Genomic DNA, 144,179 nt, shown 5'->3' on the forward strand with positions numbered 1-144,179 from the left:
CATTGGGTTATATCTCATTTGAATAAAACATCAGATGGGCTCTAATTTGCGTTTCTGCCCACGACATCCTTTCCAATTCTGCCTCCTTCACATCATTATTTAGCATTGTGATTGTGTCAGTCATTTCTTAGACAGGACATTCATCACATTCATTATCAGCTGAACGATTTGATTCAAAGCGCCATAATAAATCACTCTCAACCTAGACAACTGAACATCAGACTCTTTTAACGGTGGTCTGCCTAGGTTGGCTAAAAGAACGTTGGTCCCAGCTACCCTAACTGCTCCTCCTGTCCAGGGAACAGCATCTCAGAAGCACTGTAAAAAGGGGCTCTACACTCTCTCTACCGTTGGACTAGAATCTATGGAGGATTATGCATGTATCTCATTCTGTGAGAGGATGTGGATGATTTGTGCTCCTGGTGAACAGCTTATATATGATCTTTGAAACAAAAATCTACAGAAATGTGTGTCAGGGTCAAAGGCAAAGAGAGGCCTTGAAACTGTGGGTCAGTTTGAAGCCCAAATCGTAGGGAATTCACTGTTGAACCAGGAGTTCAAACAATAGAGAAGTACAATTCAGTGACCAACCTGTCTTCCCTCCAATCCTCCTTCCTTGAAGAGAATGTTAAATATATATTTATTTAATTTATATATATTTAATATATATTTTATAATTTCTATTTGTGTATTTCATATATATGGTGCCCAAATGTGAAGAAAGCTGTGTCCCACAGGCCTCTAGCAATCATCCAAGCACTGGAAAGGAGTTGCTCTCCCCAACCTAGTGCAGAGCCCCCTGGAACCCTTCCTCGTGGACTGTCTTTCCAGCGCCCTCTACTGATGAAGCTTAACATTGCGCCCGAAGAAGGAAGAACAGTTAAAGGGAACCTGTCACTTTTTCATAGATAAGGCAACAAAGTGCGAATTTGAAGTTAAGAGGCAATAAATTGATAACTGTTGGGGCGCCTGGGTGGCTCAGTTGGTTAAGCATCTGACTCTTGTTTTCAGCTCAGGTCATGATTTCAGGGTCATGGGATCGGGATGGAGCCCCGTGTCAGGCTCTGCATTCAGTATGGAGTCTGCTTGTCCCTCTCCTTCTGCTCCTCCCCTAGTTCATGCTCACTCTCACTCTCTCTCTCTCCAGTAAGTAAATAAAAATCTTTTTAAAAAATTAATAACTGCCATATCACTGTATATACTGCTCTGACCATTTAAGTCTAACTATTGGATTGGAAAAAAAAAAAAAAAACCTAAGTCGAGAGGCTTAAAATAACAGCTATATGATTTTCTTTCATGGGTCTGTGAGTTAATGGGGCCAGCTGGGCCGTTCTCATATTCCACATGATGACATCTGGGACTGTGGTCATCTGGAGGCTCAAATGGGCTAGAATAGCCGAGGTAGTTTGCTTATACATCTTACATCATGCAGAGATGAATGGAATGTTGGGCTCAGTTGAGGTGCTGGAAAAGCTGAGTCTCTGTCTCCATGCAATCTTAGACCTTCTTCATCTCCGTGTGCCTTCTCTACGTGGTCACTCCACATGGTCTCTTTAATAGGTCTTTTTAGCAAGACTTCTTAAATTATGGTCTGAGAATGGAAAGAACTTTGGGACATAGTCTTGAGCTCCCCATCACTCCCATGGCTTAAAGAAGGTTGAATATTTATTGCTGGAGATATTAAAGAAGAGATTCAAACATCAGCCAGCTGGCCAGACTGAATGACCTTTCAAGTGCCCTTCCAAAGCTGAGATTCAAGATTTCTAAGACTTGACTCCTAACATCCTTCATGGGACTATGACAGCTCCATCTTCCCAATTCCCCTGCTAATGATTTCATTGGACTGTCTAATCCTGGCAGAGGGAATGGTGCCTGCTAATTGGTAATTGGTTTGCATAAACTAGAATAAACCATATTTGAATCATGCATGTATCTGCAGAAATTGAAAATAATTGACCAAACCATAAGCGATGTTGTTAAACTTCATATTTGGTGAATATGTAAAACAATTTGCATTGCATTCTCACTTCTTTTTTTTTAAAGCTTTTTTTTTTTTTTTAAGATTTTTTTATTTTTACTTATTTGTCAGAGAGAGAGACAGAACACAAGCAGGGGGAGCGGCAGGCAGAGGGAGAAGCAGGCTCCCCACCAAGCAAGGAGCCCGATGTGGGACTAGATCCCAGAACCCTGGGATCATGACCTGAGCCGAAGGCAGCGGCTTAACTGACTGAGCCACCCAGGCGCCCCAGCATTCTCACTTCTTAAGCCACATTTAATATACCCATGGAAATTCATCATTTTGCAGTATTTCCACATGCATGATTCCTTTCCAATGGACACATCTTTGCCTTTAATCTTCTAGGAACTGAGGTGACTGACTTGAGTAAACCATTTGAGAGTTCATAATTTTGTTTTATGTTTACCCTTGTGAAACTGTCTTCACTAAGGACAGTAAGTAAATGACATCTGTTTGCATTGAGAATATAGTTTTCTTTATGTCTGGTCTACTATCGAGTCTGGGTTCAACCTAAGGGATTATTAATTTCTTTGCATAGGAAAAGAATGTGTCCAGCTTGCTGCTAGAAAAATACTCTTCCAAATTTTACTGTATTGTTCCAGTCTTTTATGAAAATTGTGCATTCGTGTTCTGCTGGGTGTCAATGTAAAATTAGTTTGGCCTTCTTCTCCCTCTGCAACTTGACCTTTTTGGTGGGAGACCTTGGTTTGTTGCGCAGAGTGGTCTGTTCAAGCTTTGGCCGCTAGGTGGTGCACTCAGTAAACATTATCTCCACCTTCCTGGACTGCTTGCAAGCTCACCTTGTACTCTTGAAATGCCCATTTTATATCTTGTGCCAAAGGGCCAGTTTCGTTCACTATGAATAATTATATTTATCTTACCATTTAAGTCACATCGGAATATATTTTCTTTCATTCTGATATATAATCTTCTAATTCATCCATGTGGTCATAGAATGAAATGGAGCTGCTTAAAATGAGTTCCTTGTCAGTGGAGGTATGCAAGCAAAGGCAGGAGAGGCATTTGGTGAAGACAAGTTGGAAACACGATGACACTTTATCTCTAAGTACTTTTAGATGTATTTTCTGGAAACAAGGACGTTCTTTTGTCTAACCAGAGTGCAATGACCAATACTGTGGTCTGACCCAGCAGACCATAGCCTGAGGGCCGGATCATTTCCACCATATTGTAGGCCCTGTTGTAGCTATGGATGTTTTTAAATAATTGAGAACTATTTAACAAGTGAAAATTACATGAAATGCAAATTTTAGTGCTACAAAACCGAGTTGAGTAGTTGTGACAGAGACTTCTGAGGGGCTCTCATTGCTGGCCCACAGAGCCCCAGATATCTACTCCCTAGTCCTTCCCAAAGACAGTTAGCAGACCCCTGATCTAATCTGCAAACATTCAAATCTTGCCAGTTATCTCACCAGCGTGCTTTACCAGGCCTTGAGTCCAACCTTGTTATTTAATTTCTGGAGGCCTCAGTCTCCCTTGTGAAATTAAGATGATGATGGTCCCTTCCCATTAGGTTCTTGTGAAGATTGAGTAGATTCAGTAATGAATCAATTGGAACAATGTTAGGCATAAAATAAGTACCCACTAAGTATTGACTACTCTCATTATATCAATCTTAGTTTACTTTTCATTTTTTAAAGAAAAGTAAGAGAAGGCATCAGGAAATTCTACCCCTTTTCACAGAATGGGGAGTGCACCTGGTTGGGGTGTCCTCGCTCTGGGGTGTGTGTGCCACCCTACCAAGGACTGCAAAGTCCTGCATAACTCCTACGTCCCCTCCTCTTAGAAGCTAAGAGCCATTTGGCTCCTGTCTTGTGTCTGGTGTGTAGCTGAGAAGCCCAAAGAAGGTGTCGGCTATTTATATGCAAAGGATTAATTTCATAGGTTGTAAGTGCAAGCCTAAAGAATTTCATCAGGTAGCCAAACCAATTGATGGTCAGTATTTCACCTCACCAAAGAAGAATTCTAACTCTAACTTGTGTGACTATCAAAATGGCAGAAATTACCTCCACCCCTCCCTCCCCACCTCTGCCTCAAGCAATGGAAGCAGGAGAATGAGGTTCTTGTCTCAGGGAGTGGGAGAAGGAATCTCATGGACAAAGGAGAGTGAGCAAGGCGATGGAGTTTTATTAAGCAAGGATACAGAGAAAGCTCTCAGGAGTGAGAAGGGTCCCGACCAGTTGCCAGTGAGGGCTTTTCATGGGCGCTCTTTTATTTAGAACTGGCCCAGAAACTTGTGGCCTTACAATTCCCATGACGTTTTTTTTGTTGAGTAAGGATTCATGAATTGTTAACTTCTCCTTTGAGGCCTGCTCGTTTTTTATTCTCTGTGGTCACAACGTAATTATTAGGAAAACACTTGAACCCTTGGCCTGCAGTTGGGACAGGGTAGTCTGGTTTTTCTTCCTCATCTTTGTTTTTGTTCTCTCTTAGCGTCTGCATACCTGAAATACCCTCCGATCCTAGTCAGGGGCCTCCTACCTCACCCCTTTCCAACTCCAATTCAGCCGCGTTTGCCAGGGCAATAGCTGCCCAAGAAGGGATGACAATGTTCCATTTTAATGGCAGGTAGGTCTTTATGTAAGAGTTGTAGGATTACAAAAAAAAAAAAGGCTATAGAGGATTTAATACAACAAATCCCAAGCAAACCCTGTGCTGAGAGTGCAGAGCCCGAGACGGGGCTTGATCTTAGGACCCTGAGATCATGACCTGAACCGAAATCAAGAATTGGACACCCAACCAACTGAGGCACCCAGGCGTCTCTAAAACCATCTATATTTGGGAAAAACACTGCCTTTGGCAATAAGAACAAATGTAACATTAATTAAATAACAGCAGTTAAACTAAAAAGAGAGGAATCGAAATTATTCCTAAAGAGAGAAATCACAGTCAGGTGATTGTAGATGTTCAGGGTCACCTGTTGCATACCTGATGAAACCCGCAGGTGCCCCAGATCCTGGCCCTCACTGCTTAGCTCTCTCCCTTCCTTGGGGGCCTGATGATCCAGGAGATTCTCTGACACCGGGGCCTCTGCCCTTGGCTGCATGTGGAACAGCAGGGAGCTGGAATCTAAACTTGGCTTCAGCCAGTTTTTGTCTTTTTGAACCATTTTCTTTGCTTAGTTCATTGAGCTTTCTCAGTCGACAGAGCTGTCCTCCAACCAGGAGGCAGGACGTGGTTCTTTCCAATTCCTTCTCCGAGTCTTCTGCCATCTGCCAGTAGGGGGCACACTTCTGATGGCGGTGGCTGATGTTTTCACTCGTGGGGGAAAGTTTCTCCACTCTCAGTGGTTACTCCTTCCCCAGTTGGTTTTCTGCCAAGTCACGTTACATTCTTGAGGTAGTTCAAGCAGTATTTCAAGTTTTAGCAGAAGCTCTTGAATCTCACTTCCAAGCTGTGAATGTTTACCCTGTAAACATGCTTTGCCCAGACTGCTGGCTTTTTCTTTGATCTCTAGACTCTTTATTCTGTTGGCTTTCTTCACGTAATTCTTCAATATGTCCTTGTTTTTCTCTATCAAGCCTTTTAAGTAAACAGCATCAAATGAGTTTCTTCACATTAACTTCTGCTTCATAGACCAGGTGACCTCCATTTCTTGATTTATTCTGTCTACTGTCAAGTTGCCATCACGTAATGTTTTCTGGAAAGAACAGGCAAACTTACCATCTTTAGTGCAGTTTTGGGTGCTCATCATTTACCCCCTTGCTTCCTCCTCAAACATCTGCTTCTGTCCCTTCAGTTCCTGCACTGCCCCTTCTCGGAGCTTCCCTACTTGGGAAAGCAGTTTCGGGCTTTCCTGAAAATGAGTGTTTTCAGCCAGAGCATCCACAATTTCCCTCAGAAGTTGTTCTACGTTCTTCTGAGATGCTTGTAAGACCTTGTGAGCATCAGTCACTAGGGAGTGGCAGGATTGTGATGCATTTTCAAGTGTTTTTTCTGCCCTTGAAGTCAAGCAGTCAGCACTGCATGCAATGAAAGCTTAGGGGGTTTGCTTTTGTCTTCTTTTGGGACAAGGTCTACCCTAACCTCGAGTGAAGATGCTAACCTGCTGGGATATTTACTAACTGCTGCCAAACTCAGTGTGCGTGATTCAGAGGACTGGCCCCCTCCTTGGATGACTCGGGGGCTCCAGCAGCCTCTCGTGGACTTTTCAGTATCCTTCAAACAGAGCAGAGAATCTCTTACTAGCTCTTTTCTCTCCTTAAAGTGGGTTGGTTCTTTTCCGGCACAACAATTAGGGCAGCTTATGCCAGAGTCTCCGAGAGAGACCCGAGGACACTTAGACCTGGCCCAAGCATTCCTATGCCAGCACCAGGGCACTGAGCAGCGCCCCAGGACTGACTGGGAGATGTCACTTGGCCTTCGTCAGGCCCCACATGACTCCAAAGGGGCTGCTGCTCTGTCTCTGGTTGCCAGTATCCTGTGCGCCACAACTGACCCAAATAGGTGCCTGGTAGACAGGAGAGGCCATCAGGGGGCTGGAGGTCAGGTTCTATTAAATGGTGCTCTCTGATGTGGGTCTGCTTCCTGCACAAACAGAAAGTGATATTCTTTGTCCACGGCCATTTGCACACGTGGAAAACACTGATTGCAGCCAGAGGAAACCAGCCGTGAGCTCTGAGCACTCCAGACCTGACCTAACACTGCAGGACGCTGGAGAGGTCAAAGTGGTGCCATGTCATTAACCATTCTTGGCCCACGAGAAGGCCAGGGCATAATAACAGGGCTTGCGGCAGTAGACTCCTGGTGCCACACCCCCGGGTGAGGCTTAGTCTCCTGGGTTCAAGTTTCCTTTGGCAGCAGGGACACCTGGTTTTTGTTCGGTCAGTCCAGGTGGGTAGGGGCAGAGCCCTGAAAGGCCTCAACAAAGGTGGTAACTAACAGCCCTGGATTTCAGTATCAGAATGGCTGTGCGTCAACAGTGGGTGAATTTTCAGTGGGGCCAGTGTGCCCCTTTCCATCCATGTATTTCTGGATCAGGGAGGTTCTCCTCCACTGGAGACTTGAGCCAGGCTACTTCTATCAAGTGACTGTACCATCTTTAGCTCATGGCTCCCAAGGCTGTCCCCCAGTTTTTCTCCACTCCATGAAGTCCCCCTGTAGAGGGAACAGGTTCTTGTTTTGGTTACACTTGCCGCCATTTACTTCTTTAAGCAGCATCGGATTCTCCTGGTATCCCACCTGGGACTCTGCCATGAGTGACTTGCCCCTAGTACCTTTACTGGAGGGAAGCTAGAGGACCGTGAGTGGACCAGGATCCCACCTGGTCCTTGTCTTCATGAGGATGGACCTCTTCACTACACCGGATTCCTGCCCTCACCAAGGTACTTGTTCATAATAAAGTTGGGAGGCCCTAGTCCAGACCCACTGATCAGAGTCTCTAGGAAGAAGGGCCTGGAAACCTTCACTTTGAATCAACACCGCTGGTGATTCTTATGGTCAATGGATTAGTCCACCTCAACATTATCATGCTTTTTTTAGAGGTCAAGTTCTTTATGATGACTGTGGTTGCTAATGCTGAATGCTCCTTTTGGAACACCCTTTTGAGAATCTTCACATGGAAAAGAAGTTCCTGTTCTTCATAGCTTAGATATTGCTTCCTCTGTGACACCTTCACCACTAGACTTTGCCCTCTGTTTTCCCTGCCCACCATATACCCAACATACCCTAGCTTACCCCCTGAGCACTCCATACATCTGTCATGGCCTTAATATATTGACTTCTCTACATATTTCTCTCACCTACCATCCCAGGTTGAGTTCCTCAAAGAGATGAATGTTGTTTTTAACCCTCAGAACTGGGCCATGTGCCTGGTATCTGGTGTGCCTTTACTAAAATATCACTTGAATGAACATGGTCTAAAATGTAACAACTTCATAATCAGCAAATTAAACATTACTTAATAGGCTATTATTTATGCTTCCTGCAGATACGGATTTCTATCTTTTTTAAAAGAAGCAATTCATTAATCTTCAGTATTCAATTTTACCAACCCATGAAAGGCATAAGAGAACAGCTATGTACATTTCAGGGCAATTTGACTGATTAACTGCAATTTCTGTTAGAAGCCATCATGTCACGTGAAATGGTCTACAGTACCACAAACAATCTTTAATGAAGACTTTTTGCGCATTTATGTTGACTTCTTTCTCATTTTATCTGGGCAGTAATTTTACAAGGAACATGAGGATTTTGTACAAGTTATACATAATGGGTTTTCTCCCCCTATAGGTGATAATAAAGAACCCACTTGCAAGAGAGGGCACAGCTGTCCTGGACGTCAAAAAAAAATCTGTCCCTGAGCTGAACACAACAACAAACACAAACACCCGAAACCCCACAGCTTCTCTTTCACACCCATACGCCTGAGTCATCGCCGTGTGGTTTTACTTGGATGCAGACATCCAAGACATGTTCATGATGCTGAAGGGTTGGTGGTACTTACATAAATTAATCCAGAATACGTAATTGGCCAAGCCTGATTCATCTTTCACAGCTCTGCCAGGAGAAAAATGTGCATGAATTTTGAAAGAAGTGTGTGCACTGCTTTTTCTGAGCCTCTGAAATTCTCCTTTGAAATAGCAAAATTCTCTTATTTCCTTTTTTTTTTAAGATTTTATCTATTTATTTGAGAGAGAATGAGAGAGAGAGAGAACATGGTGGGGAGGGTCAGAGGAAGAAGCCGATTCCCTGCTGAGCAGGGAGCCTGATGTTGGACTCGATCCCGGGACTCCAGGATCATGACCTGAGCCGAAGGCAGTTGCCCAACCAACTGAGCCAACCAGGCGCCCCATCATTTCCTTATCTATCGATTTGGTTTACATGCTTCAGTGGATTTCAAGTGGATTTGGTTAAATGCTTCAGTGTGCTTTCCAAGCACAAAGCCATCCTTGGATTTGTTCTCAAGCTCAGGTGGCAATGGAATCAACTTTTGCAGGAAAAACGAAAAACAAAACCCCCCACCAAAGCTGCTTAAAGTCTCTCAAATGCTCTAGGAAGCAAATTTAGCAATTAAAAAACAAGAGTAAAACTCGTCCTCGGATTATTCACTTATGTGCTGTGGCTTTGTTGGACGTAAGTAAAACAAAATCTGATTTGGAGACAGTCCAAGATTAGGACAGAAATTAATTTCACAGTGAAGCTACAAGTTTCAGTTTCAAGCGAATATTTGTCATCAGAATGAATGATAATCTTTCCAGGGACTTTATTTCTAGTATGTTGGATTTTTTTTTTTTTAAGATTTTATTTATTTATTTGAGACAGAGAGAATGAGAGACAGAGAGCATGAGAGGGAGGAGGGTCAGAGGGAGAAGCAGACTCCCTGCCAAGCAGGGAGCCCGATGCGGGACTCGATCCCAGGACTCCAGGATCATGACCTGAGCCGAAAGCAGTTGCTTAACCAACTGAGCCACCCAGGCACCCAGGATTTTTCTACTATGACTTTGAGCTCTCTTTCTACAGATGGGGAACGAATGTTTGCTTACTTCCCGGTCAGGGTGGGCAGAGTCCAGGCAATCAAGGAGGGCTCAAGGGGCCTGCAAAACTCCATGTTTACTGTTCATATTTTCTTTATCACTTCTTATGTTTAGGTAAAAATGGTTTTTTTTCCTGAGTTACCATGGAAAGATTTCCCACTGAAGTTTTTCCCATATTTTTTTAGCGACCTCTCTTCCCATCCCGAAATATAGATTCAAACAATATAGAAGCATGGAAAACCCAAGAAGTATGACAAATCTAATGTAATTTTACAATGATGGTGGAGGCAGGCTTGATGGTAAAAGGGGATGGTCCAAATTCGTGAAAAAAGTTTAATTACACTCTAAAAGAATGTTCTATCACTTTAAAGAACAGAGAATACTTCCCTTAACCCATTTAATTTTTTTTCTCTTATCCCATTTTAAAACAGGCTTAATAAAAAAACCCGGGGCGCCTGGGTGGCTCAGTCGTTAAGCGTCTGCCTTCAGCTCAGGTCCTGAGGTCGAGCCCTGCATAGGGCTCCCTGCTCGGCGGGAAGCCCACTTCTCTCTCTCTCCCACTCCCTCTGCTTGTGTTCCTGCTCTCACTGTGTCTCTCTCTGTCAAATAAATAAATAGAATCTTTAAAAAATTTAAAAAAAAAAACCCAAACCCAAAACCTGCTCCTATTGGTGACAATACTTATGGGTTCTGTTCCTTTAACTGAGTGGCCTCTGCATGCAGTCTAAAACAGCCTACTACAGGTCCTATTTTGCTACCAGCAAGTATATTTGTATCTAAACCTTATTTTATTTAAATGACTAATTTAGTACAATGCAATAATTTGGACATGCCTGTTAATTAACTATTACAGAACTCTGTGCCCACAGTTACAAATTAGGCACACATTTTTTCTAGATTACACATCTGAGAATTCTCTTCTGGGTATTTTGACTAAGCTGTTCTTCAGGAGGGAAAAAAGATGCATAGTGGGTTGCTCAGAACATTGAGGGTGAATTTATAGACCAAATCTTCTACTACTTTTTTTTTTAAGATTTTATTTATTTGAGAGACAGCGTGCGCACGCACACTTATGAAAGAACGTGAGCGGGGGAGGGGCAGAAGGAGAAGCAGACTCCCCGCCCAGCAGGGAGCCCAATGTGAGGACTCGATCCCAGGACCCTGAGATCATGACCTGAGCCAAAGGCAGACGCTTAGCTGACTGAGCTACGCAGGTGTCCTGTGTGAACTAATTCTTGATGTTAAAGTGCATCTCTTACTCTGGGTTGTGACTTTAGAAAATATGAAATTCATGCTGAAATCAAAAGCAATAACAATCTGATTCTAAAGGGCTGGCGTGAGAGCTTAATTTTTTAAAGCTATGTATATTGTCTATCATAAAATGGAAGGTACGTGTTGGCCCACGGCTAAATACTCTATTTTTTTAAAATTCATGTTAAAAGGAGAAAGGCATTATAAGATTAATCTCCCTTCTGTCAGAATGATAGAACTCACAACAACAAAAAGAATGTAAACACAAAATCTCATTTATTTTTGTCTGAAGCACAAAGGAGCTCACTCAGCACATGAACAGGAAGCAAATCATACAAATATTGAATAAAAATGTCCCCAGGAATACACACATATATAGCCTTAAGAGCAGCAATCAGGAGTTTAACATACAATGTAAGGTGGTTTTTGACACAGAATGCTTTCTGACAGGCTTTTGAACAGGAAATAAACAGGTAAGTCAATGCCCCGTGACATCTGTTCCTCAAGCACCCCCTGGATGCTGAAAGCCATCTTGGAATTTACACTGAGTTCCATCACTGGCCTGTTCAAGTTTTGCATTTCCGTAAATTTGGACCAGATTTACAGACTAACCCCTCAGCTCTCGACCTCTCACCTTCGGCGCTGTGGGCGGGAAAGGGAGAGGCTGGGCGGGAAAACATGCATGGGGTCCAATGTTAGGGCTTTCCAGTAGTGTCTGTTCATCTGTGCACTTCTTTCTACACTTTTCCTTTAGAGACACTAAAAAGGGTCAGGGTCCAAAATCATACCTAAAGGGGCTAGGTAGATCTGAAGTTGCAGATATCTCTTCTAAGTCTTAAAAAAGAAAGAAAACTTAAAAATTTATAACAATCCACGTAATTTGAAAATTATCTCAAGACATTGCCGTGACACATTTCTTAATCTACTTTTTAAAAACTCAGAATGCTCCTTTTAGACATGTGAATGCGTCCAGTGGTGGTATCAGCTTTAAAAAATGGACAATGGAAAGATGTCCACTAGGCTACAGAAGCATCCAGTTCTGGATATCTTCCGTGTACGCACAAGGTAGAATGGATACAACGTGCCTTCCAGCTTGCCTTGAAAGCTTTCCATATGTCTAGTTCTGAGGTGGAAAGATTAAAAATAGGAAGAGTCTGGAGGGGAGTGAAGATTCAAAATACGTTGCCTCTGTGACATCTCAGCTGTAGCTGCCAACAGGGATACTCAAGGGCACAGTTCAAAAGCAGCTAAGCGTAATGGGAATGTTTCCAACCCCTTTCCTGTCCTTGCCGTGCAGAATTCTCAGGGAAGTGACAAAGAGGTTCAGTGGGGTTCAATGCTCACAATGGTAACTTAGAAAGACCTCCTCCCGGCATGAAGGGAGCTAGGTCCAAGATATTCTCTTGGATTCTGGAACCTTCAATAGTGAAATCAGAGAAGGAGCCGATGAAGGGCGCAGAGTCTCGGTCTCAGGTTACGATTACCATGACAACCTCTCAGGTCCTAACCCCATGTTCCATTCCCTTTTGGATATTAAATTCACTTAAGCCGATTAGCCTGCTTTTGTGTTCTGTTGTAGAAAATACCTTTTAAACAGAGGACTGTCAGCACTATTAACTCAGTTTTTACCTGTTAAAGTGTATTCCATTAAAAAATAACATGAAACCCGAGGCAAACAGTGCAGGGCGAGGTGAGGGGGCGGATAAGAAGCCTTCACTCTTTCTTTCCTGTCAGAGAGCAAAATATTCGAACATAAAGTGACAAATAGGGTTGGCTTGAAATACCGCCTCTCCACAGTTCAGGAAGTCAAGCCACGTTGGGCCAAGCCAACACTTCAAAGTGCAGAGCATCGGACCACGCGTCCGGTCAATGCCTGCAACATTGCACAAAGCCTACCAACATTCGGGACCGCTGCACCTGGAGTCACGAAAACACGTAAGTTCTAAGAGACACAGGGAGAGCGAACTACACATAAACATTTCAACACATTCTATTTTTACTAGAAAAGATAGTCAGGTCTTAACACACTCCCAGGGCTAAATGTAATGTCTGACAGACTGGTTGTAGATGGCCACTCTTCTTGCTGCTGAGGCCATGCCTGTTTCTACACACTGCATGTGAATCTTGAAAACTGATGCTCAACATCAACACGTACATCCTTCAGGAAGGGACAAATGTAGGATCTTGCAAAGGCCGGGAATACTGCCACTGCCTGTGGGAGGATCTCACATCTTATCCAAATTCTTAAGCCCACTCCTGTGGGTTAGACGCCAGGTAACCATGTTCCTTTGGCCCTTGGAAGCTGAATTTACTGAGTTGCTTAATACCCCACAACACAAACTGTTTGTGTGTTCTAAATAAGATCAAATTGTGTGTCAACTATATTCAAATAAGAAAAATTCTTTTAAAAAATGGAAATAGGACCAAAGTTGTGTTCTGTCATTAGGTGTTGTGTGCATACAATCAAATCTAAAAGTGTTTCCACCAGGAAAAACAGAAAACAAAATGTGGGCAAATGAGTGCTGATTTAGCATAACTAATTGAGGATAAAGTTATAGTACAAGAGGGGGAATTTTGTTCTTAGTTCTGTAAATACGGAGTTAGCTATATTATATTACAGAAAGCTCTCTACTCTAAGGTAAATTATAAGGAGTCACACTTAAGCCCTAGGTGTGAGTGTTACGACATATTAAGAAAATCTATTCCTTTTCCACGTTGGTTTATAGTATTTGAAATTAAATGAGAAAACTGTAGTATTTAAATAACATTCACATTAATACTTCTTCAGAGTTTATCAAAAAATCAATTTGCTTCTAATTGTAGGTTATGGGAAAGCACACTGTACTAGGAAGCATAAAAATACCCTTTGTGTAATGTTCCTAGATGTCTAGTGCAGATTAAGTCCTATTAATATAAACATTAAATGGGACATGTACATAGTTTTCATTATCCCAAAATTCTAATGTCCTGAAAATTATTAGGAATTAAAAAGACAATAGGATAAACTTGAAAAATGGAGTGCTTTCAGTAAGCAGGGTTTAAAGATTTTTAATAATGGTTTTGGTTTTTGTTCTTGCTGAGTCTGTCTTTCATTTTAAAGTTCTACCAGATTGAGATCTGAGGATGAAATCTTCAGCAACCACAGCATACCTCTTGGGGAGACCACAGCATTGCTGTGAAATCCTTCCTTTTAGTATCGATAGCTCCTGGCTGCCCAGCACGTGCCCCAGTTTATGAAGACTCCAGTCTACACAACAGTGGAGTATGGAACTTGTTTCTTTTCTAATAACACGGAAGCAATAATAAATCACACAGTTATACATTAAGGTGATTCTGAAATACACAAAAATACCACGATTTGTGCCACGTAGTTATGTGAATAATATTCCTAAGAGACTTTAAATCTTTAACATTCAACCTCTGTCAAACACTCTGAAGCACAGAACTATATTAAGAAAGCATGTGGCATTCAATTTCTGACATTTCATCCCCAAAGAAAGCAAAGCACAACAGCACGTCTCTGAAATGCAAATTCCATTAAGTGCAAATTTCCAGAACACAAGGTCAATCTAGAAAGACATTTGGAAATTCAAGAAGTTCTCTTCTGAAATTAATATGCTCAGTACATAATTTTCAAAGATAATCTGAAGTGATTTTCCAGTGTGTGTTCATAGTCTAACTTTTTCTCCCTCATAAAAATATATTCACTGGTTCATCTTCCATTCTCTGATTTTCACATTTATTAGCTCAAAATATCTAGCTGTACAAGAATATCTTTTCTCTCCACATTTCCAAGTATGAAATCGATTTGACTTAAATCTCATAATAAGAACACCACCAGGAATAACATTCCCTTATGTTTGAGCTTAAAGTAAATCCAAACAGCTCAAAAGGGAGAAATTTTGAATCCTCCCAACCAGAGAGTTGGGAATTAGCGTGACTTCCTTCAAACGATTTGTCAAGTGAATACTGTAACTAGACAGAGAAAGAGATAGTCATCCCAAGAACAAGATACTATTTTAGGACTTTCTAACTTGGCCTGGGCACAAGGGAGACGCAGAACCACGCGATCCCAGGAGAACTCGTAGAGGCCGAAGGTCTTACACTGAGCTTGAAAAGGGGACCACCTGCTTTCCACCCACATAAACCTCCTCAATATTTCGGTCATCTCCTGAAAGAAAAATGAAGGAATCATTCATAAAGTGTTTTTATGTCAATAGGTATTTTTTTTTAAAGATTTATTTATTTGAGAGAGAGATTGAGTGTGAGTGGGGGTTGGGGCAGAGGGGGAAGCAGACGCCCCACTAAGTGTGGAGCCCGACCCGGGGCTTGATCCCATGACCAACCGGACAGGAGATCATGACCTGAGCTGGAACCAAGAGTCCCACACCCGACTGACTGAGCCACCCAGGCGCCCCTATGTCAGTATTTAGTTTAATTGCCACGAGGAGGGATTTAAAAACAAATACCACTCCTAAGAAGGAAAATACAAGAAGCTGCCTTTTTTTCTCTCAGACTGTTCATAATCTGGACAAGCGGACATGACCAAGAGAAGGTGCTATATCAAATTGGAGGATTAGGGTCTGAATTCTGCACCGAAGGCGGAAATCACGGAAAGTTGAGTTGACTTTCCGTGGGCAGCACTTTCAGCTGGAGAGGTTTGCATTTCCGGCCCCGAGAGTAAAGGAAATACTTATCTTTACACCCCAGAATCATACTCAGCATGGTGAGATGGAGGGCCGGCAGGAAAGGAGCTCTAGAAATGGCACCAGCATCTCTCTCCAGTTCACCCCGGACTCAGAGCTCCCCGGATCAAGCGGGAGGCAAAGTAGAATCTTCCGTACTATTTATTTCTCTCTCTCAGTGGATGGAATTAAATGTGAGTACACGTTAAACACACACACACACCAAACACAGGTGGTGAGACTCCACCACAAACTTATCACAAATGCAACGTGGTAGGGTGGACTGGGGTGGGTGTACAGAGTGAATGGGGGAGGAAGGGACACAGATGGCCTCTTCCCCTGCATCTGCCATTCCTCAGCTTTGGATTTATCTTCCAGATAAAGCCTTTAAATGGGCTTGATGCTGAGGAATGTTAAAATAATACATCAAATGAAATGGTCACACATAGAGTTTAACCTATGGGGCCACACATACAGGGAGCCGTACCCGAGCAAGAGACAAGGAAATATTTTATTTAGCACAGAGACATATATCCACCTACCTAGGTAGAGGAACTTCTGGATGACAGCCTAAAATGCAAAATAAAGTAATAATAAGAAAAAATATTCTGTGCATTTAGGAGAGTAAATTCACAGCCAGTAGGGGTTGGCAAAGCACAGACATATAAATTTATTTCTCAGAGGCAAAATCTACTTCCATTAATGAAAAAGAAATGGGCTTCTTGTAGTCAAATACATTCAAATATACAAATATATTCAAAATACAAGTTTTTGTCAGTACCATTATTCTTAACATTATGTTGACAAATTATAATAATTTGAAAAGGATCTACTTTCCCTTTTAAGAAAACCCTGTCTTCCCTTAAAATGTTTCCATTTCTATTTTTTTTCCTATGGTGACTACTTCATGAAAAAGATGCCTTTTGATGAAATTTGTTTTACTTACTTCAGACGTATCACCAACCAAATCCCCAGAAAACAAGTCAATGGGAGAGTCAGATGCTTTGGGGTTGATCAGGAGGGCATCGAATTCCTTGCCCACTTCAAAGTTTCCAATCTCTTTATCCAGCCCCAGGGCTACAGGGTGGAATAAATTAGTAAACAGTCAGTACTTAGAGCCATCAGATGGTGAAAATGTCCCCGTTTGCAAGGACAGATTCTGCCAACATATTACTAGGAAAAAAAATGTATCTTAACATGAAGCAGAGAAGCTCTCTCATTCTAAGAGATCCTAAAACACTGACACACAGAAAGCAGAATAAGCACATGGAAAGCAAAATCTGAGAATAAAAACAGGTCCCCTCATCACCATGATCTCTAATTCAGATGGTGTCTATTTCAGCTCTATTTGCGCTCTTCACAGTCCAGCTGGCCTATGATTTCCATTCATCCCTCTAAGAAACATGACAATTGACATAATGTCTTCTTTTTCCCTCCTGTTCTCCCCCAACACTCCAACTCTTTTCGTTGCCCTTTTTGTTCTATGAAACAGCTGACAGGATCTGTTTTCATGGCAGTGAAATGAACCTCAAATAAATAATAAATAAGTATCCTTTTGCATCTGCACCCATGCAGACCTAACCATCCGAAGTTTCTTAGTTTAAATCCTCTGAATGGAGAAAATTCACTTCTGAAAGTAAATAGGTCCTCATAATTCAAGAGTGCCAATGCTTTAGAAAGCAGACCAATTGCTCGGTAACCTCAGAGACTTTCTGGTTGTCAGAGAAGAATGTTTTCTAAAATGGGCATAGGTCGATACTATCTACTGACTTGATCCATCTCATAGCGAGAACTCATGTTCCATGAATATTGGATGTCAAGAAAGAACATCTGTCATTTTTATGATTTAGTTTTAGAAGATGGCGGTAGTTGGCTTTCCTAGTCAATAAAGGTTTTAAATCTAAAGCTCCTTAAAGCCTATAATCTGAGTGCACACTGAGCTACCAAAAGGAAGCATGCATAAAAGGAAGGCCAACTGGAGTGCAGCATTATTTATTTGAATTTTTACACGTGTTGGTTGAATTCTGTCACCATCAAGATATAGTTCGATATGAAAGTACTGGATCAGGTATCTCTGTTAGATGCTATCTGGTATGTTCTATTTCTCTGTATGGATATCCAGCAGCCTTTTGGCAGTTCCCTAAGCACTTTTAAGAACAACAACTGACTTGTTCTTAAAAGATTGTTTAAAGGGAAACTCTTTTATTCTCGGAAAAGAACAAGATTTTTTAGCTGAAGAATTCTTATAGGAAGACAGGGGTGCAAAAGTAATTAGAAAATGTTAAAGGCAGTTAGGTGACTCCTACTAAGTGTGTGGGAAGGACTGAATGTAAAAGAAAATCACTGGACATTTCTCTCCTCCTTTGCCAATTACAATCTTTTTGCCTTTGATAAAGAAGCATAACAAAATATAAGTTTTTAATGACTGTATTCAACATAAAATTGTTGTGTGTTTAATAGGTCAGATAACCAGGTTCATTTGCCAGAGTTTTGATGGTACATATAAACTAACTGAGCTAATTGTTTGAACCTGGAAGGTCAGGCAGGCGCTAACCAAAAAAAGACACAATTGCTTTTACGAATTTATAAATTGGTCTAAATTCAGATTATTGCAGAAAGGCCCAGTAGAGCTGGTAAGCAATTCAGATGCATTTCAGGAAATGCAGTTTTGCTGCCTTTGGAGCAGATGTCCCTGTGAAGGGGATTTATGCACATCTTGATCTTGAGAGTGAATGGAAAGGCTCTGACAAGCTGGGGAGATGCCACAATTTAAACAGCCATCCATTCATCTCATTTCACTCATAGTCTCACAGAGACGTGAGCTAAGGAGAAGAAATTCCATCACAGTAAGCTCAGTGGCCCAGAAAATAGATTTAAAAGCTACACAGCAAGATAGACACGATTTGGTAAGCACCCCATGCCAGCTTGATCTCATACAGGATCCTGACGAAGCACCTCACAGAGAGCCTAGAATAAAAAAGGCACTTAAGTACAATCCATTTGCACCATGAAAATCAGATGTCAGCCAACAATACAAACAGAGAGGGGTGGGGATGGTGAACTTAAAAACTGGATGATTTAAAACTTGGAACTTTAAAAAATGAAACTGTAAGACTTAGGAAAATGCAAAGAGCATGGCCTCTGCTTGTTTTCCTTGAAATGTTCTCTATGGCATTCATCATAGCCCAGAACATTCAAAGAGCCAGAAGGTTTCTCTTCCCAGGATACTCTCAGCTGCTATCGTCCTCCATTTCTAAGACCCCAGGTATCTATCATAAATCTCTCTATATATATCTATACTGTCTCTATTTTGATATTTTTATTTCTCACTAGCTACCTGAGGTTTCATGCTGTGTTTACCATCATCCATCCAGATTACACCAAAATACGGAAGTGACTGAAAGCAAGACAATTACCAATTTCTACTTTTTCCCTAAAACTATGGTTACAGGTGAGAACTGGAAAAAGCTGATGAACAGTATTTACGTATCAACCAACTACACTTTTACATCTTTTTCCTTTTAAAGAGCTTTGGGTAATTAGTATCCTTAAATATAGCAACAAAATGCATAGTTTAAACTGGGATTTCCAGAGGAAGATATCACAGTGGAAGGGTAGGGACCTGCACTCTGGCATCAGATTTTCTGGATTCAAATCTGGCACTCCGGAGCTTGACAACGTGTATGCCTCTCTCAGGTGCCTCGCGGGTAAGGGGGAATTACTAGTGGTGGCTGTGAGGATGAAGTCACGATACAGAAAGCATGACCCATGGTGCCTCTTACCTGGTAAGAGTTAAGTCTTGGCTATTATTTTTACTATTATTATGAATATCATTACTATCATCCCTCAGGCCAATAGAGAACATGTTACTCGACTCCGTGGGGAAAAAAACTTGATTATTTTAAGGAACTCACATATACGTGACCATTGCAAATATCCATCAAAGTGATTAATATAATTGTGTGTTGAACATGTCCTCTGCCAAAAAGCTACTTCTTTATGATAATTTTTCAGGGAGAGATTTTAGAATGAACATGTCCTCTGCTGAACAAAGGACACCTCTACCACATGTCTGAACATTACCCACTAAATTTGGGGTATGGTATTTGAGATGCAACATTGGGGTGTGAATGTGGGATGCCTGCTGATGTCACTCTCGTGAGCCTTCATACTGCTTCCAAGGACACAGACTGGCGTGGTTGTACACTGTTCAAGAAGGAGATAAAATGGTCATTACCTTGGCTGCCTCCAAGAGTAGCTAGTCTGAAGACCTCTTTGAGGGTGAGGCTTTTCTCATTGATCTTATTAATTAAAAGGATGTTGGAAACCATCACTGCTCTTCTGATTGCATCAAGCATGGAAGCTGAGTAACCACCAGCCACATCTACGGTAGATAAAATAAAGCCACAACAGTAACCTTATTTGATAAATGGAATATTAGGTGTATGCGGTTGGTTTTTGGTTTTTGGTGACCAATGGTCAGTCTGTAATATACTTCCAAGAAAAGATCTTATCTAGACACAGAATAGACAAAGACCAACGGTTGAAAGAATTCAAAACCTGCAATTAGTATCGAATGATTTTCAAATTTATTCACTTCCTAGGGTCGCTGCAACAAATTACCACAAATGTGGTGGCTTAAAATAGTAGAAATCAATTCTTTCACAGTTTGGGAGGGCAGAAGTCTTAAAGTGTTGGCAAGGTCACGATCCCTACAAAGGTTCTAGGGAAGAATCTTTCCTTGCTGCTTTCAGTTTCTGGAGGCTCCCGTGGTTCCTTGGCTTACGGCAATATAGCTCCAGTATCCGCCCCTGCCTTCAAAGGGCCTTCTCTCTGTCTTTACATGTCGTTCATTTTCTGTCTTGTAAGGACATTCATCATTGGATTTAGGGCCTACCCTAATTCGGAATGACTTCATCTTGAGATCGTTACCTTAATGTAAAGGTAAAGATCTGCAAAGACCTTTATTCCAGATGAGGTCACATTTACATTGTTCAGTAGACATCTTTGGGGGTGGGGGGTGAGGAGGGGTGCGCACAATTCAACCCAGTGCAACCAAATGGTTAATAAAGTTAAGAGAAGAAAACTCTTATCTCTGGATAGTCCCTGAACTCTCACAGAAATATGCCTGCATTGTTATGAAGATAATTTGGGGTGCCTGGGTGGCTCAGTTGGTTAAGCGACTGCCTTCGGCTCAGGTCATGATCCCGGAGTCCTGGGATCGAGTCCCACATCGGGCTCCCGGCTCGGCAGAGAGCCTGCTTCTCCCTCTGACTCATGCTGTTTCTCTCTCTCTCTCTCTCTCTCAAATAAATAAATAAATAAAATCTTTAAAAATAATAATAATAATAATAATTTGGATAACATGAGATTTAAAACAAGCTCACAGTTCTATGCCCTTAAAAACTCATCCTAGCTCTATTCTAACCCAGATGAGGACTTTGGGAATTAAAAGCTACTTCTTTATGATAATTTTTCAGGGAGAGATTTTAGAATGAACTGTGTTTATATTTTTTGGTGTTGTTGTTGTCTATTGACTATTTTTTTGAGAACAGTTTAAGGTTCATAGCCCGATAACTTTTTTAAGGTATTACTTTTAACATTGTGCATATGCTCTCTTAAGATACATTTTTGAGTTTTGCTTTCATTTTTTAAACTCTTTTACAACTTTTTAAATCTTTTTTCTATTTTAACTGACCTAGCCTTCCCTGATATGCTGTTGACCCATCCTTCCCGAGGCCTTGGCCCATTGTTTTGTCTCATAACTCATTGAATGCTGTAGATTTTCAAGTAATTTTTTCCAAGAGTTCATGGGGAGAATATTTTCCAAAACTTTGTACATCAGAGAATTTTGTTGCCTTCACACATGAGGGAGAATCTCGTCCAATATAATATTCTTCAGTAACAACTATTTGGCTCCAAAGTCTTTCTTGTTCTTGCTATTTTTCATGCCACCAAAAACACCCTAAACCGAACTGGTTTTTAATTGTTTTACTGATAACTGACTTTTTTCCCAGGCTCAATGTTTTAGGACTTTTTTCCTTTTTCTTTGTAATTCCAATATCTTGCCAATTTAGCCTAAAACAGGGTAAGTTCTTTGAATATGATACACAGTTCTTTCTTAAGCTCAGAAAAGATTTATCCTTCACAACTTCTGTTTGATTTGTTCTGGATTCTGGTTCAGGAAAACCTCCTGTGTTGGTGTTATTCTTTCTATGCTCCATGTGGATCATTCTCAAATACCCCCTTTGATCTTTGATCAATGTTGTTTTCCACATCACTGATATAATTTTCTGCAATAATTCTATTTCTCATAGCTTCCTAAAATGGTTTGTTATTTTTAAACTGAAATATAATTAAGATAACATAAAATGCATGGAACTCAGGTGTCTAGTTTGATGAATGCTAATAATTGTACATAGCCATTTAACTACCCTTCAGAAAGACAAGATATTAAACATCTCCATCGCTCCAGCAAGCTCTCTCTTGGCCCTTTCCAGTCAATTCCCCTCCCTTTCCCCATCCCCAACCCTTGGCAACCACTTTCTGATTTCTATCAATACTGTTAGCTCTACTGGTCCCTAGGTTTCATGCATCTGGAGACATACAGCCTGTGCTCTTTTGTGCCTGGCTTTTTTCACTTAACAAAATATTTTTAGATTTACCTTTGTTTCGCATAGATCAGTGGTTCCTACTTTCTTGAATGCTGAGTGGCACTCCACTCTATGAATATGCCACAGTTTGCTTATTCATTCCCCTGTCTGCGGGTTTTTGAATTGTTTCCAGTTAGGGGCTATTATAAATACAGCCGGTATAAACATTCGTGTACAATTCTTTCTGCAAACATATGTGCTCATTTCTCTAGGGTAAATAGCCCAAAATGGAATTACTGGGTCATATGTAGATGAATCTTTAACTTTATAAGAAATATCCAAAGAGTTTTCCAAAGTGGTTATAAAATTTACCCTCCCTCCAGTCATGTAGGATTGTCTACATGCTTCTCACTCTTTTTTTCCCCCAGTTTTCTTCTTTCATTTAAAAAATTTCTTTTTCCATCACAACTTGTGGTCTTTTTCATAGTACCATGTCTTCTTGTATTCCAAGGATGATGGCAATTTTCTAAGATTTTCTTCTAGATCCTGAAGTAGATCATTTTCAGAGATAAGCTCATCTTCCCTTTTTTTTTTTTTTTTTTTGAGAGAGAGAGAATGCACACATGTGCATGAGTGGGGAGGGGGGCAGAGGGAGAGACAGAATCTTAAGCAGTCTCCATGCACAGCATGGAGCCCAATGTGCAGCTCGATCTCAGGACCCTGAGATCATGACCTGAGCTGAAATCAAGAGTCGGACGCTTAACTGACTGAGCCACCCAGGCAACTCTCATTCTTTTGATATGACTTTCTCTTGTTTTGCGATATTTTTGTTAAGCTTCATGTGGGCTTCTCCTATGTAATAGTTGAGAAAGTCCAGATCTGCCTCCACTTGTTACAGACAGGGTGAACAAACCACTTTTGGACCTGCTCTCTGCCCATAGTATGAGGTTAAATGATCTTCTGAAGCCTACAGGGACGGGCAGGTTGATACATAAAGGTCATGTTTCAAAAAGAGTGGAACATAGTGGGGCTATTGCAACAGAGACTATGTAAAATGCAACAGCATTCTCCCAATTCATAAGTGAATATATCATACTTGATCAAACCTTTGGTCAATACACCAACATTGCTCTTTCCCTTTAAACCAATCTTGATTGACTAGTGCAATGTGCAAGTACGTGCTAACCATTTTGCATGCATTTTTTTTTTCTCATTTAAGCCTCAAAACAAGCTTATAAGATAGACATAATTATAACTGTTGTTATTGTTACAGAAATTAGGGAAATGAAGTCTTAGAAAATTAAGGAAATTTGCTCAAAGTCTTACAGCTAATAAGTGATAAAGCTTTACCTAAATATTTTGTCCATCACTATCCAACCCAAAGTCAAGAACTGGAAGTTATGTGATGAACTTAAATCATGGAGACCAAAATCCTAGAAAATTGGAAAGCAATACCTACCTGATTTTTGGCTGTCTATAAAATTTTTCATTAACGGACTAGTGTGTAAAAAATTCTTGGCCATGTTTTTTCTTATTCATTAGAGCTTTTCTGTGAAGGTAAAATAACTACCTTAACACCTGTGACTATATCCAAGGATTACCACAGTCTCAATGATTGAAGCCTTAAATAAGAACTTTTTTTAAATCATAATTCTTTTGACTCATATAAAACTGGGGAGAACATCTAATCTAGCACACCTCTCTAAAAATAATAATTCACTTTGTTTTATTGTATATCTTACCAATATTGCTGGTATAAAAGTAACTGAGACGTGAGTTATTGCAGAAAATGACGACAGAAAATGACAGCCATCATCGTCAATATGCAAACATCCTAATGTTCTTAAGTATCAGGAAGACAAATGCACCAGGAATGGAAAATAAATCCTTGTGCCCCACACCCATTTAAAAAATTTTTAGTTTATTCACACACTGTAATCAAAGGCTTACAGGGAATATGCCTAGACATTTGGGCCTGTCTCATACTTTCAAAGTGAGCATCACTTCACACACTAAGGGAAAACAATTAAAATGTATTGTTGGGGGGGGGGGGCGGGAAACACCACTAATTCATCAGCTACCTAGAATGTCCTTCAACCCAGCAAAGAACAGACTGCCTGTGGGAACTGGAATCTCATTTTGGTCAACACTGCTCAAAAGCAAAGCAAGTTCTTAATATATCTCAAAGTTCTCACTGCTGGCATAGACTGAATCTCTGCTCCCTATGGCAAGGTCAACTAATTTTCTTTTGAGACAGTATTTGTGATGACACAGTTATCAAAAACTAAAGCCATACAAATCCAAACCATCAACACCTAGCCAGAAGGACAAAACAAAAGGGGAAGAAAAATCAAGGAGTTTAAAAAAAAAAAAAAAAGAAAACCAAAAAACAATAAACCTCTACAGCACCTTAGGAGGACTTACCCTTTATCACCCAATCTCTGAACAGTAAGTGAGGATAATGGCCTTCAGGAGATTAGCATCATCAAAACTTCTCCCGTTGCATACATTTTCTTACTGCTGCCAACCCACCATTTTATTAGCTCGAGATAGTACTCCCAGATAAGAAAACTCATTTTTTAAACTGTTACCTGAAAATTAGTCACATCATAAAGTTATGCACTTACTCGACCACTTTGACTATGTCCAAATAGCAAACTACTGACCTGTACCCAGCCCTATTTTCACGTCATGTTTTAGGACTTCTAGCACATTGAGAAAGCCGCTGCTGAGCCTGTAGAGAGAGGAGACAGTCAGGACAAAGAGACGATGTGTTTCCAACAAAAAAGGACACCAGCAATAATGATGGTGATTTCACTAAAACTGTGTTTCCTGTCATAACAGCTCTCATGTTGACACAAACACATTGGTCAAATCAGATCATCTGAGTCCCAGAGTAAAAAGACGATCATAAAGGAGCTTTACTCATTGGGTTGAGGTTAATCTCAGGAGGGTACAAAGCAGCAAGAAACAGAAGGAAAATGGGATCATTTGTAAGGAAAAATAAATGAAGAAATTCAATCTTGCCATTCATGCAAAAATCTATTGGTCTTCAGTGTTGTTTTGTTTTGTATAACAAACTCACCCTTCTATGTTCAGAAGTAGAAATTATAAAGCATTGTCTTTCCTCTCTGTCTGGGATACTTTGTTACCCTGAATGAGTAGTGCCTTGCAAAATCAAAGAAAGAGGGTGCTACTGGGAAAGGGGGTGCAGGCTGATGAGTCAGGACGGTTCATAGGACCGCAGCAGCTAGAAGAGAAGGTTCCAGGCTGAATTCTGGACATTATGACCCTGAGCTTACTAGACGTGCCGCCTTTCTAGAGAAACAAGGGAAAACTAAAGCGTTCCTTAGAAGTCTGAGAGGAGGCCAAGGTCACCATGGTCTCCTTGAAGATTCATGTAACTACCATCATCAAATCCCCAGTGCACGTGCAATAAACCTTTCAAAGTTGTTGGAGTGAGAATAGCAGTGACCATCTAAACAGAAACGTATCCATGAAGAAATGTAACTTCCAACCTCAATTTGCAAAGCTGGATCATAGTTTAATTTAGATATTGTGTAACTAATCCACAGGATGTTAAATCCTTTCCCCGTCGGGTCGCTAGACCATAGTTATGGTCACTGGCCATACCCAGGTAAGATTCCCTGTCATGTGTGACTACTTTATGTCTGAAAACCAGAAAGCTCTGGAACCTCTCAAAACGCACCAGAAATATAGCTCTGTGGTTCTCATGCGTTTCCTATACTGCCTCTGACATATATCCCTTTTTGCTGGCCAACTCCCTAGACTTCCAGCTGCCCGCACCTCCAACCGCACCTCCAACCCTACCTCGTGGCTCTTTCCCCATCACAGAGCCTGCTCTGCCCTTGTTTCGGGAAGGTCAGGGGTTCAAGGGAATTGATACCTCTTGACCTCACCCAGCAGCCCTCCACAAATAACTGATAGTGTGTGGGAATGACGATCTCCGCTTCCTCACCCCTGGGGCAGAATGACTTTGAGGTCTGTTTTGTACATCGGTTCCCTGAGCTTTCTGGAGGAATTAAACTCCAGGAGCCCACAATGGTAAGCTGCTTGATGGTGTGCTCTTACTGACGTCCTTCCCTTTCCTGTCTTACCAACCAACCTCCAGAGGTCACCTCCAAATAAACTACTTGTACATGAATTGTCTCATGGTCCGCTTCTGCAAGAACTCAAAATAAGAGAGGATACAAAGTAATCCTCAAAAAAACACTAAATCTAGCAGAACCTAAATTCGCTGAATGAATATTATGATCCATCTCAACCTGCCTCTAAGTGGGAGGAGCTCTATTCTGGATCACTTAGCTCCAGAAATGAGATCCTTTCTGTATCGAATCCCAAAGCATGGATTCTTAACCTAGCATCCATGGATCAGTATCATGGGATCTATGAATTCCCTGAAATTAGATGTAATGTTTCTGTATCTATGTGAGCTTTTTTCTGAAAACACAGGCCATAATTTTTATCTGACTCACTTATGGATCTAAGACCTTTCAAAGGGTTAAAAACTAATTATAAATAAAGCTTTGCATTCTGGGGAATTACAACAGGACACGGTCTCTCCTATGTGAACCGGCATCCTGTTGGATCCAGCAGCATGAGATACAGCATGGGGTGTCGGCTTATGGCAGCACTGCTCCTTCTCCTGACCGCAGAGCATGCAAAGTCAGTACCCTCTCCCCGAATGCCTGGCTGGCATGTGCGTTCTTGCGGTCCTTAGCTGCAAACCCCGAAACACTGTAGGTTTTGAACTTTTTCTGTTATATTTCCTATTGTCCCATTTTGTGCAAATGCAGAAATTTTAAGGGATGTTGTGTTCTTCAAATGCCTACTCTGCAAAAAGTATCCTCTTTTGCGTGCTCTTTCTCCCCACCGAGGCACAGGTAAGCCTCTGTGCGTCTGTCTGGTTCCTGTCCCCATTAGACAGAACTCTCGAAGAGGGACACTGTGGAGGCCTGACTGAGAAAACAAAGGTATTTGGGCTGCTAATTCACAACCCAAATGCTCATCACCGACCGACCGGTTATTGCCTACTTACGATAAGTTAGAATTGGGGCAATGCGAGATCGCTGCTCCTCGCTCCTTGAACACCTGCAGCTCTTCCGTGGAAAGGTAGCACCCGTGTGCCATCACTGTCTGCAGAGAAGAGTATCCTGTGTGGAGTTTACCTCTTAAAAAGGTTTCCCTTAGTCTTGACTCACAGCAAGATGTTACAGGTACAGATTGAAGCAGTGACTTATCTGTGAGCATCTTCACAAGAGCACTTACGATTACTTGTATGTATAAAATCCCTGTGTACAAGTTACCCCTCAAAAAAGGCCTGTAGGGGGGCGCTGGGGTGGCTCAGTCATTAAGCGTCTGCCTTCGGCTCAGGTCATGATCCCAGGGTCCTGGGATCGAGCCCCACATCGGGCTCCCTGCACAGCGGGAAGCCTGCTTCTCCCTCTCTCACTCCCCCTGCTTGCGTTCCCTCTCTCGCTGTGTCTCTCTCTGTCAAATAAATAAATAAAATCTTAAAAAAAAAAAAAAAGGCCTGTAGAAACACTGGATTACACAAGTCTCTGCCAATACGTGGATCTTACTTTTTTTTCTTTTTTTCTATAAAATAATGAGGGTCCAGGTGATCTACAGGATAGGATGTCCAACCAGCTCAAAGATACGACGCAGCCTTCATCTCTGCTTTAGAAAAAACCAAGTTACTTCATTTTCTAATTCTACGTGGTGAGCAACTGGTGAGGCTGGGCTTGTTCCTATCTCAATCAGACTTTCTAGAAGTAAGCTTTCCTTTGTCAGCACATGGAAGCTGTGGGGTAATCCTGGAAAGAGGTGTTCTGTATTTCTGCTCCTAGTTGAATACAGGCACCGATACTCTTTGTTGTTGTTGTTGTTTTAAAGATTTTATTTATTTGACAGAGACAGACACAGCGAGAGAGGGAACACAAGCAGGGGGAGTGGGAGAGGGAGAAGCAGGCTTCCCGCCGAGCAGGGAGCCCGATGCGGGGGCTCGATCCCAGGACCCTGGGATCATGACCTGAGCCGAAGGCAGACACTGAACGACTGAGCCACCCAGGCGCCCCCCGATGCTCTTGATACATAAAACCAAATAATCTTTATCTATTTTTTAAGTCTTTTTTTAATTGGAGTATAGTTGACACAACCAAATAAACTGTTTTATCACCTATATTTACATTTTCACAAAAATTAGGAAATATAGTATTTTATATGCATTAATCTGGAAGATAAAGTTGACCCAAGAAGGCAGGCACTGCCCACATACGACACTTCTCTGTTTAGTCCTGGTAATATTTGTGGGTTTTCCTGAAAAGGATTTAAGTCTTCTCATGGTATACATACAATGTATTATTACTCAGTAATAACAAAACATGAGATCATGTGCAACAACATGGATGGACCTCGAGGGCATTATGCTAAGTGAAATAAGTCAGACAGAGAAAGACAAATGCCATATGATTTCACTCATATGTGGAACCTAAAACAAAGAAAAATTAGCAAGCAAACAAACAGAAGCAGAATCAGACCTGTAAACACGGAAAACAAATACGGTTGCCAGAAGGGAAAGTGTGGGGGGATGGGGCAAAATGGGGGAAGGGGAGAGGGAGACACGGGCTTCCAGTGATGGAATGAATAAGTCATGGGACTCAAAGGCCCATCCTAGGAAATAGAGTCAATGGTAATAGGTTGTATGGTGACAGATGGTAGCACACGTGTGAGCACAATGTAACAAAGAAAAGCTGAATCACTATGTTGTACACCTGAAACTCAATGTAACATTGTGTGTCAACTCTACTCAAATGAAAAAAATTAAAATTAAAAAAAGGCTTTACTCTTTCAAAATTCTTTTTCCTTCAGTTCAAAACCTGTTTCCAGATAGCTTTCTCCTTTGGGAGGTACAGTTCAGTGACCAAGAATTATTATTAAAATAAAATTTTCCCAAACTCTGTGCAAATAAAAATAACATGCAAATGGCAGGTTAATTTATTAATCACATGGAAATATATGTAGAGAAGGATGAAAATTACGGTATAGCATTTACAAGAACTATGTAGAGTATTAACCTTTCAAATTAGTCATATTCAGCCTTCCGTTCACAGTCCCGAAGAATTTATTTGCTGCAGTATGTTCAACTCTCCACAAAGTTTGTACAATTCACTGAAGGCCAAGGCCGAGGGGTATATTGTTGTAATGAAGTGTCTCCTCACTATATTAATTTTAATGTGAAATTATTTAATTCTGAAAGTATTATATACACTCTTTTTTTTAAAGCCATACCACAGTGTTTAAAAATACAGAGTAAAAAGTCTCCTGTTTTCTCCCTCAGGAGGATCACATTTAACAGTCAATGTTTGTATTCCAGATAATTATTTTTTTTTAAGAGACAGAGAGAGAGAGAGAAAGAGTGCATAAGTGGGGGGAGCAGAGGGAAAAGGAGAGAGAGAATCCCAAGCAGGCTCCATACTCAGCATGGAGCCCCATGCAGGGCTTGATCCCAAGACCCCGAGACCGTGACCTGAGCCCCACCCAGCACCCCTCCAGATAATTTTTTCTAAGTGAGCATGCACCCACATACATCAAACAATACCGTATAAACATTCTTCCTTGTAAGCCTGTATACATCATTCTTGTGAATGCTGGATATAATTTTAATTACGGATGTTCTATAATCTAAACAATCACCCACTGATAGACATTTCCTAACTTTCACATTAATTAACATTCTTATTCATATTCCTTACAGAATGGATCCTTAGAAATGCATCCGCTAACTCAAGGGAATGCACATTTACATTCTAATGGATACTGACAAAATGTCTTTGGACCAAATGACATTCCCATCCTCAAAGAAGCCTTGAGATTTATTTACTGAGATGAAACCGCAGGCTGATTTTTAACTATACACCCACGCCATGAGCATCCTCGGAGCTTTACTCTAGTTTGGGAAATGCACACATGTTGGAGAAGTCTGAAGATTACCACTGAGATTTTATTTTATTATTTCATTTTTTTCCCACTGCCCCCCAATTATTAAGATTTTGAAATGTAGATAAATATGCCCTACTTGACACAGATTATGTCATGATATGCAATGTACCTTATTTGTCAGAAGATTGTTTCTATCATACACATCTGTGTAGTTTTTATAATCGGGAAATAAGTTCTTCACAGCTTCAACTTCATTGACATTTTCACTTATATGGCTCTACAAGAAAATAAATAATATTTGCAATTTTCTAATGTGAAATACCATTAGAAATTATACTTCCTACCCCAAAATGATAAGGATGGTTTCTACTCGCCTATGTAAGACAACAAAGATGCTACATGTGTTGTATTGAAAACAATTATACATATTATATATAATATCACATCTATATGAAAAAGAAACTATGAATGTGAACATGATAGTTACATGAATATGTAATGTTCTAGCCCTAACCTTAACCCATGTTATATTCGTTCTATAGCAAGTATGAATACAAATAAAAAGTACTTGAAGACAGTACTTGAACCTAGCTATTTGTGGCAACTTGTCTCTTTTGATATTGGCCATTTAAGAGAAGAGTTTCATGGCCATAAAAGGAAAGACAGCATGGTTCACTCATAAGAAAACTGGCATTTGAACAAGGAGAAATGAATGTTAGCTCAAGTTCTGAGCCTACTTATGTTTCAGTAGGGTGAGTCAGTTCTTTCCTTTGGGTCTCTATAGTCTCATCTTTCAAATATAAGCGTTGGGCTAAATGAGTAATTTTCCAAACTCTTTCAGCTTTGAGTATGTTGTTCATATATAAACTCATAGAAATACAGTATGTAAAAGGCATAAACAAGTTGCTTCTCAGGAAGAAGCAGGATTGGGACTCTAGAACCCTGTCCTCGTTCTGTCCCCTTCATCAACTTCCAGAATGAGATCTTCCACAGAAAACAGTTTGAAAATAACTGAACTAGACAATCCTGCTGTCACCAAAAAAAGAGCCCATAAAAATCATGTCCAATCAAAACAAATGAGTCCTGGCCCCCATGCCAACCTTTCTCTAGGACACCATAAACCCCACACCCTTGCCTAAAACAAAAATCCTTCCAGACCAACTGGTGATGAATACATATAATAGGAAAAAACTCATGAGCAAGTTGCCACTTCCAAGAATGGCAATGCCATTTCCCCTTCTCCATGAGGTAGTGTGAGCCAAAGCAATAAGAGAAAAAAGAGCAATGTTCTAAAAATAGTGTTCCACCTAGAGGGTGAGCTCTATCCTGGCCTTGAGGAAATCTAGACCACTGAAGAAATGCATGGGCATCTGAAGAGAAAAAAAGGACAACCAGATGATTCTTTTCACTTTGATAAAGTTGAGTAAATGCTAAATGCACATGCACACATGCATACCCCCCCGCCCCCCGGCAAGGATATAGTTGATTTTGTTTTGTGTTCATGGAGTTCAGGACATCCTAGCTCCAAATATGGCACCATGGCATACTGCATATTTTAAGCTGAAGGAAAATAGCCGAAGGTCAGAATGAAACAGATCATAAAGCTTTTATGTGAGGGGTGCCCACCCTATCCTTGGAGGAAAGGAGCATCCTTATCTCTGAAGACAAAGGGATGCCCCAAAGAATCCAAACAATTATTCCTCCATGACTATGCACTGGCCTAGAAATGCTCTCTTTCTTTGGGTCTTCATTTCCTTATGAAGCCTCCTTATCATGTAAAACTTATTTTAAATACATTTGTATGCTTTTCTCCTATTGTCTTTGTCAATTTAGTTTTCGGACCCAGCCAGGGACTCTAAGAAGGTCGAAGAAAACTTTTTCTCCCCTACAATTGTGTGGGTTTGAATCAAAAATACAAATATCACAGTCCCCCAAAAGGGGGGAGGGAGTGATGAGAATAGTTAATGAGCCCCAACAAAATAAATCTTATTAAAAAAACAAAACAAAACAAAATAACCCTCCACCCTGATAAAGAATCAATATGTTGCCTTTCCCCTAACTTGCCCTTGGTTATAAGATAGTCCACTCTTAAGAGGGAAAATGTTAGTGCAGTCTGTAATGAAGCTTGGGTGGAGGAAGGACAGCCTGCAACTCCCAATTTTAACCCAGCTGGAAGCTTTAAAAAGTGTTTCATTCCTAAATTGCAACCGTTTAATGACAAAGTAAGATATCCTTTTTTGTTCCTGATTTTTAAATTAAGAAACTCGGAACAAAAGGGCTTTTAAATGCATTTTTGTAAGGGAGAAATTAGGTTCTTTTTGCTTTTCAAGTAATAGGTGGTTCCTCCAAAAATGAAGGATTGGAACACTGAGAAAAGGATCAAATAAAAGAGAGAAGCAAGAAAGAAACTAATTAAATGTATCCTACAGAGAACAGGTAACCAGTGTGTTATTGATCTGGCTTGGTTACATATGATGTCCTCGTCTCTCTAAGTCTGATCAGAGAAGATGAGGGTAAAAGGAACTTCAAGTTTCTTATCTGAGAAATTAAAGAAGTGGATTAGGTGACGTCTATAAGAGCCCTTCCCGTCCTATGATGCTATTTCTCTAGGAGATCTCAGGAGAAGAATTGGAGATGACTGCCAGAATTTAGGGTACTGAAAAGTCTTGCAGGTCTGGACAGGGGCACAAACAGCAGAAAAATACCCACCTGAATATGCAAATTATGGGTCTTCGCCATGTTTCCCAGTTTACCCAACAAAGTTTCAGAGCAGGAAAGGGAAAAACGTGGTGTCATTATGGGCTTAACTCTAGAATACTGGAAATAATAATAAAAAAAAAATTGGTAAGGAAACTATGGATATCAGGAAAGTGTGGCATACCCCAACATGCATATCATACAACATGATAATTTTATGTCTTCATTTTGGAGGATAGCCCCCCATTCTAAGAGTGGGTAGAAGTAGTGGGTTTCATGGAAACAGCTCTTGGCTGAGGACAACAGAGAGAATATTCTGTAGCACCAAGTTCAATGGAAGAAGATCCTGTCTCCAAGGACAGACAGCCCCAGTCCCACATCTACATGAAGGCTCAGACAAGGCCTTGACTGCATGGCCTTCATGAAGAAAAATGGGAAGCAGAAGAACTTCTAAAGGAGGCTGCTCTGAGGAGACTCAAAGTGAAGTGGTGGTCTACTCCCCATCTACATCTTGGGGAGGAGGGCCAGCCATGGCCTCCCTCAGGACATCTGGTGGCAGTACTGGGTCTGGTGTCACCCAAGGTAAAGGCTGAGCAGGTGAGAAGGGCTCAAGAGAGGTGGTGAGCATGAGGACCCCCAAAGCTCCACCTAGTTCTCCCAAGATTAGACTGAAAGTAATAGGGTTCTCATGGTTTCCAATTAGACCTCAAAAGGTGGTAAGGGAAGGGTCTGGCTTGCCAATCTAAGAGGTTGCACAATGGAGCTACGAATTGGTCTGCTGGGAGTGGGGGAAGGAGACAGCCCTGCCTCCACAGACTCACCAACACCAGGCACTGCAAAGAGGAGTGGCCGGCCGAGGGCCTGCAGGCCATGTGACATACCACACGTTAGGGACCAAGGCAGCCAAAGGCTGGGGTATCATGGTGGACACCACCCGTGCTCCAGACCAGATCAGGGAGTACAAGAGGCCAGAGTCATTGCTGATGTAGCCAACTTCCAGTTGCTCCCAATCTGTCCACATCCAGGAAGCCCTCTCCCACCTCCCCAGGGACCAGTCCTGTGTGATTAGAAGGTTCCAGAGAAGAGGAAGGGAAAACCACCGAGGAGACAAAAAAGCCCGACCTCACAGAGCTGAGTTGATGGGTCGACTATAAAAACAACTGAAGGCTCTGGGGAGATATTTCTGCATGCATGGAGTAAGCCAAACGTTTACAGACTAATCTTTACCAAACAACTTAATAGCAAATCTTAACAAATGACACAAAAGCAATCCAAAATCAAGCTGGGAACAAGCTTACTTACGTTCTTTTGGAGCATTCTTGACACAAATCTGAAATAAAGCAACAAATGGGAAGATAGAAAATTTTGGCATTTTTAAATAGATTTTTTTAAAGGGTGAAAACATGATCCTTACATGTCTTAATTTCCATGCAAACATTTCTAATGCCATACATGTTTCACCACCACTAATTAAAGATTAACAAGTAGTAATTACTCTGCTTTCTCATTTGCAGCCAGAGAAATAGAATGCAAAATCACAGGGAAATGCAATTTTATCCTCTAACATCAGCTGGGCTGTTCATGAGTATTCCCATACAACTCAACCATTCCACTGGCTTAAGCTCTATTTGGGGGAATATTGCAGGATGTTATACTCCATGGATATTAGAATCACGGAATCCTATGCACCTGGAGGCATTTAGAAGCCATAGAACTCTATGGGCACAGACATCGGAGTAAGGCTGATGGAACAGGCCAGAGGTGGCTGTGAAATGGAGAGGGGGGGAGAGGGGAGGAACGGGACCAGACGGGATGGGGGTGGCAATGAGGGATGGTGGTATCTGTAGGGCCTATGAAACAGCTATTTGTGCCCCAACTGAAAAAATTTATTCGCTAGCTTTCTGCCTTCTGGTAGTCCTTTGTTTCAGAACAAAATGGGGATTAAGGTTTACTATGACCACAAACACACATCCATAGAAAAGTTCAGCATGTGGCCAACGATACGAGGAAGGTGCATGCTTCACTCTTTCTGTGAGCAGGTGGTGGTTCCTGAGCTACCCTTTCCAGAGGACACATTTAAGGTGAAGGAGGTCTGGAATTGTAGAAAAGTTGGGCTTCTAAAACCTGCATCAGGATAGGTTAGGTCCTGGGGAAGATTTATATCTAAAGAATGTTCTTCTATATCTCTTGGATGTCGAATGTCATACAACGCAATTCCTTGTCAAATCAAATCCTCAAGGGACTATGGAAAAGCCATTAAAGAAATGTAGATAAAGTACTTTTGAGATCCGTAGACTATCCCAGTGTAATATAAAAAGAACATAACGAAAGCTCATGATCTCAGGCAAGAGGATGACCCCGCCACCAAAAGTAATCTGATGCGCACATACACTTAAAGCAAGTTCAATTTACAGGAGAGGCCTCCATCTATCTATACTAAAGGAGAAGGAAGTGGTAAATCATTAACTTACAAAAAGAATCCTTCATTTCACAAAGGGATTCACCCTAGGACTCTATAACAAGTCCCCAGAGGCTTCAGAACGGTATTGACATGCAACATTTTCTTTAGGACCAGACCACCTGCATAAAGTAGGGCAAACCCACACAGTGACATATGTGCATATCGGCCTGGTTCACAGAGCCTGCCTCTCTCCATCTCTAACTCCATCAGTGCCTCAGAAGGACCGCCCACAAGACAAATCAAGATGCATGTACCTCTCTGTTTCCTTGATTGATTCCTCAGTGGTTTCCTTGTATTCTGGAACACTGGTATTCATATCCATGCAGACTTTGCCCACAAATGCCCGCTGCCCAAATTTATCTGTGAGAGGGACACACAAACAGAATCTGAAGTCATGTTTCTCCCCCCAAACAGTATATCCCTCCCAAGCCTTTAGAAACACATTTAAATTAAAATCATTATGAAAACACAAGTGAGAATGTAAAAGATCATCACACCATTTAAGAACAATAACGACGACAACAAAACCACACCAAATTCTGTAAGTAGTTCAAGGTCTTCCACTGACTCCTTATTCCTTGGATTACTACCAAGATGGTGATAATATTTGATTAAGGTCTAACCCTGTATGTGCCCAGTGTCCTCTGTTACATGTAGGGTTGTGAGGAATACACCCAATAATGTATACAAAGTGTCTGGCATGTAGGGCTTAGAAAAGATACAGCCACTTTTCCTAACCATAGCAACGCCAATATTATCATCAGTGGGGAATTTGACATAGTCCTACTGGCAGCTCTCAGCACTAAGGAACCGGGTCCTCATTCGAGGTGCCAGAGAAATTTTATTTCGGCTAGAACGTTGAAGCTACATGGGGTGATATTGTTTGTACCATGTCTCTGCTTCTGTCATAAGAATCTTGCAAAAGTCTTTTTGCCTCTCTCTTTCCCCTGTAATTCATTGTGATACCTGGCCATTAGATTACTCTTACCTGAAACACCACCTTCATCACATACATCATCTGGCTCAAAATCTTTGAGTATCTGATGCATATTCGAATCTCGCCACAGTCTGAACCATCCCATCCGCCCAACCTCCTCTCCCACCCCACTGTGCAATGAAGCCTGTCCTCCAGCTCAGCTATTCTGTTCCTTGCTTCCTGTATCCACTATGGATATCCCTGTCCCCATAGCTTTGTCCATGTTATTTCCCCTGTTGGGAAGACATTTTCCTCCCTCCCCATTTTATGTTCCTGTAGGGCCCCATTTAAAGGCACCCTCTATGAATTCTTTCCAGATGATCCAATTCTGAGTCTTCTCTGTCTCCTCCAAAAATAGCAATATATATTTTCAGGGCTACCCTTTAAGCCTCTGGCAGAACCTACCTTGGCCAGCAAGCAGAAGTATCAATGCATCAGCCAATGGTATTTACTGAGCATCTGCCATGTTCTGGGCACTGTGCGAGGTACAAGTTTTGGAATTACTGATCTAAAGCCAGTCTCAGATCTGTTTCCTAGCTGTGTGACTTGGGCATGTTATGGCCTCTGAGCATCAGTTTATCCATCTGTGACATGAGGGCATGAATGCCTACTTCCAAAGACTGTTTGCAACTGAGCTGAGATAATCCATGGAGAGTGCTTTGTGCAAAGCTAGGCATCCAGCAAGAGCACAGCCACTGTTAATACAGTTATTTTCTATTTCATTGTGTTCCCAGCATCGAGCACAGTGCCCTAAGTCTAGCCAAGAGCCAAGATGTGTCTGCGGATTATAATATAATAAATTGTTGCCACAGTGAGAATTAGTAAACTTGGTCCCAAACACCCTAAATTAATACGCAAAATTCAGACCCGTCCACATCATTCTGGAGCCAAAACCATAAATAAATAATCAAATTACTTACACAATAAAAAACATTCAAGGGCCATACACAAACACCTAATTACTTGCAAGAAATGCAGAGCTCAAATTCTAGCAATTAAGAGGCAGGACAGCCCACATGTAGAAGTCATTGCCGGGCATGGTCTGACTGTCTTGGCTTGATGTGCCCATAAATCATGCTTTCATTTCCTCACCTGTAATTTCTGCAAGGAGCAGAGATGAGTCAGTGTGAATTGTTCCAAAGTAACAAGCTGTGGTTGTTCCATTCTTTAGTGTTCTCCTCTAAAAATAAATCACAAAAACCATGAATCGCGTGTGCCCAGAAAAGTCACATGGCAAATAAAGATGAAAATAGAATTCTAGTTTTTAATTTTAAAATATTTTTATTTAAAGGTATGCCATCTTGATATGAAATACAGTTAAGGTAAATGGCAAAAGTATTTATATCCAAAAGTGTGAGCTGGAGAAGAAGCTGGTGCTTCTGATTTCCTAGATTTCACACTGTTCCGTGTTGCAGACTTCACAAAATGTAATACTAATTAATTCCTTGGTTTTTAGGATTATTTGAGGATATACAAACTTTATTGCATCAAGGGATGAGTAAATGAGATTTTTCCATCTACAAGAGGGCAAAATTATTCAGCCAGATTTCTAGTTCAACCCAGCAGATTAGTCCCGTGTATTTATCTCCCTTCCTTAGCACAATTCCACTAAACTAACAGTAAAGAAGTATAAAATGTATTAACCCAGAAGAAAGAGACATGAGCAAAGGAAACATTTCTACATCCCCTTGGAAGACAAAAAAAAAAAAAAAAACATGGATAAGAACCTGGAGGTGACTCTGCAAGAAGAGAAAGAAGCACAGAGCTGCTAATAGAGAATTGGCTGACAATCTGTATACAGATGATTAAACCCTGGCAGGACCCTTCTCCTTGTTGAAATCAGCCAACCAGGCCAACCTGATTCTTGCAGGAGAGATTTGCTCTTGCAGAAACTTGCAACAGTATTTGGAGACTAGACACCCAATATGGCAACAAGCTTCAGCAGAGACTGGAAAGAGTTTTAAGTGGATAATCTGGTTGACCCTCTGGATCCTTGGTCATTTTCCCCAAAATCCCACATATGCAACTCCCACCACTCCTAGCGGGACTGAGGAACTGTTCCCTAGAGAAGATGACTGGTTCTAGAAGGAAGATATCCTCACAGTGGCATTTGGGGCCCACAGTTGAAAGGGCTGTTTACTGCCTTCACTGTTTATCCTGTAATGAGGTTCACTAGCCAACAAGAGTTATCCCCATCCAGACTTCCAATCACCATTTTAGAGCATCGCACTTAAATATGAAATGTATGTTCAAGGTTCAACAGACATTGGAGGAAAGTTAGTATAAAAAAGAGGAGAAGGAGGAAAAAGGAATCTGGGGAAAAAAAATCTCAGAGGAAAGAGGCAATCTCTAAGGCCAGAAGGAAGCTGGATTTAAAAAAAAAAAAAAATCTATGGGGGGGGCCCGAGTGGCTCAGTCAGTTAAGCATCCAACTCTTGATTTTAACTCAGGTCATGATCTCAGGGTCATGAGATGGAGCCATGAGTCTGGTTGCATACACTAACCAGAGTAAAGTGAAACTCAAAATTAAAACAGAACTGTAATCTAACATTTTCTAAATTCTCAAAATTGTACACACTTTTCTAAAATCTTGGCTTGAAGATGAACTCAAAATGGAAAGTGTTGGCTGTTTAGCAAGAAGGACAATGGAAGTGCCACACAGACATGGATAGTAAGTTCTTCCTCTGACGGAGGCAAGCGGGGGGAGGGGAGGGGTGTTTTCACTAGTTGAGAAATTGCACTTTCAAGTTGGACTGGAACGAACTAGAAAGTTCAAGAATCTGCTCAAATTATAGTTAAAGAACAGGACAGGGAAAAACCACAGAGGAAAAAAAGAAAAGGAAGGAGGGAGAGGAGAAAGGAAAGAACCCCAAGCTACTCTTACTGGTTCCCACTGACTTCAACCCATTTCACCAACAAGTTACATGTGTGAGACTTACGTAATTGAAAGAAATTAGTTTGGTTTTAAAACCTTACTGAAGAGGCCATCTAAAATACAGCTGCTTCCCTTCATTTGTTCTATATTTGGGCATCCTGGACCCAAGGCCACCCTAGTTTCTCATAAGCTTTAAAGAGGGTTCTTCCGTTAGTAATGAGTTTGTATTTTTCCAGTTTATAAGAATCTACCAAGAACAACATCAGACTGTGGGTTGTGTTTCTCAATCTTTCTTCAGCCTTCAATTCTTGGCAAGAAGGGTTTGGAGACCAAGCTTTTTAAGCTCAAAATAGATGCCAAACATAGGATGACTGCAAACTTCAAGATCAGTAGCAATGGCTTCTTAACAGATTAGATGATTTGCATTTCCACTGGGCTGAAATAGGGAGGAAAGAGTGGCCTATCCCCTTTCTATTCACCTTGTACTTTAATGATTTGATACGTTTTTGGAATTAGTTGGATTCATCAGTTGAATCTTTGACAACCCCATAGAGTAAGCATATTCATCCTATTCCCCAGAATACTTGCAACTCGTTTATCTTGGCACATTTACCAGGATCTCATTGTCCAATCCCTTGACTGCAAGCTATATAATATATAGATTCCTGAACCTTCTAGTCTTTTTAGTTTATTCCAGTCTAATTTGAAACTGTAATCTCTCACCCAGTTTGCAATGTTTAAAGGCAGATAATCCAGGCTTGTTTTACTGGGATTTTTTTTCTAAGTAATCTCAGGAGATGTTTGCTAATACATACTTTAAATTATTTGCACATTAAATGATCACTGTCATCTATGGTGCAGAACTCTGGGTCTTGATTTGCCCATTTGCTGAAGTATAGCTCTAGGACTGTCTTCTGAGGGAGAAAATAAACAAAAATGGCTTGGATCTCTCCGGACCTACTGTTTTAACATCCCTTTGCATTGCCGTGAGCAGTCGTCAGTCTAGGGACAGGTTCTAGTTAACAAATCTCAACTTTCTACAGATTTCAACCATATCATCAGCTCATTCAACTGTTAAAGTGTGCAGGCCTGCCTGCTCATAATCAGAAACATAGGATGTATGCAATGCAAGTATGTGTCGAGAATAAAATTTATTTTGTACTCACTGACATCAAATACTTAACTCTCTGATACAAGAAATAGTATTTATGGAGTACTCCCTGAAGGATATATGGTTCTAGATACTCTAAGTGTCTAAACATAAAACAGTGATGTATTTGGGGTTTTTTAAAATACTATAGCATCTTAATAATATACATTTTGACATCATAGCATGTATCTATATGAACTATTACTGAAACTAATTTTTAAGAAAATCAGTATGAGTAATAGAAATGCTTTACCTTAACAAATGTTTTATTCTTTATCATATACACAGTGTAAATTACATCACTGATTTCCCTCTCTGGGTCAGCAGCTAGAAACTTAAAGCTGAATTTGTGACAAATTCTAACAAGTTCATGGCCCCCCATGGTATACATTTACCTCGCAGTTCTATTTTTCTTTCCCCCTTTTTTCCTTTGCCACACTTTCATGACTCATTTGCTTCCATTGTACACTATTTTATTTTAAGATATCTCAAACAATGAGACATCTTTTTAGAACAATGAGAGGTATAAATAAATTTTGAGAATAAAAAGATTTGGTGTGGTTAACACAATTCATTAACACAATGCCCCAGCAACTTCATGCACTGTGTTAGTCCTTCTCAGTTTTTCTGGTGTTATGTGGATCCATGCTAAATAGGTAAGATCCACAATTACACTGAATTACAATAAAGGAAGTCAAGTATATAAAGGATAGCACTTACTTCTACTCCTCAAGGCTTGAATGATACAGGACCAGAGGAAATGGCAGAATGGCTAGGTAACTGTGTAAGACTTAAAATACTGTCACCATCCCATAGCCATCACTTTAGAAGAAAGACCATCCATGGGTCCAACAACAATGCAGAAATGTTTAGACTAAGTGGGCTGCATGACAAGAGGTAGTGGTCAGATAAGAAAGTATTTGCAAAAGGTATTCTCCACTGCAGAAGCTGTTTCTGGTTGCTGAGTGGATTTGGCATAGGGCTGGAGTAGAAAGAAGGGGACTGATTTCCTTGAGAGGGTGGAAGTAAGGACATCTTCAGAGCCTTCAATATATGGTTGGCACTGTTCAATGATGGCACTCTTCAATGACTTGAACTAGCTCCCTAGCTCCCTCTAGTGGTGTTAATGCTCATCATGTTCCTACGTACCCTGCTATAGGGAGCCGTCCTATTTCCCCTCCTTGGGAAGCTACTAAAATAATGTGATATCCTTCTAACTGTAATTTTAACTTCTATTTTTAAATTTCCTTGCATGTTTTTTAAAGCAAACATATACAACGCTTACCATGTGTCAGGCACTAAGAACCTCACAAATACTAACTTATCATAACAATCCTATGAAGTAGTTACTATCATGATCTCTACTTTATTTTACAGATGGGGAAAATGAGTCACGGAACTTTCCAAAGGTTACACAGCTATTCCATATGGTCCCCAGAACAGCACTGTGGATTGGCAGGAGTAAGGGAACACACACGTGCATGAAACTCAAATTTAGTAACTCGAAACACAAGAAGTAACAGACCAAGAGTCAAGAGAGTCCACCAGATAGGGAATTTGAGGATTTGGATTCAAGTGCTCTCTCTGCTGCGGGTTAGCTTGTGTAGATGAGGTGGATGGTCCACATACTCCTTGGGCTTTGAAGAAAACTGAAAATGTCTCCACAGTCCATTCTAGCCTCAACTGCCTATGTTTTATAATTAAAATATGCCCCAAGAAATGGACGTGTCTACAGGTGATTTGGTCATAACACACTGCTACTAACAAGCAAGATACTTACGACAACTCTCGTATATACTTCTTCAGCGAAGTCGATGTTCTGGAATTTGAGTTCTGTAGGAAATGTGTACATGGTCAGCCAGTCCAAAAGCGGCAGGTCCACATTACTCCCAGCAAAAGAATACTGAGGGGCGTGGATGTGTGTATCAACCAGCCCAGGCATGAAGAACTCACTGGAAATTAATACAAGGGGAAAAGAATTTAATAACACCTTCAATCATTTTCCGTACCTTTAAATCACATTTTCTCTCCACGGTGATTTGTTTACCCCACGCAGGTTTAGAGCTAATGCAATCAGACGATTATAAATTCTCCTGTTATCTAGCAATCAAGAAATAGAAGTGACGCTCTGCTGGGAGAGATACAGCTCCTACATTGGAATGGCGGAATGGCTGGTGTGAGGTTAACCAAAGATGCTCGAGGGAGGCAGAAGCACAGCACTGAGAAGAAGCAAAACAGTCATGGAACAAGACATCCGATGACTTTGTTCTCATAACTGGAGGTTGTAGGACGGAGAGCAAAGATGAGAAAGAAGGTCTTTAAAGCTTCTAGAGCCACGCTGAGGAATTACTCCCAAGTCACTAAGGATGACTGACGATGACAAACAGTGGCCACAATGCTAGACTCAGTGGTCGTCTTGACCTTGGCTGACTACAAGAAATCTGGTCCTTCCCCCTGTGAGGTAGGGGCTGAGTTCTGAAATGAAGCAGCAACGGCAAACTGAGGCTGGTAAGGGACAGGCCCTCTTAGGAGACGAGACTGTCAATGGGTGGGCGGTGTCGGATGGGTAAGTGAAGACACAGCTGTAGTGCTCGGACAGCCTTCTCCAGGTGCCGCTGATCACTCCTGCTATTCCCCTGGCCTGCCAACTAATTTTCATATTTCCATTGATTCTCATAACAGAAAGTCCTGGAAAGATGTTTTTAAGAGCTTTCAGGGGCTCTACCCACAGATTCGAGGAAGCCCCCAAACTAACACACTTAAAGCTTCTCTAAAGAACGAATCCAGTTCACTGGGGTCTATTAAGTGTCTACACACATCCAAACAGATATTTGTTAAAGACCATACCTACCACCACGACCACCACCCTGAGAAAATATGAATTATATTTTAATATACATAAAGAACTTGAGCTCAAAACTTGACATAACAAAGAACCCCTTATGCTACCAATTGAAATGTACACCATCTCAGTGAAAGGCAAACAAAGCCTGGGCTACCTATAAAATGCTTTCTTTTTAAAGAAATGGGAACCGGGAATGGTGGCGATAATGTTGATGACCAGCAGATGATGTTTACTGAAGAAGTACATGTACTGGGAACAGCATCCACGTACGTCATCTTACTTGTGGGAGGCAGTTTATTACAGGGGTTAAGTATATACATTCTTGACTCAGACTGCCTGATTTTGAATTCAGACCCCACCATAAACGAGCAGTAGGGTCATCGACATGTTATTTAACTTCGTTGCGACTCAGTGTCTACGTGGTGGCACCATAGGGCTGTTGTGAGGATTGTTAGCACGTGTAGAAACAGTGCCTAGATAACAAAAAGCCCCCCCCAAAAAAATAGTAGTTATGATGATGTAATGCTCACAACAAACTTACAAAGTAGTACTGTTGTCCTCATTTATAGAAGAGAAAAGTGAAGCTCGGGAAATGCAGGTAGCTTTAAAAAAAAGAAAAAGTAATCCTGCAACAAGTCAGCTTTGGAGCCTAGATTCAAATCCAGGCAGTTGTCTGCAGGCTCAGTACTCTTGGTCACTACCTTCCGGAGGACAGAATTCTTCATTCACTTTGGCGGGGAAGAGCAGTGACAATCTCGTGTGGTAAGAAGGCCGCATTAAGTGAGCCTACAATGTGGGGGGCACGCGGAGAGGGGGAATGAGCTATGGATTCCTCTCAGGCATGAGTCGCTGACCTCTCAGGAAACCTCAGTCCTGGGGCTTTCCCCGTCTCCACCACCATGAAATGAAATGGCCGTGTGATTTCTTTATGTAGTTGAATTGTTCAATCAAATAATAGTTCCCAAGTAACTGAAAAGTTTTAAAAACTCTCCTAAGCCTTGTGGGAGATCCAAAGAGAAATAAGACATTTTCTTGTCTTCAAAGAGATTATAATCTAGTTGAGCAGATTAGGGGTGAGTGAGGATATCTGTGTGTGTATGTGTATGTGTTAGGGGCAGCGGGAATAGGGAGAGAGGGAGGCGGAGAGAAAGAGAGAAGTAGATCTGGTCAAAATATTAAGGATCTTAGTGAGCAATTTCACTCCTAGTGGTTTGCCCAACTGAAATAAAACAATGCTTACAAAAAGGCATTGCACAAAAATATTTAGAGCAGTTTTATGTATCCTAGCCTTGAACTGGAAACAAATCAAATACCGCAGGAAAACAGATAGACAAACTGTGGTATATCAACACAACGGAATGCTATTTGGCAATAAAAAAGAAAGAACTACTGTTATAAACAACAAAATGGATGAATCTCGGAAACATTACGATGAGTGAAGAATCCAGACACAAGAATTATTGATTTATTCCATTCATATGACTTTTTTTTTAAGATTTTATTTATTTATCTGACAGAGAGAGAGAGAGAGCACAAGTAGGCAGAGTGACAGGCAGAGGGAGAGGGAGAAGCAGGCTCCCTGAAGAGCAGGGAGCCCAATGCGGGGCTCAATCCCAGGACCCTGGGATCATGACCTGAGCCGAAGGCAGACGCTTAATGACTGAGCCACCCAGGCGCCCCATTCATATGACATTTAAAAACAGGCAGAAGTAACCTATGTGATAGAAAAAATTAAACAGTGGACAAGGGGCTGGAGAGTGACTGGAAAGGGCATAAAGGAACTTTCTAGGCTGATAGGAATGTGTTATATCTTGATTGGTTTATGTTGGTTACATAGTTATATATGTTTGTCAAAACTTATCAACGTACATACCTAAGATCTGTGCACTTCACTACATAAAAAATGTTTCAGAAACAACAGCCAAAAAAAAGCTTCTTTAAAAAGGGTCTTGAATAATCAATTCAGTGAATTAACTGGTATTGGTTATTCCATAGCCAGGAGGGAGGGGATGGCGAGGATACTTGTTACTTTGTTTTTTCTTCTCTTTGGCAGAACTGTGACACTTTGAGTCTCAGGTTTAGGACATGAATCTGGCGGTGGCAGGCATGTGCGGGGAGACTCCTCCCATGCATGTCCCAAGCATGACATTTCTGAATAAAGATTATGGTAATAGGAACAGAAAGGAAAAGATGAATACAAGAGAAAAAGCTTGATATTTTATTAGCTGTGGGCAGCAAAGGAGAGGAATGAGTCCAAAAGAGAGCTTTTGAGCATGTGAAGCTGATTATAGGACATGATGTAAAGAGAATGTAGGAGGAAATTCCACATTGAGGGAGGGATGTTATTAAGTCTAGAGTCAGTATAATCTCCAAGGGTCCAAAAAGGATCAGAAACGTGGGATAAGAGGTGACAGAAGAGGTACGGATGGGATTCAGATTTGAGAGTCTTCTCTGTGGAGGTAAGCCTAGAATTTGGGGGTGCCAGAGATTTCTGTGGAAAAAGAACAAAACTGAATCTTGAACAGCACCAGTGCACTTACAGGAGTAAGAATGAGGAAGACAAGGCCATGCTCCTTCTGGAGCAGAGTTGTCAGGAGGACTGAGGGAGATCCAGAAAAGAGAGGTATCAAGGACAGCAATGAAGAGAAAGGAGTACAGGACAGAGACCAGTGTCCAAACCTGCAAGAGTCCAAGGCAAGTGGTCTCAGGAAAAGAGAGCTCTCATACCTATGCAGTGGTTGGGGAGACACCTGATTTCACGTGGATTCAGTCCTTCATTATAGAACACTTACCAAGTCTCTAGAATGGTTTAGTTCCTGTCCTACGTGCCGAAAAGAAACCCATAAATGTGAAAGATCGGTGTTTAGAGAAAGTACTGGGCAGAGAGAGAATTCCCTTTAAAAATATTTGGTAGTGAAAGAATGGGCAGGTGGGGGGGACGGAAAGTCACATTTTGTTGAGCATGTTCTTAAGGAAGCAGAGATAAAAGAACTCTTTTCAATTTCGCTTACTCACTAGCTTCACTTCCTTAGAAAATCTCCATTTCACCTCAGATAAAAACCATTAATTTCATATTCCAAACCTGCGGTCTGGCCAGTCTGCATCAGAATCTGAGGACAAAGATTGTTTGCCCCTATATACACTTACCAAAACACCCACTCATCTTTTAACCAAGTGGACAATGTTAATGAAAGCTCTACCATCCAAAAAGTTGAAAATAGAGCTACCATACGATCCAGCAATTGCACTACTGGGTATTTACCCCAAAGATACAAAAGTAGGGATCCGAAAGGGTACGTGCACCCCGATGTTTATAGCAGCAATGTCCACAATAGCCAAACTGTGGAAAGAGCTAAGATGTCCATCAACAGATGAATGGATAAAAAAGATGTGGTATATATATACAATGGAATATTATGCAGCTATCAAAAGGAATGAAATCTTGCCATTTGCAATGACGTGGATGGAACTGGAGAGTGTTATGCTGAGCGAAATAAGTCAATCAGAGAAAGACATGTATCATATGACCTCACTGATATGAGGAATTCTTAATCTCAGGAAACAAACTGAGGGTTGCTGGAGTGGTGGGAGGTGGGAGGGATGGGGTGGCTGGGTGATAGGCATTGGGGAGGGTATGTGCTATGGTGAGCACTGTGAATTGTGCAAGACTGTTGAATCACAGACCTGTACCTCTAAAACAAATAATACATTTTGTGTTTAAAAAAAAAAAGAAGAAGAAGATAGCAGAAGGGTAAAAATGAAGGGGGGGAATCAGAGGGGGAGACAAACCATGAGAGACTATGGACTCTGAAAAACAAACTGAGGGTTCTAGAGGGGAGGGGGGTGGGAGGATGGGTTAGCCTGGTGATGGGTATTAAAGAGGGCATGTACTGCATGGAGCCCTGGGTGTTATGCACAAACAATGAATCATGGAACACTACATCAAAAACTAATGATGGAATGTATGGTGACTAACATAACATAATAATAATAATAATAATAATAATAATAATAATAATAATAATAATAATAATAATAAAAGAAAGCTCTACCATCAAAACACTTGATGGGTCTGAGTTGCCCAAGCTGTTTGCTCACCACTGTCAACTCTCATTTACCTGCCAGCCGGGAACTGTGATGGTCCCGTGGGCTTGGGAATCCCAGGCTCTTTGAAAATGACCATTTCCTTGCCCAACAACACAGGGTCTTGAAGGGTCTGAGTTGCCCAAGCTGTTTGCTCACCATTGTCAACTCTCATTTACCTGCCAGCCGGGAACTGTGATGGTCCTGTGGGCTTGGGAATCCCAGGCTCTTTGAAAATGACCATTTCCTTGCCCAACAACGCAGGGGTGTAAAACAATAACATCCTGTCTTTATTTAAAATTTTGGTATTTTGTTCATCACGGATTTTTTGCATTAATTTTGCTTTAAAAATATTGCATCGGGGCACCTGGATGGCTCAGTCGTTAAGCGTCTGCCTTCGGCTCAGGTCATGATCCCAGGGTCCTGGGATCGAGCCCCGCATCAGGCTCCCTGCTCAGCGGGAAGCCTGCTTCTCCCTCTCCCACTCCCCCTGCTTGTGTTCCCTCTCTCGCTGTGTCTCTCTCTGTCAAATAAATAAATTAATAAATCTTAAAAATAAATAAATAAATAAATAAATAAATAAAAATATTGCATCAAACTATTACTTATCTTAATTCCTGAGTTTTTTGCCTTCCCCACCATCCTTAAATTCCTTGCCAGATGTGAATGCCTCATCCTGGCCCTGCCACCCTTTCTATGGTCCATGGCCACAATCTGATCCACTTCTATCAAAGCTCTGCTCAGGGTGCTCCAGTTGTCATTTTCACTTAAGAAAATCCACATCGTGGGGCGCCTGGGTGGCTCAGTCAGTTAAGTGTCTGCCTTTGGCTCAGGTCGTGATCTCAGGGTCCTGGGATGGAGCCCAGAATCGGGCTCCCTGCTCAGCAGGGAGCCTCCTTCTCCCTCTGCTCCGCCCCCTGCTTGTGCTCTCTCTCTCTCTCTCTCTCTCTCTCAAGTAAATAAATAAAATCCTTAAAAAAAAAAAAGAAAGAAAATCTACATTGTGCTGAGATAGACCTGCAGGTACAGTGAGTCTGTTAAACACACTGTCAGAGACACCATCTTCTGTGGTATAATTGTGACTTGAAATTCAACTGCACATATCTCGTGTGTTTGGTATAAGGTTTTTCTACAAAGACTTCAGTCTTCAACCAAGGTTTATGTTTTTTCTTACCTTACCACTTCTCTGTGCGTGGTGCCTAGAGGCACCCCAGAGTCCACATTTGTCTGATGGACTTTCCTCCAAAAGCAGCCTCATACAGAGGGATGGAAGGACTTGCGGACCCACAGAAGTGTTCACCCCGCCCCCCATCCTCCAACTACCCCACCCTCCTCCGCTCACTCATACAAATCTAGCAAGAGGAAGCAGACAATAACACAGAAGGGGCTAGAATTATCTCCATGCCCACTGGATTCACTTTCAGGCCCACTGCCCAAGAGCTTCCCAGCCCAGAGAGAGGCAGCAGGTAGGAAATGTGAACACAAATGTAAGTGCACCGAAACTTCACTATGAGCAGTCACCCCGTCTGTCAGGACTGTGGCCAGCCCCTCTGCCTCAAAGCCTTGTGGGTAGCCCAGTTCACAAAGCTGATGCAGCGTATGGAGGTGGCATCCACGACCACTGAGAACAATTCTGCTAACAGCCAAGGAGACAGGCTCAGAGAAAGGAGGTGACTTGCTTTCAGGCTGTAGCGAGAGGATTCAAGCCAGGTGTTCCAACACCTAGTTCACTGTTCTCACCACATTACTCTAAAGTCACTTCCCAAGTTACAAAAACATCTTTAGAATGAAAGTGATTTTTATTGATTTTGGAACTTCCATTGACTTTGGAAATATACTTGCCCTGAAACAAGATAAAATCTTTGAGTTCAAAAAAGTATTCCCATCTTGGGGCACCTGGGTGGCGCAGTTGGTTAAGCCGTGGACTCTTGGTTTCGGCTCAGCTCTGATCTAGGGTTTGTGAGATCCGTAGGGCTTGCACTGAGCAAGGAGTCTGCTTGAGCTCCTCTCTCCCTCTCCCACTGCCCCTCCGCCTCCAAAATAAATAAATAAATCTTTTAAAAAATAAAGTATTCCCATCTATATAAAACAAATCAACCAGGCTATGAAGAGAGTGAGCCAATCATAGCAAACACGTTTTGAACAAATATTAAAACCCCCCAAACATGGGGCGCCTAGGTGGCTCAGTCAGTTAAGCATCTGCCTTCGGCTCAGGTCATGATCTCTGGGTCCTGGGATCGAGCCCCACATCGGGACCTTGCTCAGTGGGGAGTCTGCTTCTTTCTCTCTCTCCCTCTGCCCCTCCCCCCTGCTCATTCTCTCTCTCTCTCTCTCTCTCTCTCTCTCACACACACACACACACACACACACACAAATAAATAAAATATTTTTTTAAAAACCCACAACATAAAACCACAGCTCAAGTGTGCTTTGGGGGATAGGTCTTCCCTAACTATGCTGCCGGTTACTGCTCCCCAAACCTCCATCCCCACCCCCCACCCCCGGCATTTTCTTTCTCTCCCTCTTTATTTCTTTCACGGAAGGTATCACCACCTATCACTGGCGAGCTTCCATATCTGTGTACCTGCTTACTCTCTGAGATCCCCGTGGGCTGTCAACCCTGCGAGGGCAAAGACTTTACAGATCATTTTCTCCTCCAGATCCTGGTTTTTGCACACAGTAAGCTCAACAAAGATCTGCTGAAGAAATAAACAGATGAGGGCAGCCTCCTGTTCTCAAAGCTTCCATCCTTCAGCTTCCTGGTCTCGAATTCCCTTCTCCTTTTCACCTGAGCCCGCAAGGAAAAACACAAAGCCTCTCCGTCCCTCAAGGCAGGTTTCTAATCGTCTGAGACTAGTGAAGGGCACTAGTTAACAGAGAAAGAGAAGAAGTTGGCTGTGACTTACTGGTTGCTTAGTTCTCTTATTTCACACGGCTTGAAGTACCATGCTTTGGCCAGCTTTTCTTGTTGGGATGCTTCTTCTAAAAACACTATCTTTAAAAGAAAGAAAGAGAAGAATCACAAATTAATGAGCCATAGGCATTTGTTGTTGTTAAATAGCTAAATCTTTTTAAAAGGTGTTCGATAGGGCGCCTGGGTGGCTCAGATGGTTAAGCGTCTGCCTTCGGCTCAGGTCATGATCCCAGGGTCCTGGGATCGAGTCCCGCATCAGGCTCCCTGCTCCTTGGGAGCCTGCTTCTCCCTCTGCCTCTCTCTCTCTCTGTCTCTAATGAATGAATAAATAAAATCTTTAAAAAATAAAAAAAAATAAAAAATAAAATAAAATAAAAGGTGTTCGATAACCAAATGGGATAGAGTTCAGAGACAAAAAGATAGGGGTTTGCCTTTGCTTGTCCAAGGAAGCAAACTGCATGAAATTTCTTTTTCTGCCTTTCTACAGATACAAGTAAGACTTCAAAAATTCTAATTTGAAGATACAGGGTATTAAAAATGACTAATTGATACCTATTTCTCCCCTTACCCCAAAATGATTAAAGGAAACAATTATTTATAGAAAGTGTACCTCACTGCAGATGAATAAAAGATTTTTGTTCGGCTGTTAAAGGAAACTCACGTCCGAAGTACGGTAGTAGGATCTCATGAGGCAAGTTATTAACACTGAATATAATTGCACATCATAATTGCCTGACAATCGAATCTTAGCATGAATTATGTTGATGCTCTGGTGCTGGACATCTGCCATAAAGAGGTCTGCTATATTTTTCTAGTACTGGGGATGAGATGCTAACAGAGCGATCTCTCATGCAGGCTGATGAGCCCATGCACAACACTCGGGAAACCTTGGATGGACCTCTTACTCTCTCTTGGTCTGGTCTCCCCAGTGCACCCTGGAGATAAAATCAGTACATACTTCACAGGGCTGTTGTAAAGACTAAATATGATAACTGTGGTGAAGAAGTTAGCACATCCCTAGAATATATTAAATACTAGACACAATGTATCTATTGCTGATTCCTCTTTAAATATAGTGTTATTGCCTTCTCTATAAAAATGGATTGCAGGGTGCCTGGGTGGCTCAGTTGGTTAAGTGACTGCCTTCGGCTCAGGTCATGATCCTGGAGTCCCGGGATCGAGTCCCGCATCGGGATCCCTGCTCGGCAGGGAGTCTGCTTCTCCCTCTGACCCTCCTCCCTCTCATGCTCTCTGTCTCTCATTCTCTCTGTCTCAAATAAATAAATAAATTCTTTAAAAAAATAAAAATAAAAATAAATAAATAAAATAAAAATGGATTGCAAAGCAAGAAAAAACAAAGGGACAATGGAATATATATGCAGGAAATATCGTGCATTTCATTTATAAATGTAATATTAGGAGAATAAATGTTTTATGGAACATGAAATACTGAAAAAAGACTGCTAAATAAAATGTATCTAATTAATTAGAAGCAAGGCACTATGCTGCCTGAAAAATAGTTTGTGGAACTGAAAATAAAGTAAAATAAATGTTGATTGAAATCTCTATTCATTAATGATAAGCTTTTTTTAAAAAATGGGATTTTTTTTATCTCAGAAGAGAAAATGAAAATGTAATTCCTACAAATGAGAAAATATAATTTGATGATCCTAAAAACAGATTTGAATCAATAAGTATCAAAGCAGATCCATAATTAATTTAAAAAACACAAAAACAATTTATCTCTATAACTCAGAGCTGATTTACCATTAAACACATAAATCACATACATGCATACCTACATAAAAATATTTGTAAAGCACTACATTCACACATTTGAATATATATTTGAAATAAATGGTTTTTGAGGAAAATATAAATGATCAAAACTTATTCTGGAGAGACAGGGAAACTGAAAGAACTAGTAACTCTAGTAGAAACTGAGGAAGTTTTTTTGGTTGTTTCTTTGTTGTTTTTTTTTAGAGAGAGAGTGCGAGCAGGTGTGAGAGAGACAGAGAGAGAGGGAGAGAATCTCAAGCACACTCATGCTGAGCCTGGACCCTGATGCCCGTCTCGATCTCACAACCATGAGATCATGACCTGAGCCAAAATCAAGAGTCGTTCGCTTAACCGACTGAGCCACCCAGGCCCCCCATGAAGTTTTACTAACCCATTAAGTAAGCTTGTGGTTCAGAACCACACTGTCTAATAGAACTAAAATGCCTGTCATAAATACAAGTTTCTCCTTCTAATAATTGGAGCTCTCCCCTGAGGACATGGTTTTCCCTGGGCTTCTCAAATGGCAGGTGTTCACACATCAGAGTCAGGCAATGAGTTGGTTCCTTCCATACCCACCACAGTTCTTCCCAAACCATTTCTCCTGCACCTTCTTGTAAACTAAGTTCCTTTAAGACCTGCCCCTTCCAGCTTTCAAGAGCACCTTTCTCTCACTGTCTAGATTTGTTGATGCCTGCCTCACATTCTTTCTCTCCACTCCAAGCCCTGCCTTCATTCCTTTGAAAATCATCATGGACTTTTGACACCATGACAACCTATTTCCACGAACTCCTTTTCAGCGATTTGTTCATAAACAGATGAACAAATAAAGTTCACGAACTTCATATTATGGTCACACCTTGGACATGCTCATGACCCACAACTGCTCCACCTCCAAAAATCCTGAATCACATATCAGGCCACAGTGACCTCTCTTTCCAGTTTGCCATTTCAACTACTCCAACCAATCTTCCACCTGGAAAAGCCCTCCCTTTACCTTCTCCTCTCTACTCTTCCCCAGTCCATCAGTCCATCAGTGGTCTTCTTCCACATTGTCCTTGTCCAGCTTAGATTCTACCACCTGTTATTTTGTATTTTTTAGTTCTTAGTCAACATACATCTGGTAGAGGTTCAGCCTTAACTGAATCCAACTCTCCCCTTCTCTGGGCTACACATGCGGAGCCAGGCAGGGTTGGAGCAAAGCACACGATGTGGTAGATGGAATGTCCATAATCATCAAGATCAGATGCGCTCCTACCAATGCCTGTTGCTGGTGCCCTAAGACATCTCTCTAGCACTGCAGTCTTTACTTTCAGTAAAACAGAAAACATAATTGTATAGCCACCAACAGATCATTGAAAATGTTTTTTCAGTGATAGATTAATATTATCAAATAACTCAGAAGGAATTCAAAGAATTGAGACATATTGCTATGACAAAGCTCCTCCCAGTCACGTTCACTTGATTTACGTGAAAATGTTTCTCAGCACTTACATCTATAAAAATGGAAAATAAGAAAAAAATTGATGCTGCTCCTATTTCGTTCTACCAACAAGTAACACGCATCCATACATATATGGAAAAAACAGTTTTTTTATTTAACATTTAACAAATTACCTTATGGTCCCAGGAAATTTTAAATACATTTATGCACACAAATTTGACTGCAATGGTTGATTAATAAAAGACTTTCAAATATAAAACTATATTGCATTAGTATAGACTCTGTAAGGAAAGTAGAATAGAATTAATAGTTCAAGAAGAAAAAGGGACTATATAGCATTTCAGATCATTAAAGAGAAGCTAGTTCATGATTTTCTAAAAAATAGATTAAGGTAGATATCAAATCACTATATTTTTATTCTATCAGATACACTTTAAAAAGTAATGTCACAGTTCAATTTTGACAGGTATATATAATTTGCCAAAAATTATGGGCTTTAAGTGTATTTAAATTTAATAAAAACTATACATATCAACTTTTAAAAGTGCAAATGCACTTAAGTTTTTCAAAATTCCTTTAAGGGGCACATTAGTTTAAAAAAAAAAAAATGTGAAGAGCATTTCTCTAGTAAACTCATTCCAGCCCTCCATCATGAAGATTTGAAAACTACTCTCTCTTCAAATTTCTCACTGCATTTAAAAGCGTACATCACACATGTATGATAGTGAAAAATTGCAAACAATTTCAAAGTCAGTAAGAGATTGGTTAAATACAACTAAACACGGCAGCAATTAAAAGTGACAGTGAAGGGACACGTGGGAGGCTCGGTTGAGCGTCTGCCTCTTGGTTTCAGCTCAGCTCATGATCTCATGGGTCAAGGGACTGAGCCCTGCGTTGGGCTCCGCACTCAGCAGGGAGTCTGCTTGAAAGATTCTCTCCCTCTGGCCCACCCCCCACTCATTCAATGCTCTCTCTCTCTCAAATAAATAAATAAATCTTAAAAAAAAATGACAATGAAGGCTTATAGCTATCAAATGGAACATTATCCCTGATACGATCTTAAGGTATTTTTAAAAATGCAGGTTACTAGATAACATGTATGGTATAATCACATTTTTTAGTAAGAATGCGGTGTGTGTGTTGGCATGTCTGAACATTGATGGTAGTGATCATTTCCTCATCGTACACTCTTTGGGATTCAAAATTGTTAATAAATGTTTTTCTTGTAGCAAAAATATCAAAGTTAATTCCATTTTAATTGTATATGAAAGTGTAAAGTAAAAAAAAAAAAGAATACATAAATGTAATCTCCACTCATGTGGTTGGGGAATTAAGATACACAGAGACAGATGATACACGAGACAAGGAAGGGATAATGACAGAGCGCCGTGGGCCCCGGGGGGTTCAGAGAGAGATAGTGGGTGTGTTCAGTGAAAGTTTCAAAGGCAGAACTCTGACGAAAAGTATCTGGAGTTGGAGACAAAAGAATGGAAAGGGTAAATAATGATATGAGCAGAAGCACAGAGGCAAAAAACTGCAAGATGTATTACAGACAGTAGTCTTCTTTAAATACCACTGCAACAGTGGGTTGGAAAGAACTTTAATCCACAAATCAAGTACTTAATAGACTGTTCTCTGGCTCTTACTCATGTATTCACTCAACAATTACTGCCTGCATGTAAAACATTATTCCAGGGAGTAGGAACAATAAATCGATAGGTGAATATGAGATATACTGCATACATTAGTGGGTGCTGTGATGAAAAATAAAGCAAGGTAAATGGATGAGATAAAACGTGGTGTGTGATGGATCTCTCTGAGAAATGATGTTTGAGCAGAGAACTGTATAAAGGGAGGGAGTAAAACACTTGCATATTCTGGGAGGAGCATTCCAGGCACAGGGAACAAATCAGTACAAAGGCTCTGACATGTATATTTAAATTTAATTTAAATTAATGCTTGGCAAGTTCTGAAACACCAGGGATACCAGTGGGGATATGGTACAAGGACGAAAAGAATAGAGATGGTAGCCAGACGCTTTGTAGATCATGGTACAGCCTTGAGATTTACTTTTAAGAAATCTCTAAAATTATTTTGGAAATTATTTTGCAAAATTATAAAATATCACCGATGTTCTCTTTATGGGGCAATGGCTCTCTGATTCTGAGTTTCTCTGGGTTTATGGGGCCATTCATTCACATCTTTCGATCTTTCACCATTTAGTTAAGTACCTGTTACAACCCGCAACCTTCCTCCGCAAGCCACAGTTTAGGTGGGTTGTCTGGCACATACAGAAATCATTAAAAACCAGGTTTCATAAAATCAGAGATGCTGCCAGCTAACCGGAACCTTCTCATCTGACCTCCCTGTTTTCCAGATGAGGAAATTGAATCCCTTCTGTTAAGGAAACTGCTCCAAGTGCTCTCTCACTTGAAACTGTGACTATTTAGGATGACAAATACTGAGAATGTCAGCAATACTAAAGCCAAAAGCAGATGAGTAATGACTGTCAGCTAATGAAAAAACTCTCTGCAAGATAGAAGCTTCAAACACCAGATGGCAAATTTGGGCAAGATGTTTGTTGCTATGAAGAGTAAATTGCTCTTCAGGCCACTGCAAAATAGCTGGGCCACCCAAAAAATAAGTTTGCCAAACTCTGCTACAGACTCCTAAAAAGACTCTTGCAAGTTAAAATTATATAATTTGAAAACCACTCCAGTGGTTTACAACTAACATGTCCAAAAAGCTTTATCCTAATTTATGATTGGTTTTTCAATTGGCAATAACTCTTCACAATTATTCCTTTAACTTTAGAGTTTGATAAAATACTCTTGGAAAAGTGTCGATTCTGGCTATCTTACAAAACTTTATTTTGCTATAGGAAACATGTTTTTGATAGATAAAACAGTAACTTTAGTAATTCTTCTGATCTAAGGACATCACTAGTGATTCATTGGCATTTAGTAACTTTTTACTAGAAAAATAAAACATGTTCTGGGCGCCTGGGTGGCTCAGTCGGTTGAGCGACTGCCTTCGGCTCAGGTCATGATCCTGGAGTCCCGGGATCGAGTCCCGCATCGGGCTCCCTGCTCGGCGGGGAGCCTGCTTCTCCCTCTGACCCTCCTCCCTCTCATACTCTCTGTCTCTCATTGTCTCTCTCGCAAATAAATAAATAAAATCTTTAAAAATAAAAAATAAAATAAAAAAGACTGCAGATATATTGAGAGATTGTACCTACATCTAACGAGGTTAAGATACCTCCTTACTTGTCATTAAAAGAGTCAATCTAGGGCGCCTGGGTGGCTCAGTTGGTTGGGCGACCGCCTTCGGCTCAGGTCATGATCCTGGGTCCCGGGATCGAGTCCCGCATCGGGCTCCCTGCTCGGCAGGGAGTCTGCTTCTCCCTCTGACCCTCCCCCTCTCATTCTCTCTCCCTCTCAAATAAATAAATAAAATATTTAAAAATAAAAAATAAAATAAAAAAGACTGCAGATATATTGAGAGATTGTACCTACATCTAACGAGGTTAAGATACCTCCTTACTTGTCATTAAAAGAGTCAATCTAGGGCGCCTGGGTGGCTCAGTCGGTTGGGCGACTGCCTTCGGCTCAGGTCATGATCCTGGAGTCCCTGGATCTAGTCCCGCATTGGGCTCCCTGCTCGGCAGGGAGTCTGCTTCTCCCTCTGACCCTCTCATGCTCTACCTCATTCTCTGTCTCAAATAAATAAATAAAAAATCTTTAAAAAAAAAAAAAAGAAAAACATGAACAGTGAGATCCAGACGGATCTACCTCCAACCCTTTCAGCTCTGAGTGACCTTGGACAAGTTACTTAAGCTCTCTAAGCTTCTGTTTCAAAATCAGCAACTGGGCACCTGGGTGGCTCAGTTGGTTAAGCGACTGCCTTCGGCTCAGGTCATGATCCTGGAGTCCCGGGATCGAGTCCCGCATCGGGCTCCCTGCTCGGCGGGGGGTCTGCTTCTCCCTCTGACCCTCTCTCTTCTCATGCTCTCTCTCTCTCATTCTCTCTCTCAAATAAATAAATAAAATCTTAAAAAAAAAAAAAAAAAAACCATGTTCTAAAATGATGGGACATCTGATAATAATAAGATTATTCTTAAATGAACTTACTGTGTGCAAGACACTGTCCTACACACTTTACATGCGTTAATTTATTTTAACCTCACAAGAATCCTATGAGGCAGGTAATATCACTAACCTCATTTTACAGATGAGAAAACTGAGGCACAGATATGTTAAGCATTTTACCCAAGATGACACAGCTGGTAGGTACCTAAAATTTGAACTATAGTCATTGTCCAGGCTGAGGGCTCTTAAGCACTATACTATACATTTTTAAAAATTGTCTTTCGTGCAAAATTTTTAAACAGAGCCCTCCCCTACAATTTCTCTTTTCTTTATAAAATATTTCTTGGTGCCTTTCCTTTCCTTTCCCTTCCCGTAATACATCCCAGGCTGGTGGGCCTGGTGGGGCCAGGAACAAAAAAGCAGGCAGGGCTAAAGGGGTCATCAAGGCTGAGAAGGCTAACAGGGCCACAGGGACTGGGGGTGAAGAAGTATGGAGTCAAGGAGGCAGGTTAAGAGGGCAAGGATGGCTGAGGAGTCAGCCACCAGGGTCAAGAGTTTGATTACACACAGGGTGTCCAGCAAGTATGTAAATATACTGCGGTTAATGATAGTCTTCTCAGAGGTGAGTTATAAATATGGAAAGGGAGGGATAGCATATGGTGGTACTGGATTTGAATTGGAGGTACTGATGTCAACTCATAGTTTTCAACTTAGATCAATAATGAATGAATGAATATATATATATACACATACATACATACATACATACTTATATATGTATATACATGCATACATAAACCCTTCCTAAATCTATCTGCTAAGAGGACATAGAAACAATGATACCCTGTAGCAATTAGCACCCGTAATGCTCAGATCTTGGTTTCTATATACCATTCTCCACTACAAAGAACCAGATTGACTCCAGGGCTGGAGCAAAGCACAAGATAAATAGGGAATGTAATTTTGTACCAAAAAGGCAGCACTAAAAAAATAGCCAAAGAGTGGTAAAAAGCACACAGGAGGCATCTTGAAGAAGTTCCAGCTAGCAAAATATGGGCCAATCGGAGCATCAAATAATAATAATATTGTTATTATTTATAATTATTTATTTATAATTTATTAGTATTATTATGAATTAAATCCCAATGAATAAAATATGTACCCCTGGATCCACACAAATAAATGAATGAATGGATGAGGGAGAGTTTTTCCTTACAGTAGAACACCAACTAACACATGTGGAAGGAATGATAGAATTAGAAAATTAGCATTTGGCAACCATCATTGTAATAAATGATTCATGCAAAAATCGTCAATGAATGTTAAGACAAGTGGGTGAAAATTTTGTTGAAAAACAGGATATTTATATAAATTCAAAATATCTCCCCACAAAATTTATTTTACATAGAAAAATAGTAACTTTTTGGTGGAAAAATCTGGTAATCACTACCTGAACCAAATGAACAAAGTTAACATCAAGAATAATGGGTTAAATCAACATCACGTGTCTTCAGCTCTGATGCACCAAGAAGAACACAGCATTGCTTCTGTGGTATTCCTGCCAAAAAATGCATAATCTGAGTCTAATCATGAGGAAACATTGGGTGAACCCAAACTGGAAGACATCCTAAAACAAAACAAAAGAAACAAACGAACTGTCTGTCCTACCTTCTTGGAACTTACTCAGGACAGTTAAGACTTGAAGAACTGTTCCAGGTGAAAGGCGACTAAAAAATCATGATAAGTAAATACAACTTATGATTCTAGTAGGCATCCTGACCCAGAAGGAGGAAAGAGCTATCAGGGACATCACTGGGTCAGTAGGCAGGGTATGAATGGATCTGTGGATAATGCGGCAGATTTAGATCTACATTAATTTCCTGATCTAGATGATTGTACATGATTATGTGAGATAGCAACCCCATTTTCTTTTGTTTTGTTTTGTTTGGAAATACACACTGAAGTACTTAGACTAGAACAGGATGTTTGTAACTTACTCTCAATTAGTTCAGGAAAAAAAGTGCGTGCGCGTGCGAGCGCGCGTGGGGGTGTGTGTGTGTGTGTTTGCATATGTATACATACATGTATCGGGGGGAGGGGGAAGAACCATGAAGCAAATGTGGTAAAATGTTAACAGTAGGGAACCTGGGTGAAGGCTATATGAGAGTTATTCATGGTATTCTTGCAGCTTTTTAAAAGAATTTTGCAGGGGCGCCTGGGTGGCTCAGTCGTTAAGCATCTGCCTTCAGCTCAGGTCATGATCCCAAGGTCCTGGGATCGAGCCCCACATCGGGCTCTCTGCTTGGCGGGAAGCCTGCTTCTCCCTCTCCCACTCCCCCTGCTGTGTTCCGTCTCTAGCTGTGTCTCTGTCAAATAAATAAATAAATAAAATCTTTAAAAAATAATAATAATAAATAAAAAAAATAAAAAAATAAAAATAAAAGAATTTTGCAATGATTTAAAAATTTTTTAAAAGGTTTTTTTTTATTTTTACTTATTTATTTGTCAGAGAGAGAAAGAGCACAAGCAGGGAGAGAGGCAGGCAGAGGGAGAAGCAGGCTCTCTGCTGAGCAAGGAGCCAGATGTGGGACTCGATCCCAGGACCCTGGGATCATGACCTGAGCTGAAGGCAGACGCTTAACCGACTGAGCCACCCAGGCGTCCCTAAAATCTTAACTACAAAGCCAACAGTATACTGTTTAGAAATAAAAGTATTCAAATGAAAGTATAATGACAAGTAAGGACATGGTAAACATAAAATTTAGGATAATGGCTCCCTCAGAGGGGGAAGGGAAGGGAAGGGGATGGAAAGGGCATCTGGGAGGTTTCAAAGAAAACTGATGGTTCATCGTGTGCTCATTCATACCCCACACACAGGCATTATAACTGTTCTTCTTTACGTGAGCAAATATATGAACAAAAACAAATTCTCTGCTCGTAATAAATGTTATTTTTTTTTAAAGATTTTATTTATTTATTTGAGAGAGAGAGACTGAGAGCACATGAGAGGGGGGAGGGTCAGACGGAGAAGCAGACTCCCTGCCGAGCAGGGAGCCTGATGCGGGACTCGATCCCGGGACTCCAGGATCATGACCTGAGCCGAAGGCAGTCGCGTAACCAACTGAGCCACCCAGGCGCCCATAAATGTTATTTTTTAACATCAAAATCATATCATATAAAAGGCTCACACTGATCATCTGTAGAACACCCGAATCACCAACAAGAAACACTGCAAGCAGGGTAGAGAAGGTGGGAAAACAGAATGACACAGATCTAATATTTACAGCACCCTAAACCAGCAATCTAAAGTGAGGTCATATTGGGGTGCCTGGGTGGCTCAGTCAGTTAACTAAGTGTTCGACTCTTGGTTTTGGCCGAGGTCATGTGACCTCAGGGTCCAGGGATCGAGCCCCATGTTGAACTCTGCGCTCAGCGGGAAGTCTGCTGGAGGACTCTCTCTCCCCGTCCCTCCATCCCTCCTCTACTCGCATTCTCTCTCTCTAAAATAAATAAATTAATCTTTTTAAAAATTAAAAAAAAATAAAATGAGATCATATATGTCCCTTTTTTTCAAGCAGTCAGTAATGTACTGGATGACCTCTACATGCACCTGATAGTTTGTGAATGGCTTTGGGATACAAATTGTTACACCCTAATTTATTTGTTTCCCAAATTCAAAAGCCCTTGATGCTTTAACCAATTTCTGGAATAGGGGTACAATTATCATCAAACATTGAGTCAAATTCATCCCAAATCCCAAAGCTTAATCCCAAGGTTAAACAACACATTTGAATCATTAAATCATTAAACAACCCAATTATTGCAGTTGCTGTCTCACAAAAGACATCTTCAGAAACCAAATTCAGCAAGTGGACATCTGAGCATGAATTTAGGAAAAGCACTCATTTTTCTCTTTTGGAAACTGAAAGGTGATCGTAATAGTCCACACAGTTTATCTCAACGGACTGTGGCTGATACATAGATACTGATAAGAACATGTTGGCATGCACAAAAGTACTGGACAAGCTTACTCCTTTTTTTAAAACATGAAATCTGCCTTAGGGACCTCTTATAGGTTGAATTGAGTCTCCCTAAAATTCATATGTTGAAGTCTTAAATTCCCAGCACCTCAGAATGTGACTGTGTTTGGAAATAAGGTCTTTACAGAGGTAAACAAGTTAAAATGAGGTCATGAGGATGGGCCTGAATCCAATAGGACTTCTGTCCTTATAAAAAAGGAAAATGTGGGAAGTTGGTATGAAAAAACATAGGGAGAAGATACCATCAACAAGCCATGGAGAGAGACCTAGAACAGATGCTTCCCTCACATCTCTCAGAAAGAACCAACTCTGCTGATACTTTGATCTTGGACTTTCAGCCTGCAGACTGGAAGACGATAAATTTCCATTGTTTAAACCGACTGGTTTATAGTACTTTGTTCCAGTACCAGACTTCACAGGAGGAAGGACTGGAAGACTAGTCTAATAAATCAGCAAAGGAAAAACACTGCAGCAACTCTCTTTGTTTTTTGTAGGCACCTCATCTAAGAAGCTTGACATGTTAAAAATAATACTAGGGGCACCTGGGTGGCTCAGTCAGCCAAGCATCCTTTTACACTTAGCTTGGGGTACTAGCTGTTGGTTTATAGCTGTGGAGGGATGAACTGAATTGAGATGTGTTCAGGAAGGTGACCAGAATGTGGAAAAATCCTGAAACCAAAACATGAGAGGAAATTCTAAGTGGAAATGACTGTATTTTCTCTGGAGAAGAAGTCAAGAAGATTACTGTAGTTGCAAATAATGGACACACCATCACATAAATGTGTCACTCCAGAGCGGCAAAAGCAACTTCTCTAAGGGAATATTCAGCAACAGAGTTGTTCAATTTCATGAATAGAAGAATCCTCTAACAATTAAAAGCGGGTATAAATGGAATTCACTGACTCACAACATAGTGAACTTCTCCTAGCTGGAAGTGCCAAGCAGAGGCTGACTGACCATCTGTTCGGTTTGTTGCAGCGGAAATTAATTTCTACAGGGTGCGAGGGGAGGCTCCTCCACAACCCAGATTCCAAACACCCATGTGGTGGCTCGAAAATACGTCCACAGATCCTTCAGTGCTCCTCTCTTCAAAAGGTGGAGTCTAGTCCCCTTCCCCAACCTTACAGTGGGGCAAACTTAGCGATGTGCTGGGAATGAAGCATTCATGACGCTATGTGCCTTCTAGCTTTCACGTGGCTCTCTCACTTTTGAACTGTTATTCTGGGGGAAGCCTCCAGTCATGCCATGAGGTTACTCGAGCAGCCCCAGGAGAAGCTCTTGTGGGGAAATACCATGGATTGCTGCCAACCAGTGTAAACACCAGTGTATAGTAATGTAAATAACCTTGAACATTGGAAGTGGGTTCTTCAGCCTCAGTCAAGCCTTCAGTCTTGGCCAACATCTTGACTGAGGCCTCGTGAGAGATCCTGAGCCTGAGTCTCTCAGTTAAACTGCTCCTGAATCCCTGACCCAAAAGAACTGTAAGGATAATACAGTTGTTTCAAGTCCCTCCATTTTGAGGTAATTTGTGATGCAGCAATAGTTAACCAATATGATCCATTTTGATCTGAACACTAAGGGTACGTTGCAGTCTTGAGAAGCCTGCTCACACAACCTTTTTTTTTTTTTATTTTTTATTTTTGCCACTTCTCTTTTAATAGATCCAAACCACGATTGCCAAAAATTAGTTCCTATCACTGAAGGATAAATGATTATACAATGGTAATCTATTGTAAAAGGAGAAAGTAGACAAGGAATCTAAAATTAATTCCTCCCACTCGGCCTGATTATTACCCCACATTCAAATCTGCTGAGAAAGACTAATGCAGACCTCACAATTAGATCTTTAAGTTCTCTTTAGCAGGAATGGAGCCCTTCAACAAGTTCATCTCTCAGTTGCAAATGGTCAGTTAAACAAGTGCTGAGCCTTTCTACTCTTTGTACAAAAAGGAACCATCTCTCAATATGGCACCTCTGCTCACCCAAACTTAAAGGTCCAAAACAGACTTCTACAAACTCCAGATTCATATATTTGACATTTTCCTTGATATCTCATTAGCATTTCTCACAAGGCACTTCAAAGTCAATGTGTCCAAAATGGAATCCATGATCTTATTCCCAAACCTAAGTCCTTTTGAGGGCTCCTATTCTAGAGAATGAGACCTCATCAATTCAGGATACAATGCAGAAACTTTTGTCACATCTCTTTCTTACTCTCTGCTTAAAATCTCAATGGCTAAATGACAGATGTTGGCGGGGATGTGGAGAAAGGGGAACCCTCTTACACTGTTGGTGGGAATGCAAGCTGGTGCAGCCACTCTGTAAAACAGTATGGAGGTTCCTCAAAAAGTTGAAAATAGAGCTACCATATGATCCAGCAATTGCACTACTGGGTATTTACCCCAAATATACAAATGTAGGGATCCGAAGGGGTACGTGCACCCCTATGTTTATAGCAGCAATGTCCACAATAGCCAAACTGTGGAAAGAGCCAAGATGTCCATCGACAGATGAATGGATATAGAAGATGTGGTATATATATATATAATGGAATATTATGCAGCCATCAAAAAGAATGAAATCTTGCCATTTGCAACGATGTGGATGGAACTGGAGGGTATTATGCTGAGCAAAATAAGTCAAACAGAGAAAGACATGTATCATATGACCTCACTGATATGAGGAATTCTTAATCTCAGGAAACAAACTGAGGGTTGCTGGAGTGGTGGGGGGTGGGAGGGATGGGGTGGCTGGGTGATAGACATTGGGGAGAGTATGTGCTATGTGAGCACTGTGAATTGTGCAAGACTGTTGAATCACAGATCTGTACCTCTGAAGCAAATAATACATTATATTATAAAAGAAGAAGAAGAAGAAGAAGATAGCAGGAGGGAAAGAATGAAGGGGGGAAATCGGAGAGGGAGACGAACCATGAGAGACTATGGACTCTGAAAAACAAACTGAGGGTTCTAGAGGGGAGGGGTTGGGAGGATGGGTTGGCCTGGTAATGGGTATCAAAGAGGGCACGTACTGCATGGAGCCCTGGGTGTTATACACAAACAATGAATCATGGAACACTACATCAAAAACTAATGATGTAATGTATGGTGGTTAACATAACATAAAAAAAAAAAAAAGACAAAAAAAAATTCAATGGCTTCCCAATGCATTTAAGATGAAGAAAAGTTTATAACATGATCTATAGAGCCCTGGGTGGTTGACTAATCCAATTTCAGCCTAATCCAGTGCCTTGTCCACACTTCCCTTGCTCTCTCTGCTCCACCACACTGATCTCATCCAGACCCTATAAGCACCCTATTCTCCCCACCATTGGGCCTTTACATAAAGCTTCCTTCTGCATAAACACCTTTACTTTCCTTTTGTCCAATTAAACCTACACATATTTCTTATTTCAGTTTAGCTGTCTTTCCTTAGGGCACCTTTCCTGACTACCTCAAATTCCCCATCCCCATCCCCAGTTAATGATTCTCAAAGCACCAGGCAACTCTTCTTTATGGAAATACAAGATTGTGGCTAAATGGACAAAATCTAGAACCAGCCTTCCTGGCTTAAGTCCTTTTCTGTTGTGTGAATTTTCAGCAAATTACTTAAACTCTCTCTGCTGTTCTCTCATCTATAAAGTGGGGATAATAGATATGAACACTTGGTGACAATTAAATAAGACAATGGACGTAAAGTGTTTAGCATGGTGGCCGATGAAAGACATCACGAAGGTCTGAGCTACTGTTTGATTACAGTTGCAATTTCACAGTCTCATGTGTATTCATAATTAATGTTTTACTTATATCTGTCTTTATCAATAAATGGTAAATTCCACAAGGGTGGAGATGTCTGTTTTTACTTGTTATCATTCTTCCATTTCCTGCCACAGTCTTAGCATATGAGCCGTGATTGCTGAGCCCTGGATGAATAAATACATGAATGTAATGTAGTGCCTAGACTCTAGAGAACCATGAGATGTCACATTAAGGAGTTTAGACTTTATGCTCTAGAAGTTTTGAACAAGAGTCATGTGTGAAAATTAACGGAACGACGATTGTAAGGTAAATTGGGAGGAGAGTTTAGTGACAGAAGAAGTCTTAGTCCACCATTTGAATGGTTCATTTGGGTGAAGGCAATGGCCAGTGTAGAGAGTAGCAGGATGTGGGAAGAATGTTAAGGAAGGACCCACACAATATGATAGTACATGGATGTGGGGGGAACAGTTGAGGAGATGGTGTGTGTATTTATATATATATAAATACTAAATCTCTGAATGAGAAAACAAGGACAGAAGGATAAAACTATGGAAGCCAAGAGGAGATGTTGGTTTGTGGGTAGGGAGAAGAGATGGGGTGGAGGAGCAGGACTTGCAGACAGAGCTGTCCAACAACAGGGGTGGCCAGGTCTGGAGACAGAGATTGGAGTCATCTGTACAGAGATGAATGTGAACCCCATGCAAGAGGCTGACATATCTGGGAAAGAAAAGATGGATAAAAAGGACCAACAGGGGAAGCCTAGGGTTTGCAGCTGATTTAATGAGCCCAGAAAGGTGAAAGGAGCTAGGAAATGAATTGTAAAAGGGAAAGTCAGACAGAACTGGGGAGTAATGACATAGAAGCTCATTCCCACCCACTCTTTAAGAATTCAGCTGAAGGGTCAACCACTTACTCAGCAATCTTCTTGATCTACACCCTCAAGCTAAACAAGGTGCTCCTTTGGCACTGTTTGCATGCATCTGCAAATAGCAAAGTGGTGGGCTAAATAATGGCCAGTTATAGCCAGTTCCTCATCCTTGTAACCTGTGAATGTTATCTTACATGGCAAAAGAGATTTTGCAGATGTGGCTAAATTAAGAATCATAACATGGGGAAATTATTCTGGATGATCAGAGTGGGTCCTAAATGTAATCACAAGTGTCCTTAGTAAAGGGAGATAGAGATTTGACACAGAAGCAGAAGCCAAGTTGACCACTGAAGCAAGATGCTGACTTTGAAGATGAAGAGGGGGTCCATGAACCAAGGACAGAAGAAATGTAGCTCTAGAAACTGGGAAGGGCAAGAAAACAGATTCTTCCTTAGAAATTTCAGAGCGGGCAGGGCCCTTGATTTTGGCCCAATGAAACAGACTTCTGACCTCCAGAAATGTAATAAGAGAATCAACGTGTGTTGTTTCTGACTATCAAGTATGTAGTAAGTTGTTATAGTAGCCATAGGAAATTAACACAAGCACTTCATTCACTGCATTATCGTTTAAAGTGAGAGTATCTGTCTCCCCACTAATGTATAACCTCCTCAGAAGACTGTGATGCTCTTGGACCTTGATATTCCTGGCATCAAACAGAGTGCTAGACACACAGAGACACTCAAATAAATGTTTGGCGAATGGCTGGAAGGAAGAAAAAAGAGAATCAGAAAAAGAAGAAAAGAGGGCGCCTGGGTGGCTCAGTTGGTTAGGCGACTGCCTTCGGCTCAGGTCATGATCCTGGAGTCCCGGGATCGAGTCCCGCATCGGGCTCCCTGCTCGGCAGGGAGTCTGCTTCTCCCTCTGATCCTCCCCCGCCTCATGTGCTTTCTCTCTCTCTCATTCTCTCTCTCTCAAATAAAATCTTTTAAAAAAAAAAGAATACAGAAAGGACGTCCAAGACAAAGCACTAAACAGTGCATTTAGGGTACTACCATTTGCTGGGGGAAGAAAAGAATACATATCAATATTTTAATATATATATGTATATATATTAGCTTGTATGTTTTGTACATGATCTCTAGAAAAATACATAAGAAATTGGGAACAGAAACTGGTTGCCTGTTGGAAGGGGGCAATACCAGGTCTAGGCTACAGGAACAAGGAAGGGCACTTCCTAGTCACTACAACTCTGCACTGGAGATTTCCTATCATGTGCATGGATTTTCTCTTTAGGTATATTTTTTTAAATCTCAATTCCAATATTTATCAGCTGTTTGACATTGACAACTCGTTACTTAATCTCACTAGACCTTTGTTTCCTACCTCATAAAATGAGAATAAAACTACTATCTTCCTCATAAAGTGGGTGTGAGCATTAGATGAGATAACACAAGGAAAATGCTCCAAAGAGAGTCTGGTATAAAGTAAGCATTCAGTAACATCAGTGCTGCCTGTTTTCATAAATACCGTGGGCAAGATACTCTAAAGGGCCCTCCAGTTACAAAACAATTATATGTTGCCTAAGACTTTTTAAGTCGTGCTTTTAGGTAGCACTTGCAGGACATAGGGGAAGCATCAAGGTCTTCTTTCTAGTCTGAAAGAGGAGCAGTGAACAGTAAGCTCAGACGAAACACATGGAAGCCCCAGAGGTCCCTAGCTCCCAAAAACCCTTTCTAGAGGACCACATCCCTATACCCATTTCACAGATAAGACACACGAAGAATACTGACTAGCCCATGATCACATGATCGTTTGAATAATAGAATCCCTTCTCCAGTTCAGGTATGCTAACTTCTAGACTAATATATTTTCCCGTAATATTCAGTTTATTAAATCCCCTTTACATACAGCTCCACAAAAATCCAATTATTAAGTTTTGAAAAAGATCTGTATTGGATGAAGACAAAAATGAGCTTTATTCTCTTCTCAGGCTTTATGTATATTCCTTGCCTCTTGCTGTATCCTTTATATAGTTCTAGGAGAGTCATTTTTGCTAACTAGAATTCTATCTTTAAAATTAATATGTGCAGGGGCGCCTGGGTGGCTCAGTCAGTTAAGTGTCTGCCTTCGGCTCAGGTCATGATCCCAGAGTCCTGGGATTGAGCCCCGCATCGGGCTCCCTACTCGGCCGGGAGTCTGCTTCTCCCTCTCCCTCTGCTCTCCTCCCCCAACTTGTGATCTCTCTCTCTCTCTCTCTCTGTGTCAAATAAATAAATAAAATCTTTTAAAATAAATAAATAAATAAAATTAATATGTGCAAATCCCCTCCCCTCTCCTGAGCTACTGCAACTGGTTCATTCCAAGAGCTCAGGGATAATTATGTGTTTTCATGAACACAGCATCATTAGTCAAACCTGTGGACCTAATCCAACTTTCCTGTTGTATTTTGATGGCAACCATAGAATGGTATTGATGTCATATTCCCTAAGTTTAAAGGGGAAAAAAGCTTTATATTTCTTTCTGTTTGTTTGATTTACAATTCATCTCTCTTCATCCCGTTTGCTCACTGGATGGGACACAGTTGTAAGAAATAATAAAGATTGCCTCCTCCTGGAGGTTCGGATGTAGGGCACCCTTCCCTGGTCTCAAAGCTACATTTTTTAAAATTTCTATTTTTTTCTATCATATATGGTGAAATTGAAAACATCTTTGTTTCAGTTTTTCATTTGTCACATTAATCACAAAGCTTTTCCCAGTTTCCCTGAAAAACCAAATGTTTTTCAATTTCTTTTATTTTTGTTAGTTTGGATTTTTAGGGGTTTTTTTTGTGTGTTGTTTTGTTTGTTCTTCAATTTCTAATTCTAGTGTGAGCCCACCAGCCTGTTTGGTTGTTGTTTATTATTCGTTTGTTAATCAGATTGACTGCATGTAGAAAACAGGATGAGAGTAGAGAGGCAAAGTTTGGGTTGGTTGTTCTGCCAAGACTTCCTACCTGTGATTTGGGGTAGTTCTTCAGATAAGTCACACCACAACAGTTATTCCAAGGTTTCGCCCAAGTAGGCAAAGCCTACTTACAAAGTCAATATAAATGTGTAACAAAATCGTGGTGGCCATCCAGACAGCATGCATTTACAGCAACTAAATTAAGTCAAATCATGTCTCCATTGCCAAAAGAGTAGATTAAAAAAGATCCTGGGTGGCTCAGTTGTTAAGCGTCTGCCTTCGGCTCGGGTCATGATCCTGGGGTCCTGGGATCGAGGCCCGCATCTGGCTCCCTGCTCAGTGGGAAGCCTGCTTCTCCCTCTCCCACTCCCGCTGCTTGTGTTCCCTCTCTCACTGTGTCTCTCTCTGTCAAATAAATAAAAAAATCTTTAAAAAAAAAAAAAATCAAATCTAAGCCTGACAAATATTTCACGTAACTTAATACTCTCTCCCTCCTTGTTTGCCTGTGCTCTCTTTATAGAAGCTCTAAATACACTTGACATTAGGTTTCACACGCCCAACATATTGTGAGCTTCACTGAACTCCACAAACTCAACTCCCGAAGCTCATGAAAGAGACTCAGAACAGGCCCAAATCCTGGCCTTACAAATTCCTCTCCTGTGTGGAGGTGGATGCCAGCCATGAACCGACACTAGTTTGCTTTCCACCGCTCCTGAAGCCCAACTACTCGCTGGTTCTAAAGCTCTAACATGTAACAACACAACAGTGTTGTTGAAAACCTGATTAAGAATGAGCAAACTGTGGATCTCGCAAAGGACACATAATCGCTTTAGAAGGTGCACGGACAAGTTGTCAGAACCCCTTAGGAGTTTTCTTTTGCAACACAAAAAGCCAAAAGCAAGCAAAAATTTTTATCACGGAAACTGCTGACTAGACCCTAAGGCCTCCACGTACCCCCACACAGTTGAGCAACAGCGCGGCTTTTCACTTCCACCAGAGCTGCTCCATATACAGACTTTAGAACTAGACCATATGGATTTAAATCCTAATTCCGCTAGTTACCAGCAATGTGACCTTGAACAAAGGTCACTTAAACTGTTGATGACTCAGTTTCCTCATCTGCAAAACGGAGCTATAATGGTACTCAATTCACAGAGTTGTTGCAAGGATTGAGTTAGTATATGTTAAGGACTTAGACCAGTGGCTGATACATCAGACGTGCTATACAATCTTTTGCCTTTATTAGAAATAATCGTTTTCTTGGTTATTCATCCCTCAAATATTTGCTGAGCACATTCTATTTACTAGATGAGCTTAGAGCCTACGGCAGCAACACCACTAGTAAAAAGAAACTACTTTAATGGTAGTACATCTTCCTTTGCTCATCAGTTTTCTCAGGAATATTCCAACATTTTCTAAAAATGCCAAGTTTGGGTTGTTTTCCAACTGTTTCATGAAAGTTACTGCATATATACCAAGGGTGAGAAATTGCACTGAAGCGTGGGTGCTGACCGACCGGGTGGGCTCATGGGCTCGTCAAGTGATACCGACCAGGAGACCAACATGCAGCTTCTGGAATTCAGTCATAAACCTCCACAAAATCAGAAATATCCTCCAGGTTCATCTGTGAAAGTCACACCTGTGCACGCCAAGAGCCTAGGACTGGGTGCTTACCAATCAAATCACTGCAGACAGAGTTGGGGAGGAGAAATCCCAAGATTTGGCAGGAAGTTGCTTAAAATATGCTTCTTGGCCTCCCCTTTGTCATGTTCCATAATGCATTTCAACTGAAAACAATCCAAGGCAGCACACACTGTTGAAATGCACATCATATGCCCATCAGACTGCTAAGGATTCAGATATCTGTGTAAGAAATAATCCTCACATTTCAAGAGTTTATATTCTAGCTGAGGAAATAAAATTTATGTGCATACAGGAAATTGAAAACAATGCATGGTGGCATGTTTGTACAGGCCAAATTGACATTACAGACCGAGCTGAGGAAACTCACAGAAGGGAGAAATCAGCGAGGACTAGAAAAATCCGGTTCTTTTTTGGAGGGGGTGATGGGTAAGGTATGCATAGGGGAGAATGAGAGGTAAGGGTATTCAGGGTATGGACAAAAAGATGGGGAAGCCCAAAGACAGGACTCAATGTAAATGGATATGGGTTTTTAGTGCCATTTGTCACTTCATTGCATTTCCACATCCTCTCCTCTTACTGTCTTCTTACTCTATCTGCCCAATGATTTGGCATTTTGGAAGCATCCAGTCCTTCCTAGGTTTCTAGGTATAATTCTCCTCATTCTAATTTCAACTGGCATAAATCTAGCCTAAGTTTTCCTGTTTTTCTCCTTCTTCTACTTGATTGTCAGAGAAAGAAAGAAAGCCAGAATGATTATACAAGCCTGTGTTCATATATGTAAGGATTGCAGTTCTCCTTCTTAATATGAGTCACTTAAAAGTTGTTTTTCTCAGCCGGATTAAATCTTCTTTTCAAAGTAATCCACCAGGAAGGATGGAAGGGGTGGGGTTTTCTCAGTACCCTTGGAGAAAGCAAAAGTCCAAAATGCTTTCCTGTAATCAAACTGCATTTCGAAATAAGGAGAACATCTGTTTTTGTGGTCTTCCCTAGTACCATTTATTTATTTTTGCCTTAATTTCAAGAAAATCTCAAACCTAAGGAAAAATTATGCCTCTCTCGTTTGATCTTGCTAAGATGAGAACAGCTTCAGCTTCACTCCTGGCATCCTGCACTACAAAACAAAAATACTGACTGAACACCAAGATTGCCAGTGACACCGAGATGCTAAATTATATTTCTGAGATAAGACAGTAAAATGATTATTAAGCAGGCTGCAGCTAATTCTAAGCTGTAGCACATCCATATTTGCCAAAGCCTTGGCATCCACTCAAACATTTGCAAGTGGGCAATACCAGCATGCTTACGTAACTTATGGAAGTGAAACGTGTGTACAAAAAGTCCTCAAAGAACCTAAGAATTGGAGAATAAGACATACGTGATTTGTTTGTATTTTATTACTGTTAAAGTCACCCTATTATTTTTTTCGTAGGATAAGCAAAAATATTATACATTTATTATCTCAAAAGAGTTGTCTATGATCACCAAATGCATTTTCTTATCTTCCACCCATTCCAAAATCCAAATCAAGTGGATTGCCATTCTCTTTCTTTACCAAAATAAGTTTTCTTAAGGTCAACAATAACCTCAGTTGCTAGATCTATTGCACATTTTTCCAGTATTATTCCTTCAGTAACATCTACCATTTGCTCTATTCCCTCCTTCTTGAAGTTGTCCCCCATCCTTTGCCTTCTATGACACCACCCTCCCATGGTTACCCTCTGACCCTTGGGTTGCCCTTCTCATCCTACTCATGCTCTCTTTTTTTTTTATTATGTTATGTTAATCACCATATATTACATCATTAGTTTTTGATGTAGTGTTCCATGATTCATGGCTTGCATATACTCTTTTAATCAAAACTCAACCACTGGAGTTAATATATTCCTGTTCTCTTCTCAACCCTTATTCCACATTTTATATCTCCCACTCAGATATCTCCTCGGAGCTTCAGACTTGCAAGCCAACACCTCCCTGACATCTCCACGTGGATGTCACAAGGGCACCTCAACTCAGCATGATCGTAACAGACCTCTGAGTCTGCCCTCTCTGGGTGGATCTCGTCTTCTGTTCCCTCAACCAGTGATGGCCAACACATCCATCCAGTTGTATAAGCCTGCAACCCAGGGGAAGCTTGTCCCTAGCCCTCTCTATCCAACCGGTCACCAAATCTCACTGATTTTTGCCTCCCTCTTGTGTCACAGATCTGCCCATTTCTCTCCAACTCTACCACCATCTGTGTGTCTCTTTCCTGGCCCACTGCAATTACCTTCCAACTCATCTCCTCTAGCAATGACTCTTGCTCTGCTCCACAGTCCAGTCTGTTTTCCTGCAATTTTTACTCAGTTACTCTGCGGTTCTTGTTTATATACACATTTTTAAATGCAAATCTTATCTTACCCATCTTCCTCTATCTAACATCTTTCACTGGTTTCCCATTGCATTGCCCTGGGAATGAATGAAAAACCCTGATGAAAAAAGCCTGATGCTTATCTCTCTGGCCTCCTCTATTTCCACCAACCCGCCTTCTCCACCCTCCACCACAACAGTTACCAGTTCCTTCTCCCCACTGAGTCTCTCTGCACAGGCCTTTCCTCTATCTTTCTCTGCCTAATTAACTCCCATTTAACCTTCAAACCTCAACTCGAATGTCACTTCCTTAGGGTTGCATTCTTAAAGCATCTCTTCAAAATAAGCCAAGTCCTCTGGTTTCACACTACATGGCATTCTGCAGTTTTCTCTTTTAGAAATTACATACTTTCCCATGCTCATTTGATTTTTGACTCTGAGTGCAAATAAGGCAAAATCTGCATCTCTTTGGCTTATCACTTTATCCCAACCCCTTGACGTCTTTGCTCTTTCCTCACCAGCTATCGGTTCATAGGAGCTCCAAGCGTACTAGCTCCACAGGACTGATGAGTCCACAGCAGGCTGCATCTTGAGGAGGTTCACGTGCTCCCACTGAGCCAGGGACCTAGTGTGGCTTCCTTCTGTGTTTTATACTTCAAAAAAGGGTTAAGGCTTCCATGAGACCGATCTATACATGTCAGGAGGAAACAACTTCTAGGTGAATAGTATGGAGGAAAAACTGCCCCACCTGTGCTCCCAAAGGAATAGCACACGGAGCACAGCAGTCCGTTCTGTCCTTTCTTTTATTCAGAAGCATTTACAAAATGTGCTAAAGCCCTAGGTACTAGGAGGGACACTTATTCATGGAGGGCCTCTCATGTTCCAGGACTGTAAATTGTAAGTGGCAATTTACAAGCAATATTTTAAGGAAATTACCATTTTATGAAGAAGTGAACACTTAACAAACCACAGTATAAAACCAGAGGGAATAAGCAATCCTCTATAATCTACATTATTCCAGATCCTTAACATAGCCCGAGTTAAAGACATTTGAGAATTTTATGAGGTCTCAGAGTTCCAATTAAAACCTATTTTTCCAGGTTCTTAATTATTCACTAGGACATGAAACGAATTACAACTCCCAGAGGCCAAATACGTTGTATCAAGCATCTAGATTAGAAAAACACTGAGTGCTTATTCAAACAATTGGTTATTTGAAAGATATTTTTAGCTAGCTGTACATTTTGCTGCCTCCTAAAGTGAACTTTTCCAAACTGGTTATCTTGTGGCAAGAAAATCCAAACACCATTTATTTATCCAACAAATACTCATCCGAGTGCCTACCATATGCTAAGAGTTGTGGATACGAATGTGATAAAGTCATAGCCCCTGCCTTCAAGGTGAGGTTATAGGGGATAACCAAGAGGTAAAGTAAGAGCCATAAAGAGGTGCCAAGCAAAAAGTGGGGCATAAAGGGGTTAGTTAGGCCTGGGAACAGGAGAGCTGGAGTGATAACAATGATACCACTGAGGAAGTGACACTTCAAATAGTCCTGAAGGGTGTATTCATCCAGCAGATGGAAGGTGAAGGGGGAACGTAAGCAAAAACACAAAGGCATAAACGATATGGAAAGTTGGGCAAACACTCAACGAGGCCAGGTGTAGGTTCATCCCATAGTTAAGCAATGGGGAGCCATAAAAAGATTATTTAAAGAATAAACTAGTTTTTTATTTTATTTTTTAAAGATTTATTTATTTATTTATTTGCCAAAGAGAGAAAGAGAGAGCCCAAGCAGGGGGAGTGGCAGGCAAAGGGAGAAGCAGGTTCCCTGCAGAGCAAGGAGCCCGATGCGGGGCTCAATCCCAGGACCCTGAGATCATGACCTGAGCCGAAGGCAGACGCTTAACCAACTGAGCCTCCCAGGTGTCCCTAAACTGATTTTTTAAACTTGCACAAGGATGTTGGGAGCAGAACTGTTGATGGTAGGCAAAAGCTAGAAACAATTCAAACATCCATCAACTGATGAATAAAATATAATATATCCATAGAGTAGATAATTATTCAGCCATTAAAAGGAATGGAGCTCTGACTCATGCCACAACATGGGCGAACCTTGAAAACATTAAACTAAGTGAAAAAAGTCAGGCACAAAAGGTCACATGCAGGTCCATTTATATGAAACATCTAGAATATGCAAACCTAGAGAAAGAAAGCAAATTCGCGGTTGCTGAGGGGGGAAGGGAAGAATAGGGAGTGACTGCTCCATGGTTAATGGGCTTCCCTTCGGGGTGACAAACATACTCTGGAACTAGGGAATGGATGTGGCTGCATGACATGGTGACTGTCATAAGTGACAATGAAGTGTACTCTCAAAAATGGTAAACTTTACATTAAATGATAAAAGTGAAACAAAACCAAAAAACTAACAATACAGAAAGTTATAGAGTACAACATAAAAATTCTCCTCCACATTCCCAACTCTCCACTCCTGCCCTACAAAAGTAAGTATTATTTAGGTTTGTAATTTTAATATTGCCTTCCGGAAATGTGTTTTGTATGTGTGTAGATATACACATCCAAACTGTGGGTGCATGGACGGGGCTGTATGATCACACGATACACTTTTTCTGTCCCTTTAAGTTATGGGAGAACATCAGGCCTTTAACATTTCTACAGCATTATATGTAAGCCTAGAAGAACTTGCTTTTAATTAGAGTTACTGTATCATTGCTTTAGCCTTCAAAGATGTTTTTTAACTCATGAATCAATAGCTTGTCGATAAATTGAGGTCGACATCATTGGGTTTTCAGGTGGAGTTTTTAGTGAGAAAGGTTCATTCTGCCAAGATAATTTTTAAAACCCAGGCTGAGAAAAGAAAGAGCACTGTGACTATAGAAACAGGAGTCATGGGGGTACCAATGTGAGCAGGGCTAAGAGGGGAAGAAAACACTTGAAGGGTATTTGTTAAGAAGTGGTTTCAGGTAATCGTGCATGAATAACTAATTCCTGGGGCAAAAATCAGCATTTCACAAGCAGAGAGACCAAATACAATAGCTGAAAGGCTTTGAAAACCGGATCTCAATTAGAAGTTAAATTTAAAGTTAATGTGACTTATCCTTTAGCATTAATAAATTAGTGTAATTAAGTTAACTAAAAAATGCCTTCACAAAGGAAAAGGGTATGGCTTTTTAGAAAGTAGAAAGCAATGTCAAAATCATGCATGAGATAAGATCTTTTGGGAGATGATCAACGTGTATTGCTCAATCTTAGAAAATGATTGCTGAGAAATTCTAGGAACAGGAAATGTTAGAGACCCAGAAGGGAAGCAAACTCCGGTTACACCCAGCAGCCTCAAAGAATAAGTCCAATTGTGCTTTTTAAAAATCTCTCTGGCTGGGCACCTGGGTGGCTCAGTTGGTTGAGCGACTGCCTTCGGCTCAGGTCATGATCCTGGAGTCCCTGGATCGAGTCCCGCATCGGGCTCCCTGATCGGCGAGGAGCCTGCTTCTCCCTCTAACCCTCCCCCCGTCATGTACTCTCTCTCTCTCATTCTTGCTCTCTCAAATAAATAAATAAAATCTTAAAAAAAAAAAAAATCTCTCTGGGATATCATCTTACACCTGTCAGAATGGCTAGAGTCAAAAAGACGAGAAATAACAGGTGTTGGCAAGGACATGGAGAAAAAAGAACCTTTGTGCACTATTGGTGGGAATGTAAATTGGTGCAGTTGCTCTGGAAAACAGCATGGAGATTCCTCAAAAAATTAAAAATAGAACAACCATATGATCTAGTCATTCTACTACTGGGTATTTACCCAAAGAAAATGAAAACACTAATTTGAAAAAGATATACGTACCCCAATGTTTATTGCAGCATTATTTATGATAGCCAAGAAAGGGAAGCAACCCAAGTGTCTATTGATAGATGAATGGATAAAGAAGATGTGGTATACGATGGACTCTTACTCAGCCTTAAAAAAAGAATGAGATCTTGCCATTTGCGACAACATGGTGTATCCAGAGGGTATTATGGTAAGTGAGATGAGTCAGACAGACAAAGACAAATACCATAGGATTTCGCCTGTATGTGGAACCTAAACACACGAAATAAATGAATAAACAAACAAAAAGCAGAAACAGACACATCAATATAGAGAACAAGCTAATGGTTGCCAGAGGACAGGAGGAAGGGGGATGGGCAAAACGGGTGAAGGGGAGTGAGAAATACAGGCTTCCAGTTATGGAAAGAATAATTCACGGGGATAAAAGGCACAGCATAGGGAACAGAGTCAATGGTGTTGCGATCGTGTTGTATGGTGACAGATGGTAGATACGCTTGTGATGAGCATAGCATACAGACTTGTGGAATCACTGCTGCACATATGAAATTAATGTAACATTGTGTGTCAACCATACTTTAATTTGAAAAAAAAAATCTCTGGAATTAGAAATGTCTTTTTTTACACATCACACATGAATGTCTTTGTATTACACATTACATTCAACACACCTTACTGACCATCTAATTGGTACTGAAACAATGGGACAAAGCTGAGGGGCCCTAAGGACAATAGAATTTCAGCCCCCCCTTATGACAGGAGGCAGCAGGGACTCCTGGAAAGAGCACAGACCTTGGAAATCAGACAAGCATGGGTGTGGATCTTGGCTTTGCCATTTACTTGCTGTGACGGCAGCCAAGACAGACAACTCTCTGAGCCTCCATTATTCATTTGTAAAGCAGGGGTGAGGAAGAAGAAAACGATGATCATGATGCTATCTCATCTCAGGATTGTTGATGTACAAAGAAACTGTCAGAGTCCGGCACACAGTATGACTTAATAAATGTTACCTTCTCTCCAGTTCACCTCCCATTTGCCAAAGAACTTCACATCAGCTCAGTGAGTGAGAACGTTCAATAAAGCTAAGCATGATGAAAGGTAAAAATGAAATAATTACTTCAGTGAAAGAAAAATAAGAACAGTGGCCAATATTTATTGTGCAATTACTATGTGCCAAATGCTTTACACACACTATCTCATCTGTCCTACCATTCCTTCGGGTGCTATTGTTGTCCACATTTTGTAGATGAGGCTGCCAAGGCTCAGCTATGTTAGAAAATTCATCCAACTAAGAGGCAGAGTTGGGATTTGAATCCACATAGTCTGACTCCAGAAGCCATGCTCTTAGCCACCAGAAAAACACTGGTTTCAATATATATGCCAACATTTATGGGAGAACAAAAGGTAACCCATTCCACTTCCAGGATGATGGCCAGGGAAACTTTGGAGAAGAAGATGACATCAGAATGGCGCCTTGAAGGAAGAGCAAGATTTTATTTTGACAGCGGTGGAGTGGAAAGGGGGATATAAAAAGGAGGACTATTCCAGGCTGTGAGATTGGCACCAGCAAAGGAGGCAAAAAAGAACACGATGTGCTGGGAAACAGTGAGGAACTGGCAAGGATAGACATCCCTCGGCTCATGGACACCTCATGGTGTAAACCAGTCATGGAAATCCTCCTCCCATTTGCCAGAGAGAAGGATGGAGCAGGAGGAAGTATTAGAAAAGCAGGCTGGGGCCAAACATGTCATGCCTAGAATGTCGATCAGGGGCATTTGGATCTTAGAGATAACAGAGAGCCTCCGGTAGATGTAAATGAGGAGATAAGTGATTCTACCCATGCTCCAAGAACGGAACTGTCAGGCATGAGGAGGTGGTATCAGAATGGGGAAGAGCAAACAGCTAGGGGGCAACTCTATTCATTTAGACAGAGACAATGAAAGGCTGGACAAGGTCAATGACAATGGAGACGATTGTATATACAAAGATAGCCAAGAGGTAAACTGGCCCGCTTGACTACTGATATGGGTGCCTGAAAAGACACTGACATTTGGGGCCAATAAGAAGACAACAGAAATGGGAAAAGGGGAAGGCAGTGAGCAGTCCTTTGAAAAATAATTTGATTCTTTGAAAAAAGCAGTGCAATCGTTAGAGGTGCTCTGGGCTGCACTTAATGGAGGTGTAGACAAAAAAGACATTTCATGGGCACCTGGGTGGCTCAGTTGGTTAAGCAACTGCCTTCGGCTCAGGTCATGATCCTGGAGTCTCAGGATCGAGTCCCGCATCGGGCTCCTTGCTCAGCAGGGAGTCTGCTTCTGCCTCTGACCCTTCCCCCTCTCGTGTTCTCTCTCTCATTCTCTCTCAGATAAATAAATAAAATCTTTTAAAATTCAAAAAAAAAAAAAAAAGACATTTCATTCTCACGCCGAAGAATTCTGAGGGCAATGGGCAGTTCTAGGGACAGTTAACTATCCGGTGACGTTATTCATGGACGTATCTGATGATGTTCAAAGACGGACTAGGTAAGTGCCTCTGAGATCCTCTTAATTTTTTCCTCAGAGTCTCAAACAAAGGCGGCGGCAGCTCCACTCCTCATATGAAAGCAACCAAAAAGGGAAGACCTTCTCTTACCACCTTTGTTAAGGAGAAAAATATTTCCAAGAAGCCTTTGAGCCAACCTCCTGCATGTCAGAATGTCATCCCTGGTCACCCTTCACCACCAGGAAGCTGGGAAAATAAGTATCCCACCATATGATTTAATACAGTCACATATAGCTCTCTAACTCTCTCATCAAATCCAGCTGACTTGACCTAAGTCACAATCAATCCTGTCCACCTCTCTCCATCTCCACTGCTGATAACCGATGGTGTTTATCAGGTGTATGCTACGTGCAAGGCATTCTATGCACTTCACAATTACTAATTCACTTAAGCCTTCCAACAACCCTATGAGGTGGATTACGCTAATTATTTTATACATTAGGAAACTGGGAAATAGAAATGTTAAGTAACTTCATCAAATTCACATATGTACGTGACAGAAGCATTCTTAAGAATTCGTATCTTACCTAAAACTAATGTAACACTGTGTATCAACCATACTCAAGAAAAAAAAGTACAAAAAGAAATTTGTATCTTAATTGGCGCACTACACTGCCTCTTTTTTTTAATATTTTATTTATTTGAGAGTGAGAGAGAGCTCGTAGAGAGAGAACACGAGTGGGGGAGGAGGGGCGGAGGGAGAGGGAGAAGTGGACTCCCTGCTGAGCGGGGCTCAATCCCAGGAGCCTGGGATCATAACCTGAGCTGAAGACAAGTCTCAACGTCCCCACCTGTAAGTGGGAATAACGACATGGTGGGATACTAAATATGATGTGCTAGGGAACCTGTCAACAAACCCTCGTTAGATCTTTCTTCCCAGCTGCATCTTTGTGTCCCAGTGGGCCAATGACATGAGCTGGGCGGCTTCACAGCTGAGATCTGGTGGCCTCCCCACTTCTCACACAGTGCATCGCAGGCCACGGCATTCTTCTCCACTTGCTGGTCTGCATGACGCCACCATGTGGAAATATGCAAAAAATACTAGAGTGAGTAAGAGGTTAAGGGTTTGCTAGTGATGTGGGAAACTAAAGGCAGAAGGAAACGTAGATAAAATTAAACGTCCTTATAACCTGCAGCCCATTGACAGATACTTGAGATAGGCAGATTATAATATTCCTCCAGGAAACTGAGCCTTCTTTAGCAGATCAAAGTCCGTTTGGAACTTCCCTTATCTTTACTTCTCCCAACCCCAAGGTATATAATCACTTGCTCCTCACAGGCCCAGAGCAGCAGGGAACAGCAGGTAAAAGTTCTTTCTGCCCAAAGGTCCTGTCCCTGTGCTTTAATAAAAGCACCATTTTGCACCAAGACATCTCAAGAATCCTTTCTTGGCTGTCGGCTCTGGACCTCACCCTACCAACACCAACACACAAACATTCAAAAACTACATCACTAGGAGCAGAGGGAAAGAAGGGGACAGAATGAATATGGCATGTGTTAAGTATCCACTAAGTGCCAGGCATTTTCATATATTCTCTCATTTAATACTTAGCAAAAGAAAATTTGATTCTACAAATGAGGAAACGGAGGTTCAGACAGGTTAAGTGTCTCGCTCATGGTCTCAGAGAAAGTAAGTGGTGAAGACCGAACTTGAACCCAACTCTCTGGTTTCTCCATAGGACTTGCTCCTGCCATCCCAGGACACTACCCCCAAAATGATTCTCTTCCTCGTGCTTGCTTCCAGTAAATGTGCATTAAAAGACCCAAGACTTCTTTTAGGCAAGTTTAAAGTCAACCTGATCCTGTTCTAGGTGGGAAGAATTGGATATTTAGTAGTATGGGAGCATACAGAGTCTCAAAATTTCATTAAATATCTGCAAATAAATTACACATGCTGGAGTCTTTCTTTTAAAAAGGTACATGCCACTCAAGTAGAAAAACTAACTCTGAATTCAAAATGCCCAATACTAAAAAGGTTGACTACAGAATTTTTTTTAATTAACCTAATTTTGAATGAGCTTTAATTAATGAATTAAAAGTAGTTAGTCATTATCATGCTCTGGGTCTAAATGAAGTTACATGACATGAGAGCTGAGGTCTAAAAGGGAGAGGGAAGACAGAGAAAGTCATTCTCCTCTCTCTCACATTCAACCCTAGACATGAGCTCAAAATGAAGAACTAGTTCCTAAGATCCCATAGAACTGGTTCCAACACACAACCCATACACTGTGGTTACCCAAGACGTAATGCACCCACTGCCTGCCTCCAAATCTCCCTGGACCTTGGCTGGAATGCCATTTCCTGGGGCCTGCTCCAGGCCTATAAATTCACATTCTCTGAGGATGACCCCCAGGAACCAGCACTTTAACAAACACCCCCTAGATGTTTCTGATCATCCCAAAGGGTGCGAACAGCTTTAGCTCAGTAAAAATGTAAACGTCACGATGACTCCACATATTTATTTTATGGGGAGTTAATTTGGTATAAGAACCTTGACTTTTTTTTTTTAAGATTTTATTTATTTGACAGAGAGAGCACAAGCAGAGGGAGAGAGAGGGAGAAGCAGGCTCCCTGCTGAGCAAGGAGCCAGATGTGGGACTCGATCCCAGGACACTGGGATCATGACCGGGGCCGAAGGCAGCTGCTTAACCAACTGAGCCACGCAGGCGTCCCTGAACCTTGACATTTTTTGAATAAATATTATCCCAGCAACTATAAAGGCAAAGCATTCCCACTTTCAAAATGGGGGAAATCAAATCTTGAAATATATACGGCACATTCTCCCCTTACACGTAGTCCACAATCAACTGCCTTGCAGCTAGAAGAGAAATCAACAGTTACCAATTCACTGATTAGGATGTTTCACAAGGCACTTGATTAACTCACCTTTGTATTCAATTCTTAGTCAATTTTATCTTGTGAGGGAATGGCATTTTTCTAAATTTATAACTTCAGTATGCTCCTTAGTGGAGAATAGACTCCCTGAGTCAACGCTTTCCTTCTTCTGTACAACCCCCAGCATAGGTAATTTTGTTTTAGATAAATTATTTCCTTTTCTGACTCCTCTCTACTGGTTGAAGACAGTCTTCAACCCACCCTCTTGCTTGCTATCTTACCAATTAAAGTTCTGGATATGGGCAATTAATTTTTATAAAGAAACCCAAGAGTTGAACAGCTCCTTGTGATTAGGCAAGCTCCTCTTAATCCCTCCCCAGTTTAGAGGTCTCTGTTCCGTTGTTTCTTGGGACTTGCCCCAAGCTTAAGTGTTCCTCCAAACTTGAGGGTCAAGTACACAAGGCAATAATTAAACAGTCTCCCCATCTGGGGGAGCTCTGAGAGTTCCATCACCTTGGAAACACAGCAGCAGGCTCCCTGAATATGCACAGAGAGAATAATTTTTAAGCACAGTATGAAAACAGGGTTCGCTTATCCCCAAATGTAAGAGTCACGATTCAAAACCGTCACTGACTGGGAAGCGTATTTAGTCAGGAATAGTCTCTTCAAGCTGACAAGTCACAAATAGGTGTACTTTTGCTAACCAGACTGGTAGTTGGGAAAAAGCTCAAAAATATCCCATCCTCATCTTTATTTTTTTCTGCTAAAAATGGAATGGCTTCCACTTATCAAACTGGCCAAGCCGCTGCTGATGAAGTTACCACCTCTGGCACGGGGCATATGCACGGTAAATATTAGACATCAAGTTACCTAGGTCGTTTGTAGAAATCCCGATTTTGTTAAAAGAAATATAGAAGATACACTCATAGAAGACATTTTGAGCCTGAAAATGGAACTGCTTGCTTTGATGCAAATGGACAAATGGCTATGGGGAGGCAGAGGGGACATGGATAATTTCTCTCAGACTATCCTTTCTAGTATTATAAGTTATCTAGCTGGAGTCGGTGCAGTGTCTGTTGAGCGAGCAAGTGAATGAAATCAGTTCTTTGCTTATTATGTGCGCTGCAAGGGCTAACCAACATTAACCAAGTGACCCCTCCTCTGTTATTTCTTCCACAATAAATTCACTCAAATTTACGGAGCGCCTAGCCTGGGCCAGGCACTGTGCCAGGCGCCGGAGATACAAAGCTGAATGAAGCAAAGTCCAGGTGTCTTAACGATTTCTTAAGATTTGCGAGGGCATAGCCTCGCTCCCCCTTCCACTGCAGCCCGGACGGCTGCTAACCAGTCGTGGGAGGGCGTACTCTACAGCTCCCTGCTTCTGGGAGCGCGTTTCTCCCAGGCCAGCCCACGAACCCAGCGCCAGGGCTCTCCCCGCGTTCTCCAAGGGTCAAACAATCAAGTTCAACTCCGGAGCGGCGGTCTCGCTCCGCGCGCAGCGACTCCGGGCTGCGCAGCGCACCGCGCGGGACTCCTTCCACCTGTCCGCGCGCCCGTCGGGGAGCGCCAGACCCCGCGCCCGCTTACTTTGCCGCTGTCGCTCACGCCGAGGAGGTGATCCCGCAGCACCTCCATGGGGCAAGTCCAGGTGGAGTGGATGAATGTCCCTCGGAAGATGTGCGCCAGGGACGGCATCGGGGCGGCACACATGTCAGCGGCGGCGCGCGGCGCGGGGTTCGCGAACCGAGGAGAGCGCACCCGGCGGAGGTGAGGCGAGGGGTCCCTGCGATGCGGGCGGCTGCCGGGCGCACCTGCTGGGGGCCTCGTACTGCCCCTGCCTTCCCGAGCGACAGCCTGCCCCCTGCAGGCCGCGCCCAGGGGCGGGCTTCCTGCCTCCTCGATGCCAATAGGATTTTTCTCCTGTGACTTGGCTCCGCGCTCCCTTGGGGTGTGGTCTTTCTCTCCTCCCCTGTGTTAGTTTTTGATAGGTTAACTCTTTGAGCTTCCAGAATCACCGCTCACAACGCAGTACTTTTAACCTCGGGTGGCTGAGTTGCCGACCCAGGGGAGAGAGGAGAGGGAGATGAAAGAAGGGGCAGGAGGAGCCCAGGGGTCCAGCCCGGTACCTTAGCTGGGCACTCAGTTTGCTATCGCTCCCTGTCCCCCAGCCTCCTCCACCTTTCTTTATTGGCATACCTAGAGTTGCGTCTGCCTGCTTTCTCTTGCCCTTTAAACCTCGGGCTATTTGTGACCAAACCTTGTACGTTCTCAACCTGTAGCACCCTCAAGGTCTGAACGGGCCCAAGTTCAGGAAAAGGTGGAAAGGTCAGCTGGAGCTGCCCGCTTTACCGACCAGTTTCGTTTTCAGTTTCTGCAGGTTGCAGAATTTGTCCTAACCTGATGTTCTGAAAGCATCTCTTAACGGAATTACGGGGGCCCCCACCGGCGGAGGTTGATCTGTACCCCAAAGCCCCTCTCTCCCACCTTGAGGCCAGTGTTTTTGGCCCTTGTGTCCCTCCACAAACAATTCCATTTCCCGTCGTTCTCACACCTAAAATAAGTGAATCTCTTTGATTCAATTCCACTTGTACCCGGGGAGAAAATTAAGTTCTCAAGCTGAGTGGCTAGTGGCAACGTGGCATAACACGTTGTTATGTGTGGCTTATGGAACGAGTAATTATTGTGTAGCTTTAAATAAAGTTCATCTTAAACAGAAGGAATGGTCATGGGCCTCCAGGGGACACAGCATTAGCACTCCTTGGGGGTTAGCTCTTCCAAGCAGTACCGGATTAGCAATCAATAGACTGTGGTCAAGGCAGTGAGCCTCGGAGTCTTTATCTTCACGTGTGAAAATGGAACTTAGATCGGGTGGATGCTAAGACTGCTTCCAGATCGGCATTCTCTCCTCGTACTGCATTCATGAAGTCCTTTACTAAGTTCCTCCAGGAAGACCACCTGGTTTCCACTCATGCCTCACACATTCCTTCTGCTCCTTCTGCCCCTAATGCCTCCTGAGGATCTTCACATGACTGGCTCTTCTCATCACTGGTTTGCCTCCAGTGTAGCTCTCCGGGGTAACCTTCCCCCACCACCAAACTAGTAGCAATCCCCCACCCCCGAAATTTCCATTCCATCAATCCATCTTATTTCTGCCATTGTACTTATCATATCCATCCTCATATATTTCATGCGTTTTCATTTATTTCTGCCCCTCTTGCCCCAACATGCACACACAGAGTAATGGAAGCACCACAAGACCAGGGCTCTTATGCCTAGAACCCTGCTTGGTGTTTCATACATATTTATTGAATAAATGTATGAATAGTTTTGGGGGGAGCAGAGCAATAACCTGAGATAAATATCCATTCTGGCTCCTACCTACAGGATAAGGGTTTCTCATTTCAGGGAATGAGTGGGCTTTCTCTGAATTGTCACCATTATGATACAGGGCTAGTTTACATAAATGATTCATTCCGTTCTCAGCTCCTTCACCTCAAGGAAACTCTGCAGTCCAGGGCGCACTGCGGTGGCTGGTCACCCTACCAAGGACTCAGAATTGGGAAGCCCTGAAGCTAAGAACATTGCACTGCCTCTTGAGGTTGCCACAGTAGCTCTTTCTCCTTATCATCGACTCCTGATTCTGCAGACTTTGCTCCCTCCTTGTAGTTCCAATGACCAGCACAGTGAAAACATCCTCTTGACCTAGGCTTGTCTACCTACGAACCTCAGAAAGAAAAGTGAAGAAAATGTCTGTGTCTTAGTTTAAAAAAGGAGTCAATTAAACGTTTCCAAAAGAGGTATTGGTTCCCTAAAACAGATGCAGCTAATTTTTTTTTTTTTAAGATTTTATTTATTTGACAGAGAGAGAGATAGCGAGAGCAGGAACACAAGCAGGGGGAGTGGGAGAGGGAGAAGGAGACTCCCTGCTGGCCAGGGAGCCTGATGTGGGACTCGATCCCAGGACGCTGGGATCATGACCTGAGCCGAAGGCAAACGCTTAACGACTGAGCCACCCAGGCGCCCCGCAGCTAATTTTTTTTTAATGAAAGCAACCTGAGTGACCAACAATAGAAACTAGTTTAGTAAATTAGAATCTATTTACTCAGTAGACTATTATGCAGTTGTTAAAAATGGGGGAACTATGTAGCCACATGGGCGTTGCATATAATAAAATGGTTAAGTTTTTTAGAATGTCATTTATGCTCTGGTTAAAATCATGAAAAACCTATAGGCATAGAGGCTAGAATTTCAAAGTGGATCCAAACAGTGGATATCATTCTATTGAGAAAATGGAATTGCTAGGGAATTTGTTTTGTTTTGATGTTTGTTGACGTTGTTATGTGTGGCTTATGGAACGAGTAATTATTGTGTAGCTTTAAATAAAGTTCATCTTAAACAGAAGGAATGGTCATGGGCCTCCAGAGGACACAGCATTAGCACTCCTTGGGGGTTAGCTCTTCCAAGCAGTACTCTCTCCCAATTCAATTCCCAGCCAAGTTGCAGTCACCTCACTTAGGATCCGGTAGCCTCAGCTCAGCCAGGTGTCAGGAAATCTTGGTTTCCCAACTATTCTCATGTGTTTTCCATCCTCGTCCTTTACTTCGCTGGTCCCCCTGCAGTTTTGACTCCCATCTTGGTATCCCCAGGGAAATGTTCTCAAGGCCACTGAAGTTTGGAGGAAGAAAGGAGTGTGGAGCTTTTATATTCACCTTTGAAACATGGCCCAAGCGCATCACAAGACAGCTTCTGGTTAATATGGTTATTCTGACGCGGCAAAGCATGTCCTGTGCTTCCAAAGTCTCAAGGAAATAGCAGTTTCTATTCTTCAGCTCTTTCTATAGCCCACGTTTATATTCATGCAATATTAGAACTGAAAGGACCTAAGAAGTTAGTGTTCAATGTGCATTTCCCTGCTATTTCTTCATATCACTATTCCGTCAGCAATGGCTCCTTTCAACCCTCACCAACGCAATTTCTCAAAAGGAAATCCAACAATGGTATGCACTTTCAGTGCCCTACCACACGTACCACTTCCTTCCAAAGAAAAGAGACGCTCCTTGGTATGGAGGCTCCTTGGCATGGAGGCTTCCTGAAGCCCTCGCTGCTTCTTCGGGCTCTTCTCCCTCCAGTATCCCACATGCTGTGCATCTGCTTTGCTCACGATCTCTGCCTGCAGCGCCCTAAAGCCACCTTACACCGCGCCTGCCTTATTCTACTGCCCACTCTCCCCTGGCTAAATCCTTCAGCTTAATTGCCCATTCCCAACCCCTTCCAGAACATCTTTACACCTCCTCGCTCTCTCTCAGGTACTAAGTGCTCCTTCTCTGAGTTTGTGGGGTGCTATAATTGTTCCTTTTATTATCTATCTCCACCAGAAGATTGTGTTCTACTTAAGGACCATGTCTCCTTCCTTTCTTTCTCTGTATCCCCTTAACATAGTGCCTGCCCAATAGGCGGTACTCAATAGACTTATATAAATATTGGATCTCAAGTGATGGCTCTATTGCCTATATTTTAGTGATTAAAAAAATCTATAGGGGCGCCTGGGTGGCTCAGTCATTAAGCGTCTGCCTTCGGCTTGGGTCATGATCCCAGGGTACTGGGATCGAGCCCCGCATCAGGCTCCCTGCTCCGCAGGAAGCCTGCTTCTCCCTCTCCCACTCCCCCTACTTGTGTTCCCTCTCTCGCTGTGTCTCTCTCTGTCAAATAAATAAATAAAATCTTAAAAAAAAAAATCTATAGAGGGGGTGTGCTAATGGTGATCAATTCATTAGGACTAAAAGTTAAGAGTTTCATTTTGCTTAGTTTTCCAGCATTTTATTATGAAAATTTTCAAATACACAGAAAAGTTGAACAGCTTCCTGTCTCAAGATCACAATTCTCCCTACTTTAGATGTAGCCAGGTGATCTCAAAACCCCACAACTACTGGGAGGGACCAGTGTATTCTGAACCTCTAACTGCCTGAGGCAAAGGACAGGAGCATAGCATGATCAGTTTTGACATTTTGGTCACTTTATTCGTATAATTATACCCGTAGCTAGTCAATCTCTCCTGCTAGACAGAACTTGACTATTGAAAAAGGCTTTCTCTTCCACAATCTTATTCTGAGCCTCACAACAATCTTATAAAGTAGGAAGAGGATATATTTTAACCATTTCAGAGATGGAGAAGCTGAGGTTCAGGGGAGTTGGCCTGTCTATCTAGTTAGTATAGGATGGACCCGGCTCTTGACTCTAGTTGCTCTCACAGATTGTCTCATCCCAGTAGACGGCAAAGAATTTTCCATTCAATTTTTCCATGACTATGTTGGTGCACCGTGGGTTGTCATTTACAACTTTCATATTACACGTGCTTTTCCAACGGTTGCAGTGACACAGAGATCTACCCCAAAGTGAAACCAAAGTAGGACCAATAGACCTCAAGGGGAACAATCCAATCAGCGCAGGTCAGTAAAATGATGCAGTGAGTAACTCATGTTTTCATGAGGCACAGAGAGTGAAGGACAGGCAGGTTAAATGAGAAGCCACTTTCCTCTTCCAGGCAAGAGAGAAGTTGTCACTGCACAGTGAAATAAATGCCTGCCTATTTTATTTATTCTTCTTGTGTAGCTAAATCTATCAGTTTCCATGGTGCCCCACGTTCACCATGGAAACTCTGACAAGCTTGTTATGCTTTAGAGAAGAAAAAAAAAAAGGCACACCAAAAATCCGAGATGGGATAAATGCATTCCTTTTAAAACTGTGTTCTTCTGAGTAGGAAGCTTTGATGGATAGCAAGTCATAATGATCTCAATTTTCCAGTTCTTAAGTGGGAACGCAGGTTTGCGTTCCCATCAAAGGAGCACCCTTGGCCCCCCAAAACTACTTTATCTGTGCAGCAATAGTTATGCCTGTGAGTATCTCACTTCTGCATTTCCTGGCAGCAGAAAGATGGCTCAGTCCTCATTTAGCTGATTTTTATGAGAATATTGCACTAGTCCCCTATATATTTTTTCTGTTTGTCCATTCAACCTTTATTGGAAATCTAAATTAGGATAGGCACTATGCTAAGTGCCGCTGATATGACACTGTTTGAAACAGATATTGTCCTGCCCATATGCAACTTACACAATTCTTTCATGAATTGGTGCAGGAAGATTTTTTTCCTAGATGGAAAGCTTTCAGTACCATGTAAGTAGGTATCTCCATCATGTACTATACTGCTGATCCTTAAGATCATGTAGCACCTTAGCCAAGATTAGCTTATACACTCTCCCACCATGACAGCAAGCTCAAAGCAAATACAACTGACCTGGTATTACTTTGTCTACATTCCTGCCCTAACATGGATTCTATTATCTAACATTTAATATCAAGGGAGAAGCACTAGATAGAATCACTAGTTCTAGGTTCCAATCCGGCACAGCCACTAGCCAATGATGCCTTGGGAAAGTTATTCCACCTCTTCTGGTCTTGGTTTCTTCTTCTGTAAGATGGGAAGTCACATATTATCACTGGTTCCATATTTCTTTAGTCTCAAGGACTCATTTTTTTTATTTCTCCTACTTCAACCTTAAGTTTTAAAACATTTCATCCATCAAGATGAGATAGACATTTGATATAAGTAGATGTTGAATGAATAATTTCCCCATTTTTCATGAATTAAAGACCAAATTAACTACCAATCAGAACTTCTAATCAATGTAAACTGTCCAATATTATCATGTTGAGTTAACATAACTGAAACCCAAAATAGATGTAACATTTTATTTTTTTAAGATTTAATTTATTTATTTGAGAAAAAGAGAGAGAGCATGAGCCAGGGGAAGAGCAGAGGGAGAGGGACACCCTCTGAGTGCGGAGCCAGCCACCAGAGCTCAATCCCAGGACCCTGGGATTATGACCTGAGCCAAAGGCAGATGCTTAACCAACTGAGCCACCCAGGCGCCCCAAGATGTAACATTTTATTTAGCCCATACAATCTATCTCAAGTTGGACAAATTCTAGGTTTTTGAATTGCTAAAAATAGCTTAAGAAGCACCTGGGTGGCTGTGACTCTTGGTTTCAGCTCAGGTCATGATCTCAGAGTCCAAGGCCTGTGACGGCTCTGTGCTCAGCACAGAGTTTGCTTATCTCTCTCCTCTCTCTCTCTCAAATAAATAAATAAAATCTCTAAAAAATAGTTTAATACAGTTTTAAATTTGTTGAATTATCCTCCTGCGTATCCTGGGACTGTGTAAGTTGATAAAAACCAAAGTAAGGTAGAGACTCATTAACATGATTTCATGTGTATTTTGGGATCTAGTTGTCAATTTTTCTGCCTTAAACTAGAAGAGTTTAGGGCGCCTGGGTGGCTCAGTTGGTTAAGCGACTGCCTTCGGCTCAGGCCATGATCCTGGAGTCCCTGGATCGAGTCCCGCATCGGGCTCCCTGCTCGGCAGGGAGTCTGCTTCTCCCTCTGACCCTCCCCCCTCTCATGTGCTCTCTCTCCTCTCTCTCAAATAAATAAATAAAATTAAAAAAAAAAAAAAACTAGAAGAGTTTACAGGTAAGACCCAGAAGATGAAATGAATTTAGGTGCTAATTGTGGAGACCACAAAGAAGGGTTGGCTTCTCAAGGATATCGATGCACACAGCTCAAGTGGCTTGAGCTGGCAGTGGTTACAGAGTTGGAAAGACATTGGCTGCAGCTACTAACATGATAGTGGATATACTAAGAACTATTGAGTGTATACAGAGTCCGTGCTCCTAGAAGCAATGCCAAATTTGAGCTCTACCCCTAGCAGAAAGCCAAATGCTACCATCCTTAGAGAAGCTACACAATTTGGGCCCCCAGTCTCATATGGAAATTAAAGACTAGCAGAAACTCAACTTAAATGACAAAAAATGATGTTTTAGTGAAAAAAAAAAGTTCTGAGGAATTCTTATAGTATTATTTGGATATATAAAATTAAACATATTTCAAAACTGTAAATGTCAAAAATTCCTTCCTCTCTGCTTATTTCTAAAGGGATGATTTTTAATATTAGGTATAAATGAAAGAAATTATCCTTTATGGATTACTCTTCCGAATAACATGCAAAAGCCACTAATAATTGTATTTGTGACAAAAAGTTAGCCCTAATGGGAGGGGGAAAAAAAAATTTTTGTTGTTGCTTTTATAAGTTTGGTTCGTGTTTTCAGAATTCTTCGTGCAATGGCACATAATTAGGGCTCAGTACATGTTAGATGAATTAATGTTACATTATATACATTAAAGCCCCAATTCAGATTCATTTATTCTTCCCCCCTGGAGCATTAAAACTGATGTAGTGTACATAATACTATGATATTCCGTGAAATGAAGAAAATGTAATTTGAGTTGGGGGCATGTATAAAACTATGAGTTGAAAGTGGTAGAAGACTAGCTTAAACCGTTTAAGCCAAAATATAGTGTCTCACACAACAACAACAACAAAAATCCATGGTCACACTACCTTGTGGCAGAGCTTAGTTGCAAGTTAATCAATGTCTATAGCATCCAGTTACACTGCCTTCCTCTCTCTCTCTTTCTGTCCCTCTCTCTCTCTCCCCCTCCCTCCCTCCATTCTCTGGCATCTTTCTCCTTGTGGCTACAAGATGGCAGCAACAACTCTAGACTTTATACTCTCTCAAATTCAAGTGAGGGAAAAACCAAGCAATGTGCTCCCCAAATTCCAGGAAAACGAAAACGAAAATTCATTGCCTTATTTGCCCCAATTCAACCAATGTCTTTTCTTCAATCAATGTAGATATCATCACCTGAGTCCCATGCTCCACCAAGCACAAGAACTGAGAGTGGGGAAGAGGGTGGTTATCCAGACAGAGATAAAGTGTCCAGAAGGAAGTGAATGGATGCTGGGTAGCAAAAAGAGCAGATGTTTATTAGTGATGAGTACCAGTTTCTCTGTTCAAAGTTATTGACTTAACTCAGTGGAATGATAAGTGAAGACATAATTAGAAACATAACAGGCCTAAATCTTGATAAAGTACAATAGAATACATGATGTACATGAAATAATTATAACATGTTTTCTGTTTTCCCTCAACAAGCTTTGTTTGTACCTACTACAGGGACGATAGTATGCTATGTGTTGTGCAGGATAGAAAAATAAGTATGGTGTGGTCCCTGTCCTCACACAAGCGTAAGGGACCTCTTAAAAATAATGTGCACAGGGGTGCCTGGCTGAATCAGTTGGAAAAGCACACGACTCTTGATCTCAGGGTTATAAGTTCAAGCCCCAGGTTGGGTATAGAGATTACTTAAAAATATAATCTTTAGGGCGCCTGGGTGGCTCAGTTGGTTAAGCGACTGCCTTCGGCTCAGGTCATGATCCTGGAGTCCCTGGATCGAGTCCCGCATCGGGCTCCCTGCTCGGCAGGGAGTCTGCTTCTCCCTCTGACCCTCCTCCCTCTCATGCTCTCTGTCTCTCATTCTCTCTCTCTCAAATAAATAAATAAAATCTTTAAAATATATATATATATAATCTTTAAAAAAAATAAAAAATTAAATTAAAATAAGGTATATAGTGGAACTACTCTTTTAATTTTTATTTACAGACTGCTCTTACCTTAGAAGGACATGAAAACATACATCTGGGTCAGAGTTCAGCCACTATGACTTAGAAAAAAGACACTTAACATTTGTGATGCCATAAGCAATTTCTCCATTTGCCTTGTACCTTATGGAAATTATAGTCATTTCCAGATATGGAATATATTGATGTGGTTATTTCAGTGGTCTCAAACACATAGCATTACAATGTCAACCTGATTATTAATCTTCACAGTCTTTATCTATCCCTCATGCAATCCTGAAATTGGTAATAAAATCTAGTAAAGTTGCAGTTTGACCAAACACACCAGAATTCCTGGTTCAAATGGGCCACAACAAAAAGCCCTGCTTTCATCATTTCTGAGGCTCAAATGTTTACTTGCTAATCTTTTTTTTTTTTTAAAGATTTTATTTATTTATTTGAGAGAGAGAGAATGAGAGAGAGCACATGAGAGGGGGGAGGGTCAGAGGGAGAAGCAGACTCCCTGCCGAGCAGGGAGCCCGATGCGGGACTCGATCCCGGGACTCCAGGATCATGACCTGAGCCGAAGGCAGTTGCTTAACCAACTGAGCCACCCAGGCACCCTGTTTACTTGCTAATCTTAAGGTAAAGTGCTAGAAAGAGGAATGGCAGGCCATGCCTGCTTCATATTTTTTTCCTGTACCTAGGGGTGTTAGGATAGGCAGCTATGCTCATATAAACAACATCTGATGAGGGGTGCCTGGGTGGCTCAGATGGTTGAGCGTCTGCCTTCGGCTCAGGTCATGGTCCCAGGGTCCTGGGATCGAGCCCCGCATCGGGCTTCCTGCTGGGCGGGGAGCCTGCTTCTCCCTCTCCCTCTGCCTCTCTCCCTACTCATGCTCTCTCCCTCTCTCTCTCTCTCTGTATCTCTGTGTCTCAAAAAAAAAGAAAAAAATAAAAACATCTGATGAAACTCATGAAAAGATGCCATGATATTAATGTTTCAGAAACCCAACAAAAACATAACTATATAAATTGTCCTCCACCTATCAATAAATATGGTTGATTTTGTTGTTGTTGTTGTTGAATGTGCTGGGTTAAGTTACCACTTCCCACCCTTACCCTATCCCCTACCCTCTCATTCATTTAGTCAGCCAGCATTTGTTGAGCGCCTACTATATTCTAGGCATTCAGCTAGGCTCTGGGAATCAAAAGATTAAAAAGACATGGTTCTCACCTTTAAGAATCTCACAAGATAATGATGGAAACAGATAGGCACATGGTTAACTATGATAAACCGTACACAAGGCTGCCTCTTCTCCCCTCAACCCCTGGAACCTTATCCACCCACCACAGAGCTCTGTGAGGACTGGGTCTGTCTCCTTTACCACTGTAGCCACAGGGCTTACTGCAGCATCTGGCATATTGTAGATACTCAATAGAGTTTGTTAGGTGCATCAAGCACAATGGTAAAAGTATGCCTGTCTCAGAAGAGTAAATATACACAGAGAGAAGTGGGTCTGGAGCAGTGACAGCAATGATCCTCAACCAAGAGTGGTCTGCTCTCTAGATGGCATGTGGCAGTATCTCAAGACATTTTTGGTTGACACAGTGGGAGGCTCTGCTAGCATCTAGTGTGGGTAGAGGCCAGGGATGCTGCTAAACATCCTACAATGCACAGAACAGCCCCCCAAAACAAAGAATTATCCAGTCCAAAATGTCAGTAGTTCTGAGGTTGACAATCTTTGCCTAGAATAAAATCCTCAGCCATAGGATCTTTTTTTTTTTTAAAGATTTTATTTATTTATCTGTCAGAGAGAGAGAGCACAAGCAGGGGGAGCTGCAGGCAGAGGGAGAAGCAGGCTCCCCACCAAGCAAGGAGCGTGATACGGGACTCGATCCCAGGATTCTGGGATCATGACACAAGCCAAAGGCAGACACTTAACCGACTGAGCCATCCAGGCATCCCTCAGCCATAGGATCTTAAATGTCTAGTGATCTTTAAGCTACTAGAAGCATCATGGAGTCTTAGAGAATGATGGAGTTGAAAATGATCTTAAAGTTCTAAAGGATCTCCCAGTTGACTCCAATCCCCCAAATAAAATCATTTCTTTTGTATCAATCCTGGAAGATGGTCAGCTGTCAATTCTCATGGGCAGAGAACTCAATTCTTTGAGAGACAGCCGTTTCCATAGCTAGTTTTAATACTCATAGTGTTTATCGAATGGAGCTGAAAGTTGCATTTCAAAATGTCACAGTTTGTCCTACTTCGACTTTCTTGAGCAAAAAAGAAGAAATCATTTCTATCTCCCATATGTCAGCCCTCCAGGATTTGAAAATGGTGGACTGTCCTAAGCCTTTTCTCCCTACCACATTCATCATTCCACTATTCCTCAAGGCAGTTAAGAATCGTAAAGAGTATATTAAAAAATACTGGATATGAGCAACTGGTGGAACATAAGATGTCTTTGGTGATGGTTCGTGAGATGATTTCAGCTACCTCAATGCAGTGCATTAAGCAGCCTTGAATTATATATAATTATAGTGAGAAAATTACTTCTCTTTGAATTTTTCAATCCTTAAGTCAAGGAGACCTTTCAGTGTGGTACTAAAAGGTTTAGCAACCTCAAAAATTTCCCTTTTTTAACAAAGAGGAGACTGCAGAGTTAGAATCTTCCAAAGGCAACAGTAGCTAGCTAGAATCCAACATTATTTTGTTTATAATGTATTTGTGTTTATGGTTTCTTCTTGTTTACGGCAAGGGGCGCTGGTTTCTCTTTTATAGATTTGGCTGGTTTCTCATCTATAGTTTTGTATACAGTTCTCTAGTTAAAGTTTTAAAAAGTGAGACTTTTTTAAAAAATTAAGTAAATTACAATTCCGATTTATAAATTGGGCAAAATCAATATGGGCACCACATAGAGTATCTGAAGTTGAGGAAATAATGGCCAACCACGGTCATCGAATCAAAGAGATGAGTAGCCTGATCTTGATTCCACCACTTAGGCATCAGATGATTTTAGGTGAGTTATTTGGCCCTTTGAACCTGTTTCCTCATATTAAAATGGGGCTGTGATAATACCTATTTCATTGAGTTATTGTATTAATTGGGGGAATGCATGTTAAATGTCTAGCAAATAGTAGATGCCTAATAAATGTTAATTTACTTCTCTACTCCTACCCATGTCAGTTCATTCCCACCCACACGTTGTTCCCTTCAGTGGCTAGTGTCCGCTAAGAGCCTGATGTAGTAGTGCAGACAGGAGCTTTGGAGTTCTATCAAATTGAGATCAAATCTCAGCTTCACTGCAAACAACTTTTTAACCCCTCTGAGCTTCAGTTACTGCAGTTTTCTTTAAAGGGCTCCACAGGGATATTGTGAGTTTCGATGACACCTAGCACATTATCTGGTGCATACTAGGTCCTCAGTGAATGTTGTCTCTGCTGCCTCTTACTGCCTGGACAATATCTCATTTAAAAGAAGACACCTGGAACTGTTGCAATATTTTTGAAAAGTACAACTGATGCTGAAGACACTGAAACTTATCTTCCTTGATCTGAACAGAACACTTCTATTAATGCAGTCTAAGGTTACACCTGCCCCATTAGCAGCCATATCATTTGATTTAGGTACACTATACATTTATATCTTTTCTGGGCTGTTATTAGTATTAATCATAATTGACTTCCTGAATCTAAATCCAAGGCTTTATATTATCTTTAATGATGATCACCTTGTCAGTTTTAATCCAATGTGTAATTTCTCAGCATCTTATGCCATTCACAGATTTGTTATGTGCTAAACAAATCAATGATCTAAGGGATTGTTTGGTTTTTTAATTTAATTTATTTATTTGACAGAGAGAGACACAGTGAGAGAGGGAACATAAGCAGGGGGAGTGGGAGAGGGAGAAGCAGGCTTCCCACTGAGCAGGGAGCCCAATGCGGGGCTCGATCCCAGGACCCTGGGATCATGACCTGAGCGGAAGGCAGACGCTTAACGCCTGAGCCACCCAGGTGCCCCAGATCTAAGGGATTGTTAAGAGAGATGAATAGGTCAGGGCTATGACAGAGCTCAATGGCTCAGCTCTAGAACCTCATGCCAGCTTGACCTTGACCATTAGTCAATATATTTTAACATGGGGGCTCAAAAAATAATAATAATAATACGGGGGCTCATCGGTTCTGAATTCTCCATATTATACTGTCATTTACATGATATTTCTACAACTCTTCTTCAAAGATTTTATGAAACATCGCCTGATACCTTACTGAAGTCAAGATATACCACATATTCTGTTATCACTTTTATTGCTTAAAAATGGATATAATGTGGGCACCTGGGTGGCTCAGTCGTTAAGCGTCGGCCTTCGGCTCAGGTCATGATCCCGGGGTCCTGGGATCGAGCCCCGCATCGGGCTCCCTGCTCGGCGGGAGGCCTGCTTCTCCCTCTCCCACTCCCCCTGCTTGTGTTCCCTCTCTCGCTGTGTCTCTCTCTGTCAAATAAATAAATAAAAATCTTAAAATATATATATATATATATAAAAAATGGATGTAATGCTAAGCAAAATAAGTCAGGCTGAGAAAAAGACAAATATCATATGATTTCACTCATATCTGTAATTTAAGAAACAAATCATATGACCAAAGGTGGGGGGGAAGAGGGTGGGGAAGAGAGACAAACCAAGAAACGGACTTAACCACAGAGAACAAACTGATGGTTACCAGAGGGGAAGTGGATGAGGGGAATGAATGAAATAGGAGAAGGGCTTGATGAGGACAGGGATACTACTCTACTCATCTTTCCATCCCCAGTACACAGCATACCTTCCTCACAGTAGGTGCTGTTAGGTGAAGACAGAAGAGCGAATCGATTAAGTTCCTGGGATTCAGAATTGAAAATGGATCTGAATCTCGGATGTGTCACTATGGTGATACAGTCTTATGCATGTGGTTTCATCTTAAATTTCACTTTCTCAAGATAAAGATACAAATACTCTCGGTTTCACTATTAGAATTTCACGAAATAATAGACAAATAATTCTTAGCATAGTAGTTGGAATAAAGAAGGTGCTCAAATATAACTGCTATTTTTATTATTTGATCATGTGATTACTTGTGTTGATTGAAATTGAAAACACATAGTAAAAAGGATTGGTCATGATGTCTAGGAGTATACTTAAATGCTTTCTTGGATAAATATATATTTATTCAAAAGAGGATGTAAAAATGTGTCGATCTTGCCAATGATTAGCTAATTGTGGATGCTGATATAGAAAAAAACAAAAGGACTAGAATAGGAGCTCTGTATTTAGCTGACAATTTCCTGGAACTGTAGAATCTTGTGTTTCCAGAGAAGTATTGCTCAACAGGAAAGTAACCAACAAGAAACCCAGCTTATTGCAAATTATAGACTGATGCAATCTGGACCAACCACGCTCTTTGCCAATACCAAAGTTGCCACAAAGGAGTCTGGTCAACTGGGATGTCCTTGTTTCTGTTATGGCAGCACCAGGACTGCTTCCAGGCAGAACTGTCAAGCAGAAGCCCCTCTCTTCTTGATATGGGAACTTCTTTCCCAATAGATTGCGAGGCACAACTTATGCATGCTTATAAACCCATAACAACAATCAAGTACCTTCCTAGAGCATCGTCTGCTTTATTGAGAGTCTTCAAAAATATAAAGTTGGGGGGTGCCTGGGTGGCTCAGTTGGTTAAGCAACTGCCTTCGGCTCAGGTCATGATCCTGGAGTCCCAGGATCGAGTCCCGCATCAGGCTCCCTGCTCAGCAGGGAGTCTGCTTCTCCCTCTCCTGCTCCCCCCTCTTGTGCTCTGTCTCTAAAATAAATAAATAAAATCTTTAAAATATATATATATAAAGTTGGGTCTCACAATCATCCAGGGAGGTAGGCAGGGCAAGCATAGTGCTGTTAACCTTAAAAATAAAACTGTCAGGGGGCACCTGGGTGACTCAGTCGGTTAAATCTGCTGCCTTCAGCTCAGGTCATGATCCCAGGGTCCTGGGGTCGAGCCCCACGTCAGGCTCCCTGCTCAGGGAGCCTGCTTCTCCCTCTCCCTCTGCTGCTCCCCCTGCTTGTGCTCGCTCTCTCTGGCTCTCTCTCAAATAAATAAATGAAATCTTTAATAAATAAATAAATAAATAAAGCTGTCAGTATTTTGATGGGTGTATTCAGGAATAGCAGAGAATTGCAATTCAGGACACGCAAGGTATAGTAAAACCATTGGCGAGTCTGGAGAACAAAGGAGAGGAAAGCCCTTTTACGGAGGACATTGGGGTGGGGCTGTTATCCAAAAAGGTCCATCCCAGTAAACTTGGAGCTCAAAGTATGGTGGCTTTTTGTTGGCCGAGCTGTGACAATCTCTCATTGGCTGGGCTGTTGTCTACCAAGGAGAAATCTTTCTTCCTCCAGCTGAGGTAATCAAGTGTAGGCTTCTTCCTGTTGAGAACTTGCAAGGTGGGTCTCTTCCTGTTGGGGTCCACAAAGGGCTTAAAGGAGTGACAGGGCAGGAAACCTCTCCCTGCTGGCCTCCCAACTCCATTTTAAATGAGGCTTCCTTTATTCAGTTTCACACTACTTTGCATTTCAGATTAATGAACTGAGATAAACAAACATTAAAGGCCACGGCCAAGATCACAACACTGGTTCTCTAAGATCCTCAGAGGTTGGGGCGCCTGGGTGGCTCAGTTGGTTCAGCATCTGCCTTCAGCTCAGATCATGATCCCAGGGTCCTGGGAGTGAGTCCTGCGTCGGGCTACCTGCCCGATGTGCACACATACTCTCTCTCTCTCTCAAATAGATAAATAGAATCTTAAAAAAAAAAAAAAAAAAAAAAAAAAAAATCCTCAGAGTTTGGCAATTAGTCCAAGGCTCTTTCTAGCACCCTATTTGATCTCTCATTTTTGCAAACTGTCTCAGCCAAAAACTGGTGTGTATCCCTATTTGTTGAGGCCTTTCCCTTTCCTCTTCACATATTTTCTTTTTCACAGTGTGCCTGCTCCCTGTTATACCAATGGTATCCACTCTTGACAAGGAGTTAAGAATCTGGTAGGTTCCTATGCAATAAGTGAGAAACACAGGGAGAGTTCGATGCATGGCCCACAGGACCAGATTGCTAAATGGTGAGTGAAACCTGGTAACAAATTCCTGAATGGGATTGGGGATTGGCTTCAGTCCTCACAGCAGGCTCCGCAGGCTTACATCTTGAACCTTGCACTAAAGCAGCACTGCATTATATGGGGTGACTATTTGGGGTCCCATTCATAAACTATGTCAGTGATTGATTGATTGATAGATTGATTATAGTGCAATTTCTAGAACTGTTTGGAAGAATATTTCTAGGAAGCCAGCTAGTACAAGAAGAAATGAGGGAGCTTTCTGAATTCTCTCCTGAAATTATAACCAGAGTCAATGTCTATCATACCCCCTGGAAATCAGAATGATAGAAGGTCATAGAGTTTAAAAATAAATGACCAGGGAATAATTTCCATATGGGCTAAGGTCACTTGGCTAATCTAAAAGCAAGCATTCTCAGCTCCACATTCCCAAATGCAATGCTCATATACATAAGGGATGTCCAACTAGTATCCAAACTATACACCACTGCAGACTTTTTAAATAGAACAGAATTTGTGTAAAACAGCTGATGTGCTGGAACCCGCAAATCAATAGGTAATATAAATCGAGGCCAGAAAAATGAAAGCTCAGAGATTGCTTCCTAAGCAAAAATTACCTCTTGTTATCAGAGAACAGTTCTCTTGAAATTGATTATCAGACTTTTCTTCTTGTTACACTTTGTACTTGGAAATGATAGGCCCCATCTTGTCGGTGCAAATATCCAGGGCTGCCCTGCCTAACGGGGTCTCATAAGTCAGAGTCACAAATCTGGACCATGAGGTCGGGTACAGGGATATTGTTCCGGCTGGGGATGGGGTGATGGGAGGTGAGGGAACTCCAGGAGCTAGAATTACTTGGGTCCAGCAGAAACATCAATGGCCCGGCAGTCTCTTGGTGTGTCTGGACTGCTGGGCCCCTATGGGACATTCTTGGAGTACTATTCCTGACACCAATTTGTATCCTCTTAATTGATTTGGACATCTCCAGAATGATCCAGCAGTAATAAAAATAAACTGAGATTGCTGTCCATGTCATTTACCATCACACCAGGCAAGGAAGAACAGGTGCCAAACACCTTCTTCCCTTTCTTCATTGGGTAACACTGCCATGTGAGTCCATCATTTCTACCTCACTTAATGTGGGTTGTTGCTTTTCCCACGCTTCTAGGAGTCACCCTGCAACATGCTTACACCCTCTCTCAGGGCCTTGCAAGGGTATTATTACAACCCGTATCGTGGGAGAATGCTCCCATATTGGTAAATTCTCTTGTATCCAAATTTATCTTCCACCTACCTTGGTCAGGCACCCTCAGAGTCCAGTCCCAAGTATATTGTCCCGGTTGGCTGGTGTTGAAGTTGGACTCAAGGAGGAATAGTTCTTTTCCTCCCTTAGCCATCCCAGCAGGTCCTGGGCAGAGTTATTCCATGACTTAACCCCAGTAAATGACCTGGTGATCAGGAGAGGTTTGCACCAAATAAGGAAAGGGAATTCTTATCAGCTGGGTAATAGGAGAAAATGAGCTATACTTAATTGTGTAAAAACCTTTGGCCAAGGGTTAAAAAAGCAAGTGTAGATTTTGCCTTGGCCTCTAACCAGGAGATCTAATTGACTTTATTCAACAATTCACGAACTGGGTAGCACCCCACCTAGCAAACCAAAGGGTGCTGCAAGGAGATGTACAAAATGGAAGGCTTTTTGAAGGCAAAAACTGGATGGGACAAGGAAGTTACTAGCAAAGGAAAAGATTGTTTCAGGCAAGGTCACTTCCTAGAGGATCTTATCATGCAGCTTACCTCTCTGGTACTGATCAGGAAAATTCCAGGCTCATTGGCTTAAAATGCCACTTATGGAAGAGGCTGAGACTGCACTTAGGTATTAAGTCTTAGTAGGGCTTAACAGAAGTGACTGCATTTGGGGCCTGTGGTTTCTTTTCAACACCCAGGCACTTTGATCTGCCTGCAATATTTCCCCTGAGTCCTTTGCCTAAGTAAACTCTACTGACCCTTCACAACTCAATTTAAGCAAGAACCATTTTCACAGGAAAGCCTTCAAGGACCCTCTCCTCAGCCTCTGGCTGGATTGATGTCTGCTTTGTTATTCCTATAACCCCTTAGGACCTTTCATCATATCAAACCATACCTAATCATCAGCTCACATATATGTCTGTCTCACTATACCAGTGGTTTTCAAGTTCAGCTGTATATTTAGAAGTAGAGCTTAGGTACTCATATATTTTAAAAGCTTCCCCATGATTCTAAACTGCAGCCAGGATTGAGAATAACTACACTACACTGTGAGTTCCTCCAGGGCAAGTATCTCCTCTAATTTGTCTTTTATCTCTAGCAACTAGCACGTAGTAGATGCTCAATAATGATGATGGATTAGGGAATAAATGGAAGCTCAAGAATGCCACAATAAGGAGTTTAGACTCCATGTGTGGAGACAATTTTATGCCTTCCTTGACCACTCCCAATAGAATTGTATTCTATTTTTATATTATCACAGTGCCTTATATACACTTGGATCAATAGGTATAATATATGGTACTATAATTGCTTCAGAGAAGATCTCCTCTATTGGACTGTGGCTTCTTGAGGGCAGGGACAATGTGCTAATCATCTGTGTCCTCTGGGTTAGGCCCACTCAATAAATGTAGAACAAAACAAAATGAGATTGCCCCATTCTCAAAAATTATCCATCAACCAGAATCTCCAGGTCTTAGTATCATTATCTTCCATGGCTCTGCTTTCCCTTCATGTACTTGATGATGAGGGTTTTGTGCTTTACAAAGCTGATATAGTTGAAGTAGTAGAACAAAATCTACCAAAAGCCTGGCAGAGAGCTGCCAACCAATTCTAGAAAAATTGCAAAAGTGAAGATGTTTTTCATCATCCTCCCTGCACCTTATGACCTACCATTGGGATTCCTTTTAGGTCCACTTGCCCCCTATCAATGTCTCATTCTCAAAAAAGCACTCCTTTCCACCTCCCTCTCTCTCAAACCAGAATTCCCTTTCCTTATTTGGTGCATATCAGCTGGGTAATAGGAGAAAAATAAGCTATACTTAATTGTGTAAAAACCTTTGGCCAAGGGTTAAAAAAGCAAGTGTAGATTTTGCCTTGGCCTCTAACCAATTGCGTGGCCTCAGCTGTGTAGGACACAGCTTCTTCTTCTGTAAAGTTCTTAATCTTCATTTTCTATAAATCAAGCATTAGACCTCACCAAAAAATTACTCATTTAAGTGCACTAAGCTATGAATATTAGGTAGATTTAAACCTCCTGGGAATATCCATTTTTTAAAACAGCTCTTACCTATGTAAGTAAGCCATTAAATGGAACTGAAAGATATCTATATGGGATCTGCACACCCCCCACACCTCTCCCACTCCGGGTTTTTGTTTTGTTTTGTTCTTTTGGCTTACTTTAACATAACACCTCTATTCTCTCACTAGATGAATAAAAGAAAATCACTTGGCATCTTATTTCAGAAAAATGATCAGTTCCTAATATGAATGTAGGATTAAAATTAGGGCAATTCTGTGTCTATGTGCTATAGGGGTTGGTGTTTAACTATCTTTCTCTTAGTGCCGGCTCAGTGAAGTGGACTCGGGGAGTTGTAGGGAAGGGAAATATTTCTAGCATCAGAGGCCAGGGGAAATATTTCTAGTGTCAACCAATGTCATCTCCAAGGCAAGGAATTTCCGGAGGGAGGAAACACCCTGACTCAGGAATTTGCCTTTTCTCATCTTGGTAGCAGAAGCCTCATCCCAGGCTGATAGAACTAGAATAGTCAACTCGTTCTGCTAGCTCTCCCCTGATCTCATGCTTACCAAGTAATGCTCAGAGGAACATTTGGCTTCTCATATAGACTTCACTAGCAGAGAATCTTTTTGGCAGTTACATTTCTCATTGTCACTATTTAACTCTAGCATTTTGGGTTTTCCATGGAGTCTGTTGTGAGCTAAGTGAGCATTAATCTGTCTCCCTATATCTGGAAAGTTCTGGGACTCTGGCAATATTTGGAGCTGTAAGACTGAAGGCCATAATATGGGATGTAAAAAATAGAGTACAGCAGATGCCATGAGCCCTGAGTGGGTCCCAACCAGTAATTTTTCTTCTGTGATTCCATAACTTCATCCTATGTGCCAATGAGTCCTAACTTGGTCTAGAAGCAAGGGGGTGGTGATTAATGCTGCCTGAAGACTGTGGACACAGCTAGAGAATACCCAAGGGTCTGGAGGGAAAGTGAGGAAAACAAGCTTAGTATGCCATGGCCAAAATGCCAAAATGCCAGGAATTAAACAATCAGTGGAGACTCCAGACTTGCCTGGCTTATTCTCGGGCTTACTCATGGAGAGAGGCTGTTGACCTATTCTTTTAAAAGCTTGAATAATTTTTTAATCAAAAGAAAGCTAAAATTGGTGTAATTTTATTTCATCTCTCATTGCCAGTCAAGGACATACTTCAGACACCCCCCCAAAAAAACGCCAGTGAGACCTCACCCAATCTGAAGAGTGAATTTATATTTCTCTGATTGTATTGTTGTTCACTATTTTATTTTTATTACCACGTATTGCATTCTAAAAATAAGTTAGGTGCTAGGCAAAAAAACTGAATCAGGCTCAAACCCTGCTTAAATTAAGATGCTGGCTGCCAGCCTGTCTCACAGGAATCCTATGAGGGTTTAGAGCTGGCTTGAAAACTGGTAAGAACTCCTACAGAGAGGTGTCAAAATCCTAATGCAAATAACCAATCCACTCTAATCATATCAACATTGTGTGTGTGTGTGTGTGTGTATAATATATATATTTCTATCTTCCATTGTTGTGAAGATAATGGATATAAAATGCCTAGCTCATGGCAAGTACTCAAAAATGACAGTAATTGTTTTTAAATTATTATCATTATTACTACTACTACAATTAGAAAAGCGATTGCCAATGTAGATTTTTCAGAAGAATAGTAAGAAAGCTATCTAACACACTTCTGCCCTACCACATTCCACCATTTCAGTACTTGAAACCCTTATTTAAGAGAACATAAAATGGTGAATAAGCACATGGGCCATTTGCCATTCACTTAGTTACAGAGATAGCTTTGTAAATACATCAAAAATAATATGGTGGTAATAGGCAGGGACAGAAGTAGCCATAAACCCTCATTCATTGTACCTATTCATTTCTATGCCAATTACATTCATCTCCTGCTAATGAAATTATTTTCCATTTATCTGTGGGAATGTGAATAACTAATGACAAAAATCCAGTAAACCAGTAAACGGGAAAATCTGGAAGTCAGTTGAAAGCACCACGTAAAATGGTTGACTAATTGAGCTGGGATTCATAGTCCTCTCTAATATATGGTTTATAGTCCCACAGAGGTAAGAAAAAGAACAGACAAGCCAGAAGCAGAAGATAAACAGATACATAAAACTGAATGGGGAAAACCATCTAACCTCTTTTGGAGGAAATGACTTCATCGGTCATGAAGAGTTGAGAGTGCTAAGAATTTATTTTGGCGTGGAACAGTACAGCAGACAAGGCAGTCTCATACATCATTTCATTCGATCCCCACAATGACAATGTAGACAGATCACCTGAGAGAATGTCCAAATGTCCAAGCCCTAGCCTGAAAGGAAAGAACAACTAGATAATTGGTCTCCTTTGTAATTCTAAATATTTTATTCTATGCATATAAAAATATTATTTTAAGAAAGAGTCCTTAGACTTCTCTAGGCTACCAAAAGAGTCTGTGGAACAAAAACCATTAGAAACCACTGCTTGGGGGCGCCTGGATGGCTCAGTTGTTAAGCATCTGCCTTCGGCTCAGTTGATCCCAGGACCCTGGGATCGAGCCTTCCATTGGGCTCCCTGCTCAGCGGGAAGCCTGCTTCTCCCTCTCCCACTCCCCCTGCTTGTGTTCCCTCTCTCGCGCTGTCTCTCTCTGTCAAATAAATAAATAAATAAATCTTAAAAAAAAAAAATCACTGCTTGAAAGGCAAGACCCTAATTTGCACACCTCATTTCCACTCTTATCCCATTGGCAGAACTTTGTGACATGGTCACACCTCCCTATGAAGAAGATTGATAAATGTAATCATTCATGGTAAGTCTTTTGAGTCCTCTCTCTCAAATTATCCAGGATTGAAAGACAAAATACCAGATAGCACTAAAAATAGTTTTCATTTGTTCTAAGAAAGGTCATGACTATTTTATTATACTGGTTTTATTATATTGGTATATCAAATGATTAAAACCCTGCTTGTCAGTGGTTTCCAAATAAGACTGATTATCAGAATCAGTTGAGAGCTTTAAAATATACATATTCCTGGCTTCCATCCCCAGAGATGGAAGACAGAGACAGTAAGTCTGGGGAGAAACCCACATACATATATTTTAAATTTTCTGCAGTGATTCTGATGATCACCAGATTTGCAAAACAGTACTCGATTACTGTTTGCTGAGTATTGATCTGCCTGAATGCAACCAGTCCCCGTTAGCAAATAATTTATAATTGCTTTGAGTGATGCCATTAATGAATAGTAATATGTGTAAAATTTTGTGAAAATTCCCATCTTCTTTGCTTTTTTTTTTAAATTTCAATCACTCTTCTTCCCTGCTTCCTATTTCTCTCTCTCTCTCTCTCTCCTTTATAGTTTTTGCTCCATAACAAATAGGATCCTGGAATATTAAAATAAAGAACATAACCTCATTTTTTCATTTGATGAAGTGGCAGGTGGCCTGCATAATAATTATGAAAACCTGCAATGGTATATTAGTGTCTTTATTTCTATATATTTTTTATATTTGTATAATTTCTCTTAAAAAGAGAAAAATTATGTATGTGTGTGTTTGTGTGTGTGGTCAGTTAAGTATAGGTAAGGAAATGGAGGCCCAGAGAGATGAAAGCCCAGAGGTACATGGTTCTAGGTGGTGGTGCCAGGATTCAAGCCCAGGGGTCTGAGTCTAGATAGGACTCAACAAGTCACTACTCCACTTCTGGGCCTGTGGGACATGTAAAGTCAGATGCAAATAGACAGGAGATATTCATGTCTGAAGGTCACGATAGAGACCCGGGCTCCAGATAGAAAGGCAGGACTTGGGGCACCTGGGCGGCTCGGTCGTTAAGCTTCTGCCTTCAGCTCAGGTCATGATCCCTGGGTCCTGGGATCCAGCCCTGCATCGGGCTCCCTGCTCAGCGGGAAGCCTGCTTCTCCCTCTCCCACTCCCCCTGCTTGTGTTCCCTCTCGCTGTGTCTCTCTCTGTCAAATAAATAAATTAAATTAAATTAAAAAAAAAAAAAGAAATGCAGGACTTACCAGCACTTAAAAGGTAAAGCCATGGGAGTGGATGAAATCCCCAGCATGGTATTTGTATTTGTAATAGAAAGAAGACAGATCTGAGGAATTTCAACACATAAGGGATAGAGAAAAAAGAAGAACTCACAACCCCAAAGACTGATTAAATGGGAGAAAAACAAACAAAGTGGGTGTTTTATGAAAGTCCATGGAAGAAGAATGTTACCAGGAGAGAGCTGTCAACAGAGTCAAAAGCTACTACATGTTAAGTGCTGAAGGGGACTCAGAAGATTCTTTGGCTTTAGAAACAAGACGGTAATTGATAAGGTTGCTTGGAGTGGCATCACTGACGTCAGGCACGTGCCAAGCTGCGTTTGGGTTGAGGAGTGAGAGGTGGAGATAGCGAAACAAGTCTTTCAGGAAGTTTGTCTGTGATGAGATAGAAATCATGAACAAGCACAGAATAACAAAATGGTTAAGATATAATCTTGCAAACAGACAGAATTTGGCTTGAATCCCTACTCTGCCACATACTTGTTGCATAATCTTACCTGGTGCCTCACCTTCCTGAGCTTCAGTTCCCTCATCTGCACAATATGGAAAACAACACTGACCTTAAAAAGGTTGAAAGAAGTAAGTTAATAGATTTAACTTACTAGCTCCGTGCCCAGTACAGACTAAATGCTTAGTAGATGGGAAGTGCCATTTTATTAATTCTCTTCATACACCATTCAAGAGGATACTGAAATGCCCATGGTTGAAGTCAGAAGCTGAAGACATAGGAAATTTATGGGAAAGCCAGGGAAGATGAGATCCAAAGCACAGGTAGAGGAATTAACCACAAAAAGTAGAGTGAATTGGCAGGTGCTAGGGTAGGTAAATTTGTAGGTTAAGTGGTGCCAAGTAGAGTCATTTTCTGTCTTGTGCTTTCTATTTTTCTGAATGATGCAAGTGTTGAGGTCATATGTGAAGGAGTGGGTGGTAGAAGCAGAGGCTTGATAAAATCAGAAAAAAAATTAAATATCTCCCATGGAGAACCTGGAGGTTGCTGATAAACATGGTGGACCGTATAAAAACCTGTTAGGGAATTTGAATGGTATCTTAGGGACGATGAGTTTATGCCCAGTACTATGCGCCTCAAATGTGTCGTGTTAAAAATGCCACGTTTTATGTTCTCTGAATCACTTGATTTCTCACCAACAATGATATGGACTGATGGAAAACAAGAAACAGCTTGTTTTCTGCTTCTAAACAGCTGCTAATATCATTCAGTTGCATAAAGATGCCATTTTGCTTAGAGTTTAAAAAAAAAAACACTGCACATCTTTGAGAAAAAGTATTGCTATTGCTCATAATTATTGACATGACTCATCCATCCTATTGATAAGTATGCTTGTACTGCTCTTTAAATGGTACTGGCAAAGAGAGGAAGCAGGCGAGCAGCTTTTTAAAACATTAAGTTGCTGTTCTTGCATATGAAACATACGAGGTTGAAGCTTAACTTCAAAATAATAGATTAAATTTTGAGGGTCAGAACTAAAGGATGTGATTCCACAATTTACACAGAAATTTGTAACTCTTTTTGGTAATCTTTAAAATATCATTTAAAAACATGTATCTTTGCTGGAGGAATCATAGTGGGAAAACATCCCACACAGTCTGTCACAAAAATACCAGTAATTGGTTCTTTATGCTCAGTTTGGTTGATAAAGTGTATATATTTATCACACCACCATTACCAAAATAAAATAATGACATTTGATTGGGAATAATCAAATGGAGATCATTTTTTCAAGTCACTCACTTGAACAAAAGAACTTTTATTCTTCTCTTCCTTGTTACAAAAGCAATACATGTTCAGTATAAAAAAACATTAAAATCAGCTGTATTCCCATTATAATGAAATAATTCCTGTTCACATTTTCTTGTATGTATTTCAAGCATTTTTTCTAAGCATTTGCATGTATATGCATTTTTAACAAAAGAGATCACACTACTTTGAAATTTTGTTGGGTTTGATAATATACATTTATGAACACATTCAATGTTCTTAAATAATCTTCAGTGATTTTATAAAGATTTTATTTATTTATTTGAGAGAGAGCAAGCGAGAGAAAGTATGAGCAAGGGGAGGGGCAGAGTGAGAGAGAGAGAGAAGCAGACTCCCCGCTGAGCAGGGAGCCTGATGTGGAGCTGATCCCAGGACCCTGGGATCATGACCCAAGCGGAAGGCAGACACGTAACTGACTGAGCCACCCAGGCACCCCCAGCAATTTTTTTATTAGCTGTTGTCATCTGAATGTGCTAACATTTAGAATACTAATCCCTTAGTGCTAAACATTATTTCTCCACTGACTTTTTTTTTCTTGTTAATGCTACCAACTACAATAAAATAAACATGTTTAAAGATAATTCTTGGTATATAACTGTTATTTCTTTCATATATATTCCTAGAGACTTCAATACCAGGTTAAAAGCTATGCTTACTTTTTAAAACATCTGTTTATTAATGCAACAGATGTTTAGTGACCATCAACAAATATTAGATACATATTTATTAAATTATTAGGTAGTAGACAAAACAACAGGAATACTCAGTCGAGCAAATATAGTTTCTGTACTCAGTGACCCTAAAGTTTGGTGAAGACAGAAAGTAAGCAATCCTTTGTCACATATGTTAAAATGGCAATCAGAAAAAAATGCAAGTTACAATCCCACCATCAGTATATGAGAACACCTATTTCTTTACATAGGCAACAACTTTTAATACTAAGCCTAAGGGAAAAAAAAATGTCACTTTGATGAGTGACAATGTTTGTCATGCTAATTTGCATTTCTTTGATTACTAGTGAAGCTGAACATTTTTTAACATATTTATACTGCTCTGACATATTTGGGGGGAAATGCTGCTTTAAAAATCTGTGGAATTGTTCGGCTTTTCTAATGCAGCTCCTAAAGTCTTATTTTTCATTTTATAAAATTTCTACAGCTCTTTAGAAATAGAGTTGAAATACTCAATATTGTGAAAAAACTTTTATTTATGGGGTATAACTTTATAGAGCTCATTTATCTTTATAACACCATAAGGAAGAATGAAGGAGGAATTTTTATATTGCACATACAAGTGCACATTATCATAAATTATAAAAGTATTTGATGGTGCTAAAGAAAGGAATGAGGAATCGATTTCCTTTTCTATGCCTGAATTTATATCCTTAATATCTTTCTCCCACATGTGTATTTTTACTTCTATTTATTCAACCAGTATTTTGTTCAGTAGGAAGACCCCTAAAAGCAGTCTGTAATAGTGGACAGTAATGACTGTTTATTGACAACCACTCTCTCCTCCCCCTTCTTCTGTGTTCACTGAACACAATTTTGTTCTGTTTTCTACTCCTGGGTGAAGGTAACCCTTAACCCAGCTCAGTGGTACATCCTAACCAATCATGAGTCCTCCATTCCATTTGCTACAGTGATTGGTTTAGGTCTCAGCATGTGATACATTTTTAGCCAATGAGTTGAAGGAGAAATCTGCTGATAGCCTCCGAGAAAGGCTGCCTCACTTTTACAAAAGATAAACCCAGAAAGATCATCTCTTCCCATATTGTCAAACACTGTCATGTCTGCTTATGACCATGATTGCCACCTTGTAACCAAAGCTACCCAAAGAAGAAAGATATGGATCCTCGATGACATCACTGAACCAATGAATAAATCCAACCCTACATAGGAGCCTTTCTTCAGGACTTCTTCGTATATGTCTTCATTGTTTAAGACATTTCATTTGAGTTTCCTGTTACTTGTGCACAATATCCTGACTGATATACTTTGTTTTGAATTTACAAGGTAAACTTAGGGTTGTTAATTCACCTCTTTGAGTTCAGGTTCTTCATTGAGAGAGAGAGAGAGAGGCAAGGAGAGAGGGAGAAAGAGTTGTTCTGTGTATCTCAAACCATTATTTTATAAAAGCAAAGTTATTTTTTAATATTAAAAAATAGAAAAGACATGATCTCAGGAAAAAAATCTTGGAAGTTAAATTAATTAAGCCTTTTTAAAAAACAGTGTTCTATCTTTATTTTCCTCATTTCTTTGTGGAGTGAAAAATTCCTCTAGATTCTGGTTGGGAAATCATTTGATAAGACAAGTCATATATCCATAAACTAAATAATAGTATGAATAAATTTTTGGTTCTACTTAAGATAAGAGTTCTAAAAAATCAGAGATCATAGAAAACAAGAAGGCTGGGGAATTTTATTAATAGAGGTGCAAAGCCATTAGCCATGTGGTCAGTAGAAGCTAGATCAATTTCTGGAAAGAAAGGAGTACAGCATTTTAGGCAGTAAGCTGCATAAAAAAAAAGCCCAAGGCCAGGAATAATTATGGTGAATGAGGCCTGGGGGAGCACTCCAGCCTGACTAGGATGGAGATTTCATTTAGGGAGATGGATCCTAAAATTAGGACTTATGGACCTTCAGGATTGTGTATGTCTTCTCAGAGATCTTTGAGTTTTCAAAGACAATTTTTATATTTAATGTTTTCATTTCAGAGATCATCTAAAACATTAATGTAAGTATAGGTAGATCATAAGGATGGCCATTGAAACCTAATCATTGCTACATCATTACAGGACCTATTTTGGTATTCATATTTATGATCTGGTTCATATAAGAACTTCTGGTTCACTAAAAAAAAATTACATTTTTTTCATAATGAGGACTATTCTGCTATATATTTATTGTTTCCTTTTCCATTTTTAACACACAGCTAGATTATACTTAGTGGCCTCTCTTGATTTGTATGTGGCCAGGTGACTATTCTGGCAGAAGTTATGCTATTTCCAAGTCAGGCCCATATAAGAACCCACCCCACTTCCCCTCCAGCACATACAATCTTTGCTCTCTTTCCCCATCTGTCAACTGAACAGAAAGGCCACTAAGGATAAGAGGTAGGTAGAGTCACAAAATGGAAGGAGTCATGAAATGTGGAAGGCTGTCTGATCAGACTTTGACATGAGTGAGAAGTGAATTTTATTGGGGTCAGCCACTGAAAACTCAAAGCTTACATATCATAAGAGTTAACACTATCTTTAACTAGTACCCAAAACTTTGAAAAGAGAAAAGTAGATGGAGAATTGGACCATCATATAGCATCACGATAGTTTAGACTTGCTGAACCCCAGTGTAATCTACTTTCTGGGGTATAGGTTTGTAAAGCAATTAACATATGAGAAAATTTTAGTTTCACATTCGTGATAATTCAATTACGTACCCTTTAATGTAGATTTCCAAAAAGACAGAATGCCAACCTTATCTTCAAGTATATAAGTTGCAGAGTTACACATGACTCCATTAAAGTTGGCATCTGAACATTTCTCACTGCCTTGAAATTATTAATAACATTCAGAACATTACGTTTATATGAACACTTGATTACTGCAGACTGATTACCTACAGTACTTACTAGTAGATATTTTTTGGTATTTTTAAAACTAATCTGGGCAATTTATTTATTTATTTATTTATTTATTTATTTATTTATTTATTTATTTAAGATTTTATTTATTTATTTGAGAGAGAGAGAATGAGAGACAGAGAGCATGAGAGGGAGGAGGGTCAGAGGGAGAAGCAGACTCCCTGCTGAGCAGGGAGCCCAATGCGGGACTCGATCCCGGGACTCCAGGATCATGACCTGAGCCGAAGGCAGTCGCCCAACCGACTGAGCCACCCAGGCGCCCCTAATCTGGGCAATTTAGTTTCAGCAAAACAAGCATCTTCTATCATGTTAATTCTACTAATTAAAATTTTATTGGCTTTTTAATTTGCTTGGTATTTAATTTGTAATGTAGTTTGACTTTATGCTTATATAACAAATATGGGCATAAAAGGAACATTTTGTACCTACTTATAATACAAATAATTTATGCCAACATTGTGAATCCATATGGGTTGGTTTTTTTGTTTTTTTTGTTTTTTGTTTTTTTGCAAAAGAGATCGCTTCATCGCTCAAGTTTGAGAAACATTGGAATAGATCAACCCTTAATTCTCTCTTAGCAGTATTAACTGGCATTAGGAACAAAGGGTCTGCAACTAAGCCTTTCTCAGCTTGAGGCCACATTCTGTGACTTACTAGCTGTGTGGTGTTGGGCCAGTTGTTTAACCTCCTCAAACACTATAACTTAACTGGAAACTTAGGATAATAATTATTGCCTCTTAGGATTATGCTGCTGGTAAAGTATGGCACATGATAAATAGTAGCTGTTACTGTCATTTGGTGAACATTTTCAAGCAGTTCAGCCTGATGGAGTTGTGATTTACATTTGCACAAATTTCTGATTTTGTCAAATTTACATCACATTCAAGATCAGCAACTTAGGAGAATTGCCTATATTCTTAAAATTTGTACTATTATCGTTTTAAGTATACATTAGTGATCCTAACACCCAATAATGCATAGCCTCTCCATATAAAAGCAGATTTAGGGGAATTTCGACTTAGAAATACTTTAGACTGAATTAATTCTATTTCTTAGATGCAATTTTTTTTAAATGTTCTTTCTGGTACATTAAACTATAATTCTGAGTTTTTATTAATTCTGGTTGACCTCCCTCATAAGCAGCCTAAGCTCGTAAATCATGCGGATTGAGAAGTCTGCTTTTAAAAAGTCCTGTGTTTTGTGGGATGCTTGAGTAAGTTCTGTTGAATTGATATTCCTTTTTTTTTTAATTTTTTATTGTTATGTTAATCCCCATACATTACATCATTAGTTTTAGATGTAGTGTTCCATGATTCATTGTTTGTGCATAACACCCAGTTCTCCATGCAGAACATGCCCTCCTCAATACCCATCACCAGGCTAACCCATCCTGCCACCCTCCTCCGCTCTAGAACCCTCAGTTTGTTTTTCAGAGTCCATCATCTCTCATGGTTCATCTCCCCCTCCGATTTCCCCCCCTTCATTCTTCCCCTCCTGCTACCTTCTTCTTTTTTTTTTTTCCTTAACATATATTGCATTATTTGTTTCAGAGGTACAAGTCTATGATTCATCAGTCTTATATAATACCCAGTGCTCATTACATCACATGCCCTCCTTAATGTCCATCACCCAGTTACCCCATCCCTCTACCCCCCTCCCCTCCAGCAACCCTCAGTTTGTTTCCTATGATTAAGAGTCTCTTATGGGGGATGGCTGGGTGGCTCAGTTGGTTAGGCATCTGCCTTAGGCTCAGGTCATCACCCTGGGCATCAGATCACCCTGGGATCGTGTCCCACATTGAGCTCCTTACTTAGTGAGAAGTCTGCTTCTCCCTCTGCTTGCCACTACCCCTGCTTGTGCTCTCTCCCTCTCTGACAAATAAATGAATAAAATCTTTAAAAAAAAAGGGGGGGGATCTCTTATGGTTTGTCTCCTCCTCTGGTTTTGTCTTGTTTTATTTTTTCCTCTCTTCCCCTTATGACCCTGTGTTTTGTTTCTTAAATTCCACGTATCAGTGAGATCATATGGTAATTGTCTTTCTCTGATTGACTTATTTCACTTAGCATAATATCCTCTGGTTCCATCCACATCATTGCAAATGGCAAGATTTCAATTTTTTGATGGCTCCATAATATTCCATTTTATATGTATATACCACATCTTCTTTATCCATTCATCTGTCGGTGGACATCTGGGCTCTTTCCATAGTTTGGCTATTGTGGACATTGCTGCTATAAACATTGGGGTACACATGCCCCTTCGGATCCCTACATTTGTATCTTTGGGGTAAATACCCAGTAGTGCAATTGCTGGATCATGGGGTAGTTCTATTTTCAACTTTTTGAAGAACCTTCATACTGTTTTTCAGAGTGATTGCAACAGCTTGCATTCCCACCAACAGTGTAGGAGGGTTCCCCTTTCTCCCCATCCTCGCCAACATCTGTCATTTCCTGACTTGTTAATTTTAGCCATTCTGACTGGTGTGAGGTGGTATCTCATTGGGGTTTTGATTTGGATTTCCCTGATGCCGAGTGATGTGGAGCATTTTTTCATCTGTCCGTTGGCCATTTAGATGTCTTCTTTGGAGAAATGTCTGTTCATGTCTTCTGCCCATTTCTTGATTGGATTATTTGTTCTTCGGGTGTTGAGTTTGATAAGTTCTTTATAGATTTTGGATACTAGCCCTTTTTTTTTTTTAAAGATTTTATTTGGTTATTTGACAGAGAGAGACACAGCGAGAGAGGGAACACAAGCAGCGGGAGTGGGAGAGGGAGAAGCAGGCTTCCCGCCAAGCAGGGAGCCTGATGCAGGGCTCGATCCCAGGACCCTGGGCTCATGACCTGAGCCGAAGGCAGATGCTTAATGACTGAACCACCCAGGCGCCCCGGATACTAGCCCTTTATCTGATATGTCATTTGCAATTATCTTCTCCCATTCTGTTGGTTGTCTTTTGGTTTTGTTGACTGCTTCCTTTGCTGTGCAAAAGCTTTTATCTTGATGAAGTCCCAATAGTTCATTTTTGCCCTTGCTTCCCTTGCCTTTGGAGACATGCCTAGCAAGACGTTTCTGTGGCTGAGGTCGAAGAGGTTGCTCCCTGTGTTCTCCTCTAGAATTTTGAAGGATTCCTGTCTCACATTTAGGTCTTTCATCCATTTTGAGTCTATTTTTGTATATGGTGTAAAGAAATGGTCCAGTTTCATTCTTCTGCATGTGGCTGTCCAATTTTCCCAACACCATTTGTTGAAGAGACTGTCTTTTTTCCATTGGACATTCTTCCCTGCTTTGTCGAAGATGAGTTGACCATAGAGTTGAGGGTCCATTTCTGGGCTCTCTATTCTGTTCCATCGATCTATGTGTCTGTTTTTGTGCCAGTACCATACTGTCTTGTTGATTACAGCTTTGTAATAGAGCTTGAAGTCCGGAATTGTGATGCCACCAGTTTTGGTTTTCTTTTTCAACATTGAATTGATATTCTATTAATACACCAGTAATGTGTCAAATCAATCCCTCTTAATCTGGGTTCTATGGAAAATAAATCCTACCATTATTGGACTGAAACTAATCAGAGACTTTTAGACACAGAATTGTCTTAGCTGGAACAGGCAGTCCTTTAAAGGAGTTTCTGTAGACGCAGAGACATCAGGAGGCATTGAAAATAAAGAAAGTGCAAAGGAAAGGAACAAACTGTCCCCTAGAGTGGTGTGGAACCCCACGAGCTCTTGTCCATCTGGAACATTCAGCTTTACATTCTAGGGACACAAGGCACTCTTTCTCAGCTAGAGGAATAATCATGTATAATTTCTCATGGACAGCATGAGTGTCCTGATGCTTAGTCCTCTTAGGAGCTCACAGTGAAAAACCACTGACATTAGTAAAAGGCCTCATATCAGAAAAAGACTATTAAGGAGTATGAGGGGAGCGCTTTCCTTTACAAAGGGTGTTTAGAGCCATTAGAATGCACAGAACTGGGAGACAAATCATAAGAGACTCTTAACTCCAGGAAACAAACTGAGGGTTGCTGAAGGGGAGGGGAGTGGAGGGATGGGGTAACTGGGTGATGGGCTTTAAGGAGGGCACGTGATGTAATGAGCACTGGATGTTATATGCAACTGATGAATCACTAAACTCGGCCTATGAAACTAATAATATACTGTCTATTAATTAAATTGATTTTAAATTTAAAAAAGAAGAAAACAAACAAAAGAATGCACAGAACTTGTTAACTGAGGGCATTGAACTTCTCGCAGAGACAATAAAGTGGAAGTCACACTATGCTGCATCATATTTGGCCACTGTGGAAACCAGCCCTCAGGGTTGGCTTCCAGCTCCCTGAATTTCATTCCATGGTGACCCCAGGCGAGAAAACAGGAGGATTTTTTTATATTATTTTGAATTCGTCAAATGTAGGCAGCTTCCACTAGAGTCTCAAGGATCACCAGATTAGTCGGGAATATTTGGTACAGGTGTGTAATTGGCAGGACATTGGAGTGAGAGATGTATTGGTCTAATCCCAGTTCAGCAACTAAGAAGCCCCATGATGTTGGGTAAATTACTTAACCTCTCACTCAGCTTCAGTTTCCTCTCCCATAAAATGCAGATGAAAATGCCTATGTGGTCATTTGGGGGGAGGGATTAATTGCAATAACAAGAAAGAGCCAAAACATGGTCAGTACTCAGTAATTCTTCATTTCTCTCCCTCTTGCTCTTCCTCCTCCAAAGTCTTTCTCTATTCTATTTCTCTGTCCTTCTCATTCCCCACCCCTTTCTTTCTCAGTATAAAACTGGTAGATTTAGGCTAATTCATTGATCAATTTTGGGGTAACTACTATGTGCCAGACACCCTGCTAAGTGAGTGAGCTATATGATGTAAGGTCTAGTCAGGGAGGTTTTTGTGTGAATAAATGTAACATCATGATTTATTGATATCCTAGTGCTGTATTAGAACTGAATAGGCAAATTTAAACTGTAATGTCATTTGACTGAAGGCTCAAAACTTGGATGTGAGTTTCTACCCTTAAAGACTAAGCTTCCTCTTCCTTCTTTGCTTTTTAAAATCCTGGCCCAGTGATGCAAAAATCTAGATTGTCTGAGAAGGAAAGTGCTCCAAAGTTTGAAGGAGAGGGGAGTGACCCAACTTTGGGAAGAGCTGGACTCCCCAGGACTGTAAGGAGAGAGAGAATGGTTCTACCAGTGGTGAGGACCTACTTTCTACTCTCACACAAAAGTGAATGTCTCCTTACTGAGTATCACATCCTTGAAAGCCACATCTATGTCCTGGGGACTGAGTAGGACAGACAGAAAGAGTATGCTTAGAGAAAAAGAGCTGTCTGCTTCTAAATGGACCAGAGCATCATAGGAACCAGCACCATGGCCTTGTCCCACACTACAGACTGGGCGAGTTCGGGGTGTTTTCCTCCATAGGGAAGAGAAGGGGATGAAAGATGAAAAACTAAATGACACTGTATGTCATACATACCAATGCTGGTTGAGGCAGACTCTGGGAAGGGAAAGCCAAAATTAATTTTATTTCAAAAATTTAAGAAGTCTGATATCCTGCACCCAAGGTTTCTGAAACAACTCAAGCCATTCTCAAATAATCATTCTCCAATGTTTTACATGCTGTACTGATAGGAAGGTCAAAGTATCAAATTGAAACCTATGAAACTGCCATTCAGCAATTTCCTGTGGTTCAATCTAAAACTATGGTTGCTCCAAGAAGGGCATGACCAGGGCAGAGATGGAAAACCGGTGGTCCACTCTATCCCTTGTCTTTGGTTTGGGCCTACAAAATTTCGAAATATCAAAACTCTAAATACATAAAATTGGGGGATTTCCCATAAAATACTGATTCATGGCTTCTCTGGAATAGTCAGAATATTTGGAAATGAGGGACCCATGTTCCATCATGGCAACAATTTGCCAAAGCTGAGTAGTGGATGCACTTCTTTCGTACATGTTCTCCAGTCTGCCAGTCTCCACAACTTCCTATTCTCTTCAAGATACTGAGATCAGGGGCGCCTGGGTGGCTCAATTGGTTAAGCGACTGCCTTCGGCTCAGGTCATGATCCTGGAGTCCCTGGATCGAGTCCCGCATCAGGCTCCCTGCTCAGCAGGGAGTCTGCTTCTCCCTCTGACCCTCCCCCCTCTTGCGCTCTCTCTCTCACTCTCTCTCTCAAATAAACTGTGGAAAGAGCCAAGATGTCCATCAACAGATGAATGGATAAAGATGTGGTGTATATAAATATATATATATACACAGACACACACACACACACACACACATACACACAATGGAATATTATGCAGCCATCAAAAAATGAAATCTTGCCATTTGCAACGATGTGGATGGAACTAGAGGGTATTATGCTAAGCAAAATAAGTCAATCAGAGAAGACAATTGTCATATGATCTCACTGATACAATGAATTTGAGAAACAAGACAGAGGATCATAGGGGAATGGAGGGAAAAATGAAACAAGATGAAACCAGAGAGGGAGACAAACCATAAGAGACTCTTAATCTCAGGAAACAAACTGAGGGTTGCTGGAGTGGTGGGGGATGGGAGGGATGGGGTGGCTGGGTGATGGACATTGGGGAGGGTATGTGCTATGATGAGTGCTGTGAATTGTGTAAGACTGAGGAATCACAGACCTGTACCCCTGAAACAAATAATACATAATATGCTAATTTTAAAAAATATCTTACAGATGAAAAAAAAAGGCGGGTTCAGGATCCCAAACTCAATGACAATTCACCATGTGTTTAAACTTGGCTTCTTACACAGCACACAAAGCAGGACAGAAGACAAACCACACAACAAACGAGGTAACAGAGGGGTGCAGGAAGTTAAACAAACCAAACGCGAAGTCGGTCTGTGGGCACGCAGTTGAGATAATGCCACGGTCTAGTCCAGGTTAGCTCTTGGTACTTACTGCTTCTTTTGCTCAAAGTAAAGGATCTCGGTTCTGTTCGGAGATCAATCAGGCAGAGCCTTCAGGGACAGTTGCCTTTTTTAAGTGGTCAGACATAGAGGGGTCAGGTCTGAAGAGTCTGACAGTTTACTGCCCAAATCCTCCCCTTTTCAAAGGGATTTAATCGTTCTTGGGCCCCCGCAGACGTCCTCTGGTTCTGTTCCTTATTAGTTCTGGGATGTCAGCTGACGCTGGTCCCAGCAATATCTTCTAGCTACACTACCTTTAACTGCTTGCATCATTGCTTGACACAGGTCCCTGCTTGATAAAGGCCCCTGCTTGACGTGAGAGACTCCATTTTGCTCTCTACACATATGGAAACCTGCACCAAGGTCCTTGTCTTAGGCTCCGCTTTTGGGGGAACCCAAACTAGGACAATACCTTCTCTAAGAGTGGTTACACCTGGGAATTAGGAGTGGAGAAGGGGAGACATTCACTTTTTAAGCTTTTGTGCCTGTGTTACTTTTGTCTTTTTGAGTGTTTAATGTCATAAATAAGAGTTCAGAGTACAGAATTGTTCTCTTCTTCTGGGACATACATAAATGACTCCTCCTAAACAAAGCAAACCAGACTGATCATTCTTATGGCTTTGTGCCTACAGAACAAGTGATAGAGCTTTAAAGATTATTTTTTTTAAAGCTCTTAAATATTTTTTATGCTTCTTTTGTAGGAATTCTCTGCCTTTGGTGCCTGTGGTCCTTGGGCACGCTTCTTCAAAGGATGAAGAGGTAGACCAGATGAAGAGTGGTCATCACACTTGAGCAAAGCAAAGTTTATTGAACAAAAGTATAAAGCTCCCAGAGAGGGAGTGGGGCCTAGGAGGGCTGCCCTTAGAGTTTCTAAGTTGAGGGGTTTTTATGAGCTATTTTGCAGAACTATCTTAAGCAACTAGGGTGTGTTGAGTGGTACCAATCAGGGCTTTGGTCACATATCTATCTACTTATTAGGTTAATGTCAATGGGCTGATGGTCTTTTTTTGCTGACATCTGGGGGCTTAGGTCCTAACTGCCCCTTGCCCATGGTATTGACAAAAGTTTTGTGGCTAACTGCCTTATTTTAGGATGTTTTGCAGAAGTCACTTCTGCAAAGGCTGCAAAGCAGAATGTTAGTGCGATCTTATCTAAGCTGCAAAATAGGATATTAGTGCTGTTTTATTCTAGCTGTCCTGGTTCCATATTTTCTTGTTGGGGTCCCTGGCCTGACTACGTAACTGTCCAACTCACTCCTAACACTTCTACATATAAGTTTTCTCTTTTTTTTGCAAGTTTTTATTTAAACTTCAGTTAGTTAACTTACCGTGTAATATTAGTTTCAGGTGTAGAATTTAGTGATTCATCCCTTACATTCAACACCCAGTGCTCATCACAAGTGTAAAGCTCTTATATTCTTGATCTGAGATGAAGTTTTTATGCCCAAGGCTGGATCCCTGAGGACTCTGCCCTAACTCATCTCAAGATTTTAGGTGTCAGCGTTCTCCCCTCCGTACTTCCACCAAGCCTACAGTTTTTCCTCTTGTCCATCTCGACCCCTGTATTGTGCCCTCCTGGCTTTACTTCCTTTTGCATTTAGTAAGACCCCATGGGACTCTTATATGTCATTCATCCTCCAATTTCTAAACTGGGTTAATCCAAACTTTTGCCTCCAGGATGCTGAGGACTGCCAGAGAAAATGATTTCATTTTCTTCATGACATAGGAATGGCTGCTACCGGTTATGGCATCCAGTCTCAGCAGACCCTCCCCACTATTTAACAACGCTATACCGCACTCACCTTTGCTGATTTCCCACTCCCCATCATCCAAACCCACACTTGCAATAGATGTCTTTGATCCAAGTTTCACAAAGAAGATGAAAATTATCACGTGTTAAATCTGGGGGTTTTTTTATTTAAAATAATCTATATCTGAACATGTCTTTAGAGAGCTAAAATGTATAATGTGTTTGCCAAGTGCCAGGTACTGCTCTAAATAATATGGAAGCTAACATTTACTGAGCATTTATTACGATGATGTATCACAGTAACTGGCATCTACTTAAGCACTCAGTAAATGTTGGCTATGGAATGACGGGCCCAAAAAGTCAATGTTTATAGATATGGTGTCCAAAAGTAAAGTGATCAGTCCAACTCCAGAGCACATACACTTAATCTCTACTTCTTCCCTTACATCGTTTTAATAAACATTTTGGCCTATAATCCTTACAACATCACCAATTCTATTAACTTTTTTTTTTGCACTATACAAGCAGATTCCAGATTTGGGGGGGGGGGGCAAACAGGTAAAATAGCTAGGAAAATTCTGAAAAAGATAAATGATAAAGGCAAATTAATGCTTATACTGTATATGAAATGACAGTATAAATCTATAAGTACTTGAAACATTTTGGTAACAGTGCCCAAATAGACAGATCAACAGAACAGAATGAAGAATCCAGAAATAGGCTGAGATACATATGGGAATTTAGAATATGATAAAGGTGGCATTTAAATTCAGTGCAGGAAAGATGGGTTATCCAATAAATAACAATAGTACAATACAACTGGTTAACCATCTGGCAAAAGTAGAATTGGATTCCTTCCTTATTTCTTATAAGGAAAAAAATCCCAGACAGAAAAGAATTAAACCTTAAAAAATGAAATTATAAATGTACTAGAAGAAAATATGGGAGAACGTTTTTATAAGAGCAGAGTAGGCGTGACCTTACTAAGCAAGAAACAAAATCTAGAAGATATTAAAAAACCTACAGATATATTTAAAACATACAAATTAAAACATGAAAAAACTACCATAAAGGAAGTTGAAAGTAACAAACCAGGGAAAAATACTTGCAGCACATTAGATAGAAATGAGGCTAATTTCCTTAATGCCTGAAGAGATCAAATCAAGGAAAAATTCACATTCTGATGGAAAAATGATCGGATAACATGAAGACAGTTCACAGAACAAAAAATACAAATGGCTTTTAAAACTAATGAAAATAGTACCTAAAATGACATGGCAATGTGTTTCACTTATGGGTGTGGAGGGGGCAGATTTCTAGTACACCGTACATGAAAATGCTAGGAAGTGGGCATTATTGTTAGGAGTGAGTTGGACAGTTAGGTAGTCAGGGCCAGGGTCCCCAACAAGAAAATACGGAACCACAGCTAGAATAAAACAGCACTAATATCCTGTTTTGCAGCTTAGATAAGATCACACTAACGTTCTGCTTTGCAGCCTTTGCAGAAGTGACTTCTGCAAAATGTCCTAGAATAAGGCAATTAACCACAAAGATTTGTCAATATCACGGGCAAGGGGCAGTTAAGACATAAGTCGCCAAATGTCAGCAAAAAAAAAAAAAAAGACCATCAACCTAATAAATAGACAGATATGTGACCAAAGCCCTGATTGGCACGACTCAGCATACCCTGATTGCTTGAGAAAGTTCTGCAAAAAAGCTCATAAAAACCTCTCAACTTAGAAACTCTGAGGGCAACCCTCTCAGGGCCCCACCTCCCTCTCTGGGAGCTTTATACTATTGCTCAATAAACTTTGCTTTGCTGCCCCCACTCTTCAGCTGGTTTACCTCTTCATTCTTCGAAGCAGCGCGACCAAGAACTTCAGGTACTAAAGGCAGAGAAATCCTGCAACATTATCATACACATTTTTTGAGGAAGTGTGAGGCAATTTGATAATAACCATCCAAATTTAGATCCAGCAGTTCTAGGATTATATCCTACTGGTTTGTTTACACAAACTTAGAATGATAGCCATTACAACGTATTTATTTTTTTTATTATTATGTTATGTTAATCACCATAGATTACATCATTCGTTTTTGATGTAGTGTTCCATGATTCATTGTTTGCGTATAACACTCAGTGCTCCATGCAGAACGTGCCCTCTTTAATACCCATCACCAGGGTAACCCACCCTCCTACCCCCCTCCCCTCTAGAACCCTCAGTTTGTTTTTCAGAGTCCACCGTCTCTCATGGTTCATCTCCCCCTCCGATTTCCCCCCCTTCATTCTTCCCCTCCTGCTATCTTCTTCTTCTTCTTCTTCTTCTTCTTCTTCTTTTTTTAAAGATTTTATTTATTTGACAGAGAGAGACACAGCAAGAGAGGGAACACAAGCAGGGGGAGTGGGAGAGGGAGAAGCAGGCTTCCCACTGAGCAGGGAGCCCGATGCGGGGCTCGATCCCAGGACCGCGGGATCACGACCTGAGCCGAAGGCAGACGCTCAATGCCTGAGCCACCCAGGCGCCCCTTCTTTTTTAAACATAAAATGTATTATTTGTTTCAGAGGTACATATCTGTGATTCAACAGTCTTGCACAATTCACAGCGCTCACCATAGCACATACCCTCCCCAATGTCTATCACCCAGCCGCCCCATCCCTCCCACCCTCCACCACTCCAGCAACCCTCAGTTTGTTTCCTGAGATTAAGAATTCCTCATATCAGTGAGGTCATATGATACATGTCTTTCTCTGATTGACTTATTTCGCTCAGCATAACACTCTCCAGTTCCATCCACGTCGTGCAACATATTTATAGTAGAAACAGACCAAGACATAATTAAATGTCACTAGTAGGATTTTACTTACTGTATCACTTTCATGGGAAACTCTCCAGTCATTTAAAAGGGTGAAACAAACCTCTAATGACAGATATGGAATGATCTCCTAAACCTATTTTATATAGAAACAAAAAATCATAAAACAAACCAGAAAAAAAAAAAAGAAGAAGATAGCAAGAGGGGAAGAATGAAGGGGGGGAAATCAGAGGGGGAGACGAACCGTGAGAGACTATGGACTCTGAAAAACAAACTGAGGGTTCAAGAGGGGAGGGGGGTGCGGGGATGGGTTAGCCTGGTGATGGGCACTAAAGAGGGCACGTTCTGCATGGAGCCCTGGGTGTTATGCACAAACAATGAATGATGGAACACTACATCAAAAACTAATGATGTAGGGTGCCTGGGTGGCTCAGTCATTAAGCGTCTGCCTTCGGCTCAGGTCATGGTCCCAGGGTCCTGGGATTGAGTCCCACATCGGGCTCCCTGCTCGGCGGGAAGCCTGCTTCTCCCTCTCCCACTCCCCCTACTTGTGTTCCTGCTCTCACTATCTCTCTCTCTGTCAAATAAATAAATAAAATCTTTAAAAAAAAAAAAAAACTAATGCTGTAATGTATGGTGATTAACATAACATAATAATTAAAAATAAATAAATAAATAAACACCTGGAATTATTAACAAACAAACCAGAAACAATGAAATGTAATTTGTAGGCTTCTAGTTGTTTAAAAAAAAAATAAGCAGGAGTGTGTATATTTGCACGCATATATGCTTATGTATTTATATACAATATCTCTTAAAGGGTACACAAGAAACTAATTAAAATGGTTGCTTATAAAGAAATGGGCTCGGGGCGCCTGGGTGGCTCAGTTGGTTGAGCGACTGCCTTCGGCTCAGGTCATGATCCTGGAGTCCCGGGATCGAGTCCCGCATCGGGCTCCCTGCTCGGCGGGGAGTCTGCTTCTCCCTCTGACCCTCCTCCCTCTCATGCTGTCTCTCATTCAGAACTTTCTCGCAAATAAATAAAAAAACCTTAAAAAAAAAAAAAAAGAAAGAAATGGGCTCAAAACAATGGTTTGTCCTCCCAATATCTATTTTCCAGTTATTCCTTAGTAATAGAACCCCAGACTTTAGCTAACTTCATGGACCTTCCTCAAAAAGGTGTGGCTCAATTATGGCCAACATTGTGGCCATAAAAGGGGTTGTACTCTTCTCTCCCTTCTTCTTGCCAGCCTGACTAAGGACCTGCTTCCTGGAACGAAAGCCACCTACTTGGAAGCATGAGCAAAAAACCCCATTTTTGACAAAAGCACAGCAGCAGACAGGAATCGGGGTCCATGAAAACGGTGGCCTCATCACACCAGCCTTGAACTGCTTGCCTCTGGACTTTTGTTTTTGTGGGAGAGACATGAATTTCTATCATGTTTAAACCACTGGTCTGTGAGGTTTTGTGTCATTCATAGCTGGAGCTAACCCTAACTGATTCAGGAGGTGGGGGGCCAGGTGACTCAGGAGCAGGAACGGGGGGCTGACTCCCATTACTGAGTCCATTTTACAGGTTAGAAACATACCAGAGTATGGACAGTACCATGAAAAGTCTTTATAAAGGATTCTCTTTTCTCTTTTCTTGATCTCCTCTACACTTTGAATGGCTGTGGGGGCATCTTCGTTTCTTAAGATTATCACAGTTTCAGGATATTTTATTTATTCAAAAAGCCTAAAAGCCCACATGATAGACCAAACAATTTCTTACTGAGTATTCTGGCTGGGAGAATCTATGAAAACAAGAGGTGGGTGTGCATGTGTGTGCAGAATGCAAAGAAAGGAGAGGAGAATATTCCTTTTAGCATGCTTCAATCTCAGTCGGATTCTTCCTCATTATAGATATTCTGAGGCTGAGGCTTTTTATACCATCATAAATTAAGTTGTTTGTTACTAGATCAATTCTTAGCTGGAGTCATTCCAATGCCGTGCTAGAAGAAGTAGCTATTTTATTTAATTTAGGATGTGCTGGCAAGACTGCCAAACATCAACAAGAACCCAGAAACATTCTCAAGCAGACAGAATGATACATAGCAACGATGTCAATCATGTCTTTGCTTTCAATTTTGATTTATGGATCTTGTTTTAGGAGAGTCAAAGGAAAGAAGAAGGTAAATTTGGGAACACCAACCAGCATGCTGGGTGATGTGGAAAATAAAGGCAGAAGGAAATGTAGATAAAATTAATAGGTCCTTATAACCTGCAGCCCATTGACATACTTGAGGCAGGTAGAGTACAACATTCTTCCTGGAAGCTCCCAACTGTCTTAGTGTTAATGCCTTCTACAGGGAAAAACAACCTTGGTTTGACAATAGCAAGGCCTCTGGTATCCTTTGAGTCTTCTTTATCTGATGAAAATCCTTTTGGAGGGGCGCCTGGGTGGCTCAGTTGGTTAAGCGACTGCCTTCGGCTCAGGTCATGATCCTGGAGTCCCGGGATTGAGTCCCGCATCGGGCTCCCTGCTCAGCAGGGAGTCTGCTTTGCCCTCTGACCCTATCCCCTCTCATGTGTTCTCTCTCATTCTCTCTCTCTCAAAATAAATTTAAAATATTAAAAAAAAAAAAAAAGAAAGAAAATCCTTTTGGAAATTCTCTTATCTTTACTTCCCCCAACCCCAAGGAATAGCATCAGTTGCTCCTCACAATCTGGGGCAGCAGCTCTTTCTGCCCACGGGTCCTGTCCCCGGGCTTTAATAAAACCACCATTTTGCACCAAAGACGTCTCAAGAATTCTTCCTTGGCCTTCGGCTCCAGACCCCACCAACATTCCAAAACTACATCACTGAGGAACAGGATGCCCTTCACTTTTCCTATGGGTTAGAATGAACTCCCTTCATATTTCTCATTATATACTACTGATGTCCAATCCTGGCTGAGCATTGGAATCATCCTGAGGCACTTTTTTAAAATATAGATTCTCCAGGCACCTGGGTGGCTCAGTCGGTTAAGTGTCTGCCTTTGGCTCAGGTCATGATCTCTGGGTCCTGGGATTGGGCCCTTTGTCTCGGAATCTGTTTCTCCCTCTTCCTCTGCCCCTCCCCTCAGCTTGTGCTCACTCACTCACTCTCCCTCTCTCTGTCTCAAATAAATAAATAAACAAAATATTTTTAAAAATAAAATAAAATACAGATTCTCAGACTCCGTATGTCATGTCCAAAATTCTGGTTCAGTAGATCTGTTTAAGCATAAATTTCAATACTTTTAAAAAGTTGCTCTGGTGATAATGGCAGCTGAATCCTGGTTCTACATTTACAAAGACCTGCCATAGAGCAATTCATTATTTTTAAATGCTCCTCATGTGCGAATTATCTCATCAGACACAGGGAGGTACACCATTGGTCTTGTGGTTACAAACTAATGTACTCTATATATCACTACTATCACCTTTTCCACCAACTCAGCAACACTGTGCTCATATCACTTTCTTGCTTTGCTTTTTTTTTTTTTTCCTAATTAATTACTACATTTGTCATCTGTCCAGTATGCCCCTTGGGACTTCCTCTACCTGTATTGTCTAAGAAGGCTTATTCAAACTAAACGGAGGTGGTAGAAGGCAGACAATAGATAGGGGAACAAAAAGGATTTCTCATCCATTCAATAGTGTCATGACTTCTGGCATGGGGTCATTGTTTTATATGAGTCCAACAAAGTTCAAGAGATAACACCTATCCACTGCCCCAGGGATACTATTGCTGACCTAGATGAAGGATAAAGCTGCCATGGAGGGCCCCCCAACTCCCATCCTGCACTGAAGCCTAGATCTACAGTTCATTTTATTCCACACCAGGGGCAGAACTTTGCAAGGAGTCCACCTGGGGCAGCCAGTGAGGGGGAGTGCTCTATAAAAAATTTAAAACAATAATACAAATAATTAGAAGGCAGTCTGTCTTTTATTACCACCAGCTGGTGATTCTAAACAAAGTTGGTGATAAAATATTCCTCCCTGAAAAAGTCTTTTTTGGAATCTAAATCCTACAAAAATAATGGTTCTCAAAATGTGGTCTTGGGTCACCTGCATCAGAATCATCTGGGAACTTGATAGGCAAATTCCTGGGGCCCACATCAGACAAATGAAATCACTTGGAAGCAATATTTGCTCACCCACATTGTTAATGAAGCACCTGTATTTGCATAATTGAAAGATCACCTGTGATTCCTCAGATGGCTTGGGGATTCTGCCCTAGACACAAGAGAGGCAAATGTTTTAAGTACTTCCACTCCCCAGGTATCCCATTAATCTCAATCTTCTAGGTACTGTATTATACAGATAATACATGCATGATGTGGGTCAAATTGAATATATGTTTTCCAAAAAGATATGTTCAAGTTCTAACCCCCTCTTATTTGGAAATAAGAGTCTTTGCACATATTACCAAGTTAAGATGAGATCATACTGGATTAGGGTGGGCCCTAATCAATTATTGGTGTCCTTAGAAGAAGAAAAATTGAACACAGACACAGGGGAGAAGGTGAAGAAGAGCAGAATATGTCACCCAACAATATGCCTCATTAGCATAGGGATTATCTTGAGCAGGTTATTTTTAAGAAACAGAGACACAGGAAAAGCTCTGAAACCCAAGTGGAAGTTATTTTTTTTCCAGGGGAAATTGACATTTATGAGGGAAATCTCCATTTGTACATGTGTATGGGTGTCTTCCTCTCTGTACCAGGAAGAGGAGGATGACCAAATCTCTAGAAACTCATCAGTGGAGAAGGCAAGAACTTAAATCTGCACAAACATTGAGACAGGGAAAGTGAAGGACTCCATAAAAATCTGCTTTTTGCTCCTTTTCCTTCTATTCTTGCTAGGACCTGCATCCCCACCCCACTTTACACATGTCTTGTAATGGAAATAGCATATGTTCTCCTTGTAAGGGACAAGGAGTTAATGATTTCTCCAGAATAGATAACATCTAAGGAAGGACCACGTGAGAATGACCTGGCGAAGCTATCATATCTGTATTCCAGACTAACGGCACTAGACATCTCAATGCCAAGGCCCCCTGGCTCCAAGGAATAACACCTGGGCTCTCCTCTTTGTTCTAAGCAGGTCCTGAATGCCTGAGGGGACATATACAACAGACTACCATCCTCAATAAAAACCCCCAGGCCCCGAACAAAGAAAAGACTCATGCTCCTTTCCTTTCTGAGTCTCCCAGATGCTCTGTCTGTATCTGTTCTTTCTCTATCTTCAATAAACTCTGCTTTCACCTCCTGCTGGCTCATGTTTGATTTCCATTCCAAGTGAAGCCAAGGACCCTCTTGGCTGGTCCTGTGGGACCCCCTTCTGGGTCCTCAGACCCTGCTGCCAGCATCAAAACCATACCTTTGTTTACTGTGCTTTTCCTGGTAACCTCCCATAACTAGCCTCACTCCCACCCCAAACATTTTTTCTCTTTAGTTAGGTATAGTATTTAAGGAGGTGGCTCGGACTATTTCTGGGATTTACTCAGTTTTTCCTGAGTCTCTCCTATGTATACATGTTATTAAACTTCTGTTTGTTCTTCTTCTGTTAATTGTCTTTTATTACAAGGTGTTTCAGCCAAGAACCAACAAGGGTAGAGGGAAAATTATTTTTCCTCCCTGACAAAGGCCATGTGCAGATGGAAGCAGAGTTTGAGGTGATGCAGTTGCTAACCAAAAAATGCCACGGATTTCTGACAACAACCAGAAACAAAGAGAAAGGCAAGGAAGGATCCTCCTCTAGAGCCTTCAGAGAGAGAATGGCCCTGCCAACACCTTGATTTCAGACTTCAAACCTCCAGAATGGGAAAGGAATAAATTTGGGTGGTTTTAAACCACCCAGTTTGTACTAATTTGTTACACCAGGCCTAGAAAATGAATATACATGTTAAATAAGAACTTTCAAAAGCCAGCAATAAGGGCGCCTGGATGGCTCAGTCGGTTAAGCAACTGCCTTCGGCTCAGGTCATGATCCTGGAGTCCCGGGATCGAGTCCCGCATCGGGCTCCCTGCTCGGCGGGGAGCCTGCTTCTCCCTCTGACCCTCCTCCCTCTCATGCTCTCTGTCTCAAATAAATAAATAAAATCTTTAAAAAAAAAAAAGCCAGCAATAAATAATGTACTAAATGAATGATAAGAACACTACTGTGTTATGATACCTTGGGGGATGTCTAATCATGTTCCTGAGATCATATATACCAATTTCCCTGTAAACCAAAGACTCTAGCAGCATCTCTATTAGGCCATAAAACAAATTCAGTAAGAAGTAGCAGAATGTGCCACCCCCAAATATGCCTCTTTGGCATAGAGATTATTTTGAGCTGATTATTTTGAGAAATTGCAAGCACAGAAGCTCTGAAAACAGAGTAGAAGTCACCCTTTTGTAAGGGAATTTACATTTATAAAGGAAATCTCCACTTGTGTCTCCATGGGTGTCTCCTTCTCTGTAGCAGGAAGAAAAGAATGACTAAATCATAAGAAACTCATCAATGTAGAAGGTACTTAAATCTGCATAACAAACCTTATCCTTTTTTATTAACATAATGTATTATTTGTCTCAGGGGTACAGGTCTGTGATTCATCAGACTCACACAATTCACAGCACTCACCACAGTACATACCCTCCCCAATGTCCATCACCCAGCTACCCCATCCCTCCCAACCCCCTCCACTCCAGCAACCCTCAGTTTGTTTCCTGAGATTAAGAGTCTCTTATGGTTTGTCTCCCTCTCTGGTTTCATCTTGTTTCATTTTTCCCTCCATTCCCCTATGATCCTCTGTCTTGTTTCTCAAATTCCTCATATCAGTGAGATCATATGATACTTGTCTTTCTCTGATTGACTTATTTTGCTAGGCATAATACCCTCTAGTTTCATCCATGTCCGTTGCAAATAGCAAGATTTCATTTTTTGATGGCTGCATAATATTCCATTGTAAATATATACCACATCTTCTTTATCCATTCATCTGTCGATGGACATCTGGGCTCTTTCCATAGTTTGGCTATTGTGGACATTGCTGCTATAAACATTGGGGTACACATGCCCCTTCGGATCCCTACATTTGTATCTTTGGGGTAAATACCCAGTAGTGCAATTGCTGGATCATGGGGTAGCTCTATTTTCAACTTTTTGAAGAATCTTCATACTGTTTTTCAGAGTGACTGCACCAGCTTGCATTCCCACCAACAGTGTAGGAGGGTTCCTCTTTCTCCCCATCCTCGCCAACATCTGTTGTTTCCTGAGTTGTTAATTTTAGCCATTCTGACTGGTGTGAGGTGGTATCTCATTGGGGTTTTGATTTGGATTTCCCTGATGCCGAGTGATGTGAAGCATTTTTTCATGTGTCCATTGGCCATTTGGATGTCTTCTTCAGAGAAATGTCTGTTCATGTCTTCTGCCCATTTCTTAATTGGATTATTTGTTCTTTGGGTGTTGAGTTTGATAAGTTCCTTATAGATTTTGGATACTAGCCCTTTATCTGATATGTCATTTGCAAATATCTTCTCCCATTCTGTCGGTTGTCTTTTGGTTTTGTTGACTGTTTCCTTTGCTGTGCAAAAGCTTTTATCTTGATGAAGTCCCAGTAGTTCATTTTTGCCCTTGCTTCCCTTGCCTTTGGCGATGTTTCTAGGAAGAAGTTGCTGTGGCTGAGGTCAAAGAGTTGCTGCCTGTGTTCTCCTCTAGGATTTTGATAGATTCCTGTCTCATATTTAGGTCTTTCATCCATTTTGAGTTTATTTTTGTGTGTGGTATAAGAGAATGGCCCAGTTTCATTCTTCTGCACGTGGCTGTCCAATTTTCCCAACACCATTTGTTGAAGAGACTGTCTTTTTTCCATTGGACATTCTTTCCTGCTTTGTCAAAGATGAGTTGACCATAGAGTTGAGGGTCCATTTCTGGGCTCCCTATTCTGTTCCATTGAGCTATGTTTCTGTTTTTGTGTCAGTACCATACTGTCGTGATATTACAGCTTTGTAATAGAGCTGGAAGTCCGGAATTGTGATGCCACCAGTTTGCTTTTCTTTTTCAACATTCCTTTGGCTATTCGGGGTCTTTTCTGGTTCCATACAAATTTTAGGATTATTTGTTCCATTTCTTTGAAAAAAGTTGATGGTATTTTGATAGGGATTGCATTAAATGTGTAGATTGCTCTAGGTAGCATAGATATTTTCACAATATTTGTTCTTCCAATCCATGAGCATGGAACATTTTTCCATTTCTTTGCATCTTTCTCAATTTCTTTCATGTGTATTCTATAGTTTTCTGAGTACCAATTCATTGCCTCTCTGGTTAGATTTATTCCTAGGTATCTTATGGTTCCTGTATGAGTTCTAGCAGTTTTGGGGTGGAGTCTCTTGGGTTTTCCACATGAAGTAGCATATCATCTGCAAAGAGTGAGAGTTTGACTTCTTCTTTGCCAATTTGGATGCCTTTTCTTTTTTTTTTTTTTTTTTTTTTTTTGTGATTGCTGAAGCTAGGACTTCTAGTACTATGTTGAAGAGCAGTGGTGATAGTGGACATCGCTGTCATGTTCCTGACCTTAGGGGAAAAGCTCTCAGTTTTTCCCCATTGAGAATGATATTCACTGTGGGTTTTCATAGATGGCTTTTATGATATTGAGGTATGTACCCTCTATCCCTACACTGTGAAGAGTTTTAATCAAGAAAGGATGCTGTACTTTTTCAAATGCTTTTTTGCATCTATTGAGAGGATCATATGGTTCTTGTTCTTTCTTTTATTAATGTATTGCATCACATTGATTGATTTGTGGATGTTGAACCAACCTTGCAGCCCAGGAACAAATCCCACTTGGTCGTGGTGGATGATCCTTTTAATGTACTGTTGGATCCTATTGGCTAATGTTTTGGTGAGACTTTTTGCATCCATATTCATCAGGGATATTGGTCTGTAATTCTCCTTTTTGATGGGTTCTTTGTCTGGTTTTGGGATCAAGATAATGCTGGCCTCAAAAAATGAGTTTGGAAGTTTTCCTTCCATTTCTATGTTTTGGAACAGTTTCAGAAGAATAGGTATTAATTCTTCTTGAAATGTTTGGTAGAATTCCCCTGGGAAGCCATCTGGCCCTGGGCTCTTTGTTGGGAGATTTTTGATTACTGCTTCAATTTCCTTAGTGTTTCTGGGTCTGTTCAGGTTTTCTATTTCTTCCTGGTTCAGTTTTGGTAGTTTATACATCAACAAACCTTATCCTTATTTACCCTGCTTTTCCTGTTAACCTCCTATTATCCTATTACTGGCCTCCCCACTCCACACACACATCTTTCTTTTGTCGTTAGCTGAAGAATGTATTTAAGGTGGTTGTTTGGGCCATCTTGGGGATTTACTCAGTTTCCCTGGATATCTCCAATGTACACATGAGATATACATGTTAATAAAGCTTTGTGTTTGTTTTCTCTTATTAATCTGTCTTTTCTTATAGGGGTTTCAGCCAAGGACTCAGAAGCATACAGGGAAAATTTGTTCCTTCCCTACAGCAGGAAATGGTATATTTTCATGTCATTTCTCCATAAAGAGTAATTTTTTTTACAGGGAGAGAGAGAGAGAATCTTAAGCAGACTCCACGCCCAGTGCAGAGCCTGATGTGGGGCTTGATCGCACAACCCTGAGATCATGTCCTGAGCCAAAATTAAGAGTTGGAGGCTTAACTGACTGAGCTACCCAGGTGCCCCTCCACAGAGAGTATCTTTGTGATGAAGTTGATTTGGGGGCTAATCCCTCCCGCATCAGCCTAATGGTGATGATTTTAGAAATTTTAGAAATCTGTTAACTAGGATGCAACAGGAAATTACTTAAGCCAGAGGGCTGAAAGCTAATCAGCAGAAGGGAACAGAGGGACAGGACAAAAGAAGGGAAGGAATGTGGTTGTTTTTTGCAGTTCCAGCAAAGGAGATGCCCAGTTAGGTGTTTCACCTAATAGGCCCTTACATGAGCCAGTTTGAGACAGACTGAAGCTGAGAACCTGTGCAAAAGCCCCCTGAGTTGTCCTGAAGTTACCTTTAGCTCATTATAATACTAAGATCTCCTCCTACAGGTGGGGTTTTCCACCATTTTTTTTAACATACAATGTATACATTAGCATGCTGACATGCTAGGCTGGCGCAATTGAACCAAGATGCCTAAGTAATACAATACGCGTATGTCCCTTAATGTATATGCAAGTTCCCTGCCTCCATCTTATAATACACTGAAGAAAAGCTTCCTGTACTAACCCCATGGGGAGAGTGCTTTGAGAGCTATCTCCCTATCTCCTTACTTGCTGCAAGTAATAAAAACTATTTGCTCAAACTAAAAGGACTTGGGCTGATTTATTTGCTGATGCACCCCAAGCAGTGAACCCTTTGCATTTGGTGAAAAATCTATTTTCTGATACATATTAAAAAAATAAATACTTGGGGTGCCTTGGTGGCTCAGTTGGTTAAGTGCCTTCAACTCAAGTCATGATTCTGGGGTCCTGGGATGAAGCCCTGCATCAGCCTCCCTGCTCAGTGGGGAGTCTGCTTCTCCTTCTCCCTCTTCCCCTGCTTGTGCTATCTCTCTCTCTCTATTTCTCTCTCTCTCAAATAAATAAAATCTTTAAAAAATAAAATAAAAAATAAGTACTCATATCTCTATACACTATTATAGTATTAATTCCAGGATATATGTTGTATAGTCTACAACAACAAAACACTCCAAAACATGGTTACTTAAAACAATTATTTAGCATTTCTCATGATTCTGTGGGACAGGGATTTGGGCAGGGCTCAGATGCATAGTTCTTCTGTTCTGTTAAAAGATAAACTGAAGCATATTAAAATTTTCAAGAGTTTGAGTAAAAATTGATTCAAAATGTGCAGCATCCAATCTAGTGGGTAGAAAGGAGCTCCAAGGAGCTATACAAAGTAAAGGCTTTTATAGGCAGAAGAGAGTAGGAACAAGGAAGTCATAGTAGGCAATAAAGCAGATGGGTTACTGCAAGGCTATTTTCCTTTAGGGGACGCCAGGGGTCTATCAGGCAGATTACCTGACTAGTTCTGATCAGGTGATTCCTGAATATCTGGTTTAAGATTCCATTTCTTTCTTTTTTGTTGTTGCTGTTTCGAGCTTTTATTTAAATTCTAGTTAGTTAACATAAGACTCCATTTCTGAGAGAACCAAAAGCTATGCCTTGATTTGGTAACATAAGGCCTAGCATAAGCAACTTGATTTGGGCCTATTATCTTGTTTTTAACAGTTCCAAGTGGGTTTCTGACTCAGTTGTATTCATCTATAGTTGAGCTGGGTCCAAAGATCAATAAATAATTATTATTTAATATATATATTGTCATATAACATATTATACATGTAATTATATTTTTTTATATGATGAGATAAAAATGTTCTTTAAATGGCTAGTTATAGGAAGCGGGAGGGAACATGGTAGAGAGAACAGCAATAGAAGACTTCTATAAATATATCTTGTTTTGTGTGTCTGGCTTTAGAACTACCTAAATATTTTACATCAAAATTAAAACAAAAGTAAATAATAAAAGCAATCTCTGAATTTAAAAGTAATAGTAAACAAATGAACCTAACTACATTGTAGGTATTACAGTTGGTAGAATAATCAGAGAGAGAGAGAAATTACAACAACAGATTTTAAAACACAATAATTGTATATTCTTTTTTTAAAGATTTATTTATTTATTTTGGAGAGAGAGTGGGGAAAGGGCAGAGGGAGAGAGAATCCTCAAGCAGACTCCCCACTGAGCCTGGAGCCCTGACATGGGGCTTGGTCCCAGGACTCTGAGATCATGACCTGAGCTGAAATCAAGAGTCGCATGCTCAGCCAACTGAGACACCCAGGCACCCCAATAACTGCATATTCTTAAGAAAGTACATTAGAGATACATTCTAAGGACAAGAAGAGCTTGGGGGGTGGGCGGAAACCTTCAATCATTTTCAGTAATCTTATTGGAGGTAGTGAGTGTTAGAATGGCTTTCTGAGATGACTGTGTGCCTTGTATGGTAAAAATAAAGTGTTTGATTAGGCTGGTGTCATAGAGAACTGAAATCTGTGTGTGTGTCATTACCAGGAGATACAGATATACAACTGATGAAGTTAAATAAAAATCAAGTTATAACTTGGAATTGATAGTATAAGTATAAACTCATGATGTATTTTATCTTAACAACAACAAAAAACATATTCCCTAATTCTAACCACTTAAAAGGCAAAGAACCAATGACCAACCTGGTAGCAATGAGCTCCCTAGTGTCCAGATTGTGATCTCTAAATATCATTTTTCTCTTAAAGCAAACAGAGCTCTTTGGAAAAATGATTAATCCTGGGTCTACAGCAAGAAATGTAAAAAAAAAAAAAATACTGGAACATCATTATTCAAAATAGGAAGGAAGCTATTGAACACCACCACAGCTGTGTCAAAAGTACTCAGGCATTGGGGTATCTGGGTGGCTCAATCGGTTGAGTTCAGTTCAGGTCATGATCCCAGGGTCCTGGGTCCTGGGATCAAGCACCACCTCTGGCTCCCACTCAGCAGGGAGTCTGCTTCTCCCTCTCCCTCTGACCCTTCCTCTGCTCATGCTTTTGCGCACTCTCTCTCTCTCTCAAATGAATAAATAAAAAATCTCAAAAAAAAAAAAAAAGGACTCCAGCATCAACCTAAATAAACTCTGCTAGTCTGAAATAGACCTAAGCATCATATGAGCATAATGATTCAATGGCCTGAAATACTTGAATATGCTTAAAACTATGAGCTGAGATTTATACTAAAACTAAACTAATTGGTCACCTTTGGAAATGCCAGGAAAACATGTCATTATTTTGAAATCTGATAAATAAAGGGAAAGAATCAAGCCTCTCCTGCCCTTCTTATCAGTCTATATTACAGGATAATCAAATAAATAGTTGATGAGAGTTTCTCTTTATAGAAGTATTCCAAAAAGTAAATGAAAAAGTAATGATAGAATTCAATTATCACCATTTTGTAACCCCCAATGAATGTCACAAAACGAGAGACAGACACTAAGACATTACTTGCCTCATGATGGAAAAACACGCCACCTATGAAGTAGTGTTGAAAAAAATTTTAACTTGAAATAAACTTCGAAATCTGCCAATTTATAGGAAATACAGCAAATAAAGGAATATTTTAAACTTAATATAGGGATACAATCCACAAAATCCAAACTATGGAAGCTATAAAATAAGCAACAACAAAAAATTAGAGAAAAAAAAGAGATGTAGGAGGAACCTATAGTTTAAGATACTTTGAAAACCTATCAACCAATGGCAAACTATGGACCTTACTTGGATTGCAATTCAAAAAAAAAAAAAAGTTTTTTTAAATAGAGTAATCAATTTGATGTGATGATATTGATGAATTATTGTAAATTTGTTTACATGTAATGATAATGTATTGTGGGTATGTTAAAAAAAGAGACAGTCCTTATTTTCTGGATACAAACTGAAATATTTACAGAGGAAATCATATGATGTTCAGGACTTTAAAATAATCTCAGTGAGGGGAGAGTTGAAGGAATATGGACAAAAAGAGCTTGACCATGTATTAATAATTTTTGAAGCTATGTAATGAATACATCAGGCTCATTATACTATTTGCTCTACTTTTATATATCTTTGAAATTTTCTAAAATAAAAAATTTTTAAAACATCAGTATTTCCATCCACGTCGTTGCAAATGGCAAGATTTCGGTTTTTTGATGGCTGCATAATACTCCAGTGTGTGTGTGTGTGTGTGTGTGTGTGTGTGTGTGTGTATACATATACCACATCTTCTTTATCCATTCATCTGCTGATGGACATCTTGGCTCTTTCCATAGTTTGGTTCTTGTGCACATTGCTACTATAAACATTGGGGTGCATGTACCCCTTCAGATCACTACATTTGTATCTTGGGGAAATCGGAGGGGAAGACGAACCATGAGAGACTATGGAGAAACAAACTGAGGGTTCTAGAGGGGAGGGGGGTGGAGGGATGGGTTAGCCTGGTGAAGGGTATTAAAGAGGGCACGTTCTGCATGGAGCACTGGGTGTAATATACAAACAATGAATCATGGAACACTACATCAAAAACTAATGATGTAATGTATGGTGATTAACATAACATAATAAAATAAAATTTTAAAAAAATTTAAAGAAGTGCCAAAAAAAATAAGTATTTATTAAGGAGTTAGATGAAGCCCAATTGGTAGAATGACAGAATTCTATAAGCTCCTCTTTTTACTATAATCTTTTCCCTAAAGGATTAGCTTTTTGGTGAGCAGGTCTCATGCATCTTGGTATACTTGGGTCTTAACACAGTGACTGGCATATAGTAGTCGCTCATAAATGTTTATTGAATGGTAATAGTCACTTCCAGCATCAGCATCAATGCTCTATTACTCTGGTGAAATTTGTTTAGTCACCTACAAGTTTAGAAGGCTGCTGATTTTATTCAGAAGTGTTGGCCATATAACAGCCCCTGGCAATCTTCCTGTAAGACTGAGTACACTCCACATTAAATGTCACACCATCTAGGTATTCCTGTACTGAGTCCCCATAGTAGCACTTGTATCAGATTGCAGCCATGAACAGCCTTCTCCGCTCAAGTGCCCTATCTTGCATGTACCTTCCAGAAATAACCAAAATCTTGGCATTGTTCTTCTTGCTGAAATTTTGAGGCTTTGGCCAAATGCTAAGCTTCTGGAAGTTTTGCTCCTAACTCACTGCCTAGTATACAGTGGTTAGGGGCAGGTAAGAGGAAATCCAGCCAGAACCTGAAGAAAAAAACTATATGGATAATAGAACCTAAATGTAAAATGATAAGCTATGTATGTGTTTCTAGAATTTTAAAAGGAAACTTGGATGTCACTATTAAACTCGGGCACACTTGTCAAAATTCCTTAGTCTAGTATGATGTGAGTATGCACTGGGATGCTGACAATCTAAATTTACAAAAAGAAAATTGATATATAGGAGGAAGGATCTGAATTTCTACCCAACTGAAGGTAAATCTTGTGAACAAGAAACGGTTTGCAGGGGGTGATGGAGAAATTATAAAGGTAGCTGTGTTCCTGAAGGGCCTTGGCAGCAGCAACAGATGGGAATGCAGAATGCAATTGGATATTTAATTGATCTGGTGACTTCAAGATATTAAAAATATTGGAAGGCCAACCACTATGAAAAATATCTTGGCTTCCTCTTTCCAAGATACTCTTGGCCACTGAATTGATGTTCTTGTGGAAGATATCTGCTTGTAGGTGATGACTTAGAAATGGAATAAATATATAGCATAAATCTTCTGCCCCCAATTCCCTAGTCTGCCATTACTAGTACATGTGGGTGTTAATTTGGTAGCTGTCCCAGATTTCAGAACAACAGAGATGGCTTCCAGCTAAAAATGGTGACTTGACAATAGCCAAACTGTGGAAAGAGCCAAGATGTCCATCGACAGATGAATGGATAAAGAAGATGTGGTATATATATATACAATGGAATATTATGCAGCCATCAAAAGGAATGAGATCTTGCCATTTGCAATGACGTGGATGGAACTGGAGGGTGTTATGCTGAGCGAAATAAGTCAATCAGAGAAAGACATGTATCATATGACCTCACTGATATGAGGAATTCTTTTTTTTTTTTTAAAGATTTATTTATTTATTTGAGAGAGCGAGAATGAGAGAGAGTACATGAGAGGGGGGAGGGTCAGAGGGAGAAGCAGGCTCCTCGCTGAGCAGGGAGCCCGATGAGGGACTCGATCCCGGGACTCCAGGATCATGACCTGAGCTGAAGACAGTTGCTTAACCAACTCAGCCACCCAGGTGCCCGATATGAGGAATTCTTAATCGCAGGAAACAAACTGAGGGTTGCTGGAGTGGGGGCGCGTGGGAGGAATGGGGTGGCTGGGTGATAGACACTGGGGAGGGTATGTGCTATGGTGAGCGCCATGAATTGTGCAAGATTGTTGAATCACAGATCTGTACCTCTGAAACAAATAATGCAATATATGTTAAGAAAAAAAAAAAAGAAGAAGATAGCAGGAGGGGAAGAATGAAGGGGGGAAATCGGAGGGGGAGACGAACCATGAGAGACGATGGACTCTGAAAAACAAACTGAGGGTTCTAGAGGGGAGGGGGGTGGGAGGATGGGTTAGCCTGGTGATGGGTATTAAAGAGGGCATGTTCTGCATGGAGCACTGGGTGTTATGCACAAACAATGAATCATGGAACACTACATCAAAAACTAATGATGTAATGCATGGTGATTAACATAACAATAAAAATTTTTTTTAAAAAATGGTGACTTGAGGATACATTTAACTACCCTTTATTCCATCCAAGTTTTCTTTTGAAATATCCTATAGATATTATAAACAAGAAACATAGCAGTGCTGGTAACTAGAAATGAAGGCATCTTTGTTAAGTATCATAAAGATGAGACCATGAAGAAAAGGCTTATCACTCCAGGTTGCTTTGAAGTCTGGAAATTAAATGAACAGAGACCTTAGCAAAATCTGACCACAACCTTCATTGCAGTAGCAAGGGCTAGAGGTAATGGTAAGCCCTTGGTGACCTTGTAAGGGGCATATGTAACCAGCCCCCACCTCAAGGGAATGCACTGCAATGCCAGAGCCACAAAGAGCAGGAATCTTGGGGTCCTTTCAAATATCTTATACTGAACATGAACTGCCATGCTAGAAAAAGCACAAAGAGGCTGCCATTGCTCTATGTTTAAAGGCAACTCTGCCAGCAAAAGAATGGGCTGCTGTCTCAGCTAAGCTCAGGCGTACTTGATCTGAAAACTTCAAATCCCCATGATCTCTAAAAGAACTTAAACCACCAACACTGGACCAACTCAGACCTCCTTCTTTCATTTAGAGAATAAGGGAAAACAGGAAAAGAGAACAAGTCAAAAAAGGCACCAATCTGAGTGATGATCTGAGTAATGGGATTAAATTTTCCTATATGAAACTTTGGAAATTCTCTGATTACTGGAAGAGGATTTTGCATGTTGTACAACAGAAAAAGCAGTAACTGAACAGGAAAAAAGCTGACACTGAAAAAGACTGAAAAAATAGAAAACTTGATTGTCAAGTTTCAAGCAAATTGGTGAATTAGGACCCAGACCACAAGCAATCCTTCCAGAAGTTGGAAAAAAATATAAAGAAATAAAAAGGGTAAAAGAAAATATAAGAGCTGTGGAGAATAAATCCAGGAGATCTAATATGTATATAATAAAACTGACAAACCCAGTTTAAGAGATAAAAATGTAACAATATACTGGAGAATCTGAAAAAATTTGATAAATTAACCGGGGCTAGGTTATAAAAAGACAGACAAACTACTGCAAAGACTGAAAAAGAAAATATTTTTAAAAAGTAAAATATACAAAATTACCGGATTTGCAAAGTTTATATGCAAAATTTACCAAAGATTTGATATACGTTATAATTTTAAAATCCTTTGTAGATCTGGTGATATATCTGAAATTCATAGGGGAAAATATAATTATAAATATATATAAAATAAATATAAATTATAAAAATTTGCTTCAAACATGGGAAAAATTTGACTATTTAATTTTTACAAAAGAAACCTAAAAACAAGTAAGGCAACTTGCCCAAAGTTATACATCTTGTAAGAGGCAGAGCATGAATTTGAAATTTCACAGCATCTTAAAAAAACATGTAAAGCTTCCCAATTTATATTAAGAGCTCCCATAATGTTGCTAGCAAAACTGACTGAAATAGCAAACACACACACACACACACAAACACACACACCCCATGTAGATTATTTCCTTTAAATAGACGGAAAAAGCAAAAACAAAATATCAGAGAATCGAATGCATACTAAAATAAAATAATATGATATAACAATGTTTATTTCAGTAATGCAAGGATTATTCACTCTTAGAAAATATATAGTATTATATTAATATATCAAAGAAAAAAATCCCATGATAATTTTGATAGATTTGATATGTCAATCAAAGGTATTTGATATAAATCAACATCATTTTCTGATAAAAACTCTAAGACTAAGACATTTTCTTAATACAATTAAGACTTTTTTTCTCAAAAAAGCAGTCAGGACCATAGTTAAGCAAAACCTGTATGTACTTCCATTGAAGTATGGAATATTTAATATTATTCTCAATAAGCAGTAAGACAAAAAAAGAAAAAGAAATGAGTTCAAAAGGGATCATATTTTCACAACTATTAAACTTGCACATTTTAATCCTCCCCATCTTCCACCTTAGCTCATGTTTCTTAGAGTCTTTCACCCTTGTGAGACATAAATTCGGGGCGGAAGACAGCTGCTAAATGAGTTTTGCTACATTCCTGGGGTTCCCACTAAACATGTCAAGAATTAATTCCCATGAATAAGAGTATAGAGTCCCTCCCATTGATTACAGAAGATACTAATGATACCATTATAGTTTAACAATGGGTCTTAAATCAGGTTAAGGATAAATGATGTAAGGGAAGAAAAAGTCCACATGTTTTTTTTCTTCCTGGGTTTAAGTTGGAAGATGTAGAAGAAAGAGAGAAGAGAAAGATGTGGTCAGGAGTTCACCTCTCCAAACTTTGTCCACGTAAAGGATGGAGTGATATGAACAGAGGCAATCATGACGAGCAAGGAGCTTGTTCCCTAACACCCTATTTGAGATTCGAAGAAGAAGCTGTGCAGGAGGATGTATGCTGTCAGATAAAATTGACACAGAGCTTCTACGCTATTTTATCAAATCTAAGTCACTTTCAAACTGAAAGACCTAATAAAGTAAGATGCTTTGCACCACAATATGCTTGTAAGATATAGTCCAATTTCACAGATGATAGAATGTGAAAAAAATAATGCACAAATTAGAATCAACAAAATATAAGCCTACCCCTAAGCTGTCATGTTAGGTACTCAGTAAAAGTGCTGAAGAAAAGGGGATGGAGGGAGGAAGAGAGAAAGGAAGGGAGGGAGGGAGGAGGGAGACTTGACTTGTCCGGCATCTGAACATAGTCTTCAGAACTATACATTACCACCTTCCCTCTCATTTTTTTAAATTCCAAAAAGTGGTTCATATTCTCAAACACTTCTGCTCTAACCAGTTCAGACATAATACAAGTTCTTCCTCCAGGGGAGCTTGCCCCATTGTCTTAAGATCTTACTTCAAATTTGGCCCTTTCTCCTGTCCAAAGCATGCCTCTAAACTTTTTTGCCTACACTGTTCCAGAGGCCAATTATGAAAAACAGAAGAATTTCTAAATTTGTGAAAAACAGAAGAAAAACTGACCTCAAGGAAGTCATCTAAGAATAGACTGCACTTAAGCTGAGGCTTGAAGCATAAAAAGAATACGCAGGCCGGCAACGTAACAAAGATGAAGGCACAGAAGTCTCTCACGTGAACTCAGCACGCTGTGCCAAGGACTCAGAATGCTAAGAACCTTTGATTGTCCAAAATTTACCTTTGCATAATTTTACATTATAATTTATGTTTCATGTGCATGAATGCACAATGTGTTTTCTTCTGACAGTTGGTAATAATTAAGCAAGATTCCTGAAATCAAGGTCTAGGTGATTGAAAAGGTGCATTTTTAACAGGTGATTCTCTAGTTATTTATAGCAGCAGCTGACTTGACCAATAGACTTACAAATATTTCCACTCCTGGAAAACGCCACAGTCTGTTTTTCCTCCTACTTTGCTGGCTTCTCCTTGGTTCCTTTAACTTGCAACATCTCCTCTTCCAGATTACTGAAATTTGAAGAAACCCCAGAATTCTTTCCCTAGCTCTCTTTTCTTCTTTATGGTGGATTTTTTTATTTAATTTTAAAATTGTGAAATACTGGATAAATTCAAAAGAACACATATAACATTTTTGCAAGTTATGAAGTATAATAGTAAAACCAACAAGGACGAGGACTACGGTGGGGCAAGTGAAGCATTTGTTTGGGTGCAAAATGTAAGGGGCACCAAAAAAAACCCTAACACTCAGGATAAATAAAATTTTGATGTAGTATTTTAAAAATCAAAATTAATATGAAAAAATCCATGGCAACCCAAATATGACAATTTTAGATAAAGACAGGATCTGACCCAATACAACACTGCCCCAGT

The 144,179-nt window shown here is 40.8% G+C and overlaps 1 protein-coding gene across 6 annotated transcripts; it reads right to left on the minus strand.

Moving 5' to 3' along the window:
• Positions 1-11,016: 11,016 nt before the first annotated feature.
• Positions 11,017-83,956, minus strand: GDA (guanine deaminase). Of its 6 annotated transcripts, XM_035029050.1 has the most exons (14): positions 83,711-83,956; positions 49,995-50,083; positions 41,941-42,112; positions 37,228-37,315; positions 35,414-35,519; positions 34,001-34,028; positions 32,711-32,818; positions 30,171-30,278; positions 27,099-27,196; positions 24,706-24,773; positions 19,684-19,830; positions 16,393-16,523; positions 15,989-16,016; positions 11,017-14,932 (listed from the first exon to the last, which is right to left on the minus strand). In XM_035029050.1, exons 1-14 carry the CDS (start codon positions 83,831-83,833, stop codon positions 14,862-14,864), a joined length of 1,365 nt encoding a protein of 454 aa, XP_034884941.1. In that variant the 5' UTR covers positions 83,834-83,956; the 3' UTR covers positions 11,017-14,861. The 6 variants fall into 6 exon arrangements, with proteins under 6 accessions (XP_034884941.1, XP_034884940.1, XP_034884942.1 ...); XM_035029049.1 differs by lacking the exon at positions 11,017-14,932 and having other exon boundaries at positions 15,825-16,016; XM_035029051.1 differs by lacking the exon at positions 11,017-14,932 and having other exon boundaries at positions 15,825-16,016; positions 49,995-50,079; positions 83,711-83,728.
• Between the last annotated feature and the right edge of the window lie 60,223 nt (positions 83,957-144,179).

The sequence above is a fragment of the Mirounga leonina genome, unplaced genomic scaffold (assembly GCF_011800145.1).
Source record: "Mirounga leonina isolate KUSES-001 unplaced genomic scaffold, KU_Mleo_1.0 Mir_224, whole genome shotgun sequence".
In the NCBI taxonomy this organism is placed as follows: domain Eukaryota; kingdom Metazoa; phylum Chordata; class Mammalia; order Carnivora; family Phocidae; genus Mirounga; species Mirounga leonina.

Coding starts and splice junctions, on each gene's coding strand:
- GDA (XM_035029049.1), bottom strand. CDS start 83,833: ATGTGTGCCGCCCCGATGCCGTCCCTGGCGCACATCTTCCGAGGGACA. Junction 42,113..49,994: donor ATAAGAGAACTAAGCAACCA/GTAAGTCACAGC, acceptor ATTAATTTCCAG/TGAGTTCTTCATGCCTGGGC. Junction 35,520..37,227: donor GCTCCTTGCAGAAATTACAG/GTGAGGAAATGA, acceptor TCCCTCTCACAG/ATAAATTTGGGCAGCGGGCA.